Raw genomic sequence first — 144179 nt, forward strand, 5'->3', positions numbered from 1 at the left:
GAAGGAAACAATGGCTGTGAATGATACATTGGAACAGATGGATTTAACAAACATATTCAGAATATTCCATCTTAAAAGAGCAGCATACATATTCTTGTCAAGTGCACATGGAACATTCTCCAGAATAGACCACATATTAGGCCACAAAACAAGTCTCAACAAATTCAAAGAGATTGAAGTCATACCATGCATCATTTCTGACCACAACATTGTGAAATTAGAATTCATTCACAGGAAAAAATATGGAAAGACCACAAATACATGGAGGTTACATAACATGGTACTAAACAATGAATGGGTCAACCAAGAATTCAAAGAAGAAATAAAACACTACAAGGAGAGAAATGAAAATGAAACACAATGGTCCAAAATATTTGGGATGAAGCAAAACAATTCCTAAGAGGGAAGTTAGAAATACAGGTCTACCTCAAGAAACAAGAAAAACCTCAAACAAAGAACCTAACCTCACATCTAAAGGAGCTAGGTAAAGAAGAACAACAAAACCCCAAAACAGCAGAAGGAAAGAAATATTAAAAGATTATAGCAGAAATTAGAAAACAAAAATGCATACACACAAAAAGAACCTAAATAGGGGTTCACAAATGGCTCAGTTAGTTAAGTATCCAATTCTTGATTTCAGTTTGGATCTTGATCTCGGAATTCATGAGTTCAGGACCCATATCAAGTCTCTGCTGCCAGTGAGGGGCCTACTTGGGATTCTCTCTCCCTCTCTCTGCCCCTGTCTCTCAAAATAAACTTGGGGTGTCTCTCTCTCAAACTTTAAAAAAATAATTAAATTTTTAAATAAACAGATAGATGAAAGGAAGCTAAATAAACAATAGAACAGATCAATGAATCCAGGAGCTAGTTCTCTGAAACAATCAACAAAATTGATAAATTTGTAGCTAGACACATCAAACAAACAAACAAAAAACTCAAAGAGAGGACTCAAATAAACAATATCTCAAATGAAAGACAAGTAACAACCAACACTGCATAAAAAACAAACAACTGTAAGAGAATATTATGAAAAATTATATGCCAACAAATTGGACAACCTAGAAGAAATGGATAAATTCCTAGAAACAGATAACTACCAAAACTGAAGTAGGAAGAAATGGAATATTTTAAGCCAATTACCAGCAATGAAATTGAATCAATAATCTAAAACTCCCACAAATAAAATCCAGGACCAGATGGCTTCACAGATGAATTGTACTAAACATCTAAATAAGGGTAAATACCCATTCCTCTCAAAGTATTCCAAAAAATGGGGGAAGGAAAAGTTCAAAATTCATTCTATGAGGCCAGCATTACCCTGATATCCTAATCAGATAAAGATACCACAAAAAAACAAGAATAACAGACCAATATCTCTGATGAAGAGAGATGTGAAAATCCTCAACAAAATACTAGGAAACTGAATCCAACAATATATTTTATTTTATTTTATTTTATTTTATTATTTTTTAAATTTACTTATTTAAATTCAAGTTAGGTAACATATACTGTAGTATTGATTTCAGGAGTAAAAAACAAGTTCATCACTTAACATATAACACCCATTGCTCATTCTGAAAAATGTCCTCCTTAATGCCCATCACCCATTTAGTCCATTCCTCAAAACCACCTTCCCTCCAGCAAGCCTCAATTTGTTCTCTGTATTTGTCTCTTATGGTTTGCTTCCCTCACTGGTTTTAATCTTATTTTTCATTCTCTTCCCCTATGTTCATCTGTTGTGTCTGAAAATCCACATGAGTGAAATCATATGATATTTGTCTTTCTCTGACTGACTTATTTTGCTTAGCATAATACATTCTGGTTCCATGCACATTGTTATAAATGGCAAGATTTCATTCTTTTTGATCGCTGAGTAATATTGCATTGTATATCTTTACCACATCTTTATCCATTTATCAGTCAGTGTACATTTGGGCTCTTTCCATAACTTTGGCTGTTGTCAGTAGTGCTGCTATAAACATTGGGGCGCATGTGCCCCTTCGAATCAGCATTTTGTATCCTGTGGATAAATACCTAGGAGTGCGATTCCTGGGTCATAGGGTAGTTCTATTTTTAATTTTTTGAAGAACCTCCATTCTGTTCTCCAGAATGCTGCACCAGTTTGCATTCCCACCAACGGTGCAAAAGGGTTTCCCTTTCTCTGCATCCTCACCAACCGCTGTTGTTTCCTGAGTTATTAATTTTAACCATTCTGACGGGTGTGAGGTGGTATCCCCTTTTGATTTTGATTTGTTATTTCCCTGATAATAAGTGATATTGAGTGTCACTTCATGTCTGTTAGCCATCTGGATGTCTTCTTTGGAAAAGTGTTTGGTCATTTTTCTGCCCATTTCTTCACTGGATTATTTGTTTATTGGGTGTTAAGTTTGATAAGTTCTTTATAGATTTTGGATACTAACCTTTTATCCAATATGTCATTTGCAAGTATCTTCTCCCATTCCATCAGTTGCCTTTTAGTTTTTCTGATTATTTGCTTTGCTTTGCAGAAATTATCTTGATGAGGTCCCAGTAGTTCATTTTTGCTTTTCATTCCCTTGCCTCCAGAGACATATCTAGTAAGAAGGTGCTGCAGCTGAGCTCAAGAGGTTACTGCCTGTTTTCTCCTTTAGGATTTTGATGGTTTCCTGTCTTACATTTAGGTCTTTCATCCATTTTGAGTTTATTTTTGTTTGTGGTGTAAGAAAGTGATTCAAGTTCATTCTTCTGCATGTCACGGTCCAGTTTTCCCAGCACCATTTGCTGAAGAGACTGTCTTTATTCCATTGGATATTCTTTCCTGCTTTGTCAAAGATTAGTTGCCCATACGTTTGTGGGTCCATTTCTGGGTTATCTATTCTAGTCCATCGATCCATATGTCTGTTTTTATGCTAATACCATACTGTCTTGATGATTACAGCTTTGTAATACAGCTTGAAATCCAGATGCATTCAACTTTGTCTTTTTTTTAACATTACTTTGACTATTTGTGGTCTTTTCTGGTTCCATACAAATTTTAGGATTGCTTGTTCTAGCTCTGTGAAGAATGCTGGTATTATTTTGATATGGGTTACATCAAATATGTACATTGCTTTGAGTAGTATAGACATTTTAACAATATTTGTTCTTCCAGTCCATGGACATGGAATGTTCTTTTATTGCTTTGTGTCTTCTTCAATTTCTTTTATAAGTTTTCTATAGTTTTCAGCATACAGATCTTTTACCTCTTTGGTTAGGTTTATGCCTAGTTATCTTATGGTTTTTGGTGCAGTTATAAATGGGATCGATTCCTTGATTTCTCTTTCTGCTGCTTCAGTATTGGTACAAAGAAATGCAACTGATTTCTGTACATTGATTTTATATCCTAAGACTTTGCTGAATTCATGTGTTATCTCTTGCAGTTTTTTGAGGGAGTTTTTTGGCTTTTCCTTGTGGAGTATCATGTCATCTGTGAAGAATGAAAGTTAGTCTTCTTCTTTGCCAATTTATATGCCTTTTATTTCTTTTGGTTGTCTGATTACTGAGACTAGGAGTTCCAAAACTATGTTAAACAATAGTGGTGAGACTGGAAATCCCTGACATATTCCTGATCTCAAGGGGAAGGCTCTTAGTTTTTCCCCATTGAGTATGTGATTTGCTGTGAGTCTTTTGTATATGGCCTTTATGATGTTGAGGTATGTTCCTTCTATCCAGACTTTCTTGAGAGTTTTTATCAAAAAAGAATGCTGTATTTTGTCAGATGCTTTTTCTGCATCTATTGAGAGGATTGTGTGGTTCTTATCCTTTATTTTATTAATGTGGTGTATCACATTGATTGATTTGTGAATATTGAACCAGCCTTGCAGCCAAGGAATAAATTCCACTTGATAATAGTGAATAATTATTTCAATGCACTGTTGAATTCAATTTAATAGTACCTTGTTGAGTATTTTTGTTTCCAGTTTCATCAGGAATATTGACCTGTAATTTTCCTTTTTAGTGGGGTCTCTGGTTTTGGAATCAATGTAATGCTGTCCTCATAGAATGAGTTTGGAAGCTTTTCTTCTATTTATATTTTTTGGAACAATTTGAGAAGTATAGGTATTAACTCTTCTTTAAATATCTGATAGAATTCCCCTGGGAAGCCATTTGGCTCAGGACCCTTTTGTTTGTTGGGACATTTTTGATTATTGATTCAATTTCTTTGCTGGTTATGGGTCTGTTCTAATTTTCTATTTCTTCCTGTTTCAATTTTGGTAGTTTTTGTGTTTCTAGGAATTTTTCCATTTTCTTCCATATTGCCCAGTTTTTGGCATTTAAGTTTTCATTGTATTATTCTCTTATAATTGTTTGTATTTCTGTGGTGTTGGTTGTGATCTCTTTTTGCTTGTGATTTTATCTATTTGGGTCCACTCTCTTTTCTTTTTCCTAAGTCTGGCTAGGAGTTTATTTGTTAATTTTTTCGAAGAACCAGCTCTTAGTTTCATTGATCTAGTGTACTTGTTTTTTGTTTCTTTGTTTCTATATCATTTTTTTTTTCTGCTCTAGTCATTATTTCCCTTCCTCTGCTGACTTTAGGCTTTATTTGATGTTCCTTTTCTAATTCCTTTAGGTGTAAGGTTAGCTTGTGTATTTGCTTTCTTGCTTCTTGAGATCGGCCTGGATTGATAGGTGCTGGCCTGTGCTGGTCCAGAGGAGAGCCTGGCTGCAGTGGTGTAGAGTCTGTCCTGCCCCAGTAAATAGGCAGTTGCCAGGCAGGGAGGGGAAGGGTTTGGTTTAAGCAGGTCCTGCCTCCATGGGGTCCACTGTGCTGCCTCTGAAGTCCCACTGTGTTCGTGATGGGGGGAATATGGCACCACCCAAGTCTCTGGTCCCCAGACCCAGGTCTCACACCCCTCTCTGTTCAGACAGACATCACAGAATAGCAAAGGTGGTCAGCTCGCCTTGCGCCACAACTATCCTGCATTTTTCTTTTGCTGTGCAGCTGTGATTCTAAACTCAAAGTCTTAAAGGACCTGGCACCACGTGAACCCACCCACCTCCTCCAGAATACAGCCTCTCCATGCTGTGTCTGATGTCCTTTGTCCCTTAAAAACCGGTGCCCCACGCCCGCCTGGTGCACAGACTCTATGGTGTAGCACTGCTAAAAGCAGCAAAGATTATATTCCGTCTGGGTGCACCTCTGTTCCCTGCTGATGAGAGGCCTTGGCTATGCCTGCAGGGACTTTTGTCCAAAGCACTCCAGGAAGGGCAATGTTCTCTCCCTGTGTGTCCTGGAGATCCCTACACCAAGGTATTCGTTCAAGGGACGCTCCTTCCTCCCCAGGAGCATACACCAGGGGTCTGCTCCGGAAAAGCCGCACACTTCCAAAACCTCTGAGTTTGAGTTCCAAATGTTGTTTGCAAAAAACACCTGTGACGCTTAGCACTTCTTGCTCCTCAGTCTGTGGTCCAGAGGTTGTCCTCTTGTGCAAACTCGATGCAACACTCTCTTAACCCATCTCTCTTTCTCTCCCTTTTGTCCCTCCGTGGAAAGGGTCCCCTCCCCTCCACAGCACTGTTGTTTTTCTCTCCCCCAATTCATTTCCATGCAATTCGCACCTGCCACACCATCTCCCTCCAATAGTAGAGATCTTTCTGACACTTTGCAGATCGATTTCCTGGGTAGTCCAGGTGATATGACCTTAATAATGCTGTGTTTGAGGGACAAGGAAAGCCCAGGGGGGCCCTACTTCTCCTCTATCTTAACTCTGCCTTCCAACAATATATTTTTAAAAAATCATTCACCATGATAACATTGGATTTATTCCCAGGATGTAACAGTGGTTCAGTATTCACCAATCAATCAATATGATACATCACATCAATAAGAGAAAGGACAAAAACCATATGATCAATTCAATAGATACAGAAAAAGCATTTGACAAGTACAATATCCATTCATGATAAAAAAGAAACCTCAACAAAGTAGGTTTAGAGGGAAAATCCTCAGAATAATAAAGGCCTTATATGAGGAACCCACAGTGTACATCATACTCAAGTGGGAAAAACTGAAAGCCTTTCCCCTAAGGTCAGGAATAAGTCAGCATGTCACTGCCACCAATTTTATTCAACATAGTACTATAAGTCCTAGCCACAGAAATTAGACAACAAACAGAAATAAAAGACATACAAATCAGTAAGGAAACAGTAAAACTTTCTCTATTTACAGATGGCATGATACTATACACAGAAAATTCTAAAGACTCCAGCAAAAAACTACTAGAACTGAAAAATGAATTCATTAAAGTCTCAGAACACAGAAATCAGTGTAAAGAAATCTGTCGTGTTTCTATACACTAATAATGAAGCAGCAAAAAGAAAACAGTCTCATTTACAGTTGCCCCCAAAATAAGAAGACACCTAGTAATAAACTTAACCAAAGAGGTGAAAGATCTGTAGCATGAGAACTGTAAAACTTTGTTGCAAGAAATTGAAGGGGACACAAAAAAAATGGAAAGACATTCCATGTTCCTGGATTGCAAAAACAAATTTTGTTAAAATGTCTATACTACCCAAAGCGATCTACAGATTTAATACAATCCCTATCAAAATAACAATAGTGTTCCTTCACAGAACTAGAAAATAATAATCCAAAAATTTGTATGGGACCACAAAATAACCCAGATAGCCAAGGCAATCTTTAAAAAGGAAAACAAAACTGGAAGCATCAAAATTCTAGACTTCAAGTTATATTACAAAGCTGTAGTAATCAAAACAGTATAATACTGGTACAAAAATAGACCAATGGATCAACGGAACAGAATAGAACACTCAGAAATAAACCCACAATTATATGTCATATTAATCTTTGATTAAGAGGACAAAAATGTGCAATGGGAAAAACAGTCTCTTTAACAAATGGTGTTCAAAAATTTGGACAGCCACAGGTAAAAGAATGAAATTGGGACATTTTCTTAACCACACACACAGATAAACTCAAGATGTATTAAAGACCTAAATGTGAGACCTGAAACCATAAAAATCCTAGAAAAGATAGAAGAGAGCATAGGCACTAATTTCTCTGACATTGACCAAAGCAGTATCTTTCTAGTTATGTCTCCTGAGGCAGCATAAACAAAAGCAAAAATAAACTATTGGGACTACATCAAAATAAAAAGCTTCTACACAATGAAATAAACAACCACTAAAACATAAGATGAACTGTGGAATGGGAGAAGATATTTATAAGTGACATATCCAATAGAGGGTTAGTATCTAAAATATATAAAGAACTTATGCAACTCAACACCCAAAAACAAATAATCCAATTTGAAAATGGCCAAAGGACATCCAGATGACCAATAGACACATGACTAGATCCTCAACATCACTCATTTTCAGGGGAATGCAAATCAAAACTACAGTGAGATACCACCTCACACCTGTCTGAATGGCTAAAATCAACAACACAAGAAATATCATCAGCTCTTGGTGAGGATATGGAGAAAGGGGAACCCTCTTGCACTGTTAGTGGGAATGCAAACTAGTGTGGCCACTCTGGAAAATAGGATGGAGTTTTCTCAAAAAGTTAAAAATAGAAATACCCTATGATCCAGTTAATTGCACTCCTGGGTATTTACCATAAAATTACAAAAACACTAATTCAAAGGGATGTATGCACCCCTATGTTTATAGCAGTATTATTTACAATAGCCAAATTTTGGAAGCTGCCCAAGTGTCTATCAACAAATGAATGGATAAAGATGTGGTTTATTTATAAAATGAAATATTAGTCACCCATAAAAAATATTGAAATCTTGGCATTTGCAACATGGTTAGAGCTAGAGATTATAATGCTTAGTGAAATAAGTCAGTCAGAGAGGGACAAATACCATATGATTTCAGTCATATGTGGAATTTAAGAAACAAAACAAACAAAGGGAAAAAAGAGAGAGAAAGATAAACCAAGAAACAAATTATTAACTCTAGAGAACAAACTGGTGGTTACCAGAGGGGAGGTGGTGGGGGATAGTTGAAATAGGTGATGGGGATTAAGGAGTGCACTTGTTGTGATGAGTACAAGGTGTTGTATGGAATTGTTGAATCACTGTATTGCACACCTGAAACAAATATAACATTGTATGTTAAGTATACTGGAATTAAAATTTAAAAAGTAAATAAAAGAAATACACTAATGAATGTAAGTTTATGATTGTGTTAAATACTAAGAAGGACAGGGACCTGGTGCTATTACAGTGTATCATAAAGAAATTGACTGAGTAAGAGTGAATCCACTTAGATTTGTTTTTCTACCTTCCCTGGATGGGAGGCTTGACTGTCTAGATAGCAGACTGCTTACTGAGCTATTATTTAACAGAATTTTAGCCTTCAGTAGACTTTTTTTCTTACCAATTAAAAACAGAAAATACGTAATATTACCACCATACCCTGTACTTCCAACATGGACATGGTGCCTGCAGCTAAGGTATAGATTTTGCCAGCCTGACATGAAGAGTTCTGTAAGCAGTGATTATAAGGGTAGAGGAGAAAGTGAGTGTGTTCTGTTTGCATTTAATCTTTGGACAAAATATGCTACTTAAGTGCTATGCCCCAAATTCACAAATGATGAAACTTAAGGTTACAAAGTGTAGTAATTTTTCCAAGTCAAATTAGTTATTGTGTGTTAGGGTTACTGTCTTAATCCATTTTCACTCCAAAACCCATGTTATTACCATTATAGTGTATGCCTTGGCCTCAAGGAACAGGTTAAGGCTGACAGCAACAGAAAGGATGTTAGGGTATGAAGAGAGCTTTTCCAGTATGTATGTTATCTTCAGAAATATCTCTAGTGACTCAATCAATGGCTAGTAGGGTGTAGCAACTCAATAGCTATTTGTTGGGTAAATGAATAAAAGAATGGACAATATAAGCAGAATCATGAAGTTGAAAATGAAAAAAAATGAATTTAGAAGTGTGCTTTCATTTGATAAAAATAATTCAAGAATATTAAACATCATTTGCTGACCAATTACTCAAAATTAATTGCTACATTAAACATGGTTTTGTGAGTGAGTGCATTTTGGATAAACTAGAACACAGAAATATATTTCAGTGTATCTATGAGTTCAATACCTATCCTTGAAATTCATCAACCCAAGGCCATTTTCTCTATGAAGCCTTCACCCACATTATGACAAATGAGCTAATAATTGTCAGTTGTTTTTATTTAAAATACAGTCTTTCAAACTTTTTATTTCAGGGAAAATTAGTTTCATGTGAATTATTTAAATTGATAGGTAGAATAGAATGACTAGAAAATTGAGCTCATGAAAGTAAATATGACCAGCTGCAGTCAAGAGGGCAGCAGTATGTTCAATATGAAATGTTTTTAACTTTCACAATGTAAAGAGATAGTATATGGGATTATATAGAGCAAATAATTTCTATATTACTCTTCAGTAAAGAGTTCAATATTTTGATATAAATTTTCTACACGTGTATTTATTAAGGGGTAAGTAAAAATGATAGTAGTTGAAAAATGATAGTTTATTTATTCCATATACAGTAGTCAGGGGAAAACAGCCCAGGCTGCTGGGCCATCTCTGCATCACGAGGGTGTTTGGAGACCCAGGTTTCTCCCATTTTATAGCCCCACCATCCACTGCAGGTTTGTCCTCTACATGGAAGGGATTAGTTATGCTTGTATTAGTTTCCTGTTGCTGCTGTACAAATTACCACAAACATAGTGACTTAAAACAAAGATGTGCATCCTTTTTTTTTTTTTTTTTTTTTATTTTTTTTTATTTTTTTTTTTAATTTTTTTTTTTTCAACGTTTATTTATTTTTGGGACAGAGAGAGAGACAGAGCATGAACGGGGGAGGGGCAGAGAGAGAGGGAGACACAGAATGGGAAACAGGCTCCAGGCTCTGAGCCATCAGCCCAGAGCCTGACGCGGGGCTCGAACTCACGGACCGCGAGATCGTGACCTGGCTGAAGTCGGACGCTTAACCGATTGCGCCACCCAGGCGCCCCTGCATCCTTTTTAAATGAAAAGAAATAAAGATATAACATCTTTATATCAGGCATGCCAAATGCTAATTTGTACTTAACCAGTTTCTTTTCAACACAGACCTTTTAAATTATATTAACTTTCTGCATCCTTAGTGATCCCTTTCCCTAACAGTGTTTGAAAATCCACATGCAGAATATAAGGAGACAGAAATATCCATTTTTTAAATTTTATTGAACAGACTTACAAGCTTGTCAATTAAACCACAATTCCCTTGTCAGCCTTTGACCTTGACATTTGCAGCTCTTGACCTTGTGATGAAGAATAATATGTAGAATGCTATTGAAGAGTAATGTCCTTTTGCACATAAGAGAAGCATGGGCAATTAGTAAACAGAGCACATTTCAGAGCCATGTTTGAGTCTTCAGATGCTTCAATTAATAAATTTATAAATCATCTTTCCAAGACAAAGTCAAATAATTTCTTACTGATATATAGTTATTTTAAAGGCAACTAATGGGAGGCAACTAATGTGTAAACAAAGAATGTCTTTCTGACATGTAAATGTAGTAAAAGTCAAAATGATCATTGTTCATGGTGGCATGTGTGGCATTCTGTGACAGGAAAGATTCTCCTTTGTTTCCTTACATCCTTCCCAGGATGTGGAATGATCTTGCCCCCCATCCTCCACCACCACCACCACCACCACCACCACCACCACCACCACCACCACACACACACACACACACACACACACACACACACACACACACATCCAGAAATAATCTAAGATAGAAATAAGGAAGAGAGTCTTTGGTAATGCAGAAAAGGAACACACTGTCCTGGCTCTCATATCTTTGAATTTTAATTTCAAGTCAACATGCTCTGATTGTGTACTGTGGTGGAATTATCTATTTGGCAAACAGATAATTTGTGTTACAAGTTTTAGGTACCCAGAGCATTACAAAGGTTGAAATGAACTCTAGCCATCTTTACTTCAGTGATACTAACTTGTAAAATATTCTCAAGGTAAAAATATTTATGGGTGTTAGGGGCCCCTGGGTGGCTCAGTTGGTTGAGCGTCTGACTCTTGATTTCAGCTCAGGTCATGATCCCAGGGTCATGGGATTGAGGCCCCTGTTGGTCTCCACACTGAGTGTGGAACCTGCTTGAGATTCTCTCTTCTTTCTCCTCTGCCCCTCCCCTGCTGGGGATTGATGAGTGCACTTGCTGTGATGAGCACGGGATGATGCATGGAAGTGCTGAATCACAATGTTGTACACTTGAAACTAATATAACACTGTACATTAACTAACTGGAATTTAAATAAAAACTTTTTACAATATTCAAATAGATCTCTTCTTGTGGTTTCCCACCACCATAACTATCTTCTTAGCTAATATTTGTACAGGACTTAATGTTTTGCAATATGGCTTTATATAAATTATCACAATAGACGTTCTCTGCAAAATGGCAACACATGTAGGCCAGATGCTAATGCTTCCCTGTTGTAATATAATTGTAATATTACAAATGAGTGGCCTCTGTTGACATGATGGTGTGATTCTGTGTCATTGAGCAGATAAATGATGACGAGCAGTTTTACGCAGGTTTTCTGATTTTTAATAGCATGCATCCTTTCATTGTCTAAAATACTCCATAGGTAGAAATCAGAAAGCCTCATGAGTTACATAAATGACAGAAGTATATTAGGAAGATTAATTTTTTAATTCAAAAAGTGACTTTGAAAAGCATTGGGTCACTGGTTAGTGCTATTAAAAGAAATCCACTTGAAAGAGGCAGTGACAAATGCAATTTTCAGTTTGTGTATCATTTGATAAAAGGACAATTTTAAGAGATAAATCATTTTATCTGTTCAAATGCATGTGCAAGTCCTACAGGTTGAAGACAAAGAGGAAAAAGAAAATAATTATAGCAGTTATTGCAAAATATTTGGTAAAGTGTTTTGATTACATTTCTAAAATTGTTATTCCCCGAACATCCTCTGTTCTTATAGTTTTAGGATAAATATGCATATGACGTGTATCCACTGGAAGATGTTCTAGGAGTACATACCTCATTTTCCCAACTTTGGGTCAGAAATCAGTTTATAAACGAGGAAACTGATTTGTATAGTCCCCAGTCACCAGTGCAGGTCTGTGGCTTATAGACAAGGGCTCATCCAGCTATTCCAAGAAGCTCCCTTCAGTTTTCTTGACTCACGACTGTCTTTCACTCCTGGGCGTATCTTCTCCTTATTCATTATGTACTGCGCTCTAACAGGAGTCATACAGCTACTTCACAGCTGTCCTCATATGGACCCCTCTCTGCTCATGTTCTCACGGCAGTTTGGGAAGATAAAATATGAAAAATCTGGATCTGACTCTCACAATTCTCCTTGAGTAGACAGTGATGGTCCTCTCCGCCTGCCGGCAAGTGCAGGTCTGGCCACAGGACTTGCCTGTATTGGCCAGTGGGTAAGGCAGCAGCCTTTCGAAAAGGCAACACAGGACACATGAAGATAGACTTGAAAGATGTTTCACTAGAGTTTCAATTCAAGATGAATGGTTTGGATGTCTTTAGAAAGCTTAGGGTTAAGGGGAGAGTCTGTGCTTTCTAACATTGGAAATAAGTGCTTGGGTTGATTTTGTGATACTGTTTATGCTATTTCTTACACATAGCATATATTGTCAATCGTAATATTGTTGACGATTTATGATATTATCAGGAGGGAACTAAACACAATAACACACAGAATTCCACTTGGAAATGTGTAGCTATTCTAAAATATTTGCTTTTGGCTCTTAGAAGTTTTTCTTTCTCTTGAGATCATTCTTACTGGCAGAACTCAGCCTTCCTAGCCTTATTATTTTTCTTTCTAGTACAATTTTTATGTAGGGTAGCTAGGGTAATTTTTTTCTTCTAAAAACCTAAATTATAGAGATTTTGGAACTTTACTTCTACTTGGGAGGGATTTATTAAAGAATTACAGGGGCGCCTGGGTGGCGCAGTCGATTAAGCGTCCGACTTCAGCCAGGTCATGATCTCGCGGTCCGTGAGTTCGAGCCCCGCGTCAGGCTCTGGGCTGATGGCTAGGAGCCTGGAGCCTGTTTCCGATTCTGTGTCTCCCTCTCTCTCTGCCCCTCCCCCGTTCATGCTCTGTCTCTCTCTGTCCCAAAAATAAATAAAAAACGTTGAAAAAAAAATTTAAAAAAAAAAGAATTACAGATTTTTCACTTCAAGAACATTTTAGTACCGTATACTACCACCCAATATAAATAATACTCATCATAGGTAAGTGGCACAATTAAGGAATTTTTCTACTTTTTATTCCATAAGCTATTACAAGAATATAAATTCATTGCAAAACCCAGAAAAAAGTATCTATCGATTGATCGATCAATAGATGATACAGATATAGATATAGATATAGATATAGATATAGATATAAAGATAATTTATGTAATATCAAAAGAAACGAATAAAAAACATCATTTTAAATTACTTCCTAATGTATTTTTATATTTGACATGTTCATCCATAGTCCCCATCAAGAATCTGTCATGATAAGTAAATCCTTTTTAGAGGGCAGACTATACAGTCTTCGTTACGGGAGAGGGAGTCATCCCCAATTCTCTCTCAATTCTGTCCTGTTCAAGTGGGACCAGACAGCACAGACAGAAACATAAAGGAAATACTCTTCCTTCCCAAAGCTAGAAGCTTGAACCAGAATGTATCTCTAAGTGTGTAGATCTAATCCTAAAATCGTCCTCTCTTTCTGTGTCAGCTATAGTGTGTTTATTGTCACCGTTGCAGAAATTATCTTCTTTCTCTCTTCTCAACTGCTCTCACGTTCTTCTTAAGGCAATTCTCCCATGCTTTCTCAGACCACTCAGTGTTGGACAGTAGACACAATTATAAACATAAAACCAGTAGTTTGAATTTATTCACATTTGATTGGTGTTTGCAAACATGGTTTATGTTGTAACATCAGTAGAAGAAATATCTGGGGTGCTTAATAGAAAGGAAGGTTTCCAGACCTACTAAATAAACTTCTAGTATTGAGAACATGGGAATCTACATCTTGAGTGTATGCTTCATGTAACCCAAATACACATAAAGTTCAAGAAGCTGTTTAGAAGCCTATAGAACATGAAAGGAAAGGAGAAAATCTGTTTAATATTTCATGCTATGTCATGTACATAATTAATCTTATATCATTGTGGGTTCTCAGCCATTGTTATGCCTTTAATACATTCCAAAAGGATGTCCTTGGACGTTGAAATTAATCCAAGGCCAATTCATTTCAACTCTGTTGCTTAGATTTGTGGATGTCCTTTCTTAGGATTATTTCAACAAATTAAATATAATAATATCAGGAAGGACTTTTGAGATTTTAATTATACCCCATGTGTATCAGTGATCTTTGTAAAAACATATACCTGGAAGATGCTTAAAAAATGTTGATTATGAACAAATATATTTAAAAAAAAAAACTTCAGGAGCGCCTGGGTGGCTCAGTAGGTTAAATGTCCGACTTCAGCTCAGGTCATGATCACAGGGTTTGTGAGTTCGAGCCCCACATCGGGCTCTGTGCTGACAGCTCAGAGCCTGAAGCCTGCTTCAGATTCTGTGTCTCCTTCTCTCTCTGCCCCTCCCCAGCTTGTGCTCTGTCTCTCTCTGTTTCTCAAAAATAAATAAATGTAAAAAATTTTTTTTAGAAAAACTTCCAACTCACTCTGTTTTTCTGACAATAAGTAATTAAAGTGTTATCTTTCCTCTTTTTATTAGAAAACAACTTTGGAAGTTTTGCTAATTAAACTTCTTCTTAAATTTGTCAAGAATATTAAAGACATAGGTCAAATGTATGGCAGCTATAATTACCATGCCTGCACTTACCCTTGCAGAGTTTTTTCTTTGTTCACAAACAGACCACAATTACTCTTGTCGATGTCAAATATATTACTCTCTGAGACACACTGAGATTTGCCCCTGGACCAAGTTATCTTTTTAGTTCTAACTCAAGATCCTGAAATAGGATGTTCTCTGACTCAATCCAAACAATATGTCTCCAAAGTTTACCCATGTATCTAACCTGATCTTATCTAGTTGGAATGTTACACTGAACCAGACTGAGCAAGGTCAAGACTGCAGGTGATTATTCTAAGTTACCAAGCATGAGAATGGAGATCAAATTTTGAACTAGCCCAAATTATAGTACTGCAAGTTAACACAGGTGTCAATGACCAAACAATTCCAAACTTTGGACAGTACAAACCAGCTGCTTTGGAAATGAATTGCTAGATAAAGCCTAATTAATCATTTCTCAGCCTATATAACTATGATCTGCATGTAGATAAAGTGATGATTATGAATGTATGTGGTTGAAAACATATCTGTCAACTATTCAGTGGGATGAAGAAGACCATACTAAGCTTTTCCCTTAGAATTCCTGATTTTAGCTTTATCTAAATCATTATCTCCATATTTTTTAAATAACAACCAGAAATAAGACTATTATGGGTCTTTTTATCCTAAATTGTATAAAGGAACAAAAAAGAACATTTTTTTGTTTAAGGAATGCAATTGTATATAGCAATGTTGAACAGCAAAGCAGCTCTATGAATTCTCTGTTTACATGTCTCAAGCTGGTTATTTTTCCTCACCTCCCTTGTGGAACTCCCCCAATGAGATAGGAAGATGAAGGAACAGAGGATAGACAGGGCTCATTTGTAATATGTGTGTTTTCCGTGTTATTCGAAATGTAAATTCACCTATTTTTAAGCTAAATCTTTGACATTGTTATTTTTCTTGTTGTATGCCTCATTCATAGTACTGCAGAACACAGGGGAAAATCCTGAAAAGTTAGTATTTTGGTTAATTTGGAGATAACAGGTTTGTTTTATTGTGTTATAAAAACACAATATGCTCTGGTTTCATTTATTGATATTTTAATGTAGCAGCTCAAAAGCCAGTTTAAAACCTCCAGGTATTCCTGAATACAGGTCTGGTAGGACTGGGTTTAGAATGGGCTAGAAAGTCTGGTAATGAATTCAACCATCCAGGAAAACAGAGAAACCATTGTTGCAGTCCTATTAAAACATCCCTGGGAATATTTAGATACCTTCTCTTTTTAAAAGTTTTTATTTAAATTCCAGTTAGTTGACATACAGTGTAATATTAGTTCCATGTGTACAATATAATGACTCAACACCTCCGTACATCACCTGGTGCTCATCACAAGTGCCCACCTTCATCCCCAACACCTGTTCCCCCAAGCCCCCCACCTCCCCTCTGGTGACCATCAGTGTGTTCTCTGTAGTTAAGAGTCTGATTCTTGGTTTGCCTCTTCCCCTCTCTTTTACCCTTACACTCATTTGTTTTGTTTCTTAAATTCCACATCCTTCTGATAACAATTTTCAAAACATTGAGTATAGGGTAGCAGTTTCTAATACATTTTCTTTCTGACCATCAATGTGGAAATGCTGAGTCGCTTGTTTAATTGTGTTAGCTAAGTGTGACCTAGTTTTGGCCCCTTTTTAAATGTTAGGACATTATAATGCTCGATATAAAAAAAATTTTACACCATAATAGGATATTTGTATAATGTAATATTTCCTATGTAATAAAGTAAATACAATAAAGTAACTAAGTCAACTTAGCATTTACATTCTAAAATTTTTCTCTCAAAAATACAACCAGAATTCTGAATTTTTTATTTGTCTTTAATGTACAACTTGATACTATAAAACTAAGGAAGTTTAATGACTGTAGGTAGAATGTCTATGTAGATACATCAAATAATACTTTGCTCTAACAACATAACAAACTGATTTTCTCTTTTTAATTTTAATCCCAAATTCTGCCATGGAAATCTCCATTAATTGGGCAGAAAGAGTTCAGTTTGAAAAGAAGAAAGTCATTTGGAATTTGTGAAGTTTGTTATGGCAAATGTCCAGGATAATGTAATTAGGAGTCAGCTAGCTACAGCATTCCCTCTTTGCGATTTCATAGTTCACCAGCAAATAATTAATTTTTATTTTCAATAGGATTTTTTATTGTAATTTTTTCCACATCTCAATTTTTTTAATATGAAATTTATTGTCAAATTGGTTTCTGTACAACACCCAGTGCTCATCCCAACAGGTGCCCTCCTCAATGCCCATCACCCACCCTCCCCGCCCTCCCACCACCCATCAACCCTTAGTTTATTCTCAGTTTTTAATCTTGACATGAGAAAAGAAAATCCAGCTTTCATCTTGGATCAGCCTACACTCTGACCTTGCTCTCCTTAGTAACATAAAATTGTTCACTAATATATGTTAGAGGGACTGTAAGTAGTGCTTCATTCTGTGTAAAATGTAAAATTAACCTAACTTCTCTGATGACAAACAACAGCCAAAAACTTACTACTGTTAAAAAAGAAGGTCCAACACATAATACAGGTTGCCTCTGTTTCTCACATAAACAGCATGCATAGGTACTAGCTATGTTAAAATAAAATGTGTCAACATTTAAATCTATATGCAGCACTGTCTTGATATGAAATTAGTAAGCATTTACTACAAATTAAATACACTTCACTGAAGGTTAGTCTCAATCTGATTTATTTATTAATTTTATGCTGCACCTGCTGTTTCCAGACATTTTATTGTATTTTCATTTTTATAAATATTATGTTTATATATTTTTGTTTGTGAAGAGAACATTACTCTACATGAACAACAATAGCACATAGAATTACTTTTTGTAATGCTTTGCAATTTAGCCATTAGAAAAATTAACTCCTATAATTCTACCAAATTTATGAAATATGATATTTCATTCATATATATTTAATTTTATTAAAACAAGCATTATTTTAGAAATTTCAATAAAATATAGACATGACATGTTTTCTGATCTCAAGAATAGATGAGCAAGGCAACAGACATACAAGCAATTTATTATCATGTAGTATATTAGATGTCAGAAAAGGGACCCACCTTCGAAGGGAAGGATCTGTTGAGGATATCACTGCAGAGGATAGTGAAGAAAGAAGACAAATTTTCTGATGGAAGAAGGATAAAGGATGGTAGAAAGAGGGAGGTATGCATTATGAAGAGATGAAACAATGTTGCACAAATAATAAACATATAACCTATATGGTCTATGCTGGTTAGCCTCTTATTAGGTGCTGACTACATTACCCCACATCTCTGTTTACACTCAAACAGAGGCAGGAACATCACAGGTGGCATAGAAAACTTTAAATGTTTTTTAGTGAAGGCAAGAGTAAGGCTTAATCATTCTAATTATCATTGCCCCTCATTTTCTATATACACCTAATTCAAGTGTCAACGAGCAGATACATTGTTAACCGAGCATATGAAAAGACTTGACTTATGTATATAGTTGCATACATAAATTTATGACATACACAGTTATGTATTCATTATGCATACAGATTCATTATAAATATATTAACTTCATATAGTGTATATGCAATTATAATATTCACTTCCTGGCTTCATTTTATTTTTTTTTTTAATTTTTTTTTTCAACGTTTATTTATTTTTGGGACAGAGAGAGACAGAGCATGAACGGGGGAGGGGCAGAGAGAGAGGGAGACACAGAATCGGAAACAGGCTCCAGGCTCTGAGCCATCAGCCCAGAGCCCGACGCGGGGCTCGAACTCCCGGACCGCGAGATCGTGACCTGGCTGAAGTCGGACGCCCAACCGACTGCGCCACCCAGGCGCCCCAACTGGCTTCATTTTAAAAAGGATTTAAGGAAAGGGGGACAAGGAATAGGAAAATCAGATGAAGCCAGTGATTGAATGAAAAAAATCACATGAAACTAGAATTAAATTTAACACACAGGCCCACATCACAAAGCCATTATAACTTACTAATGTGAGTTTCTTTTGAATTCTGCATTTCCCAGCAAGGAAATAGGAAAACATGCTTAACTCTGGGATCCACGGTGTCCATCAAATAAAAGTTGTTGCTCAGGAGAAGCAAAGCTACTCCTCTTACTACTATCTAAAAGAATCATCCGTCCTGCGTCCTGTAGGGTACCGTGTAATGTGGTGAACAGTCTGTCCTGTACAATGCTGTGTATTGGAGGTAATGCCTACCACAGACACATAAGTCAGAGCTGAAGGTTGTCTGCCCACCACCCTTCCATACATGCCTTGATTCATAGGACAAAGATGGTTCCTTAAAGCTGAACCGACACATCGGCTAAATAATATTTTCTTTTTTTTAATTTTTTTAACGTTTATTTATTTTTGAGACAGAGAGAAACAGAGCCTGAACGGGGGAGGGTCAGAGAGAGAGGGAGACACAGAATCCGAAGCAGGCTCCAGGCTCTGAGTTGTCAGCACAGAGCCCGACGCGGGGCTCGAACTCACGGACCGCGAGATCGTGACCTGAGCCGAAGTCGGACGCTTAACCGACTGAGCCACCCAGGCGCCCCAAATATTCTCTGAGCACATAGTTATCATGGCATGGCATGAGGCAAGGGTAGATTTAAAACTGTCTACAGAGAAATTGGGAGTGCTCCCATAATAGATAATCCTTCCAGTGTTCCCTGACCTAAACTTGTTAAGTAGTACAGAGTTTGAAGTCAGAGTCTGGATCAAATAGTTGGGATTATTACCTATTTCAGTTTTCCAAGTAAGTGTAGGACCATGTATTTTAAAAATTTCCTAAACTGGAGGTGGATTTGACATTTTCTTGTGAAAATAAGGGAATTTTCCAGAAGAGATGTCTTAAAAAGACATTGAAAAGAAAGTAGTTTGAACTAGGAATGCTGATCCCTACACAAAGCCTACTATCCATCCATATATTTTAGCCATTGTTTGTTCTGTGAGAGACAGACTCCATAATGGCCTCCGGTGTTTCCCACCTCCTGGTATTTATGCCTTTGTGTAATCCCCTGCCATCGACTGTGACTTGTTTCAAAGGGTAGAATGTAGCAGAAGTGATGGAAGTGTCACTTCCATATTGGAACGCATAACACTGTCATTTTCATCTTGCCAACAGAATTTCTCCCTTGCTGTCTTTGAAAAGCAAGTTGCCATGTTGGGGAAGTCAAGCTGGGAAGGGACTGAGGGCAAACTCCAGCCGATAGCCAGCTCGGAACATAGCCTTCAGTCTAACACCACTACAATAACTTAACTCTGCCCAAACCATGTGATCTTGGAAGCAAACCTTTACATAGTCTAGACTTGACATGTGCTGATGCCTTGAAAGAAGTTTTGTAGAAACTCAGGTACCCTGAGCCTGCCTTCCTGACACTATCAGTTATCTTTACTGTTTAAATTAATTTATTTGTCACATAGGTGTTTTGTCCCTATTTACTCCTCCTTTTGTGTATGGTGTCTTCTAGTCCTTGTTAGTAATTTGTTGTATTTTGTTTTTGATGAATAGATGTTTTTATTATATTCAGATCTGCCAAATTTATATTAAGGTTGCCTTAAATCTATAGTTTAATTTGGGGAGAGCTGACATTCTCAAAATACTGAGTCTTCCAATCTATAAAGATGGTATTTTTCAATATATATTTTTAACCATCTTCTATTATATTCAGTGTACAGGTCTGGCACATGTTTTATTATATTATTCACAAGTATTTTATGATACTGTATACAGTATCAACATTAAATGAAATTTTCTATGTGATGAAGTAATGAGCTGACTTTTATAGGTACACTTTATATGAAGTGACTTTAGTAAAGAACTGAAGTCCACACTTTTCTTATATATTCTTAGTTTTTACCTAATGCCCCTTTTCTGTCCCAGGATTCTATCCAAGATCCTGCACTGCATTTAGTCATCAGGCCCATTGGGCTCTTGGCTGTGATAGTTTCTCAGACTTCCCTTGTTTTGGATATGTTGATAATTTTGAGGAATATTAGCCGTGTATTTTATAGAATGTACCTCAGTTGGGATTTGTCTGATGATTTCCTCACTAAACTGAGGCTGTGGGTTTTGAGGAGGAAGACGCCAGAGGGCAAGTACCATTTCCATCACGTCATGTCAAGGGTGCATGCTACCAACATGACTAAGCACCCTTGATGTCGACTCAGGTCGTGCTTGGCAGGTTTTTCAACTGGGAAGTTGTTTCTTTTTGTTCCCCATTTCCATTTTGTACTCTTGGAAGAAAGTCACTGTATTCAGCCCAGAATAGAGAGTGGTTCTTCATTTACTCAGGAGGCAGTAGCTACATATATTTTTGATTCTTCTACATGGGAAAATTGGCTATTTCCTCCCATTTATTCATTGATTCAGTCATTTGTTTATATGACTATATAATCCTGGATATGTAGTTTATGCTTTGAGCTATAATCTAATATAATAACCTAATATAATCTAATATTACATATTTTCTCTCTCCTTCTCTCTGCCCCTCCTCTGTGTGCTCTCTCTCTTTCTTTCTCTCACTCTCCCTTTCTCTCTCAAAATAAATAAATAAACATTAAAAAACAAAAACAAAAACCACCAGCTCCAGTTTGCCAATATGTTTTTGTACTTTTACATAAGAATTTAGTTTGTGGCTTTTTTTTCTTTAAATATCCTGGTTAGGCTTTGTTTTCTAGGTCATGCTGGATCCATAAAGTGAAGTGTTTCTTCATTTTCTATTCTTTATGATGATTATTATTTAAAATGTTTTATTTAATTTTGAGAGGGAGGGAGCATGAGCAGGGGAGAGACATGGGGAGAGGGGACAGAGGATCTGAACAGGCTGTGCACTGACAGCAGGGAGCCTCTACTGGGCTTGAACTCACAAACCTTGAGGTCGACCTGACCTGAGCTGAAGGCAGACGCTCAACTGCCTGAGCCGCCCAAGTGCCCCATCTTCTGTTTCTATTCTTGAGTAAAAGGTCCAAGTTATTACGTTCTTATTTCTGCTCCTTTGAAATAAATTTCTTTTTGTTTAGCTTCTCTTATTTTTATTTGGCTTTTCACTAGAACAAGGAGGATTGTAAGATTCTATTAAGTATTTCTGGAGACGAGCAAAACATCTCTAAGTTCCTCAAGTGTGTGAACAGTACAGAACCACGTAAACCCAAATGAAAAAGAAAAAAACTATTCCTCTAAGAAAGCTTTTCCTTCTGGTTATTTTTGTCCCATAATCTCTTATTATTCCTGGAAGTATGAACCAAATTGCATTTGGATCATAGTCTAGACTTGATCTATTAAAGCCTGGGCCCTTGTATTCAGTAACTCTTTGCAGTTCCTGCAGACACGTTAGTGTTTATTCTCATTAACACATATTTGTAGTCCAAAATACCTGTAATGGTTGGAAGAGAGATTTTGCAGAACATATGCCATATTTTTTTCTTTCTATTTACTGGAGGAAATATACGTAGTGTTACATCATGGTATTTTTAACTTTCACTATTTTCTGAAATAGCTAAAGATGTTAGTAGCACATTGTTATAGTTTGACTCATAACACATTTGAGTGACAACATCTTGAGGGCATCAAAGTAAGCCTGAGGAGCACAGAGGTAATCTTTCTATCTAGCTTATAATGAATTTTCTCAAAATTGTAACAAGTCATTTCAGAACCTCTTAAAGTTAGAATGTAAAAGATAAATCGTGCAAGAAAATTATTAGAGCAGGAAATTCATAGAAGAGAAATAAATATGATTAATAAGGTAATAATAATCTCTTCAGCTTCAGTGCTGATCAGGAAAACATAATTCCAAAGAGCATGGGAAAAGAAAATAAAAGTATTTTTCCAATCCTACTATCAGATTAAAGTAGAGTATTGATGATACTAAGTATTAGGGAAAGGATGAGGTGAAAATACTTTTTAGCAGCAGGGCTGGGTTGCACGTGAAATTGTCCTTTTGGAGGAAATTCTTGTAATAATCATCAAAATGTGAAATGTGCAATCCTTTGAATCTATTGGTAATAGAATTTAACTTCAAATAAAGTCCTCAGAACAATGTTTAAGCAAATTAAGATTTAGTTTTCTCTGGTAAGAGGTCGCGAGGTCATTTGTGTTGATATGTGCAAACCATGATTTCACCAGGGACCTCGCTTCCATTCCATCTTCTGTCCCAGCCGTTGTGGGCAGATCAGACCCACCGCTACCCCTGCTTTTGCTGGTAGGGTGCTTGACTTGAACTCACACCCTACAGTCTCCTCTGCGTCTGCATATACTGGTTGGAATGTCGCTGCAGGGTTGTGACTGAGAGGGTGGGACATGTTTTTAAAAAAGAAAAGGTTGAGTTACTATTATGACTACTGAAGAGCTAGCTAAAAGTCTCTGCTGTGCTTTTCACTAGCAATTTGTCGTTATGAAACCATCTGGGGTAGACACAGGATGCCTCCTGAGTTCTGCCTGCCCAGATGCCTCCTGGAGGAAAGACCCGCTGAACCTCTGGGGAGCATCCAGGGATCAGCTCTGGACCCGCTTGGGCAGTGACTGGGTGAATGGGTCATATGAGCCTGTGCATCTCCCTGGGGGCAGGGCACACCCTGTGACTCCTGCATTTCTTTCATGTTGGCTTACTCCTAAGATCACGCTGAAAACATTGCAAAGGATACAGTGTTCATAGGGGCAGCCCCTTCTGGCATCCACTAAGGTACAGTGAGCTCCTGACACCTGCCTGTCACAGGGCTCCATTTCAGCTGCAGTGCCAGAAACAACAACACCGGCACACAGGGTTCTGTCACAAAGAATGAGACAGAGAATATTTCTTTCCTTTTTCCCTTTGTCAAGTATAAACAATGTAAAGATGAATGAAGTGAGTGACATTTATCCACTTTTGGTCGAGAAGAAATATTGCCTACCTGAGAAGAGGCATTTTGATATCATAATAAAATACATAAATGTGCAAAATCAATTGGAAAGTCTAAGTATAGAAACTGATATTAGAAAAATAAAGCTTAACATTCCCATTTGATAATGCTTTAATATTAAAATTTATCACTTAAAACCTTTTTATCTTAATTGAGGTAAAATGAAAAAAAATACCTACATATAAATCTTCAATAAACATGTCCCCTCAAAAAATGATAATATGTAAGTAAACTGTTTTTTATTACTTTCCTATTTATGTTATCAACTTTAGCAGAAAACTCATATCTCATAAAAATAAAACAATTGCATTCTGCATTTCAAAATGCAAGAAAATTCATTCTAAGAAATGGTATTTTCTGGTTAACTGAGGATTGGAAAGGATGCTAACTGCTACTAAGACACACACACACACACACACACACACACACACACACACACGCCTGGCTAGTGTTCAGTGGCCTAAACAGTCATGTACGTTGAAAAACAGAAATGAGTCCGGTGGTAGAACTGCATCTATGAACAAATAGAAATAAGTACAAGGAGGAAGGGGTTTTGTGTTATATAGTAAGTATCCACCACGAAAGATAAACTGGACTCCCAAATGGACATTGGAACCAATGCAATATTCAGGAAGTTGTTATTTTACTAAATAGGCTTCTTATTTCTCAAATTTCATCTTAAAAAACTCTGTCCTAATATAAAAATACAGCACTACAGAAATAGCAGAATGAGTGCATGTGCCAATAGATCCAATGCACCGACACTAGGGATGATCGAAGAAAACATGAGAGAGACTGTTTTGCCACACCTGAGTAGTGACTTGAAGACACAAAATTGTGAGAAATTGCTGAGAGCTTATAAGGAGGTAGGAGCACATTAAAACACAAAGCACCAGACTGAGGCACACCTGTCCTTGGACATTCATCTTGGTTTCCCATTTTTCATCAATAACTTACAATGACTGTTATTTCATCCTTTCTAATTGGACTTGTAGGGGAAGAAAAATAGTTTTCCTTCTTTCCTTCCAGGTTTTGGGCTGTGACCCCCCCTGTAATAATAGATTAACAGGAGAAAAACAAACAGAATTGTAATCACATATATACCTCCTGTATATAGAGAAGATGCCCAGGAAGACAGTAACTTCTCAAAACGGCCCAAGCTGCCCCCTTAAATACCACCTCAGCTAACTACAAAAGAAAGATGTGCATATGGGAGAGAGGGAGGCCTGTTACCAGGAAAAGCACAGTAACAAGTAAAAAGAGAATTACTGTTAAACAGAGTAAAGGTGGTGCCTGGTTCCTCCTCCATTGATAAGAGTTTCTAAAGATTCAGTCATCCTCCCCTTCCTGGTACAGAGAGAGAGAGAGAGAGAGAGAGAGAGAGAGAGACTTACACATGGAGATTTCCCCAATAGAGACACCCCTGGGAGATATTGTGGGTTCAGTTCTAGACCACCAACCTAAAACAAATATTGCAATAATGTGATTCAAATGAATTTTTAGTTTCCCAGTGCATAAAATGCTATGCATATGCTATACTATATTATATGTTCAATAGCATTATGTATTTAAAAAAAAAAAACTAGTACCTGAAGTTAAAAATACTTTATTGCTAAAAAGTGCTAACCAAGGGAAACAAACCATAAAAGGCTCTTAAGATAGAGAACAAACTGAGGGTTGATGGAGGGAAGCAGGTGGGGGATGAGCTAGATGGGTGATAGGCATTAAGGAGGGCACTTGTTGGGATGGGTACTTGGTATTGTATGTGAGTGATGAATCACTGGATTCTACTCCTGAAATCATTATCACGCTATGTGTTAACTAACTTGGATTTAAATAAAAATTTGAAAAAAATGAAATAAATATTTAAGTCGTTAAGACTCTAAAAAATAAACATAAAGTAAAAATGCTAACCATCATGTGATCTTTCAATGACTTGTAATCTTTCTGCTGATGGAGGGTCCTCCCTCGATGTTGGCGCTGCTGACAGTCAGGGTGGTGGGCGCTGAAGGCTGGGGTGGGGTGGCAAGTTCTTAGACAACAGTGAAGTTGGCAGCACCCATTGACTCTTCTTTCATGAACGATTTCTCTGTAGCGGGTGATGGTTTGATAGCATCCAACCCTCAGTAGAACTTCTTTCGGAACTGGAGTCTGTCCTCTCCAACCTGCCACTGCTTTCTCAACTGAGTTCATGTGATGTTCTGTGTTGTCATCTCAACAGTCTTCACAGCATCTTCACCGGAAGTAGAAACCACTCCTTTGCTCATCTGTAGGAAGCAATTTGTCTGTTCAAGTTCAAGTTTTATCATGAGATGCAGATGTTCAGTCCCACCTTCAGCCTCCACTTCTGAGTCCAGTTCTCTTGCTGTTTCCCCACATCTGCAGTGACTTCTTCCCCTGAGGTCTTGGGACCCTCACAGTCCTCCATGAGGGTTGGAATCAACTTCCTCCAAACCCCTGTTGATGTTGATGTTTTGGCCTCTTGCCATGAATCACAAATGTTCTTACTGACATCTGAAATCTTGAGTCCTTTCCAGAAGGTTTTCAATTTTCTTTACCTAGATCCTAGATCACCATAGCAAATGTAATAATAATTAAAAAGTTTGAAATTTTGCAAAAATTGCCAAATGGGATACAGAGACACAATGAGCAAATGCTGTTGGAAACATGGTGCCAATAGACTTGCTGACTGGGCTTGCCCATCCTTCAATCTGTAAAAAGCTCAGTATCTACAAAGTGCAATAAAGCAAAACACAATGAAATGAGGTATGCTTGTAAATGTAAATCGCTCTTACAAAAGGGTAACTTCTACTTGGTTTCCAAAGCTTCTGCTATGTCTGCTATTTCTTAAAAATAGTCAGGCAAAAGTAATTCTTATGCCAAAGAGAAGTATTTTCAGGCGGCAAATTCTGTTCCCCTTCAGCCTTCACTCTACCCTTAATATTAATGAAAACTAATTTATACTTAAATGTTAATTCCAGTTCTAAACTGACATGTGTACATCTACCATTTTCACATTGCTGCTTCTTTTAATATAGCTGGAACATTTTGATAACTAGGATTTATTTTAGCAAAATTAATAAGTATTAAAATAAGCATATGGAAATTTACTGTTAATGGTTTTCACTTTATTAAGATTTTCTTCTCATTTGTGATTTTAAATATCTTTCAGATTACATGACCACTTCTTCAAACATTATATTGACAATGAATACATACCTTGGTATGAAATTAGTTCTATGTTTAATTAGGGATGCTCAGTACAGGGAGTACATTCCAGATCCAAAATGTATGGCATAAAACTTATAAATTCAGAAGATATAATATAATCACAGACCACTATAAATATAAAATTTTATACCCGATAAGAGATATTATGAATAAGAAATATTAAATGATGGAATGGGGTTTGGCTAAAGCATCTGCCCTGTTTATATCAGGCATATGATATAGAAATTAAAATTCATCAGGGAATGTAGATATATTTGAATTTCTGTAATTCCATCTAGTTTTCATAACAGTGACTAAGATGCAAATATACTTTACTATTGCACAACTTTACATCAAAGCCTGGAAAGAATTCTACTTTACCACGGAACTAAATTGGCATTTCAGTCTTTCTTCTATGTGACCCATCTGATTCATTTCTTGTTCCTCTTCTTTACTGTGCCACATAGAAATATGCTTAAAAATATGTCTCATCTCTGACTTACATAGTAAATGTTTATTCATGTGTAACTGTATTAATTGTTTATAACATTGGTGGTATATCACATCAAAATGTAAATATCAAAATACAAAATTATCATGCCAATGCAAATTAAACAAAAGTAAACCAAAAGCATATGTATGAACACTCAGCTCATGTAAGGTATTGTATGACTTAATGTTGCCCTTAAGAACCTTGCTAATAAGAAGAACTTTCACTATTCCAGAGTCAGTTCTGGAATATATATATATATATATATATATATATATATATATATATATATGTCATTTGTCCTACTTTCTTTTAGAAAACATGTCACTGAATTAACATCTTAAATGGCAAAATGTCTAGATAGCAAATGTGTTTGTCTTGTTTTGGGGAGTTGGGTAGAGGTGGGTTCACTGGTTGGGAAATTTCACAGTTGAAATCAGTCTGTGAGGTATTTGAAAAATAATGGCCATTTGGAGGTTAAGTGCAGAAACTGACATAAAAGACTAGTTTTTCAAACCATCAAGTCCATTTTCATGTCTGTTCTACCTAACTTTTCTTTCTCAGTTTACCAAACTATTCAACCCAGAAGAAACTTGTATAGAACTTACACATTTTCCTTATGTGTTTCTATTTGTGATTAATAAAAAGAAATATCAAAACAAAGAATTTAGATGAATGCAAGACAAATTTATTTTCAGATCCATTAATTTTTCAAGGATAGATTTTTTTTCCTGTCATTCATTGGCACCTTTCGATTTCTATTGAAAGAGACACAATTAAAATTACATTAGCGATGCCCAGGAACAGTTAGGACTGTATTGTGTTGTTTTATTTTCCGGGTACATAATGGCCAGGGTTACCCTGTGCAGCATAGTTATTATTCTTCACAAAATAACATCTGAAACATTCATACTTATAAAGTTCACTATTTTCTATACTGTTCATTCTCCAAAATGATCCTAATTGAATAGGAAAAAAAAAAAGATAAAAATATATCCAATTCTACCCCCAGCTTGTTGCAGTGCTAAGTCTAATCATGTCTGTTTACTCATAGTTTTGCATGGATTTCATAGTCATGGAGACTTGATGTGGAGTCCCATCTTGGCCACTGAGCTGAGATTTGGGCAAATCATGCAATCCCTTTACACTTTGGCTTTTGTATACGTAATATGTTATAAGAAACTGATCTCAGAAGAGGAAACTTATGCAAAATATTTAAGTGTCATGTGTAGTAACTTCTCAACAAAAATAAGCATAATTATTCTCTTCTCTGAAGGAGAATTCATTTCTAAATATTTTAATTGACATCTACAATGTGAGAACATATTTTGGAGGCAAATACTACTTTTTGTTACCATCACAGCTCATTTGCCTAAGATACACAGAATTTGCAAAGAATATATTGTCACGTGGACCAAACTCTGTTTCCTGTTCTGCCTCTGGACTAGTAGCTCATCCCCATCAGGCCTGGGAGACCCTCCTCCATCCACAGCTGGAGGAAAGCCCTCCCCCTGCTCTGAAGCCCACAGGTGGAGGGCCTAAAAGAGCCACCACTCATGGCTCCCAGGATGTCAGGGAAGTGGTTCTAATGGGTTGTTTATCAACAGGAAAAGTCATCACAGAAGGAAAACCCCAGGGAAATAATGAAAATGTGAGAACATGAGGTGGATTTTAAAATGTGGGCTCCAAAAATTCATGGGTTTAAGTGGAAGTTTTTCCCCCCAAATACCTGTGTATTCTGTGGAAGGTTTTTGAGGCCTGTGTGTAGTTTTTCATCTACAAAATGGGGATGGTAATAGTTATCATATTAGGTTGTTGTGAATATTAAATAAGAAAACAGACTCTTAAGGAACTAACTGAATCACTTAACCTATTGTAAAGTGAGTATGTAGCTATTGAAGAAAGAGGAAACTTGTATTCACTGAGGGGGGAAAATGGAAAGAAATAAAATAAAGCAGGCAAAATGTTGAAAATTGAGCGTGTAAAATATTAGCACTAGAAAAATAGCAACTATTGGTGAGGATAGGGAGAATTCGAGCCTTCACACATCACTGATGAGAACAGATGCAGCCACTTTGGAAAATAATGTGTCAGTTTCTCAGTGTGTTAAATATGGAGACACTATATGGCCCAGCACTTTCACGACCATGTATATATACCCAAGACGATTAAAAACGTGTTCACACACGAACGTGAACATAAGTGTTCATGGTGACATTATTCATAACGCCAGCAGCTGATGGATGGACAAATACAACATGGCCTGTGGTTGTACAGATAATGGAGTGTCACTCAGCCATAATAGGGATGGAAGTCCCGACATGAGTGACACCGTGAGTGAACCGTGAAAATGTGATGCCAAGTGAAAGAAGCCAGATTCAAGGCCTGTATGATTCCATTTATATGAAATGTCCAGAATAGGCAAATCCAGAGAGACAGAAAACAAATTAGTGTCTGCCAAGGGCTTGGGGAGGAAATTGCCTTTGGGAGATTCGGGGGATGAAATGTTTTTGGAATTAGGTAGTGGTTGTGTTCACACAACTTTGTCAATGTAATAAAAACCACTGACTTGTAAACTTTAAAAGGATGGATTTTATGGTATGTGAATTATATCTCAGTAAAACAACTGATACTAGGAAAATTAAGGCAGAAAAAAACCCAACATGGCAAAGAAATAGTGAATTCTGTGCAGAGAAAATATGTAGATTCCAAAATAAACTGTTAAATTTCTTTATACACAGAACTATGATTAAAATGTGATTTTCCCCCCTTGAGATCACTAAGTCAGCTGAGTAGCAAACTATGCTTAACTAACCAGAATAAGCATGAAAGAATCAAAGTAAAGTAAATAAAATAAAAACAAAGGAATGGAGCATAATTAATACATTGAAAATACACTTGTTACATACTTAATCTGTGGCTGCTACAATTTTTTATGTAAACACCACTTTTCATACAAAAATTAACTTGCCATAAATACAATGCACTTAAATTTGAAAATACAAATTTATGTTTCAATTCCAAAAACCTATCCTTACGAGGTACTTTAAAAAATACAAAGAGTAATACAAATAGTAACAGTTACCTTCTTTTAAAAAAATGTTTATTTACTTATTTTGAGAGAGAGAGGAAGAGGGAGAGAGAAGGTGAATGGGAGAGGGGCAGAAAGAGAGACAGAGAGAATCCCAAGCAGACTCTGTACTGTTCGTACAGAGCCCGACATGTGGCTTGAACTCATGAATCATGAGATCATGAGCTGAGCCGAAATCAAGACTAGGACACTTACCTGACTGAGCCCCCGATGCCCAACTAATAGTTACCTTGTAATTATACATGTTTAAGAGTTCTTCATTCTCGCTGAAGAAATTAACCTGGCTCCAGTGGTGAGCACTGTGATCCGAATTTCCCAGTTTCTCATACAGCACCTTCCAGGTTTCCCTTCTTCCCTCAAATGTCAGAAATCCTCTGAGTCTGCTTCTATGGCCTGTTTTGTCCTGTGTCTCTCCTCAGTCTTCTGCCTGGACTTGTAAACATCACCACGATAACCCATGAGAAAGTTGCATAAAACCCTGGTATTTCAACCTGAATACAACCATAATTTGTGAAGTAACAGAACCCTGTAATTTAAAAGAGGATGGCTGGGTCATAGGGTAGTTCTATTTTTAATTTTTTGAGGAACAGAAGACTAGGGGTGGAGGGAAAGGGGAAAAAAGGGTTACAGAAAGGGAAGGAGGCAAACCATAGGAGACTCTTAAATACTGAGAACAAACTGAAGGTTGAAGGGGGTTGGGGGGAGAGGGGAAAGTGGGTGATGGGCATTGAGGAGGGCAACTGTTGGGATGAGCACTGGATGTCGTTTGGAAACCAATTTGACCGTAAATTATATTATTAAATACATACATACATACATACATGCATACATACATACATACATATATACATAAAAAGAGGATGGCAAGAACATCTAGAAAAACAACATAAAGAGAGTTAATAATGCATGAGGATACAGGAGCTAAAGGTTCACTCACCTGCTTGGCACGTTAGCTCTCACACACACTGAATGCATTTCTTTTCTGTAGTGACCTGAACATCATAACCACTTACAACACTTGGTGTGAAATTTGCTAACTTCACTCTCTTAGGTATTACCCCGTGGGGACTGATATTACCCTGGGAAACTCCAGATCAGAGCAGTGACCAAAACTTTTCTAATCACCTAGACATTTGCACTGATTGGTCAGTGCGGATCCACCACTAGCTGAGATTTGGCCTTACTTAACTGAAAACACCAACTTGCTAGGTTACCTTACAAGTTTCTAATTATGGAATAATATGCAAAATGAAGAAAGAATAGGCTTATATGGGTGCTTGTATGGTGTGTGTGTGTGTGTGTGTGTGTGTGTGTGTGTGTGTGTGTGTGATGTTGGAAACAGTATTTTCTAGTACTCATCTTCACTGATTTCTGAATCTTTTATGCAAATAGCAGTCTTACTCCATGAGCTTCGATGTATCAAGTGGCTTTGATAACAGAGTCAAAGAAACATAGGCTGGACTTCAATGAAAGGGAAACCAGCCCATCTTCTCTGGCTAGCTTGGTGATAACTGGATTTAATTACAATAAATAAATATACTGAAAATAAATTTAGAGTTCATTTAAAATTAAGTGTTGGGATTATCCTGCCATAGCAAATGAGCAAAATTTTTCCTTCTGAAATTAGTATTTAAAGAGGATCCAGCAAGTGTTAGGGACATGCTGAAAATGTTAAACGTCAGGGTTCTAGGAAACTCTTCTGAAGAGAATAAATTTATGGAGCTTGACACCAGAAAAGAATTGTGCAGGCATGTGTAATTCCATACTCAGTTTCACAGCATTTATACTGTGTATTTTTGAGAGTAATTTTCTCTCTTGCAGTTATTCTTTCAAACACAGGCACAAGATACCTGTGTAGACTGTGAAATCAATCATCATTGGTTTTCTTCAATGTGGATAATAACCTTTATTAGTCTATCCCTTACTTGCATATTTAATTTATTTCATACATCTACACATTAAGAATGATCTTGTCCTCTCCCATGTCTACCTACAGTCTTGAGAACAACTGATCTATCTTGTGATTTGATGTGACTAAAACGGATTCCAATGACAATGGAATATTAGGTTCATACTCTCCATAGCAACTCCAGGAACATGGACTAGCACGAAATAATGGTAATGAGACCATGAAAAAACCCACTCACTTGGATATTCAGACATCATAATACCTTTTACATGACTTAGTTTCAATATACCCCATGTCTATGAATTCTGTTATTTCATATGCTGATCAGTATGAAGTACAAACCATAATGCTGAACTATAAATATCATTGCTCATTCTTTTTTAAGTTTTATGAGTCTTAATATTAATATTGATATAGATAGTTGACCAAATATCTTACATAATTAATCTTTTCTACCAGCCTTTTCGGCTGCATTGGATAAAAGAGAACTGTTTCGGAGCAGACAGAATTTTTCTCTTCTTAGGGGAGGGAATACATATCAAGGACATTCAATACTAAAATATTAAAGATATTAGATATCATTCTAAGAGGACAATGTTTCAAAAAGATAATGGTTCCAAAATTCTCTGAAGCCATGAATAGAAAATAATTATTTGAAGCACTGGTAACTGACTTCCCCCAAAAATGTCCACAGCTAAGATCAGATCTGAGATTCTAATAGGCTACAAATGACTGAAAGTTTTAATATTAGTTTATTCTGCGTAGGGCAGAGAGGTGTTTCTAAAGGACCTTCCAGGAGTTATTCATAAAGATTTTAAGTAAGTGTGCCCTGGAGAGCCCCTCTCATCCAACCTCCTCTCTCCTTTGCTCTTACACTTATTGTCATGACGTTATTGTTCAGCCACGATCGTAATTCACAGTAATGAGCAATCTCCCAATCCATTAGCCTCACTTTTGTTCTCTGTGTCTTTCTTAGACTAGATCTCTCAGTCCACTGCTTAGACAGCATCAACTCCCCAACCTTTGTGGCCCTCTGCCTTTTTTGTGTTTGCATCTCATCCTTCTGGCCAGTGCTCCTCACTGGTTCCTGGGGGTGAGGTTTGCTTCTCCTCACCCAGCAGTCTAACAGAGGCACGTTCAGAGTTCAGTCAACTTAGAATCTTTCCTCCAAAACCCACTGTTCGTGGGTTTATACTATATCTACATCTGTCTTCATACTTGGATATTCGTATTTATTTGGAAAATTTTCAAACTGAGCCAAACACTATAAAAATAATACAATGTTGCCCATATATTTTTATCAAGGCTTATTAATTGCTGATATATCACTACTCCTCTCTGCACATGCCTACCTTCCTATGTGTGTATTTGCTGAAAAAATTAGTTAGTTGAAGACATCCTAACATTTATCCCAACTACATCTACAGATAACTAAAAATAAGAGTATTATCCGACATAACTAAATAATTTTGTACTCAATCAAAATTTATATTTGGGGAATAAAAATTAAAGGCTATTATGTAAAAGCACAATTATCATATGTTATAAAGAAAAAGAAGTCACCAAACAAACGAATGAAAATTCCTTCCCCTGCCATCGGCATGCTCCTGTACTGCACTGAGTCCGTTACTTATGATGGGATTTTAGATGAATATATTTTTCTTACGTTATTTTTATTATAAATAGCTAGCTCTCTACCCATTTTTGGTTATGTTAATTAAATGTTATTCTGTCTAGAATTGTGATACCCAGGGCACCTAGGTGGCTCCATCGGTTAAGTGTCTGACTTTGGCTCAGGCCATGATCTTGTGGTACATGAGTTCGAGCCCTGCATCAGGCTCTGTGCTGACAGCTCAGAGCTTGGAGCCTGCTTCACATTCTATGTCTCCTTCTCTCTGCACCTTTCCCTGCTCATACTCTGTGTGTGTGTCTCTCTCTCTTAAAAATAAACATTACAGAATTAAAGAAAAAAAAAAGAATTGTGAGACCCAATGGAGTTGACTCCTTTCAATGTTCATTACCTTATTCTTCAGTTGTTTACTTTGTTCAAAGATTATTATTCCCTTGGCATTAAATGCCCACTGAATTGCACACTCTAAGAGCGGGGGTTTTGTCTATTCTGTGAGTCCTAGCTCATAGAACCATACCACTGCATAAGAGTTGCTCAATGAATGTTTGCTGAGTTAGTGAATAAAATGTAAGCACTTATTCTCTTGTGCCCTTGGAGAATTCCTGCCTCAGTATTCCTGTTCAGTATTCTATGTGTAAGCCTCCACTGAATTTTGCCCGGAGTTGGTCAGGTTCTCCTTTGTTCAACCTCTGTTTCTATTGGATCCATGTTTTTGATCAATGTTACTAAATGTTGCCAGTTTAAGTGTTGAGAATTTAAGGACCTGACAGTGAAAATGGTTACCTAAAGTAAGCCTCTGAGATGGGCTAAGTAGAAGTCAAAATTGAAATTTCACAAGAGATGACATTTTAGTAAAAATGCATGCATTCTGGTAGCTTTGCACATTAAATATTTTAGAAAACAACACATATCCCAACTTAATAAAAAAATTAAAAATAGAATAAACAACTTCAAGCAGTTTTATAAGAGAGTCCACCTTATTGAGTTTTGTGTCCGATCAGATCCTGGTGCTGGATGTGCACAGGGTGGGGATGATGCTGGTGAAGTGAGGAGGAGCAGGAGCCCGACAGAACCCACAGCCTGCACCCGAGCCCGCGTCCTGCGCTGGGACCCACGAGGGCCAGTTCGATCCTCAGACTAGGTCTCTGCCACCTCTGGTTCTGGAATTGGGTGTAATCTGCAGGAACTGCATCTTTCATTCAAGTGCTAAATGCCCACGCACGCCTGCGCACATGCACATACACACACACCTGCTTACACACACCCACACCCTGCACACATGTACACACATGCACACATACCTACACACACACACCCTCCACACATATGTACACGCACCACACACATGCACATCTGCACACACCTGCTTGCACACACCCCCCACCCTGCACACATGCACACCCACACATACCTACACACACACACACACACACCCTCCACACATATGCACACACCTGCTTGCACACATCCATACAACCCTACACACATACCACACACATGCACTTACATGCCCTGCACACACATGCACACATACCCCACACATGTGCACACACATCTGCATGCACACACCACACACACCTGCTCATACACATCACACACATGTCCTGCCCACACATGCTCAAACACATCCACACATATGCACACACCCACACATACACATCCCCACACCCCCACCTACACACACACACACATACACACACACAGACACACACACACACACTCCTGACCCAGGAGTCAGAGAAGCTGAAGGAAGAACTGAGAGAAGTGTAATGGTCATGGGCTCAGCCCCCAACTCAAGACACTCTACGGACCCAGCAAATGAGTGATATCTGTGGGCTACAAAATAATTGCTGCTTCACCCCGCCTCCAGAATCCCTTAAGAATCTCCTGTGGCCCCCCCTTGGCCCGCCTTACCCTGCCTTACCCAAAATTGTACAGGAAATGGATTTCAGGAAATACAGATCATATCATCCAAGTTGACACATTGAAGCCACCACAGTAAATAAAGACCAGAAAATGTATGTGGAGTCAACAGATGGAAATAATTGCTTAATCTAGAACATAAAAGGATGACAGAAATAGGCAGTTCAGAGTAAAATGAGGAACAGGATACCTGCATATTGTCAAAAGAGCTCCAGAAGGTACTTTTCAGGTACAGGAAGGAGCACGGTGCCTCCACAGTGAGAAATCTGGTAGAAATACCCTCAGTGATCAAAGTTAGTACTACCAAAACCCGGAAACCCTGACATTATATGTTTCTTAATAACGATGCTTGAGAAAGATGCCACTGTGGTGTCCCTGCCAAAATGTGTACTCGACTTTCATCACAAAGAAACAGCCAGGGATCCAAAGTCAACAACCTTTTGCAAAAGACCTGGCCCACACCCTTCAATGTTTCAGGGTCGCTATAGACTAGACTGTGGGACTGCTTCCTAGTAGAGGGTGTGTGAGAGGCGTGACAAACACATGCTCCCGCTGAGCCACCCAGCGTGTCTCCTAGAGCAGGAAAAGGACATCAGTGAGACAGCTGGGATTTGGGTAACTCGCTATGGCTGTGTATATTTTGTTTTAAGGAAATACAAAGAAAGATAGGAAGTAATACATTTATCTCCCAGGTAAAGCAGCATCATGCCTGCAATTATTTCTCAAAGGTTTCAGAAAAAATTGTGTATGTTCATATGTGTGTGGGTAGATTACTACAGATGCAGATGTAGCCTTTGATATAAATAAGGATTTAGATAAATACATATTTTAGAAACAGAAAGCAAATATTAAATAATAAAATATTAACATTGGGGAATATGGACAAAAAGTAAATGAAACTTCTTTATATTTTTGCATCATTTTTGTAAATTTGAAATTAATTTCAAATTTGAAAATCAAAAGCTAAATAGTTAAACATATGACCAAAAAAAAAAAAAAAGGAGAAATGTTCCTAATCTGTTTCTCTGAAAAGCATTCCTAACAGATGGAAAGTAACTTCATATTGGCTATGAATATGCAGACACATTTTCAAATGTATAGGAGAAATTAGGAGAATTTAAGCAAATTTAAAGCATTTCTCTTTGTACTTAAGATGATTATACAACTTTCCCTTGAGTTATTCAAATATTTTTTAAGTTTTATTTATTTAAGTAACCTCTACAACCCATTTGGGGCTTGAACTCATGACCCTGAGGTCAAGATTCACATGCTCCTCCAACTGAGCCAGCCAGCTTCCTCAAGATATTCAAATACTTATCATAGGTCCTTGAATTGTACAGATTATTGCAGTAATATCTAACATGGCAGAACACAAGATAAAGTGAGGGTTGTCTAATTTGGATTCCTCTGCTGCTCAGTAGAAAGACCAAACTATTATGTTGGGCTTCAGTTCAACACACATTTACTGAGCACAGGCTAATTGTAATCAATAGAACAAGGGTCTAAATGCAGGTAAAGTGGTGGATGTACATACAAAAGGTTAATGCATGGTCCTAAAGGAAACTTGAATTATAAAAGAGTTTGGATCAAAATATTCTTCATTAAACATGTGTGTAAATCAAACCTGTGATATGAGCAGACAACTAGTATTTGTGTATTTCCTTCTCACTTTGCCAATCCCTGACACAAAAAGCAAGATTTGGAAGTTCCCCAGGAGAACATTCGATAACAATGAGGGCCTCATGTCCAGATTTGTGATCCAGATTTGAAACATCAACAAAATGTTGATAAGTCTTGAGATTTAGAAAAAAAGTGAGAGGAGTGCCTGGGTGGCTCAGTCAGTTAAGCGTCCTACTTCAGCTCAGGTCATGATCTCACGGTTTGTAGGTTCCAGCCCCGCATCGGACTGTGTGCTGACAGCTCGGAGTCTGGTGCCTGCTTCTGATTCTGCGTCTCCCTCTTTCTCTGCCCCTCCCATGCTCACGCTGTCTCTCTTTGTCTCTCAAAAATAAATAAATGTAAAAAAATTTTTTTTAAAAGTGAGAGTAGGGGCGCCTGGGTGGCGCAGTCGGTTAAGCGTCCGACTTCAGCCAGGTCACGATCTCGCGGTCCGTGAGTTCGAGCCCCGCGTCGGGCTCTGGGCTGATGGCTCAGAGCCTGGAGCCTGTTTCCGACTCTGTGTCTCCCTCTCTCTCTGCCCCTCCCCCGTTCATGCTCTGTCTCTCTCTGTCCCAAAAAAAAATAAAATAAACATTGAAAAAAAAAATTAAAAAAAAAAATAAAAGTGAGAGTAACAGTAGCTAGGATTGATTTTAGGGAAATTTATGTTTGGAGGAGGAAGAAGTGAGGTGAGAGTTACAGAATCCAGGCAGAACACGGATGACTGCCTCCCCCTTATTTGAAACCTATCAATATTCATCTTCCAAATATTAACATAAGGTTCTGTCATAGCTTCATTTTCCACCTAGAGTTATTCTTTTATGCCTTTTCTGGATTTGCTTCTATTCTTTTTATATTAAAATTGCTTGTGTGGCCATCTCTTCACTAGACTCTAAACACCATAAGTGTGGAAATAATATCATCCCATTTTATGTATCCAGAACCTTGAAAATTGTTCATGTTCCAATAATATTTGCTCAACAAAAAAATAAGGTCAGATACATAAAATAGTATAAACTATTAGAGCTCAAAATTTAAAACTCAAAAGGCCACTGAATTGAGCAAGAAAGCATAGAGTTTCGGGTTTCAGTAGGAAAATATCTTGGAGACCAGGTGGGAGGTTTAATAAACAAAGGTGATGGAACTGGGACCCCAACCAAGATCTGGGTGGTGGAAAAGAAGAGTCAGGGAGCAGCTGGAAAAGGTGGCAGAGAGCATGAAGAAGAGGGCTTACCCACAGCAGCAAAATTCTCCAGATGTCCAAGGAGGTGTGGCTCAAGCCATAGTCGAGAGATCTGGCTTTAGAGGAGGAGGGACACAAATGTTTCTCCTCAGACAGAAAAGCTCAGTTGTGAATATGAGGATGATGATAAACAAAAGCAATAGTAACATTTCTAGTGTTTTTAGATACCTTCTTATGTGTCCGGACATGGTACTAAATGGACGTAAATATTCCAAGCACACGATGCAGCAGATAACAGGATCCACTCCTTGTGGAGAGGAAATAAGGCTTGGGGATTTTGTGTAACCTGCCCAAAGTCGCACAGGCAGATGGTGGGAGAACCTAGGTGGCCCCAGCCCCCAGGTTTCACGTTGGCTGTGTGTCCAGCAGCGTGATGAGGACTGGAGGTGTGGGCTCCTGCACTGCCCATTGTGTTTGCAGAGGAAGTCTTGGGACCATGCTTCCCAGAATCCTCTGCCAGACACTCTTTGGGTTTAGATTCTCCCCGTGGGGGTTCCTTGCATGAGATGGGGATGTCTGGAGAAAAAGCCATGTTCCTGCTGCCACAGCAAAGCATGCACACAGGTGGGAGCAGAGGTGCACTTGGAGTTTCTCTGCAAGCTGTTCACAGCCCCAGACGTTAGTGGTGACTTGGTCTAATTGGGAAGGCTGCCGGCGACAAATCTAAGGGCTGGAGGTAACCTTCCCTGGCCTTTCTCCTTCAGGTTTCTGACGATTTGTTAGTAGCTATTTCCTTGTCTTCCATCCTCGGCTCCTGGAATTTCTAAGAATTTGTGTTTTCCTGTCCAAACACTGGTACTGACACTATATAACCAATGACATCCATCGACCTCAGAAGCCTACATGTCACATTTGGCCTAACCAAATACACTGTTACTCAGAGAATTCCTACTCCCAGGATCAACCTTGTACCCAAGAGGTAATGGTAACTACATAATGACATCTTTATAGGCTAGTAGGAATTAGCTCATGTTATTCTTTTTTAAAAATTTCTTTTTAACATTTGTTTTTGAGAGAGGGACAGAGAGAGAGAGCATGAGCGGTGGTAGGGGGGGAGCAGAGAGAGGTAGACACAGAATCTGAAGCAGGCTCCAGGCTCTGAGCTGTCAGCACAGAGCCCAGCGTGGGGCTCGAACCCACGAACAGTGAGATCATGACCTGAGCTGAAGTCAGAGGCTTAACCGACTGAGCCAGCCAGGCGTCCCTCATGTTATTCTTACAGTAGGTACAGAGTCAGGTAGCTAGAATATTCCACTATTATCTATTTTGCCAAGTAGCCATTTTACTGTTGTCTATGCAACTACATTTGTTTAAAATGATAAAGGAGATTATAGTGATGTGTATGTTCATTTTTCAAGCAGAATGTAGTCTTAAATTTAATGATGAAGTTTAAATGTAATGCCTGCAAAGTTCTTTGAATGATCTCACTTTTATTTATTTATTTATTTATTTTAGCGTGAATGTGTACATGAAACAGTTAATTTTTTGATGGGGAAATGCTAACACATCTAAGAGATTATTTTCAAAGCTACGTATTCAAGCTTGGGGGCCTTTTTATGATCTTTATTCTGCACATGACTTAGTAAAGCTTTAAGAATTAAATTCCCTTAGGTGTCTTAATGGTTAGGGACCAATTTATCTGACAACTGGGTCATACAGTGGCAATGTGGGCAGGCTGGATCTCAGCACACATCTTAGGGGGTGGAGCGTCAATAAACTCGGGGTGTGTGTTGCAAACTGGAACAGTTTAACAGAACATTTAATGATTATTTGGTTGAGAATCTCTGTAAAGGGAACGAGAAATTGACACACCAAGACTGCAGTGTTCTTTCTTGTAAACATCCAAATGAAAGAATTAAGGGTTCATCTGCTTTTTACGCCCACCATTTCACCATTTGAGGTTTTGTGCACTTTTACAGTGACTGACTCCAGTTCAGAAAACATGCACTTTTTAAAGTACATTTATTTATCAGAAAAAGGAGAATGTAACATATCAAATATAAATGTTATAGATAAGATGATTAATATATCAGCTGGAAAAACAGACCACAGATGTGTAAAGTGAGGCATTATATACCAGTCAGAAGTATATATTGCTTAGACAGTCCCAGAAAGACAAATACTATGATCTATGATCCCCCTTATGAGAACGATGGTTGCCAGAGGCTGGGGGAGATGGGGAGCGGCTAGTCAGTGTGTGCAGAACTGAAGTTACACAAGACAAGTAAGTTCTAGAGAGCGAGGGTCCAGCATTGTGTCTGCAGCTGGCAATGCTGTATCGTACACTTGAAAATCTGTTAAGACAGTAGATCTCATGTTAAGTGTTCCTTCCACACCGAAATAAACACATATTTTTATTTATTTTTAATTTTTGTGTCTATTTATATTTGCTAGGAGGAGAGAGAGTGCATGAGCCATAGAAGGGGAGAGAGAGAGAGAGAGAGAGAGATGGAGACAGAATCTGAAGCAGGCTCCAGGCTCTGAGCTGTTAGCACCGAGCCCAATATGAGGCTTGCACCCACGAACCATGAGATCATGACGTGAGCCGAAGTCAGACACTTAACTGACTGAGCCACATAGGTGCCCCAACATATATTTTTAAATATCTATATATTTGCTAATATAATTAGTTATTTTTCCCCCAGAAATATTAAAACTATACTTTCAATTGAGTTTAATGTTCAAAGAAAAACTTGGAGTTTCTGAATCAAATATGTGACTTATACCATTGATTTCCAATCATTTTTAGAGCAACAAGACATTCTAAAAATCTAAATCAAAAGTATTCATTTAAAGTAATGTTTACTCTAATTTTGAATTATTTACTATTTAGATGAGCTTTAGGAGACTAAAGAGATAAATGTACTGAACAGATTCTGCTTAAAGTAGCTTCATCTGTGGTGGTTATTGTCTTTTTAATCACAAGACTCAGAGTTAAATATTAAATGAAGGTTGCCAAGAATATTTTCTTAATGATTAGAAAGCAGGTTTTTTATTCAATGTGAAAAACAAATGGGATTCTCTTAAGGAAAAATCTTCAGCACCAATAACCAAGTGGTTGGAGCCCATAACCTCTGTATTTGAGGAGATGGACAGATATATTCAGATGAATGGAGCCTCCTTCCAAGGGTGAGTCCGAGAGCACCTGTGACAAGGGCTTGAAGGCCTTACTGCTCATGGTCAATCCCACTCTGTTGAAGTGCACAACCCTCTTGTCCACAGGAGTACCTGCCTTGTGGCTCTAAACCAGGACATATCCTCTACTAGACATGTCGGCTGGCCCTTTAGGACCAGGAACAGGCCCATCCTCGGACACTGGCTCATCTCTTTTGGTATGGGGAGGAAAAAAATCAGACTGGCACATTTTTGATTGATCATAGAGGATCCTACATCTTTTAGTGTGAGGGACAGAGTAGGTCCTCACGAACCATGTAGTTCCAAAGAGTTGGTTTTCACTTCTTACCTGTTAACATCTTCAGGCTCAGTTCTCTTAACATGGACCTTGGGTTGACAGTGTGCATGTTCTCTCCAGACAAAGCTCCCTTTTCAGCATGAGCACATGCATTCTCCCTGTGCATGTCCCAACACCTCCGACCGTCTCATGGACTCACCGTGTGTGCATCCCAATACAACTGATGATCTCATGGACTCTCTGTGCATGCTTCCAGATGCCTGTGACCATCTAAGCTCCACCTCCATCCTGAATTTGTTTGCTGCCATCAGTTACTGTGAAAGAGCATTGAGCTTTCACTAATGATGTTCAATACATCTCTCTACTTTTGACTGAAATGTATATACATTTCAAACTTGCAATTAATTGTTCTTAAATTAGTTTCATATAGGACACTTTTCTCTTTGGAAAGTTGACAAAACTCTTTACAAATTTTGTAATACTTTCATAGCTTTCTGTTTTTTAAGCACATATACATTTTTCTCTTTTTCCAGTGGATTTTAACATTGTTTTGTCTTTCCAAGTCCTTTTATGGGATCTTTAAGCCCCCAAGCTTCATTAAAGTATGTGTTTTTTTTAATCCTAGTTCCTTTTATTTGTTTATTTTTGCTTTCATAGTTTATTCACAACCTAGCACTCAATAACTTTACTTCTTTTGAGATCATTGCAAAGTTATCTTCAATCTGTTGTCAACTGGTATCTCCCACATTGTGTCTAGAAGTTCCCTAGCTGAAGGAATGAATTCACTGAGCCATATCCTAATGGCCAATTGCAGAGAACAGTGCTGCCAACTTTCCAGGATTGCATAACTAGCCTGAGTTCTTTAGCTTTGGCTACCAGTTTTTGCTGTTTTTGTTTTTGTTTTCGTTCTTTTTAATTCCCTCACCAACAGCCACCTCTAGGACCTTTATGTTTCTGCAAACATTCTCCTATGTTCTTCCAGATTCCCCTGATATCTGATCCCAAACCAATGCTATGCTTAGGTACCAAGTTATTTTTCAGTGAGCAGTGGTTATTTAACCATCCAGCCCAAAACTTAGTGGTTTAAAAAGTAAGAATCACCTATTATTGTTCATGACTTTTATAGGTGAGAAATTAGGAAAGAGCTCAGATGGATAGTTCTGGTTCCAGGTCTTTTGTGTGGGTACGGTCACATGTGGCTGGATAGGAAACAGTTGAGGCTGGAGTAGATACTACCAGACATGTCTCTCTTTTCATGTAAACCCAAGGCGCTTTCATATGGTCTCTCCACATTCACTGATGTGGGCTTCTTCATGGCATGGCAGCCTCAGGGATGTTGTACTTTTCACTTGGTACTGGCTTCTCTCATGGCCAGTGTTCTAAGGGAATCAAGCAGTAGCTGTATAATAGCTTTGAGGTCACATAGCATCCTTTGCCCCAGACTTTCTTGGCTGTGGTCGCCACAAAGCCTACCCATGGTTAGGGGACATACTCTCGATACTCTACAAGAGGAATATCAAAGTCTCATTGCAAGAAAAATGTAGGATGTGTTTTTGGAAACATTTTTGGAAAATTCATTCTGCTGAAGGGCTTTAGCCAAAGTGTAGGAACAGTCTTATGTAATATACTCTTAAAATTATACACTATTGAGGGGCACCTGGGTGGCTCAGTCGGTTAAGTGTCTGACTTCAGCTCAGGTCACGATCTCGCAGTCCGTAAGTTCGAGCCCCGTGTCGGGCTCTGGGCTGATGGCTCAGAGCCTGGAGCCTGCTTCCAATTCTGTGTCTCCCTCTCTCTCTGTCTCTCCCCTGTTCATGCTCTGTCTCTCTCTCTGTCTCAAAAATAAATAAACGTTAAAAAAATTTAAAAAATATTATACACTATTGAGTAGCTGTCACTAAGTTTTCATATCAACATTGATCAAAAGTTAAGCTGTTCTAAAATGAGCAAGTGTTATGGACTGAATTGTGCCCCCTGAAATTCATATGTTGATGCCCTAATACTCGATGTGACTATATTTGGAGATAGGGCCTTTAGGAGGTAATTAATGTTGAATGAGGTCATGGAGTGGGGGCTGATACAATAGGACTGGTGTCCTTGTAAGCGGAAGAAAATATACAAAATCTCTCCCTCCCTCTTTCTCTCCCTCTCTCTCTCTCTCTCTTCCTCCCTCTGCCCCCATCCCTACATCTCTCCCTCTCCTTCCTTCCCTCTCTCCCTGTCTTTTTCTTTTTCTTCTTCTTCCTGTGCGTGGGTGTGTGCGTGCGCACACACGCGCAGAGAAAAGGCCATGTGAGCACATGGCGAGGAGACAGCCATCTGCAAGCCGGGAAAAGAGGCTTCGCCAAAACCAAACATGTGGGCACTCTGATCTTGGACTTCCAGCCTGCAGAACTTGAGAAAATAACTTTCTGTTTAATCCAGTCTGCGCTATCTTATTCTGGCAGCCCAAGCTGACTAATACCGTAAACTAAGTACATAATTGTTCTTTAGTTTAAAAAATGGAAAGCACATTCTTTAATGTCACTCTCTTAGAGCTCACAATTCTAATTCACCAAATAAAGCTCTTCAAAGTCCTGCAATGAAGAGATCTGTTCGGGTACATTTAATCTCACTTAATCCAGTGACTCTGAAACTCATCTGCACACCAAGTAGCCCCTTTCTTTCCTTATGGAATAATAGAGTTTTCTGGGATATGGCATTTTAAGAAAAGTTGCAGATGGTTCATTTGCACTAGATCTTCTACTTAAAGAAAGCATGTGATCTATTCCTGAAATATGACTTTCTTAGTTATTTGGGTGAGTCTGCTGTGGTAGGTTAATTAATACTAACTTAGACTATTTAGCTGTAACCTAGGACTTGTACACATATGCAGAAATTGAGTTGAAGTAATGGATGGGTAAAGTATTCACATACGCTTTTAATCTTTCTTCCAAAGGCATGTATGAAATGCCCACTATAAGCTCCACAGTCTGCTAAATATGAACTTAATGAAGAGATGAAGAGCCTGAAGGACTGTGTGGCTGGAAAAGGAAGAAAGCTTTGTAAAAACCAAACAAGACAAAATAAAAACGTTAAGAGCTATACAGGGCCGTGCGTTTGGCACTGATAACAATAATAATTAGAGAAGGCATTTATTAGAAATGCACTGTCTCCCGAGTACAGTGTTAAGGACTGCAACATATAATATGTATTTCAAAGTCAGAACAGATAACCATGTGTTATAATTGCTGCTATAAACCCTCTTGCTTCTACAAAGAAGCTCAAGTTCAAAGAAGTCAAGCAATTTGCCTGATAAGTGAAATACTTCTGATAACAAGTACAGTGAGGTTGCGGGAGGATTCTTTGATTTTATTTTATATATATGAGGAGGTTTGTGCAGAAAGGACAATGCAGAATAAGGCCTTCCTCAGGGAGGAAGAAGCGGGAACAGGACCGTGAAGCACGTGATTTGGTGTCACTCCATGGTTCCTGCTGGGTAGAGACGGGTCTGGATCAGTGTTCTCAAGACTGTTCGATCCAGCTGCAACAAAAGAAAAAACAAGCACTAAAAAGCCTCTTTTCTGTGAAGAAAACATCACAGCTAGTTGTTCTCTAGAGGGGTTGTCTAGCCCTGTAGAAGATATTTTCAAGGTATTTTCAGTTATTTCAAAGATTGTGGGATCTACAGGCATTTACTGTCTAGGGACTGGAGATATAGACCGCTGGCAACGTGCACGACAGCCCCACACCAAGTTCATCGTCCCGAGTTCAGGGGACATTGCGAACGTTCCCAGGAGACATTGCAAAATTCCCCAGGTACTCGTTTAGAGGAAGGACTTGTTCAAAATTATCTAAAGCTAACTCTGTTATATACATACACGAAAGGTTTTCCCCCCCTCAGGTTTACTACATATTAAGTTTTTTTCAAAAGCTTCAGTGTAGGGGCGCCTGGGTGGCCCAGTTGGTTAAGCGGCCGACTTTGGCTCAGGTCGTGATCTCACAGCTTCTGAGTCTGAGCCCTGCGTCGGGCTCTGTGCTGGCTGCTCAGAGCCTGGAGCCTCTTCAGATTCTGTGTCTTTCTCTCTCTCTCTGCCCCTCCCCCGCTCACACTTTGTCTCTCTCTGTCTCTCAAAAATAAACAAAAAAAAATTTTTTAAGCTTCAGTGTAAATCAATAGAGATTTTGCTTTAATTTGCTGTGAATCATGGTCAGAGACATTCCAAATTTAGAAAATCTGCATATTTTGTTTGGTCCCCAATACAAGGCAACAAACTTGTGTACATCTGCAGTTGCACTCTTATACCTGGTATGATGCCATGTATAGGGATAAACATCTGATTACTTGATTATGGCTTCTACATTTCTATTTATAAACGGGAAAATTAAATACATATTATTTTATTATCAGTTAATCTTACTTATTTTAGACTGAGTTTTGGACATTGTAGCTAACTTTAAAAATATGAATATAGATGGTTTCACTCTTCTTAATTTCAATTTAAGGTAATAAAGGGGGAGTCGTATGCCTATATGTGCATATAGAGAGAAGCAGCATTCGATGTGACCGAATGCAGAACCACAGATAATATCTTACAATAGATTACGTATGGAGGACAGGATTTATCAATTCTTCCTTTCTCTGTAGGATTGCTGTGTTCTTATTTTAGAATTCTCATCTTTGCCCACTTTCTTTCACTTATAGGAACCATGTTATAATTCTAGCCATTAAATTGTAAACGAGAATTGCTAAGATTTCTCAAAAAGCTTTTTGACAAGAGATGGTCTCTGTTCCTCTGCTGATTTTCTCTTTGCACGGTTGTACTTTACCATCTTTCCGCTTGGAACTCAAACGTGGTACCTAGAGATGTAGCAGAAATATGACAAGTAGGACAATAGTAATGGAGCAAAGTGTGTGACAGCGAGCATAATCCCAGTTAAGTCATCTGTTGGAAACTTGGCGCTTCTAACTAACTGTGCTTAAAAGGCTAACTAGGACAAAGTAAATATAACAGAATGACAGAAATTAAACTAACCATGTTACAGTGTAGAGCAGACTGGACCTGTCTACATTCTTTACAAACTGTTTCAGAAATTAAGGAGAACTTAATCATAAAACAAAGTTCTTAATGAAGCACTTAGAATCATACTTTCATCTATCACTTCCAGGGAGGTTGATGTGTACGAACAATAGGTCTGGGAAATGCTTTTTTGTTAGCTGAGCATCGAAGAAAGAAAAATAAAAACGCTTCCAAAATGTTTATTAGCTAATCTTTTTAGTGAAATCATCACCAAATATGTAAATTAATTAAAATGCCTAAAACATTAGTAGAAAACACTAATAAATAATAAAACCAAGAAATATCTCAAACAGCTATTTCTTGGGTATAAATCACTCCATCACATCTGGAGAAAATGACAATGCATGCCATCTGTCACTATGCCTCCCCATGAATAATATCAGCCCTCTCATAATAAATTTGCTCGTACAATTTCAGATATTGTCCATTGCCTACCTTCCAACAACAGTGAGTGTTCCTGAGTCTACTCACTCATTCTTAGGAAAATCGCTGGCAGAGTTTTGAACTCTGTTTCAAGTAGATGTCATTCGCTTTGGGTAAATCAGTTGGTATCTCATTGCCTTTCTTTATCTTGGCTTCTCAAATTAGCGTTTACATACTTATAAGGATGTGATATAATGCAGTGTGGTATTAAGCCATAGGAGACTCAAATGCTTTTTAATTGCATATAAAGAATGAATTATTATAAACAAAAGGACAGAAAAGACTCTATGAATTTATGCATTAAAATTCCAAAATAAGGCAACCAATAGATTGTTAAGGAAGTTTTACATCCTGATCTCTGATTAATTAATGGGAAAAGGGACATTATTTCTTATTCACAGCCTTACTATTAATATTAATACATATTAATTTATTAACACAATTTATGATTTCTGTCTTTAACTTACCTTCTTATTTGGGAATACCAAAAGGTAATTTTAAATACTTGTCAAGATATTTATTTGCCATTTTCAATTACTTCTTGAGTTACTTAACACGTTTTCAGAGCAGAGAGCTCTGCAAAGTACTTCACTTTTAGGTACGTTTCCTCTCAGTTGAAAGTGCCTTTAATACCTCTGTCCCTGTGCTTCTGTGCCCAAATGTTACCTTTTGTTACCAGGGACAATGGAAAGAGTCCATGCTAGACATGTCAGTTCACCTGTATTTACCTGGGCAGCGAAGGAGCGATCTCTTTGTCCTCCAGCTACAGAACATAGATGAACAGGAAGAGCTGGGAGGTGGGAGAACATCCCCAGAGCACTGACTCCAAGTGTCCCAGAGCAGCTCACAGGCTGCCATCTGAACCAGTCACCTGACACTGGACAGATGAGTGCCCAAAGCTGCCGTATAGGAAGCTGCCTACTGGATGTACGACTGTGTTCTCAGCACTTGTGCACTTCCTTGGGATCTGTACATCTTCATCAGAAATCCTAAACCTGAGAATAAATTAAAATAGTAGCTTTGATTTTACTCTAATATTCAGTAATTTTGATCATATCTAAAATCCAGATTTTATTCTAATATCCAGTATCCCCACCAAATAAATAATATCAAATAGATTGTAATTGGAGGGTCTATATTGTTAACCTGCTATTCCTAGTGTTTGGCAAGTAACAAGTACTTAATAAATCCTTGTTAATAATGATCAGATGTATATATTTATTTAAATAATAACTGTTGGTGTCATAGGTACATGTGAACTATGTCAAAAATTTCCTTGCTTATTTATGAGACCCAAATGGTAAAAAATAATTATCTAGGGAACAAACTGTTGATTAAGGGAGGCAATCAGTCATACCTCCCCAGAGGAATGTCCCTTTCAGTAGTTGATTCATCTTTTGGTTTGTTTTGTTTTAATTCTATTCATTATTTAGGTTATGAAGTGAGCCATCAAACTGAGAAAGCCATTGGACAAGATAGGCCTAAACAACCTGACTTTAGTCACTTATAAATCACACTTAGTGTTTTCTGTCTACTTTTATTTCTGGTTTCCTGCTGAGCATGTAAAGAATCGAGATGACAATCCAGTGAGATTACATAACACGGATGAGGCCAAAGATGCATAGTTCAGGGTTATCGTTCAGAGGACATGTAAGGCCCTAAAGTTCCAAAACCTAATTTCTTTTTTCTTAATGCTTATTTATTTTTGAAAGAGAGAGAGGGAGAGAGAGACGTGGGAACATGGGAGGGTTGGAGAGAGAGAGACACAGAATTCCAAACAGGATCTACCCTGTCAGTGCAAAGCACGACACGGGGCTCATACACATGAACCATGAGATCATGATCTGAGCTGAAGTCGGATGCTTAACCAACTGAGCCATCCAGGTGCCCCTCTAAAACCTAATTTTAAGTTGTAAAACGAAGAGAAAAACAGCAAATCATAAATCTGGCCTCTGTCTCTCTCTAGAACAGGAGGAACTGTACCAAATGAATCTGTTTGAGCTATAAAATTGAGACCATAAACTCACATAATCAAGGGTGACTTTAGTTCCCTTCAAGAAAAAAATTTATGTGGGTACTTTTCTAATAATTTAAAATATTTTTAAACATTTTATTTATTTAAAAATTTTATATGTTTTAAGTATATTTTAAGTATCTTAAAATATATTAAATTTGCCTTAGAAATAGAGCTGATTGATTCTATAAACTACCATCCATAGTCAAAGATTTCCAATTATCTCATTAATATCCTTTATAGCATTTTCCCCCTAGACATGCACTATGTGTAGTTGTCTCAATACTTTTCATTTTTCTTTTTTAAACTTGTCTAATTCCTCAGCCCGTTTGTCTTTCAGGACATCGATATTTTTGAAGAATCCAAGTCAGCTTTTCTGTAGAATTCCCCTCAGATTTTGTTTTCTGAAGTTTCCTCATGATCAAATTCTGGTTATGCACTTTTTTCCTTACTGTTACGTAAGTCACATCATGTCCTTTCCATCAGATAACATGGGAAGCACTGTTGTCAGTTAAATCAAATTCTGTTGATGTTGGAGATGTTCACTTGATTTTGCCCATTCTGCAAGTCATATAAATTGAACCACTCAGTATATATCTTTTGTGCTTGGATTCTTTCACTCAGCATATGTTTATTAGATATATTTACATTGTTTTATGTGCCAAATAGTTTGTTCTTTTTATAGATTAGTAATTACCCTGTACATCAATGTCAGTAATTTTTTTTCTATAAAAAGCCATGTAGTAACTCTCTCGTGTTTTGCTGGCCACACACTGCTCTCTATCACATATTCATCTTTCTAGTTTTTTTATAACTCTTAAAAATATAAAGGCAATTTGTGGGAGTTAAGCCATTTAAGCACAAGCCTTGGGCCAGGTTGTTCCATTGGCTGTAATTTGCCAACCCTTACTCTGAATGAATTTATGACAACATAGTTGGTCATTCACTTTCGGATGGATGTTTTCATTATTTCACATTTTGAGCTATTATGAAAAAAATTACCAGGGACATTTCTGTAGATTTCTTTCTACGGAGATGACTTCTTATTGTGGTGAAATATGCGTAGCATAAAATTTACCATCCTAACCATTTTCATGATTTTAATTCAGTAGCATCAAGCCCATTCACAAAGTTGTGTAACCACCACCACTATCCATTTCCAGAACTTGTTCCTCACACCAAACAGAAACTCTGTACTCACCAAACAATATGTCCCCATTCCTCTCTCTATGGATGCTTTTATTTGTCTTGTACAAACACCCAGGTGTAGAATTACCTGGGCAGTAGGGCGTATGTGTTTAATTTTATAAGAAATTGGTAAAGACAGCTCTGGAATCCCAGCCCATTCCTACCACAGTCCCCCAGTCACCTGCCTCCTCTTTCCTTGTAACATGACAGAAGCCACTGTGTCCTTTGCCGAGGGCGCCTGGTGGGTGCAGTGTCTGAGGCCATCTCAGAGACCACGGTAGCACCCATCGAGCAGGTCAAGCTCTGTTGCAGGTGCAGGGTGCCAGCAAGCACATCACCGCAGACAGCGATGCAAAGGTATTACAGATTGTGAAGTTCGTACCCCCACAGAGCAGGAGGTCCTGTCCTCCTGGAGTGGTCACCCAGCCGATGTCATGAGATACTTCCCCACCCAGGCTCTCAACTTCACCTTCAAAGATAAACACAAGCAGGTCTTCCCAGGTGGTGTGGGCGAGAGAACCCAGTTTGGTGCTGCTTTGCAGGCAATCTGGCATCAGGCAGTGCTGCTGGGTATCCTCTGGAAAATTTAGGGTTCACATATCCATAAGCTTCATGGCAGAACTAAAGTTCTGTTAAGCCTTCCATCAGGGCAGTGGGATTTAGAAAATTGAGCTTTCCAATAAACTCTGCATAAAATTAACTCCCAGTCAAAATGAGGGCCTTGATAAAGGTACACTAATTTTTTTTCTCTACTGACATTTTATATTTGATGTAGATGATACATGTATAGCTGGATCTCTATTCCATTAGACTCTCTGGTAGAAGACATTTATTTTGATGGTCATGCTTCCTCATCTGATCCAATTGCCTTTGCCCAGATTCTTTCTTGACATCCACCTTCAATAGCAAGTCCTGTCTCCAAAATCACCTCAACACACTTTTGCAGCCCTGGCTAATCATCTCCATATTCATACTCTTGGGAAATGTAATATCAATAACAGATGTCTCAAATTAATGATAGAGAAAGATTAGAGAAAATTGACTGTTTATTAGCTTTCCAGATTTATTTGGGGATTTCCTCTTTCACTGTTGCAGATGATTTGTCCTTAAGCCTCCCACCTGTGAAATAATAAGAAATGTGTACTGTCTTGTCTCCTTGTTCCTAACACAGAACTCACTCTTACTGATAGAAATGGTAGGAGAGGGGCACGTGGGTGGCTCAGTTGGTTAAGCATCCAACTTCGGCTCAGGTCATGATCTCGCGGTTTGTGACTTTGAGCCCTGCGTTGGGCTCTGTGATGACAGCTCAGAGGCTGGAGCCTGCTTGGATTCTGTGTCTCCTCTCTCTCTGTACCTCCTACACTCATGCTCTGTCTCTCTCTGTCTCAATAATAAATAAACATTAAATTTTTTTTTAAAAAAATAAGGGGTAGGAGAGTCTCTCGTTCTAACATAAGTCATCAGTTCCTCATGCAGAGGTCTTAAAAATCTTGTAACTTCCTAAGCTATAAGAGCACTAGTATATTTTGTTCTAATATTTGGTCCTTGACCCTTGTTCCTGACACAAAGGTCTTAAATCTCTTGGAATTTTCTAGGGGATAGGAATGTGGTTGTTTGTTTGTTTGTTTGTTTGTTTTAATGAAGTAACTCATGATGGGCTCCTGGATGGGTCTGGTCATTCATGGCTAGAAGCTTAGGATTTTCAGCCCCACTTCCTGTTGTCCAGAGAGGGGAGAGGGGCTGGAAATGGAGGTAACTATTGATCATGCCTTTGTGATCAAACTTCCATAAAAGCCCCACACATACAGGATTTGGAGAGCTTCTAGGCTGATAAAGATGCCCACGCACTGGGAGGATGGTGTACCCAACTCCATGGGGACAGAATCTCCTGTCCTCTGAGCCCTTCCAGGCCTTGCCCTATGTTATCTCTTCATCTAGCTATTCATCTGTGCCCTGTATCATAAATTTTCCAATATAATAAATTGGAAAATGTAAATAAGAGTTTTCTTGAGCTCTGTTAGCTATTCTCACAAATAATTGAATCCAGTGGAGGAGTCATAAGAATGTTTAATTTGTAGCCAAGTTGGACAGAAGTTGTAAGTAACCTGGGGACTCACTACTTGGGACTGGCATCTGAAGCCCATGGGATTGAGCCCTTAACCTGTGGGGCCTGGATTAACTCCAGTCAGTGTTATAAATGTGTTAAATTGAAGGATACCCACTGGTGTTGCAGAATTGCTTGGTGTCGGAAAACAAAGAAATGAAAACAGACCAGGTTTCAGGGGTGCCTGGGTGGCTCAGTTGGTGAGCACCTAGTCTTGGTTTCAGCACTGGTCATGATCTTGCAGTTTATTAAGCCCCTTGTTAGGCTCTGTGTTTATCATGAGGACCCTGCTTGGAATTCTCTCTCTCCCTCTCTCTTGGCCCCTCCCCCCCCACTGACTCACACACTCTCTCATTAAAGAAAAAAAAAACAATACTTGGTTTCAGAAGCATTGAGTGTGGTAATAGTGTGAGGTGTGAGGCTAAAGGAGAAACACAGGGGAAGTGAGTTTTTCCTACACACCACCTTTCAGTTAATGACTAATCAACTTTATGGCAAGGGTCAACTTTACTATTGTTAGTGTTTGTTTTGTTACTAACAGCTCTTGTGTATTCTGCTCTTTTCTTTCATCTACTGAGTCATAATAATCACTAGATGCAAATCAGGTCATCACTTATTAGTGTCTCTGCAAAATGGCTGGAAGTGTCCCAATGTCTGTTAGGGTCCTAACATCACAAAGTGTGCATATACATGTTTAGTGGCTTTTTAATATATTTATTGATCAACCCGTAAATGGCTTAGCCAGGAGGCTGACCAGGTCTCCTGTGCCTACCTCTTTCCTATCATGTCCTTTATACATGCTTTCTTAAGGACTGGTACACATGTTTCTGTATTTCTTAAAGTCTCTCAGATTTCTTGTGTTGTTTGAAAATATGTCAATAATTATTTCTTTTATAAATAATTATTATCGATAAATGCTAAAGTCCATTTGCTGTAGTTAGAAAATTTAAAGTGAAACTATTTTATATCTCAGTTCACTTTTGTTATATTGCTTTTATCCATATGAAATGACCAATCAATCATACATTGCACCTTCCAATTTCAGTTTCTAGAAAATACTTCACTAATTTAAACGTTTTCAACCATAAGCAGAATATAATATTACACTGTCTTTCTCAATTTACGTGGAAAATAATATTCAAACTCTTCATTGTTTTATTAGTCTATTATATGATAGAGACAATCCTGCAAGCAAAAAATAATGTAGAGGCGGCAACTTTTTAAATTTCTTTTTTTTTCAACGTTTATTTATTTTTGGGACAGAGAGAGACAGAGCATGAACAGGGGAGGGGCAGAGAGAGAGGGAGACACAGAATCGGAAACAGGCTCCAGGCTCCGAGCCATCAGCCCAGAGCCCGACGCGGGGCTCGAACTCACAGACCGCGAGATCGTGACCTGGCTGAAGTCGGACGTTTAACCGACTGCGCCACCCAGGCGCCCCCGAGGTGGCAACTTTTAACTCTGGAGGCATTTATCAAGTCACTGTGGCAAGTGCCTTCTGCATATAAATTATAGTCATTGTCAAGTGCATTCAGATAATGTGAGCAAAACATAATGCAGTTAAAGTAAACCTCTTTCCAGCAATCAGACTCTTTCTTGAAGTGTCTATTCTTCTGCTCTTGGTTATTCAGAGGCTGCACTTAGACCCTAGGGTTGCTCTTGGCCCCTTGCTCAGTGTGGCAGATTGCTGCGTCAAGACCAGCAGGAGAACTTCTCCAATCTCTTCAAGAAGGGTCCAGCATCCTCCAAGGGGTCACCACATCAAATCAAACCACCCAAGATAATCATGCTTTCATTTAAAGTCAGCTATTTGAGGAGTGCCTGGGTGGCTCAATCGGTTAAGCGTCTCTTGATTTCAGCTCAGGGCATGACCTCACATTGCTGAGTTTGAGCCCCACATTGGGCTGTATGCTGATAGTGCAAAGTCAGCTGTGGATTCTCTCTCTCCCTCACTGTCTGCCTCTCCCCTGCATGTGCTTTCTCGTGTTCTCTCTCTCTTTCTCTCCCTAAAAGTAAATAAACTTAAAAAATTTTTAAGTCAACTAATTTGAGATTTTAATTATGCCTGCACACCCTTTCAGCTTTGTTGTATGATGTGTGAAACCTAACCATTGGAGTGAGTTCTGCCCACACCTTGGGGCCAGGAATCTTGAAAGCCATCTCAGAATTCTGCTTACCAGTGATGCCGAGTCCTAGCATTCGATCCATCTAGAAAATCTAACTTTTCATTGTTTTAGAGACTAAAGAGTCTTATTAAAGCTGACAGAGTCAAGATCATCTAAATATATACATCAATTTTGTTCTTTTTAAAAGAAAATGCTGGAAATATCCTATGAGGTCCCTATTAGAAATCTCTTGTTCTGAAGCAATCCAGAACATCAAGAAGCAATGCTAAAGTTCCAATTTACAAAAGCTACAGTTTCTAAGCTGTATTTTCTATTACATTTTCCTTGTGATTTATTTTAACTATAGTTTACCTCATGAGTCAGATCTGTATTCTGCCATTTTAGTTTTTAGATATAAAAGTATTTAGATGAAAATTTGCACTTAATTTTAAATAATGACCAGTCTTAAGCCAATTAACTGCCTGCAAAAGAAAATCTAGGTTAGTTCCTATACTTCAGACAATAAATATGTTATTAAATAAAGCAAAAATGGATTAAATATATAATCATACCCTAATAAATTTTTACTGATATTTAATGAGAACATGGCACAGCAGAAATGCATCCAGTTACGTTAAGTGAAAACAAAAATAAAATATTATTGAAAGTGTTGTCTAGGGGCGCCTGGGTGGCGCAGTCGGTTAAGCATTGGACTACAGCCAGGTCACGATCTCGCGGTCCGTGAGTTCGAGCCCCGCGTCAGGCTCTGGGCTGATGGCTCGGAGCCTGGAGCCTGTTTCCGATTCTGTGTCTCCTTCTCTCTCTGCCTCTCCCCCGTTCATGCTCTGTCTCTCTCTGTCCCAAAAATAAATAAAAACGTTGAAAAAAAAATTTTTTTTTAAAAAGAAAGTGTTGTCTAAAATGATTTTAATGCTATTTTAGTTATTTGTTATAATTATTAAAAGTCCATTATGAACCAGGAAACACTGAAGTTTGACATTTCATCATGGACAAGGGAAAGTACAGTTTTAGGATATATTGTAGTGTGTATAGTCTAGAGATAGGAAGAGGAAATATAAGATCAAAGTAATTAATGTGTGGAAAGTCTGCCTTAATTATCATGATGAACTAACTTTCCCCTGGATTTACTAGGTAATCATTCCGTTCTCAATTAATTCTTCATATAAGAATGAAATGCAATGTTATTTCTTTATTCTAGAATGCTTTCATTACAAGATTTAAAACCATGTGTCTCATGGTTTGAAAACCATTTTTTCATTCCATAGTATTGGAACGTAAAGAAAATGTCTGTCAAAATTTTAATCTGTATCAAGGTGCCTGGTGCCTCAGTCAGCTGAGCGTCCAACTCTTGATTTCCTCTCAGGTCATGATCTCACAGTTTGTGAGATCAAGCCCCATGTCAAGCTTTGGGCTGACATGTGGAACCTGCTTGCGATTCTCTCTCTCTGCCCCTCCTCTGCACGTGCATGTGCACATACACTCTCTCTTTCTCTGTATATAAATAAATAAATAATCTGTATTATTAATAATACTTCACTTAATTACTGATTCTCACTATTATTTGAGGTTTTCATCTTAATTCCCTAAACCTTTGTGGAGCGCTAACTACGTCTGGTGCAAAAGAGACAAAGCAATAAATGTATGGTCCTCATGTGTGTCTAGTCCTAAACCTGTCTAACATGTTGCTAAAGCAGAACAGCTTCATGGTTACATGGTAGTCACGTCCCTCCTCGTGCTCCTTGAAGAAAGGTACCCATGGGCTGGTAAACCACAGGCACTCCTGTGCCAGTCTTTTTACCTTGAGCACAAAGTTCTCAATAATTAAATAAACACCATTAATGGGACTTAAACTCTGAAAATTGCAATCCTGAGATTTGATCACACACCAAAAAAGGCCAATTGTGTTGACTGATAAATCGGTTTTTAGAAGGAGAAGGATTTGTAAAGCTAAGCCTTGCCAGCTTTATAGACTGTATGGCATAGAGTTTAATGTCGACTTTATTTTTAAAAATTTTTTTTTTAGTGTTTATTTTTGAGAGAGAGAGAGAGGCAGACTGCAGGCAGAGGGAGGGGCCGAGGGTGGGAGACACAGAACCAGAAGCAGGCTCCAGGCTCTGAGTTGTCAGCACAGAGCCCGACACGGGGCTAGAACCCATAAACCGTGAGATCATGACCTGAGCTGAAGTCGGTCACTTAACCGACTGAGCCACCCCGGTGCCCCTTGCCGACTGTATTTTTTAATAATTTTAAGTTTCCATTACAGAAGCCAGTTTTAGACTAACAAAAGAATAGTAGTGCTATATCCTTAAAAATTAGGAAGATTTTAGACCGATAAATGAGACTCTAGTTTAATACAGTTTTTTTAAAAATCTTATTCTGTCATATATTTCATGCAACAGTAGATGATATCTGCCAAAAGTTTGGTCTTAAGGTTTTGTTTCACTAAGTGAAAATAACTTACATTGTAGAGAAAACTTCATGTTTTATATTAGAGAAAGTTTGTGTGACTATACAGTGCAAAGAAGTGACTTGAGGAAAACCTCAAACACTTGATTTTATTATAAAACCTACTATCCATTGTGGCTTGTCCATGTGGCCAGTATACAATCCTTCAAAGTGTGATTTTAATTCATTCTTTGAGCAGATGTGAGAATCTGTATGCTGTGTGTCACCATAATTGGCACATTAGCTGCATTTCAGTGAACATGTGCGTTTAGATACAGGGCCTTTTGAACATCTGTCTTGACAACCTTAGTATAAAGGAATCTAGCTGGGAATTTCAAAGTCTTGTTCTTGTCAACAGAACACTGATGGTATGTCATTGCCAAGCACGTCTTCCCAGACGTGAGCTGCTATATGTTTCTAAGGAGGTGTCGATGCAGTTGGGACGGACAGGCAAAGCAGGAGACAGTTTCCAACCCCCTAATTTAGTGCACAAGCACTTTCCCTCCCTCCCGTAAGATCCTGTGCCGTAGGGTGAGCTCAGGGCTGCTGCTTCTGTGAGTGCCTGAGCTGAACACAAAGACTCAGTCAGGAGCCCGAGAAGGAAGATGCACAGGAGCCAGTATCTCAATATTGTGAAATACAACTAAATAGGCTTATTCTAGTCCCGAGAATTGTTAATCACATTTTCCAAATACTCTAATATGTTGGCCTTCTCTGAGGAGTACCCTCTTCAGAACACAATGCCATTGCATATTTTCATATAAAAGATTGTGGATTTGGGACAGTCTGAGCAGAAATGAGATCAGATGAACACTGTCCCTCCACTTAGTCTTCTAAGAATATTTCAAAAGTAGAGGACTTTCGAGTTCACCTAATGACCTGATGGTGACTTCTAGGTAGAGATCTCTCTTTGCGGTACTAAAGTGTTATCACTCTGGGTATGTTCATGCAGGAAGTTTAATTCAGTTGACAATACTTACACCAACAGGTCCATCCAGGCTGTGAGAACTAACTACCACCCACCCTCTCCACGCAGCCCCACCAGGCATGGGGCCCAATTTTCCTTTGTGATACTCACTTGACAATATCTCGAAACATTTTCCACTGTAGATTTTAAGGCGTAATTCTTTACAATAAAATGTCCCAATAGATTTTATAAACTCAGAGAACACCATGTGGGTAAGACTAGGAGCATGTTTATCTCAATTCCTGGAGAGACTGCTCTGTAAGGAACACAAATTTGCCATAAGCTTGGTACCGATTATATACTTTATAATGAGAGCAAGTTTTGTAATGAAAAGAAATGGGAAGAAAAAAGATTACAGATGTGTTAATAAACGAAGCTGAGCCAGCAACATATGTAATTACTCTGCTGCTTAGTTAAATAGAGTCTTTTATTAGCATACACACCTCTGCTTACAGGACTTACTCCTCCCTAAGTCACTCACTTCCTAATAGGGTTCTGACTGTAGTTCACCTCTTTGGGGGCTCTCTGTCCAGGGTTGGCCTTAGTGTGTTCAAGTTGATACCTCCTGTAGTAATTATGACACAATATTGCAGGGTGAATGAGATTGTATGATGAAATGTCCAAACAGACTTTGTAGCTGTGCGTTTCACTTTGCAAGAGAGGGAATTTAAAACCATTCCTTTCAAAATATTCGAAATCCCTAAATTCTAAGTCATACTGGCCTAAAGTTGTAGTATTTTAAGAAAGCAAAGAACGATGTCAATGTCCTTGTCAAAACTAGAGGAGTATCATTCACACATGCTCGTCCTCCAGAATAGTGCAATCAGGGAATTTTACTCAAAGCTCTTTGAACTATACTTTATCCTGGAAACTTTTTCTTTTTTAAGCAGATTATTTTTATTTATTTTGGTTTTATTTAAAGAGGTTATTTTCTCCAAACATATCCTATAACGGGTCTATCCATTCTTGTTCAGAAATAAGCTAATGTTCAACTAAGTATGTCAAAAATAATAAAGGTATCAATAATAATAGATAGTAGGGAGAGAACTCTTACTACATGCCAGATGCTATAATATTGTGTATATTTAGCTTTGATATGATTGTGCTGCGTGTGTGCTTCATCTGTCAACATAATCCAAATTATTTTAACTTTCCACATAAGAGTCAAAATATTTCATCCACTCTTGGCCAATTAAAGCCAGCTCACACAACAGTGCTGTTGACAAATTTAGTCCACTTACACATTTTAAAAGAATGTTTAATATTTTAATATAGTAAAAAATAAGAAAACCAAAATGGTCATTCCAACATTTCATAATCCTGAAGTTATCATCATTAATAAGTTTTTGTAAGTGTGCAATTCTGTTGTTACAAAAAGATATATGTATACGAATATTAATTATTTTATTAATGTTCATACCTCTTCTCACGTGGCACAGCGAGATCTGGGTCACCCAACTGATGACTGCACAGTACAGCATCATCATCAGCACCATCACTCGTTTAAACCGCTCCCCATCGGTGGGCATTTCAGGTGTCGTCTATATTTGACTTAAAAAAAATGCAGTGACCTTACTGAGTGTGTTTGTGGTGGAGAGATGGTGTCTGTCTTTTAGTCCAAGAGAACTTTCGTTAGCGTGTCTGTAGAGTTACTCATGCTAGTGAGTTTAGAGGGTCAAAGAGAACATGCATTCTAGATTTCAAGGCTACTTCATTGTAAACTCCAAACAGAGTCAGTGTGCCTTCCCAACAGCAGCATAAAGTGGCTGTTTTCTCAGGTTGTCACCAGTATTAGGCATTCTCTTACATTTTAGAATTATTGCTTGGTTCAAAAATGGCACCCCATTTTCCTTTGACTTAAACCAGAATTTTCCTGATACTTTTTATAGTATCTTAATTGGTTACTTTTAAATGTTTGTCATTCATATTTTTCTGATATCAGCATTTAATAACCTCAGCAAAGGCATTGTATTAGCCATGCTAGAAATTAAATTCATTTAATTCCCAAAATCCATCTAAAAGGTGAGTACCGTTCATATTCCTATTTTATAGACAAAGCACTTAGGACAGAGAGGTTGTGGGGCCTACTACAGCTCATCCAGCAAGTCACTGCTCAAGTCAGGACACAAAATTAGGAAGCCTGGTCCCAAGACCATGCTTTTAACCTCTACACTGTGATTACCCTGCAGAAGGCAAGGATGACTCCAAATGCGTATTGACTTTCCACTAAATGACCATAAGATTGACTCTGAGGATTGTCATTAAATCTCATTTTCTTTCTAAATAAAATTGTACATAAAAACATGCAGCGATGATCAAATACATATATATTTTTGATTGTTTAGAATAAAAAGATTGATAAGATAAAATCAGACACATGTTAAGAACTTTCATAAATGCAGTAGGTGCTATGATAAATATATGCTAATGGAACACAGAGGAGCGTCATTAATTCAGCTCTGAAGTTCACAGGAAACCTCCTGGAAGAGCTATACCAGTGGCCTTTAATGAAACCACGAAGTAAAAACACTGAAGGGAATGGGCATGGGAGGTCATGGTGTGGGTGGCATGGGCACAGTTTGGTACAAATAAAGAACCCACTTCAAGATGAGAAATAAGGAGAGCTGAACCATGATAAACCGGGAGTTAGGGCATGGATCCTACAGCAGAGACATTACTGCCCACCGATATCCACGGGCTTCTCCACACACCACCGTCTCTCCAGGCCCATGTGTGGCACCCATCTTTCTCTTTGATGCTGGAGCCACATGCTCATATAAACAAACTCTTAACCATTGTCCATTTTGTCGCCACATCCTCTTCTCCAAGTTCAAGGATGTTCCCTCATTGGGTCCCTTTTGTTTGTGGTAAAAACACTTAACATGAGATACACCCTCTTAACAAATTTTAAATGCACAATACGGTATTGCTGAGTCTAGGCATATGTTGTCTAGCTGATCTCTGCACCATATTCATCTGGCATAACTGAAACGTTTTACCCACTGAACAGCAGTTCTCTGTTCCCCCTTCCTCCCAGCCCATGGCAGCCTTCTATTTTCTGCCTAGACAGTTATATGCATAAGGAATATATGGTATATAAGTACAGTGGAATATTATCCAGCTTTAGAAAAGAAGAAAATTCTGCAATTTGCAGCAACTTGGATGAACCTGGAGGACGTTATGCTGAGTGAAATGAGCCAGTCACAAATGATGCGTGATTCCACTTATATGGGCCCTAAAATAGTCAAACTTGTGGAATATTTCTATAACTTACTCAAGTTCATAAAGCTAGTGATTGGCAAAGGTACAATTCAAACACAGATCTATGATTCCAGATCCCAAGCATTAATCAGATGAGCCTTATGTTTTTGATAAAATTAGCCTCTCTAGTAACAAAGCACTGAAATGACATTTATGAGACACTCCTAACCTGGGCTATACTTGATCTGAAAGTCAGTTTTGGAGGGAAGGAAATTATGCCTACCTAGTTAGGTAAGCTCATGAAATTCAGTACCTTTTATCTTGAGTGCCAATTTGCTCTAAGAATGTGTTCGTGATGATAGGACCTCTCCTCCTGCTGAGCAGTGCGTTCTGAGTGACCAATTTATTTCCCTGGTCATTATTAACCTGGGCAGCCTGGATCTGCAGGTACCTCTGAAGGATACACTTGTCACAATTGTGAGCCACCATCTTACAGGAGCATAGATTGGGGGAAAATGGATTGTTTCACTAAACCTCTAGTAAATTATTTTTGGAACATACAATAATATTATTTTAGGTTGTAAATCATAATACCATAAAATCTGACAAAGTGCGTTTAAATACTATAATATATATAGTTTTGGTAGCTACAGAAACATGTGTCTTTAACCCTACCAAGGGCAGAACGAGTTGTCAAATAGCCCCTGAATATAGCATCCACTGGCATGTATGCATATGACTTATAAGATCATTAGGCAATTTTATGAATCTTATATGAAATTGTTCATTCTTTGTAAATCATTCATTTGATTATTTTTTCCATTTGTTTCCTTAAATATTTATTGGAGATATTTCATAGCAGTTTTGTGAAATTTTAAAAAAGTAATAAGGTAATAAGGAAAAATGAGTGAGAATAATTGATCATCAAATTTTCAATTCCAAATAACACTGTTTCCAAAAAGAGACGCTTATAGCAGGAGCATTGTGAGCAGACAGCACACTCCACTGAGAGTCAAGAGTCTTGAATATCATTCTCAACCCTAGTGGTAATTATCTTTCTAATACTGGACAATTAATGACCATTGTGTATTCCAACTCCTCAGTTTTACAATGAATGCAGAAGACAAACTTACTGACTCTTATAGAGTAAGACCAATCATTATCTTATTTTTTCTGATATTATTGATGACTACAGATTTCATGAGATTTTCCACTTAGGTGTCCCTATATGGGTAGATCCTGTACTTACACTCAATGCAGATCTTATACTGCATCCTGATTATTTATTTCCTCATCTGTATACTTCACTAGAAGCTACAAAAGATATGTCCTATTGAGTAGTTTATTGCTATAGTTTACTGCCTAATGAAATAACAAATTTGTCTTTCATATCATGCCACAGTAATTTAATACAATTTTGATCAGCAAATACGGGACACAAGTTTCAGTTACAAAGTCATTTGTTGCTCTTGTCTTTGTCTTAAAATTGAGCTTCCAGACACCACTTCTAAGTAATGGTGATGACTGGTCCAGACACGTAGCCACCAATGATTTATAAGGTTGCCTCTAACCATAGTCCATCATCTCTTTTCAGCCTCCATTTATTCACCAGATACCAAAACAATTTCCTCAAAACAAGTATCCAATGAATTAAGAAAAAAAAGAAAGTTTTTTTTTTCTCATGTGCTAGCTTTAAATGCTGTGCTTCACATCAAGAAGAGCTTATCTAAAAGTTTGCATCCAGAGTCACATGGAGATGATGAAACAAATGGAAATCTCACACCTCTCAAAGCTGAGGGTCCCCATGACAGCCGAGGGTTCCTGTCTGCCAACACAACAAACTTTGTGGCTTAGACCAGCACAGATGTGTTATCTTACAGTTCTGGAGGTGGGAAGTCAGAAATAAGTCTCACTGGTCAGCACTGCTGTGTTCCTTTTTGGAAACTCTAGTCTTGCCCTTCCGGTGTCTGGTCTACCCCCAATTCTAGGCTTGCAGTTCCCTTCCATCCTCAGAGCCAGCAGTCACCAGTTGAATCTTTCTCTCTTAACATCCCTCTGACGGAGACTAACCCCTCTTTCCACATTGAAAGTCCCTGTGACTACATTGTCCACACCTAGATAATCCAAGATAATTTCCCTCTTTTAAGGTCAGACAATTAGCAACCTATATCCCACCTGCCATCAGAAATTCTCCTTACCATGCGACAAACATATATATATATATATACACATTCTGAGGATTGAGCCCTGGACATCTTTTGGAAGCCATTATTCTGCCTACCAAAGTCACAAACCACAAGTTATTATGGATATTCAGTCATTAGAAGAACTATTTTCTGGAATGCCATTTTTTAATGAGCGAACCAGGATGACTAGTTCATTTAGTCAGTGAAGCTTTTAGAAGGGTGTTCAGATTAGAATCATGTTGGTGACTGACTGATACCACCAGCTCCTTATAGATTACAAATGTTGAGGACCTGGATGCTCTGAGAGGGATTAGCCCAAACATGGGAAGTTAGCTGAACTGGAGAAAACAGAAATGGGAGGTTTTAAAACTCAAGAATGTTTCATAACTACATTTATCATAAAAAACACCTCTTATATATAGTAGAAATACATGTCACAAAGTTTAAATGGCTAATTTACTCATGAGAAAAGGCATTAAAATCTATATTCTGTTCTTATACATCAAAAGGAGAAAATATTTTAAAAACAGGAAAACGTAGCACAAATAAAAGCCAAAATACACATCAAAATGGTATTTCAAAATACTACATTAAAAAATATATGTTTTTGAGATGTTCATGAAAAATGATGGTGATAACCAGGTGTTTTTCCCCTCTGGGAGCACATATTAAACCTAAGCTAGAGGTATTATGAGTGAAGCAGGAGAAATCCCAACGTATGAATGGGTGGTGTTTATTCTAGAATTCATACTACTGATGCTGTTCATCACACACTTAAAAATGTCCTCCTGTATGAGAGCAGATGTATGTGATACAAGTCTCTCTCCTAGATAATATATTGCTGAAGCTTCCATGTGTAGAAATTAAGCTGACTGGCATTTTGGCTGGTGCTGACATTACAGAAAAAGTGGTAGAATTCAGACCAGCATCTGTATAACCACTAACTAGCCTGGTCCTTCAGTAGTCAAATGAAATTACTGAATTTTTCACCAATGAGATCTCAAAGGTTCTTTGGAGATATGTAATCCAGTGGTGCAAGATTCCATCATTGGAATCCCTATAACACTTTATACTTAAGAAATTAACATTCTTTTATTACCCCATTTGGAGTTGAGAAAATCAAATGCCAGAAAGATGAAGACAAAGTTACACAGACAGAGGCAGAACCCAGGAATCATTCACAGCTGACTTGGTACAGAATTTGTATTTCTTGATGTGAACTGGACCAGTAATGTAGACACTATTCCAATAATGAGACCAAAGGAGGTCCAGGCAATCGAAAGCCAGTAAAGGCTCTAGGCAAGTTCATAGTTATATTTCCCTTTGATCTACATTTATCTAATTCAAATGAACCAGCAGATGCAAACAAGCCAAGCAAACAGACTAATAAAAACCATCAAGCTAACAAAACTATAATGTCACATCCAGTAGAATACACTGTTTAGTGCTTCATCTAGGATTTCTGCCATGAGAGAAAATTATCTAAATTCTATAAGAACAAATTCTGTTTCTACAATATGTGTGTTTTATTTGGTTTGAGTACCCTTGTGAGCTGAGCCAATATTCAGAAGACCAGGGACACATTGTTAATGGATAAATTGTTTCTGACTATAGTAGGACATCCTGTAGAGAAGTGTTTATGTCTTTGCCACAGAAAGTTCTGGCATTTAGCTGCACAGAATACTATATTGTTAAAGAATGTCTGATGCTGGAATAATATTCAATTGAAATAATAGCAACACTTTAGATGAGTCCACGCTGTAAAAGTAATTTCTTCTGCCTAATTACTTCTCTACAACTACAAGGTATTTACACATTCTCGCTCTGAATATTATAGTTGTGTGCATTTATTTGCAGCATTTCTGCCAAGGCTTATTCAAATGTCTTTCCCCACTATCTTTAAGTGGTACAAGCAATGACATCATTTTATTGCCCATTTCAATAAGTTTTGTATAAGCTCTAAAACACGCAAAAGTACGGACAGATTCTTTTCTTGGTTTTTTAATCTAATACTTTATTTTTTCACTTAAGTTTATTCGTGTTGATTTTTAATATTTGAAGAAATAAGTAGCATTTGAAAACCACTATTCCTAATGGATCTTTCCTTTTTCTAATATTTGTTTTCTTAATTATGCTCACTTTCTCTAAACAATACATCTTCCTCATTTTCTTTTTGTTTATATGATTTCAGATTTACATAAAACATCAATAATTCCCTTACAGTCTTCACCCAGTCTCACTACTGTTAGGTATTTTTCTGTTTGCTTCATTACACATATTATTTTATTAACATTAGAATGACACTTACAAGCATCATAATCCTTTACCTATAAATAACTCAGTGTATATTTGTAAGAAAAATACTTTTCCATAAGAAATCACAGTAAAATTATAAAAATGAAAAATATATTAACATGACTGTTCTCTAATTCATAGTTTATATTCAAATTCTGCAATATACTCAATAATGTTTTTCATTTTTATTTTTTTTTTAATCCAGGATCCAAGTCAGTATCACACATTGCATTTACTTGTTCCTTTAATCTCCTTAATCTAGATCAAATCCTTAGCCTTCCATTGTCTTTCAAAGTTACTCCATAGAATGGTCTCAGTGTGGGTTTGTCTGATAACTCCTCCTGGTGAGACTTAGTCAATGTTTTTTTTTTGTTTGTTTGTTTTTTTAACAAAAACACTACAGAAATAGTGCCATGCCATTCCCAGGGCATCATATCAAGAGGCACAAGGGATGGGTTTCATTACTGATGATGTGCACTTTGACCAGCTGGTTGAGACGGTGACCTCCAGGTTTCTCTATTGTGTAGTTACCACTTTGCCCTTTGTGATTAATAAGTAACTTTTGAGGAGATACTATGTATTTATCCAGGTGTGTTTTATTCATCAAACTAATCTTCTAGTTTTGGCTCTATTGATGATTCTTGCTTGACCCAATTCTTAATATGATGTCAAAATAGTATTTTCTAAGTCTATTATTTTTTTCTACGTTTATTAGTTGGCACTCTACTATAAGTAAGATCATTCTGTTCTTTCTTAATTATTTATTTTAATTAATTAAGTACTTATATCAATATGGACCCATGATTATAATTTTATTCAATGGATTATAATACGTTAATATTATTAAGGATTCTGATGCTCAGTTTATCTCAGACTTACATGGTGAGATGTCTTCCAGCTTTCTCCTGTTCTTCACTCATGCCCCCATAATTTCTTGATCTCTTCTTAAATTTATGGTGCGATAAAATGTTTTTGAATAGGGAATGGTATTAGGAACCAAGATCTGAGAGAAGTCTTAACATTGTTAAAGTGTCCATACTACCCAAAACCACCTATAAGTTCAATGCAATCCTTATGAAAATTCCAATGGTATTTGGAAATAGGAAAAAAAATAGAAATAGAAAAAAATCCTAAAATTTATACATGCCCATGAAATACTGCAAATAGTTATAGCAATCTTAGTGAAAAAACAAAGCTGAAAGCACCAGACTTCCTGATTGCATGCCATATTACAAAGCTGTCATAATCATGGCTGTACAGTACTTACATAGAAACACAAACAGATCAGTGGAACACAATGGAGATCCCAGGAATAAACCACATGTATATAGTCATCTAGTATTTGACAGGGAAGCCAAGAATAGTCAATGGGGAAAAGATAGTGTCTTCAAAAATGGTGTTGGTAAAACTGGATTACCACGTGCAAAAAAAAAAAAAAAAAAATGACATTGAACCCCTCTCTTATGCCAACAAACAAAAATTAACATGAGATTAGTTAAAGACTTATACATAAGACCTAAACCATAAAGCTCCTTGACATTGGTCTTGGCATTGGTCTTTTGGTTATGACACCAAAAGCACTAGCAATAAAACAAAAACACACACAGGGGACTACAGACTAAGGAGTTTCTACACTGCAAAAGATACCATCAAAAAATGAAAAGGCAACCTACAGAGTGAGAAGGAATATTTGCAAACCATCTATCAGATAAGGGGTTAATATTGCAAACTATAAAAAGAACTCATATAACTCAACAGCAAAAGCAAAATAATAATCAAGTTGGAAAATGGGCAAAGGATCAGAATAGATATTTTTCCAAAGTGATATAGAAATGGCCACAAGATTCATGAAAAGGTGCTTAGTATCACTAATCATCAGGGAAATGCAAACCAAAATCACAATGAAATACCACTTTATATGTGTCAAAAAGACAAGAGATTACAAGTACTGGCAGGAATGTGAATAAAGGGAACCCTCGTGCTCTATCAGTGGGAATGTAGGTTGGTACAACCACAGAACAGAGGTTTCTCAAGAAATTAAATTGAGAAATACAAATGGTCCTATAATCTACTTCTAAATATATATCTGAAGGGAATGAAATCACCATCATAGATTAAGAGCTATGTGCACCACCATGTTCATTACAGCATTATTTACAACAACCTAAATGCCCATCAAAGAATGAATGCATCAAGAAGATGTGATATATATATAAATGGAATATTATTCAACCAGGAAAAGAGAGGAAATCCTGCCATTTGCAAATGACATCAACATGTTGGTGAAACTTGATGCCATATGCTTAGGGAAATAAGTCTGGAAGAGAAAGACAAATACTGTATGATTGACCTAATTTATATGTGGAATCTAAAAAAATGTCCTCAGAAACATAGTAGACTGGTGGTTGCCAGGGGTGAGGGTGGAGGTGGTGGAGGAAATGAGTAAATGTGGTCAAAAGGCACAAACTTACAATTATAAGATCAATCTGTTCAGGGATCCTATGTACAGTGTGGTGAGTATGGTTAATACTGTATTGTGTACTTAAAAGTTGTTTAGAGAGTAAACCTTAGTGTTCTTAGCACACCCACAAAACAGTAAGTATGTGAAGTTAGTGAATCAACCTAAATATGGTGATCATGTATAATATATGGGATTATATATATCTGACAAATATATGAAAGTGATCAAATTATTAAGTTGTACAGTTTAAACTTACGCAGTGTTGGGACACCTGTGTGGCTCAGTCAGTTAAGCTTCAACTGTTGATCTTGGCTCAGGTCATGATCACATGGCTCACATCGGGCTTTGTGCTGACAGCACAGAGCCTGCTTGGGATTCTCTGTCTCCCTCTTTCACTGCCCTTTCCCTGCTCACTCTCTCTCTCTCACTCTCTCAAAAATAAAGAAACTTAAAAAAAATAAATAAATAAACGTACACAGTTTTACACATCAACTATATTTCATTAAAGCTGGGAAATAAAGAGAAAACCTGGCTCAAATTTTTCACATAATAATGACTCACTTGCTAATGTTTGAAATATATGATACTTTTCGATTTTGTAACCAATGCCAATTAAAATAACTAGACTTCCATAATTGTGAGTGTTCTTTCTGTATTTAAATTGATACTACATGTATATTATTATACTCAAGATCAAGTTATTTTTTAATAAAATTTAAAACCACTAGTCACATTAGGCATCCCTTGGCTAATTAAAGGTGAAACCAGAAAGAGATTAGAAAGTAATTAAAAGGCTTTTTAAGAAAGAAGAATCTTTCATCCTCATGGCAGCTAAGAGAGGCAAGCCACACCACAACATTTGTTTTATTGGTGATTAACCTGTCCATTCGAAGTTTAATGATTCCAGGGAACTGTGTTTGCACAGAAATTAAAGTATCTGTCCACATGGTCCGTTGTCCTCGTATCTAATTATAGAGTAAACGAAAATTTGGGGGATTATGAGATCCCACATCAGTGGAAGCCAGCTGGAAAAATCTTTTTCCTCACTTTATAACCGGGCCATGGCAGCTACAGCAGAGAGCTCCGTGGGGCCACGTTTTGGACCTTCTGATGTACTTTATTGACGACTTGCTGTCTTCACGAGAATTCTTATTTTCGTATTCCTAATAGCAAGTGTTAAGATCTAGAGGATGTTCTTAGAGGCCCCATCAGTTACTCTGGGCTTGACAATCTTGAGACAGAAATTCCCAAATAGAAAGCAGGTATCTGTCAGGCAGTATTTCAGCCTACACCTTCATGGCTGGTTATATAAGTGGCATGCTGAGCCTAAGCTAATGTGTTTTCCATCCCAAGTGGCACAGCTGTTTTTTTCTCCTACATTAAGCACTGAGCAGGTGGTGTTTTCTAATCATTTATGTTCATTCCATCTGCCTTCACGAGCAAGAGAGATCATAGATGTGCATCCTGTCTCTTGTAGTCAGATGATGATGAATAGAACAGTGAGAATCTGCTTTGACCATAGACGCATCTCTTTTGAAAACCATGGCAACAGCAGTGTGGAGGTGGGGCTGGACCCTGCCCTCTGTCATCCAGAAATAACTCAACATCACCCAGCGGCCATTTGTCCTAACTCCGGTTATTGTTGAGAAATGATGTGTTGGAACATAGAATCAGTAGTAAAAGTGGCACAGTATTTTCTTTGGTAAAAGAACAAAGCTTGTCAATGATAATTTACAAATACTTATTTTTTTTTACATTCATTAGAACAGTAAGGAAGTTACAAATAATGCACTTTCTAGGCTCAGAGTTCAAAAAGTGTCTCTACTGGTGGTCAGAGCTCTATGCATAAACAAAGTTATTGGCTTTCTCATCCAGTCATATCAGCTAAAAGTGTCTTTTTCTTATTCCCTTATTTCTAATTCGAGGACAAATTAAAAAACAAATAGACATCACACTTAATGAAAGGGTATGGACTATACCAGATATTGTGTGACTTTTAAAAATGTAGTATGGAGAAGATAAGTTCACATTAGTTTGATTTTTGACTACTAATCAGGGGCTGATGTCTGTGTGAAAGACAGATGTGAATGGAAGTCACTCAGAAGGAACTCAAGCTTGGGAAATAAGTTAATAAAAATGAAAAAAGATTGGGGCGCCTGGGTGGCTCAGTCGGTTGAGCGTCCGGCTTCGGCTCAGGTCATGATCTCGCGGTCCGTGAGTTTGAGCCCCGCATCAGGCTCTGTGCTGACAGCTCAGAGCCCGGAGCCTGTTTCAGATTCTGTGTCTCCCTCTCTCTCTGACCCTTCCCCGTTCATGCTCTGTCTCTCTCTGTCTCAAAAATAAATAAACGTTAAAAAAATTTTTTTTTTAAAAATGAGAAAAGATTATCACCTTTGTGATTTCTTTATTTTCTGCTTATTATTCTTTGCCATACTAAATATTCATTTTGAATTTGTCTTACTTCTATTGAAGGGAAGCAAATATACCACCCCAAAATATGCCTTTTTGGCATAAGGATTATTTTGAACTGTTTATTTTTTTTAAAAGCAGAAGTAGGTATAACTGCACAAACTGAGTAGAAGCCACCCTTTGTTTAGAGACATTTGCATTTATAAGGGAAGCCTCCATTTGTAAAGGGATCTCCCTCCCTCTACCTGTAAGAGAAGGACACCTCACTCTATAGAAACTCATCAATGGGGAAACCAAAGACTTAAATCTACACAACAACCTTACCCTTGTTTACTGTGCTTTTCCTGGTCACCTCCCCAAACTGACTTCCCTCCCCATCAGAATCTTTTGTCCCTATTTAAGGGGGTGGCTGGGGCTATTTAGGGAGTCACTCCATTTTTCTGGGTACCTCCCCTGTATACAGGAGGTATACATGCTATGAAACCTGTTTTTCTCCTCTTGATCTGCCTTTATCACTTTTACTGGGAAGTCTCAGCCAAGCACCTAGAAAGGTAACTGAAAATTATCTTTCCTCCCCTATGCTCTCAAGAAAGTCTTTGCAGAAGGTGTGCTAGTTAAGACTGTCTAGGAGACTATCTGGTCTAGGGAGGCTGGAGACAAGGTAATCAGAATGAGAGCTTAATTACAGGTCAGGGAAGAGACAAGGATACAACTAAGAAGGTGAGTGTGGAAATGTGTAGGCACATTGTGCAAGAGGGGCTAGTGAAGGGCTCCAGGGAGCCTGATGTCTGTGACTCTGTCTGGGAATTTTCCTAGAACGAAAAGGGAGTCAAAGGGTGTGTACTAATCAAGTGTCATTTATTTATTCTTTCATTGTCATTTCATTCTGCAAATGGATATGTCTTCTGATGCTTCTGACATCAGCAGGCAGGGACAGAGGACTCAGAGGTTATCCCATAGGACCAGTTAAGAGATCCTTTGTGTCATGCAGGATAGAAATCAAATATGAGCCGGGAGGAAGTGAGCAGACTTTATTGACTGGTGTAGATGGAGTGTTGCAGATGGAGTGTCTGGGAGCCTCAGAAAGGAAGGGAGAGCAAGTCTCTCCTTTGCTCGAAGTTTGGGGTTTGTATTGAGGACTGTGGTCTGGAGTACATGTCCTCTCAGGCATCTGGGAACTGGTCAGAACAAGGACAAGTGTCCAGGTGTCCTCATAAGTCACTTATTTCCTGGAACCAGGGTGTGTTGGAGTCAAGATGTGTAGAGCTGGTGGTCTGGAAACATACATGACGACTTCCCCCAGTCACTTCTTAGCAGTTATCTGTTGTACTGGAAGACTCCAGAGAAGTCATTAGCTCCTTGTCCCTTACAAAGAGCATATACATTATTGTACTATAAGCCACGTGTAAGGTCCTAGCAAGGATAGAAGCAGGAAAAGGAGCAAAAAGCAGTTCTTTGTGGGGTCCCTTCGGTTTTCCCATCTCACTGCCAAGTCTTAAATTTATGTGTGCTATTTTAACTCTGTTTATGACTTGTGTTAAAATAAAATTGGGGGGCATCTGGGTGGCTCAGTCGGTTAAGCATCTGACTTCAGCTCAGGTCATGATCTCACGGTCTGTGGGTTCAAGCCTCACATCGGGCTGTGTGCTGACAGCTCAGAGCCTGGAGTCTGCTTCAGATTCTGTATCTCCCTCTCTCTCTGCCCCTCCCCGCCTCATGTTCTGTCTCTCTCTGTCTCTGAAAAATGAATAAACCTTAAAAAAAATTATAAATAAAATTGGATTGGATTCTGCTGAAGAGAGAAGGCTTTTAAGTTTATATCTTTCTCTTTTCCATACTTACCAGGAATCCACACAGTTACATTTTCCTGAAGGCTATGGAGTCAGTCTTATCTAATAATCATACATTTTAATTTTCCTATTTAAATGCCTTTTATTGGTAAAACACCTTAATCTTACAGCCACAGGACAAAAGGGAACAGGTTAAGAGTGAATATATTTCACATCTCTTATACAAATCATGAGCAGTTTAAGATTTTCAATGAAAGTCCAGGCTGCAAAGCCTGATTTTGAAGAGGTTGATCACAAAACTGAGCCACATACTAGCTGGTTAACCTTACACAAGTGAGGGCTCAAATTTTTCAACTCTAAAAATGGTCTAATAATGCCACATGCTTCACAGTAGAGCTTATCATGTGGTGCATGGGCCATAGCACTTTTCAAAAACAAATTATGTATTAGCATTACATTATTAATAATAAAGACATTTAGGAAATTAACATATTATTAACAAAGGAAATCTGAAGTGATTTGAGAAGTAACAATTTTTTATATTATAAACTACTATAATCTCACTTTTTTTGAGTTAAAAAAATAAAATGAGTACAGACCAATCTGTATAATCTATTTTTTTGTAAATTATACACTAATACCATTATACTCATATGCTTTTGCATATTGGTAAAATAATAATTTAAAAGGATGAGATACAAATAATCATCAGCCAGGACTTATGAATGAAACCATTATGGAAGCTTTCCTCTGGAAGGCAGATTTTTACCCAGGATGTTTTACTCCAGGCAGTATTAGATTAGTCCTCTTGGTCCCCTAAAACCTACCGTGGTTAATGGAGAGTGCTGACAGCATGCATGCTGGGTGCATATTTTTTTGACACAAGCTCATGACATCTTTGACTTAGGGAATGTAGACACCAGTGTGGGGCACAGAAAGATGCTTATACGTGTAGCTCAAGGAATTTTTCTGTAATCCCAGCCACGTGCGAGCCACCTTCCTGCCCAGACTGCTTTCCCCACTGCCACTCACCCACCTCCTTCGAAACTAGAAATTTCTTGAAAGGTAAACCATTTCCTTTTGTTTCCTCTCGGCACCACGGATCACATTTGGCAGAGTAGGTAGTCAAAAAACCCGTGCCGTTGAATATAATATATATGAACCCAAAGACACAGCCACTATACTGTCATGATTTGCTAAGACCTGTCAAACCTCCCCAAACCTTTGAATGTGATATGCCCAATCATTTCAATTATTTTCAATGTCTACCTTTATTGGAAAAGGTGAGTAAATAAAACTCTCTAACACAACTATAATTTCTTATTCATTAAATCAACAAGGCAAAACTAATGACCTTATCTCAGAACATATTTTATGAGTTACAGTTAACTTTTTTTTCTAGAGCTGAACCTATAGACGAAATAGAGACAATTTTCTATTCGGGTGTTCAGGCACCTTCCCCTCCAGTCAGTCGCTCATAAACACTTCTGATGCAACACTGACCGTGTCAGGGATGAATCTGTGTATAGGCACACAGCTGTGTTAACAATGAGGACAGGATTTTAGGAGAATTAGGTATCAACTGGAAAGCCATTTGGGGTTCACCAAAGGGACAGTTTATATCAGAGACGCTTCCTGAAATGCAGATGCTGTTTTCTAGCAGCCTGAAGGATATGCGAGAATCAGTATAAGCAGTAAAGTTAGCCATGTTAACTTTATCTTAATTTCTGACAGGATATGCATGTTTGTAGAGTATAAATTGATGGGAGATAGAGAAAATAGTGTCACAGGACTTTTTTTACCACTGTACCCGGGATTCGCTGTGTCACAGCATCGAAGAATGACGAGATGGACACAAAATGAGCAGCAGGCAGAAATGTATTGGAATATAAATTTAGAAAGGAAGAATAGTAGGAAGGCTGTCTTCTACAGAGAGGGGACATTGCAAAGTGAATGCCCGAGGGCTACAGGCAAGGGTCCTTGTTTTATAAGGTTCTTGTCAGCACCCCCCCTCCCGTCCCCCTTGTTCCTTCTCAGGTTCCACCCTTAGTGGCTGGATGGTCTAGGCGCTGGGTTGTCCATTCCCCCATTGTCTCCTTTCCATTGTATGAGGGGTGGTCTATGGCCATATTTTGTCAAATTCCTGAGGGGAACCTGACAGGGAGGAGGTGGGGTCTGTTACATTCTTAAGAGGAACCTTATGCCTGAGGGGACTTCCTGTGGTCAGACACTTTCAGCAGGGTTCCAAAATAGGTGTTTTTGCCCACCCAGGGACCTCAGGCCCTAATCTTTCCCTCTCTGCCTACGGAATCCTATCTTCTCCTATCATGATAGCATCAGATTGTTAGGATGAATGGCCTCTTTGTGTTTTTTAATCTGAACTATAAACAGAATTTGCCAGCTTGAAATTTACCTCTTTGGCATAAGGATTATTTTAGGCTGATGATTTTAAAAAATTGCAGGCAGGGGCGCCTGGGTGGCGCAGTCGGTTAAGCGTCCGACTTCAGCCAGGTCACGATCTCGCGGTCCGTGAGTTCGAGCCCCGCGTCGGGCTCTGGGCTGATGGCTCAGAGCCTGGAGCCTGTTTCCGATTCTTTGTCTCCCTCTCTCTCTGCCCCTCGCCCGTTCATGCTCTGTCTCTCTCTGTCCCAAAAATAAATAAACGTTGAAAAAAAAAATTTTTTTTTTAAAAAATTGCAGGCATTGGAGAAGTTCTTTGAAAAGAGTATAAATTAACTCTTTGAAAAGAGTATAAATGTGAGCAGGAAGCTTCCTGCTTACATTTATAAGGGAAATCTCCACTTGTAAGGGGTCCCTCCCTATACCAGCAGGAGGAGGATGACCAAATCTTCAGAAACTCTTATGAATGGAGAAGAAGGAGCAAATCTGCATAAGGACCATAGCTTTGTTTACTGTGCTTTGCCCATAAACCGCAGCTTTTGTTGTTGGTTGGAGATGGTGTTTAAGGTGGTGGCTGAGGAAGTCACTCAGCTTTCCTGGGTTTCTCCCACTTTTATAGGACAAATCCCTGTTATAAAACTTCTCTTTGTTTTTCTCCTGTAAATGTGTCTTGTATTACAGGGGATCTCAGCCAAGGAGCCGGAAAGATAAAGGGAAAATCATTTCTCCCCTACACTATAAAATCAAATATGTAAACTTTTGTGTGCTTTTCAAAGTTTGATGATTTACCTGCACTATTATTAGAGGAAAGCAATTAGAAACTTTAATGAAAAAGACAGCATTTTCAAAAGGCAAGTGTCATATCAGTAAAGAAAATCTAAGCACTGTGGATAGCATTTTCATACATGTAATGCTGTCACCAGCCTAACCCCAAGATGAGACCTTTACTGACCACCTGCATTTACTCACTGAACTTTGCCCCACATTTTCTTTAAGTTCCTCTTTCCAGCTCATCTCTTAACTCAGGCAAAGTTACATAAGGAAACCTGCCTATAGGTACATTGTATGTTGCGTCATGAGGCTTGTGACCCTCCTTGGGTGGATATTTTAGTGTTATAATGAGGTAGAGGTAACTGTGGGTCACTCTGTGGTCCATCTATGCAGGCGTGGATCAGGGTTGAGCTGAAACTGGTCTGGGTGGTCTGGGGGCCAGAGCTATTGCCTGAGGGGGAGTTGCCATTCCCATCACATTATGCTGTGCCTGTGGGATCTGTTGCCTGAGTTAAGAGATGAGCTGGAGGGGCGCCTGGGTGGCGCAGTCAGTTAAGCGTCCGACTTCAACCAGGTCACGATCTCACGGTCCGTGAGTTCGAGCCCCGCATCGGGCTCTGGGCTGATGGCTCAGAGCCTGGAGCCTGTTTCCGATTCTGTGTCTCCCTCTCTCTCTGCCCCTCGCCCGTTCATGCTCTGTCTCTCTCTGTCCCAAAAATAAATAAACGTTGAAAAAAAAAAAAAAAAAAAGAGATGAGCTGGAAAGAGGAAAATAAGGAAAAATGTGGGACGGAGGTTGGTAGATACAAGCAGGGGAGCAATCAAGTTCAGGTCTCAGGATCAGGCCAGTGACAATATCCTAATAAAATAACATCGACTGAAACAAAGCATTTTCAGTGGAAAATCACTTGGGCAGGAAGAAATGCTATCTTTTTCACCCCTACTGTTCTACTGTTCCCAAATCACCACTACTAAACTGCTGTGCCTCCTGGCTTGATGATAGAATATCCATTCATATTCACAGCTAATAAATTGAAAATAAGCCTTGATTTAGTTCAAATAAGCAAGTCGAGTGTATGTGTCACCTGGAAATTTTCCTCTCAGTAGGATGCATTGTCTCCCAACATTCAGACGCATATAACAAACCCAGAGAATGTCTAGGGGGAAGACTGCGTGTGCAAAAGAATGAGAGTAAGAGGTGCAGAGAGGAAAGGCGTTCAGGAAGGGAGACCTTTGGTTTTCCAAAGCATAAAATATTTTTATATTCTAAAAGTAATTGTTAAATAACTCAGAGCCACCTGACATCTACATATTAAGACATACAATAAGAAGGAAAATTATTTCTGCGCTAAATTATTTCTCTAACTTGGCTGGACCCAGTGGGGCTATCAGCCTTCTTGTTCTTTATACAAGTAACAGTTCTAGTCATTTCCAGATTGGAATTAGGTTAGAGCCAAACTCTAGCTAATTAATTCAGTCAGAAGATTGGCTCCCCAAATCTCAGGTCTTTCTAAATAAGTTAACAGTTAATCTTTATTTCAGAGTAAATTTCTCCATCCTCATTTGATGAGATAGTGCTAAATAAATCAGATTCTAAATCAAATGTGTGAGAAGAGAAGAGTGTCCTGTCTGCTATGCAGTGCATTTGATCAATCATGTAGGTAACGATTGGTAGCAAAATGATTAAGTAGTGCTGAACAAGGTAAATGAGTTTTAACTTCTTGCTATAATTTCTCTAAAATCTCTGTTCTATCCTGAAAAAGGCAATATGTAGGAAAGTGATGAGGATATCAGGTGCTTGTTCTTCTTCCCACTTTGATTTATTTTTTTCATGTTTATTTCTTTATTTTGAGAGAGAGAGAGAGAGAGAGAATCCCAAGTGGGCTCTGTGCAGTCAGCACAGAGCCTGACCTGGGGCCCAAACACCCAAAATGTGAGGTCATGACCTGAGCCGAAACCTGTGTCTCCCAACCTGTGTCTCCCCCCTCTGCCCCTCCCCCGTTTGCTCGCGCGCTCTCTGTCTCTCTCTCTCTGTCAAAAATAAACAACTTGGAGTCTGGGGCAAAAAGCACACAGAAATGTAGCCAACAAGCAGGGAAAAGCACGTGGATAGAAAGGGACCAGGTCCTTATGGCACTGGGCAGCCAGGCACAAACCCAAGGCCCACAGGTGCACATTGGCACAGTGCCCAGCCTTATAGGGGAGTGTTAGGTCCCTTGAACAGGGAAGGGGCACCTACTGCGTTGCATGCAACCTGTTAGTGTTAGCAGATCTCTCTCTCCTTGCACAGAAAATTACCACAGAATGCCGGGCTGGAGGCAGGAGACGCCAGTGCAGTCTGGCATTTTCCCAGGGCCGCTACTGGCTTCCCATCTGCAAGGAGTCTGACCCCGACTGCCCGTTCACACTAGGGAAGCTTTCTCCCTTTGCCGACTGCTATTTTCCCAAACTGGTTTACACAGGATATGTCGGTATATGTTTGCACTGTTAGAATAGAGCAAATTCCTTCCTTTGAACTGGGGGTCTCAGATGAACCATGGATGTGATTATACACCTATTGATTTTCCCATGATTTATGATAATGAGGCTATTTTCTGGTTAGAGTACAAGAATTTTTTCTGGCAATATCACCTAATGACAAATGTCAAATTTTCAAAGTTATTGCCTCACAAAAATAAGCATTCTTAAATTATGATTAATATTTTCCAAGGCTGGCATTTAATTGACAAAGAAAATACAAATCATGCCTGCATTTACAGGTAGGTTTTTTTTTCTATAATGAGTATTCACATTGCCAAAGACTTTAATGGAATGACAGCAGGGCAGTATAATCCAAATATCTAAAATATAAATAATACTTACAAACTTTGTAATTATTTGTATCAATGAGTATTTTGAACATTATCCCATTAAGACAGGAAGAAACTAGTCCAAATTACTAAGAAAAAAATGAGAGAATGGCCCACTGATTTTATTTTATTATTTTTAATTGTTTTTTTAAATGTTTGTTTATTTTTGAGAGAGAGAGAGAGAGAGAGAGAGAGAGAGAGAGGGGGAGGGGCAGAAAGAGAGGGAGACACAGTATCCAAGTCAGGCTCCAGGCTCTGAGCTGTCAGCACAGAGCCTGATGCAGGGCTCAAACTCATGAAGTGTGAGATCACGACCTGAGCTGAAGTCAGACACTCAACCGACTGAGCCACCCAGGTGCCCCTTATTTTATTTTATTTTTTTTAATTTTATTTCTTTATTTTGAAAGAGAGAGCATATTTCTCTATTTTGAGAGAATAGGGAAGGGGTAGAGACAGCAAGAGAGAGAAACCGAAGTAGGATCTGGGCTGTCAGCACAGAGCCCGACGAGGGGCTCACTCTCATGAACCGTGAGCTCATGACCTGAGCTGAAGTCAGATGTTTAGCTGACTGAGCCACCCAGGGACCCTGCCTAGTGATTTTAAAGAGAGAAGATTGATCCATTAGGTTGTCAGGAACTTTGCAATCCCAATGATAGAAAAGTCGAATGGAGAAATGGCATAGTGTGTTTTAATTACAAGGAAAGCAGCATATATAATCACCATACAGTAATTTGAAAACCTGCACTTACAAATTATCTCCTTCAAAAATTTTTATCCAAATATTTTAGACATCCTCGTTGGAAGCATTTGCAAAAAGACTAGCCTTGAAGCACCATCTTTTGAAGTATTTTGGCTTATTCTAATAATGCATAAAGCTGTCTTTGATACTGAAGAAAGCTATGGTTAAAATTCTTCGGAGACTGCTGCATACACAACTGAGGTTGAACTTAGCATTTCCTCAGCATAAAATGGAACAGTCCTGGAACACTTACTGTTTGAACAATGACCTTAAAGTTATCAGCAGCTTCTAAAATATATGAGCAAAGCCCTGCCTCCTGCATATGCAAACAGCAAAACATTTTTTAGAAATTAATTTAAAAAATAATTAAAAGAATGTGCATGGGTCTTATATTTACTTCTCTTAAATGAAAAACTATTGAGCAAGTTCACCGAATGCTAAATATTAGGCAGTTTTGTTTGAGATGGACTTATAAGGTAGGGGGATAGGAAGAATATTCACAGTGCACTTGGTCCATAGCCCGGATATGTGGTTAGTTCTGTGGGCTCCAGAGAAAGGGCAGCTGACAATTCCTAGCTGCTCAGCCATGGACAATTCCGAGGAATTTTATCTGAGACACGTAAGGATGATGATAATCTCTGTTTCATAACGCCCATTACAATGATTAAGTGAGCCTTTCTTAAATGATTAGCACAGCCCCTGGGAAGTGCATATGGTTACAACTGACAGCCCTACCTTATACCTGCATGTTGAGTCTCCTCTAAATGTACCTTCCTGTATGAAGTTGTATCAGGTGGGCCCATCATCCATCTAATCTAACCTACAACAATAAATGTGTATTTCGTGTTCAGGCTCTTCTGGGGCCTCGATTCCACATGTCCATCATCTTCTGGGACCCTCAGGCCCCCCTGAATGTGGAATCCCTCTGGGAAAGGCAAAGTATGAGAGAGAAAGACAATGGCCTATGGCTTTTGGAAGCTTATGAACACATCAGGCCTGTTAACAGTGCATTGGCTTAAGCACATTTCACGGCCAAGCCCAGGGTCAAGGGGCAAAGACAAATGCTCATGGGGGGAGGGGATATATCTAAACAATAATGCGATTGACACAGTTGTACTGAGAATTTACACCAACGTATCCAAGGGAGTGGCCCTCCTGAGTGTTACGGTGGATGTCTGAGGGATTTAAGCGCTGTGTTAATGCCCTTGTGACAATACTTCTTGTCCCCATGTCATGAGAGAAGCTACTGAATCGTCTCCACAGTAGCTCTTTAGGATGCACATGACCACTGGGGATGTCGGGAAGTGTTAAGCTCCATCACTGAAAGCACTGTGCCAGCAAGATCAGAGTGTTCGAATCTAGCCAGCATGTGCTGGACACCTGCTGAATGAGTCTTCACAGACTTCATCTCACGGAACATCATAACCACGTGGTGATCCTAATTCCCACTGCACGGATGAAGAAGGCAAGACTTGTTCACGTTCTCACTGCCGGCAGGTGGAATGGTCAGAGCTGAGACCCAGGAACTTGTGTTCTGTGTCTCAGGTCCTGTCCCCACACCGTTCCCCTGCTCCATGAAGACCAGCTTACCTGGCTTTTATCTGCTTTATATGTCCCCAGATTTCAGTCTTCATAACTGTTTCAGCTTTACTTATTTGTTGTGGACAGGGATATGGGCAGGTTTACAATATATCCACTCACTGGACAAATATTTGTTGTACATCTGTATGTGACAGGTGTTCAACTCGCTGAGGATGTGACAGCAAACAGACAGACAAACAAAAATCCTCTGTACGAGGACATTACATTCCAGTGAGGAAGGCACACTATATGCAAATAAATAAACAAAAATAGTTTTATATTTATTGATAAAGTATACTATACATTATTTAGTATGCAAACACATACGTTTTTGTTTTGTTTTGTTTTTTTAATTTTTTTTTTCAACGTTTATTTATTTTTGGGACAGAGAGAGACAGAGCATGAATAGGCGAGGGGCAGAGAGAGAGGGAGACACAGAATCGGAAACAGGCTCCAGGCTCCGAGCCATCAGCCCAGAGCCTGACGCGGGGCTTGAACTCACGGACCGCGAGATCGTGACCTGGCTGAAGTCGGACGCTTAACCGACTGCGCCACCCAGGCGCCCCGCAAACACATACGTTTTAATAATGTGTGTATATGAATGTGTGCTCAAAAGGGGAGAGACACGCCCAGAGAGAGAGAGAGAAAAGATCTATAGAAGAAAGTAAATCAGGACATTCGTTGGGGAGTTACTTAGGCCATTCATCAGGAAATCACTCATGGGGGATGTGACAACGGAGTGCAGACGTGAGTGGTACTGAAGGTACGTCCCTGGGGAAGGCCTTTCCAGGTGGAGGAGAGAAGAGAGAGAGGCCTCTGCTGGGACGCAGCCCCCTGCATTTGAGTGGGTGTTCTCAAAGTGGGGTCCCTGAACCAGTAGGGTCACCATTATCGGGGAACCCATCAGACAGGAAAACTGGGAGCCTCTGCTTCAAACCTACTAAATCAGAGACTCTGGCATTGGGGCTCAAAAATCTGTGGCCCAGGTGATCCCAATGGTTCCTAACAACCGAGGAGTGCTGGGTTTGAAGAACAGCAGTAAAATCAGTGGGCTGAGGCGGGAAATGAGGCCGGGGTACAGAATGGGGGGGGGGGGGGGCGTTGCAAGCTCTTGGAAGGACTGAGCTCCAGGGGTCAGTGTATTTTCCCATCAGACCACATAGTCCATCCATGTAAACATGGCATACGCATAGTCATAATGGCTGCACAGTCTCTGTGTGGATAGTTGGTGTATAAAGTGAAACACATTCACAATGACTCTGCATAAGTTGCAAGTAAGTTAAGCCTGCTGAACTTATGGTAAATGCGGATGATAAAAATTCAGTATAAAGGGGTGACTTGTAAGGAAAATATTGACTCCGTTCCCTGATTGTAGCGTTAAAAAAAGTCAACATTCAATATACAAACTTATGTTACGGAAACAAACTGAGCGTGGATAAATATTTGTGTAAGTGTTCAACCTAAAAAGTAAATCACATTCTTAGACCTGGCAAGGGATTTGTGTAGTTTAATAAGCACATTAAACAAATTTAATGAGCACATGAGCCCTGGGGACCTTAGCTTACAACCAACAATTTTAATTGGAACTTAAATAAATTATCCACTGCCATGACAACCACTTGCCTTATATGGTCACAGTGGCTGGCTGCCTTCCGAAGGAGCTATGTTCTCCTTACTTTCAAAGCCAGAGACAGTACCCTATAATTTTATAATGCCAGCTTATTTCCTAAAGGATGCCACCAGTAACAGTCTCCAGGGAAAGAGAGTAAAAGGACACAGAAGCCACCTGGATAGTGTTAGTGAGAAACAACTCATCCAAGGTCTGTGACAATGGAAATGATTTTGGGTTTTATTAGTTCTGAACAAAGTGCCAGAGATTACCAGAAAGGTAACATAAATAGCTCTTCACATAGTGTCTCAAGTTCCAGACTCTTCTCTTACATTCTTGCAAGAATATACACGTTCCACTCTGCCAAGAGAAGTTATGTCCGTGAACAACCTGGTTATGATACTAAACTGCTTCTTTCCAAATGGCTCCCCTTGAAAAGCCTCAGTCATCTTTTCTACCCTTAGTTGATGTGCATTTACATAATCCATACCTACGCTGGCTTGATCCAAATTTATTTTGTAAAATAAATCTATTATGGTTATATTTACAAGGAAATCTGTTTAATGTAAATAATCAGTGTTTTGGAATAGGCATGACCTCATCTCTGTAGTAACAAGGTAACACTAATTTAACTGCTATAGCAGGACTGAGTAATTCTCTTTCAATAATGACCAAAAAAGAAAACAAAAACACCTCTTCCAATTAATGGAATAGAAACCAGTTTTCCTCCATAGACTGGTACTATATATTATTTTAAAAATTTATACCGAAAGACATTACATTCTGTATCATTTTTGTTTTAAACTTGTTCCTTAAGCAGTGGTTGCTCTACATTTTAATTTTCCCGTTAACCTGACTGAAATGAACCAAAGACTTTAATGGCCACCACCAAAGAAGACATACTGATGGCAAATAAACATATGAAAACATGCTCCACATCATATGTCATCAGGGAAATGCAAGTTAAAACAACAATGAGATTCCACTACATACCTGATACAATGGGCAAAATCTGGGACACTAACAACAAATGTGCCATGGGGGTTGCAAAAGAGGACAGTCACTCCTGAAGACTGTTTCTTATGAAACTAAACATGCTTTAACCGTACAAAACAACAATCACACTCCTTGCCCTATACTCAGAGGAGCTAAAAACTTGTGTCCACACAAAAACCTGCTCACAAATGTTTATGGAATCTTTATTCATAATTGCTAAAACTTGTGACAACCAACATGTCCTTCAGTAGGTGAATGGATATAAACTGTAATCCACCCAGACAATGGAATATTATTCAGTGCTAAAAGGAAACAACCATAAAGCCACAAAAAGACATGGAGAAATGCATATTACTAAGTGAAAGAAGTCAGTCTGACAAGGCTGTGTACTGTGTGATTCCAACCATATGACATTCCGGAACAGGCAAAACTGTAGAGACGGTAAAAATATCTGTGGTTGCTAGGAGTGGAGAGTAGGGTACGCATGAGTAGGCAGAACACAGAGGATTTTAGGACATTTTAAAAACTCTGTAATATTATAATGATGGTTATATCTCATTGTACATTTGTCCTCAACCATAGAATGTGCTACATCAAGAAACCTAAGTTAACTATGGACTTTGGGTGATTATGATGAATTCATGATGTAGGTTCATCCTTGATAATTAATGTACCATCTGGTAAGTGATGTTGATAATGGGGACAGCTATGCATGTTTGGGGAGGTCCATATGGAAAATCTCTGTAATTCCCTTTCAACTTTGTTGTAAACCTAAAACTACTCTAAAATAATTCTTTTAAGGGGCATCTGGGTGGCTCAGTCGGTTAAGCATCCAACTTTGGCTCAGATCATGATCTTGCATTCCGTGAATTTGAACCCCATGTCAGGCTCTGTGCTAATAGCTCAGAGCCTAGAGCCTGCTTCGGATTCTGTGTCTCCCTCTCTCTTTGCCCCTCCCCCACTCACACTCTGTCAATCTCTCTCTCTCTCTCTTAAAAAGAAATAAACATTAAAACAAGTTTTTTAAAATTATTTTTAAAAAAGCCAAAAATAAATCTTTGTACTTTGTTTTCAGAAAGAAAGCAATTGAAATTTTTTAAAAAAGCAATATCATGTATAATAATATCAAAAATATTAAATACAGGATCACCGAGGTTGCTCAAGTCAATTAAGTGTCTGACTCTTGATTTCAGTTCAGATCATGATCTCATGGTTCATATGATTGAGCCTTGCATCGGGCTCTGCCCTGACAGTGTAGAGTCTGCTTGGGATTCTCTCTCTCCCTCTCTCTCTCTGTCCCCTTCTCTCTCTCAAAAATAGATAAATATCTTTTTAAAAGAAAATGTCAGGAAATAGAACCATGCACTGGAGAAGTCAAGATTGTGAAGGCATCAGGTCTTTCCAAATTCATGTATAAATTCAATGCAATACCAAACAAAATTCCAACATGCATATTTGTAGAATTTGATGTGATTTTAAAATTTATATAGAAATGCAAGGACATAGAACAATCAAAGCAACAGATAATAAGAAAACTGTTGGGAACTCACAGTACCTGATTTCCAGACTTGCTATAAAGCTAAAGTAATCAAGACAATGTGATGGTGGCATAAATATGGGCAAATAGATTAATGGAACAGAAATAGATGCATGTATGGCCAACTCAATTTCAACAAAGTGAAAAGGCAATTCAGTGAAGAAGGGATAACCTTTTCAGCAAAGGGTGCTGAACAATTGTATGTCACTATGTAAAAAAAAAAAAAAAAAAGCTTCAAGCCATATTTCACACTATGTACAGAAACTAACTAAAAAGTGGTACATGGAGCCCAATATGAAGCTTAAAACTATGCATTTTCTAAAAGGATAAAAAGTCTTAGTGACCTTGGGTTGAACAAAGATGTTTTTAGAAATGGTATCAGAGCATCATCCATAAAAAAAAATTGATAAATTGTACTTTCTTCAGAGAATGAGAAGACCATCCACAGTCTGGGGAAATATTTTTTCAAATCATATGTCTGCTAGAAATCACATACCCAGAACATATGAAGAATACTTCAAACTCAAAAACAAGAAAACAAACAACTAAAAAAATGGAAAAAGATTTTGAACAGATACGTAACCACAGAAGATCTAAGGATGACATACAAGAACAGGTTCAGCATTGTTAGTTACCAGAGAAATGCAGATTAAATCCTTGCCATATTCCTGTCCACACTTATTAAAAGGTGACAGTAAAGGAAAAAGAAAAGGAAAGGAAAGCAGCAAAACACACCGTCTGTACTGCGGGCAGAGGACTGTCCTTCACCCCTGCTGGGGGATAACCTGTCAGAGCTGCTTTGGAGAACAGATTGGCAGTTACTTCACAAAGCAAACATGCTTGTGACGTAGGATGCAGCCCTAAATACTTGCCCCAGAGAAGTGAGGGCTCTTGTTCACACATAGGCTTGTCTGTCCGTGGCAGTTTTATGTGTAACAGCCGAACTGTGGACAACCCCAATGCTCATTGACAGTGGGCGGATGAACGTCCAGGAGAGTAACACTCACCAGTTCTAAGGAACAAACCATTGATAGTGGCAACAATGTACATTAATCTAAAAATAATTATGCTAAGTGAAAGAAGCCAGAAAAAAAACATACTGTATGATTTTATTTACATCAAAATATAGAAAGTGCATATTAACCTGCAGTGACAGAAAGCAGGTCAGTGGCCACCTGAGAATGAGGACAAGGGGTGGGATCACAGGAACAGAACTTTAGGACCAAGACTATGAGCATGTTCCTCATGGTGACTGTGGTTATGATTCTACAAGTGTATGCTTAAGGCCAAAAAAGTCAAATTGGACATTTAAATAGTGCAGTTTATTGAATATCAAGTATACCTGAATGAAGTTGTTAAAATTGTATAGTAAAGAAAATAAGTCAGAGGAATGAAGCCTCTTTTACAAAGTTATCCTAAGATTTGCCCTTCAATTATTGTACTTAAGCAAGAATATAACAAAATATAAACCCTTACTCTCTTTACTTATTTACAGAGGCTTTCCCTGGCATGGTTTGTACAAACCCTGCTCACTTGAGCTGATGTTTTAAAATTTAACATATTAATTTGCCTACATTATATAGTTTTAACTCAATGCTTTCTCCTAATAAATTAATCATTACATTTCCTTTTTAGTTATTTTTTCATGGATAAAATTGAATACCTTCATATCATATTTGAGGGTAATCTTTCCCTAGTGAGCATCAAATCTAATTATTTGTTATTTGCATTTAAAATAATTATTTTAATATGTGCTCTTGCCTAAGCACTTTGAAAATTACTCCTCTAAACACTTCTGTTTTATGTAAGTTTCTCTCCTGTGTGTTGAATATATATTATTACATAGTATTATGAGTTAAAAGGGGAATATGCAATTAACCCATACGCCTCCCATGAAACCCAGGCACCATGAAGTAGTTCCACTCCAGGGCCCATTGGATGTGGGATGGAGACTTGCAGGGAACGCTGTCAGGTTCCGTGTTTCCCGGCAGTAGCAGGGATGTTCAGGTTGGCCCGACCATGGAGTTACTGTGCCTTGATGGCATAAATGCTGCTCCGCGCTCCTTCCTGGTCTGTGCTGTTCATCACACTGTCTTCTGGCTTCCGTCATCCGGAAGGACCTGCAGTGGGGTGACCTTCTTTCTCTCCCCTCCGCCTACCCTGCAGGGGGGTCAGGTTAGCTTCTACTGCAAGTTCTCCTCTAATTCAAGGTGGAATGTAAAAAGTCCCACTCTGGTTTCACATCGTACCCGTGTCCTCCAAACAAGTGTTTACTGGGAAAAAAAATAATTTAAATTTATTAGGTGTTTTTCAGTACTTTATAAACTGGACATTTATATTCCCGTTTAACTTCAGGTCTTTGTATTCATACTTTTATTTGTAGCCATCTCAAAGGGGTAGGGGAAGGTCCTAGATCTGTAATAAGTGGTGATAAATCAAGTATAGTCATTATTATGGACAAATGGTGACCTAGCTGAATTAAAGACAACAAAGTGTTTTCTTTCTGTGCCTTCCACTGTGCTGTGTGTCATACGTATTCTAGACTTTATCAACTATACTGTGCTTAGAAATATGGGCTTTAGGATCCCCTCCCAGTGCTGTTCCAGATAAGAACCGGCCAAAGCAGGGACTTGTGCAGAGTTTTAGAGGAAATTGAGCAGCAATTATTATTCCGTGAAGACCTTCATGGTCAGGCTTGGGGTGGGGGGATGCGGTTGGTACAAATGTGCCCGGGCAGGTTCTGGCTCGCTCCAGCTTGCTTCTGTCCACATCCACTCCTTTTGTCCCGGTGGCCTGCCCCGCCAGGCTGGCCCCCTGACTGTGGGCCCCCGGAGAGGCCAGAAGCCTCTCTGCCCATGGGCAACAACCTTCCACAAACCCTCCAACCTCTGCTCAGGATCCCACCTGTGCAGCTACCAGTGCATGGCAGACTTCCCTGCAAACATGAGCTGTCTGTCCAAACCGGCAGGTTAATGCGGTGGGCTCTCCCCTGATGCTCTAACTCCCCCTTCTAGACCTTTACTTGACCAGCTTCTTCCACAGCCTTTTAAAGTCTAAGCCTTACAAAAACTCTCTCATATTCCAGGCATCAGTTACTACAGGCAGATACAGATACTGTTTTGAAACAGCAACAATTATCTCTTTGTTTATAGATTTGAGATTTGGGACAGATTTCACTGGGACAGCTCACCTCTGCTCCACAAAAATATCTGGGCCCTCAATCAGAATAGCTCAAACATCTAGGTGCCAGGAATAGTTTGGGCTCAGTTAGGCACCCGTTTCTCTCATGTAACCTCCGACCCCCCCAGGTGGTACCTCTCACTGCTCTTTGGGTCTCCAAGAATGATTGTTTCAAGTAAGAGGAATGGAAGTCACCAATCTCTAAGGCCTGGACCCCGAAACTAGAATATGTCACCCTTGCCCTGTTCTAGTGGTCAAAACAGTCAGAGAAGATCTAAATTCAGGAGGAAACACATACATCCAAACTCCAGGAAAGCAGTGTCTAAGAATTTGTGGCCAGATTTAATCTGCCACGGGTCATACTATGGTCCTGCGCCAGGAGAGTTTACAAAGAGTTCGTAAGAGAGCCAAGAATCAGTGTCCCGCAGGGTGGGGAGCCCGCCTTGGGAAGCTTGTGAAGTGAGTGCCCGGCAACATGCACCCAAGTTTATGTATGTTCTCATTTCATGAAAATCGTTGAAACTGACACATCAAGATTTGTTAGAGGTGAAAATATTATGGCTCAAACATTAACTTGTTGGCAGCCACACAGGTAATCAGCGAAGGAAGACGAGCTCCAGCCGGGGCTCCTCAGGGCAGGAACCTCTTGTGATCAGTCCTTCTGCATCGACTTTCCATCCACAGGGTCTGCTGTAGCGGAATAACCAGCAAGATGCCTCCTCCAGAGAGCAGGAGGAGATTCCAGACCCACATCATGTCCTCTGAAAATAAATGTTTGACATTCTCTCCCCTTGCAGAAGATTAGTGTGAGGTCATTTCCTTTCTGCCTCAGAGAGGTTTCCCTTCCTCTGGGAAATGTAGGTGACTCCAAGCCTTGTGGTCCCCTGCCTCCCCACCCCCATTCCAGTCACAGGACAGAAATGACTTCCCACCCGAGGAAAGTGAAGGTCTGCGAAAGAGGTCCCACGGAAAGTCACTCAAATGTGAAGTTCAAGGATTTGATACCTGCCTGTACCAACTGGTAGTAAAAACTATACTAACCTTCTCAGCTTCCCTCAGTTTTAAAAATTTAATTTAACTTTTTTAATTTACATCCAAGTTAGCATATAGTGCAACAATGATTTCAGGGGTAGATTCCTTAATGCTCCTTACCCATTTAGCCCATCCCCCCTCCCAAAACTCCTCCAGTAACCCCCTGTTCTCCATATATAAGGCTCTCTTATGTTTTGTCCCCCTCCATGTTTTTATATGATTTTTGCTACCCTTCCCTTATGTTCATCTATTTTGTGTCTTAAAGTCCTCATATGAGTGAAGTCATATGATATTTGTCTTTCTCTGACTAATTTCACTTAGCATAATACCCTCCAGCTCCATCCACATGGTTGCAAATGGCAAGATTTCATTCTTTTTGATTGCTGAGTAATACTCCATTTTATATATAAACCACATCTTCTTTATCCATTCATCCATTGATGGACATTGGGCTCTTTCCATACTTTGGCTGTTGTTGACAGTGCTGCTATAAACATGGGGGTGCATGTGCCCCTTTGAAACAGCACACCTGTACTTCTTGGATAAATACATAGTAATGCAGTTCCTGAGTCATAGGATAGTTCTATTTTTAATTTTTTGAGGAATCTCCACACTATTTTCCAGAATGTCTGCATCAGTTTGCATTCCCACCAGCAGTGCAAAAGTGATCCTCTTTCTCCGCATCCTCGCCAACATCTGTTGTTGCCTGAGTTGTTAATGTTAGCCATTCTGACAGGTGTGAGGTGGTATCTCATTGTGGTTTTGACTAGTATTTCCCTGATGATGAGTGATTTTGAGCATTTTTTCATGTGTCGGTTGGCCATCTGGTTGTCTTCTTTGGAGAAGTGTCTATTCATGTGTTTTGCCCTTGCTTCACTGAATTATTGGTTTTTTGGATGTTGAGTTTGATAATTTCTTTATAGATTTTGGATACTAACCCTTTCTCTGATGTGTCATTTGCAAATATCTTCTCCCATTCTGTCAGTTGCCTTTTAGTTTTGCTGATTGTTTCCTATGCTGTACAGAAGCTTTTTATTTTGATGAGGTCCCAATTGTTCATTTTTGCTTTTGTTTCCCTTGCCTCTGGAGAAGTGTTGAGTAAGAAATTGCTGTGGCCAAAGTCAAAGAGGTTCTTGCCTGCTTTCTTCTCAAGGGTTTTGATGGCTTCCTGTCTTATGTTGATGTCTTTCATCCATTATGAGTTTATTTTTGTGTATGGTGTAAGTAAGTGGTCGAGGTTCATTCTTCTGCATGTCGCTGTCCAGTTTTCCCAGCACCACTTGCTAAAGCACCACTTTATTCCATTGGATATTCTTTCCTGCTTTGTCAAAGATTAGTTGTCCATACATTTATGGATCCATTTCTGGGTTTTCTATTCTGTTCCATGATGTCTGTTTTTGTGCCAGTACCATACTGTCTTGATGATTACAGCTTTGTAATACAGCTTGAAGTCCGGGATTGTGATGCCTCCTGCTTTGGTTTTCTTTTTCAAGATTGCTTTGGCTATTTAGAGTGTTACTTGTTCCATACAAATTTTAATGTTATTTGTTCTAGCCCTGTGAAGATTGCTGGTGTTATTTTGATAGGGATTGCATTGAATATGTAGATTGCTTTGGATAGTATTGACATTTTAACAATATTTGTTCTTCCTATCCAGGAGCATGGAATATTTTTCCATTTTTTTATGTGTCTTTTTCAGTTTCTTTCATAGCTTTCAATAGTTTTCTGTGTATGGATTTTTCTCTTCTTTGGTTAAATATATTCCTAGATATTTTATGGTTTTGGTACAATTGTAAGTGGGATAGATTCCCTGACTTCTCTTTCTGTTTCTTCATTATTGGTGTATAAGAATGCAACCAATTTCTGTGCATTGATTTTATATCCTGCAAGTTTGTTGAATTCGTGTATCAGTTCTAGCAGATTTTTGGTCGAATCTTTTGGTTTTCCATATAGAGTATCATGTAATCTGCAAAGAGTGAAAGTTTGACCTCCTCCTGGCCAATTTGGATGCCTTTTATTTCTTTATGTTGTATAATTGCTAAGGCTAAGACTTCCAATACTATGTTGAATATCAGTGGTGAGAGTGTACACCTCTGTCTTGTTCCTGACCTTAGGGGAAAAGCTCTCAGTTTTTCCCCATTGAGGATGATATTAGCGGTGGGTCTTTGATATATGGCTTTAATGATCTCGAAGTATGATTCTTCTATCCCTACCTTCTTGAGTGCTTTTATCAAGAAAGGATGTTGTATTTTGTCAAATGCTTTCTCTGCATCTATTGAGAGGATCATGTGGTTTTTGTCTTTCTTTAAATGATGTGATGAATCACATTGATTGTTTTGAGGATATTGAACCAGCCCTGCATCCCAGGTATAAATCCCACTTGGTCGTGGTGAATAATTTTTTTAATGTATTGTTGGATCCGGTTTGCGAATGTCTCGTTGAGGATATTTGCATCCATGTTCATCAGGGAAATTGGTCTATTTTACTCCTTTTTAGTGGGGTCTTTGCCTGGTTTTGAAATCAAGGTAATGGTGGCTTCATAGAATGAGTTTGGAAGCTTTCCTTCCATTTCTAATTTTTGAAACAGCTTCAAGAGAATAGGTGTTAACTCTTTCTTAAATGTTTGGTAGAATTCCCCTGGAAAGCCATCTGGCCCTGGACTCTTGTTTCTTGGGAGATTTTTGATTACTAATTTGATTTCTTTACTGGTTTCTGGGTCTGTTCAAATTTTCTATTTCTTCCTGTTTCAGTTTTGGTAGTGTATGTTTCTAGGAATTTGTCCATTTCTTCGAGATTGCGCATTTTATTGGCATATAATTGATCATAATATTCTCTTATTGTTGTTTGTATTTCTGCTGTATTGGTTGTGATCTCTTGTCTTTCATTCTTGATTTTATTTATTTGGGTCCTTTCCTTTTTCTTTTGATCCAACTGGCTAGTGTTTTATCAATTGTGTGAATTCTTTCAAAGAACCAGCTTCTGGTTTCATTGATCTGTTCTACTGTTTTTTGTTTGTTTGTTTGTTTGTTTGTTTGTTTTGATTTTGGCTTCGATAGCATTGATTTCTGTTCTACTCTTTATTATTTCCTGTTTTCTGCTGGTTTGGGGCTTTATTTGCTTTTCTTTTTCCAGTTCTTTAAGGTGTAAGTTTAGGTTGTGTACCTGAGATCTTTCTTCCTTCTTTAGGAAGGCCTAGATTCCTATATATTTCCCTCTTATGACAGCCTTTGCTGTATCCCAGAGGTTTTGGACTGTGGTGTTATCATTTTTAATTGGCTTCTATGTAGTTTTTAATTTCCTCTTTAACTTCTTCATTAGCTCATTCATTCTTTAGCAACATGTTCTTTAGTCTCCAATATTTGTTATCTTTCCAAATTTTTTCTTGTGGTTGATTTCGAGTTTCATAGTGTTCTGGTCTGAAAATATGCATGGTATGATCTCGATCTTTTTGTATTTGTTGAGGGCTGATTTGTGTCCCAGTATGTGATCTATTCTAGAGAACATTCCATGGGCACTGGAGAAGAATGTGTATTCTGATGCTTTAGGATGAAATGTTCTGAATATATCTGTTAAGCCCAGCTGGTCCAGTGTGTCATTCAAATTGTTGCTTGTTGATTTTCTGTTTAGATGATCTGTCCATTGCTGTAAATGGGGTGTTGAAGTCCTCTATTATTATGGTATTATTATCAATGAGTTTATTTATGTTTGTGATTAATTGATTTATATACTTGGGTTCCTCCACATTTGGAGCAGGAATGTTTACAATTGTTAGGTCTTCTTGGAGAATACACCCCTTGGTTATGATATAATGCACTTCTGCATGTTTTGATACAGTATTTTAAAGTCTAGATTGTCTGATATAAGTATGGCTACTCCGGCTTTCTTTCGTTGACCATTAGCATGATAGATGGTTCTCCATCCCCTTATTTTCAATCTGCAGGTGTCTTTAGGTCTAAAGTGGATCTCTTATAAACAGCATATAGATGGATCTTGTTTTCTTATCCGTTCTGTTGCCCTATGTCTTTTGATTGGAGCATTGAGTCCATTGACATTTAGAGTGAGTACTGAAAGATATGAATTTATTGCCATTATGTTGCTTGTAGAGTTGGAGTTTCTGGTGGTGTTCTCTGGTCTTTTGTAATCTTTGTTGCTTTTGATATTTATTTATTTCTATATCTATATCTATAGATATTCTTATTTTCTCCCCTCAGAGAGTCCCCCTTAAAATTTCTTGCAGGACTGGTTTAGTGGTCACAAACTCCTTTAATTTTTTTTGTCTGGGAAACTTTTTATCTCTCCTTCTATTTTGAATTACAGCCTTGCTGGATAAAGAATTCTTGGCTGCATATTTTTCTGATTCAGCACATTGAATATATTCTGCCACTCCTTTCTGGCCTGCCAAGTTTCTGTGGATAGGTCTGCTGCAAACATGATCTGTCTTCCCTTTGTAGGTTAGGAACTTTTTTTTCCCTTGTCGCTTTCATGATTCTCTCCTTGCCTGACTATTTTGTGAATTTGACTATGATATGCCTTGTTGATGGTCGGTTTTTGTTGGATCTAATGGGGGTCCTCTGTGTTTCCTGGATTTTGATGTCTGTGTCTTTCCCCAGGTTAAGAAAGTTTTCCGCTATGATTTGCTCACATAACCCTTCTACCCCTATTTCTCTCTCTTCCTCTTCTGGGACCCCTATGATTCTGATATTGTTCCTTTTTAATGAGTCACTGATTTCTCTAATTCTTAAATCATGCGTTTTTGCCTTAAACTCCCTCTTTTTTTCTGCTTCATTATTCTCCATGAGTTTATCCTCAAATCGCTGATTCTCTGTTCTGTCTCATCCATCCTTGCCATTGTGGCATCCATTTGAGATTGCAGCTCAGTTATAGCATTTTTTTTTATTTATTTATTTTTTCAACGTTTATTTATTTTTGGGACAGAGAGAGACAGAGCATGAACAGGCGAGGGGCAGAGAGAGAGGGAGACACAGAATCGGAAACAGGCTCCAGGCTCTGAGCCATCAGCCCAGAGCCCGACGCGGGGCTCGAACTCACGGACCGTGAGATCGTGACCTGGCTGAAGTCGGACGCTTAACCGACTGCGCCACCCAGGCGCCCCAAGCATTTTTTACTTCATCCTGACTAGCTTTTACTTTTATGTCTCCATTAACGATTCTAATCTATTTTCAACACCAGCTAGTATTCTTATTGTTGTGATTCTAAATTCTGGTTCAGACATCTTGCTTGTATCTGTGTTGGTTTAATCCCTGGCTGTCGTTTCTTCCTGCTTTTTCTTTAGGGGTCAATTCCTTTGTTTCATCCTTTTTGAAGGAAAAGTAATTGATAAGGGAAACAAATTAAAATTAAAATTAAAAAATTTAAAACAACACACAAAAATCAAGTAAATGATGCTAGATCCTAGGTGTGTTTTGGTCTGGCTATTGAAAGGAGCTTTATAGATTAGATTAAAAAGGGAAAGGTAAGAAAAGAATAAAAAAGGTAAAATGTTTGAAAATTTGAAAAAATGAATACAATGAAATAGGATAAAGTGAAGTGATGGAAGTAAATTAGAATTTATAAAATTTACAAAAAAGTAAAAAATAAAGTAGAAAAAATTAAAGCAAAATATTTTAATAAAAATTAAAAATAAAAATAATTTTTTTATCTTCTGTATTCAAGAAAAAGAAAAGAAACAAAAAAGAGATAAAAAAAATTTAATAGATGGGCCAGCGAACAAACTGAAATACAATTGAAATTACATCATTTTCCCATGGAAGTCAAACTATGAAGCCCTTTATAGTCCATGAACTAAGCAGGCAGAGAGACTTGTGGTGTTCATAAAAAGTGAGGTTGGCCCAGGCTCCGTTCTCCACTAGAAGGTGCTTCTTAGCTTACTGGGGTGGATTGTTGTGGTGCTTGTAGGTGCCTGCGCGCATGCGCGGGAGGATTAAAAATGATGTCACCCAGCTACCCAGTCTCTAGTATCGGAACTCTGTTCTCCCCCACCAGCAATCATGTACCCATCCTTTGTCTCTGGCTTCCACCCACTCCCACTTTTACACTGTCCATGACCAAGCCCAGGCAGCACCTCCCTCCTTTTATCTCAGATGTGACTGTGTTTCCTGACCCCTCACTTCTGAGGGACCGCTTTCCCTCAGAGGTTCTCACCGAGCAAAGGCCGGGTGCCAACCACACCCAAGAACGTTTACAGGACTGTGCTGCTGCTGATGCCCGGGGACTGTAGCTGGGTACCAGCCCACCCCAGAAACTGTTTGTGTGATCGTGTAGCAGCAGCATTTCAGGGATTATGGAAAATCACAACACACATCTGGCACATCACACCCTTAGTGACCTTGTTCCAGCAATGGCAAATGTGGCTGTTCTCCGGGGTCTGCTGATACCTTTGCCTGTTGGGTGGCTGCACACCCTCTACCAGATGTCCTTCCAGCAGCGGAACTGCTTCTCCCCACATGGCCTGAGGACCTCCCAGCTCTCACTCTGCTCCTGGGAATTCACCCTTCCCACCAGAGCACTGCCAGGTATTGAGCTGTGGAGTTTCAGACTCTGCGCTTCCCCTGCTTATAGAGTCTTAATGGAATTTAAACCCTCTCCTTTCTCCTTTCTCCTTTCTCCTTTCTCCTTTTTTTCTTCAGACTCTGTGGCTGTTTCCACTTTTGCACTTTCTCTCCAGCTGCTTTTGGGGTGAGGTGCTTTTCACATACTCTCCCCCCATCTCTGTCCTTTCTCCACAAGCAAACACAGCTCCCTGCCCTCTGTGGCTTCTCTCTCCCCCAGTTCACCCCTCTGCACCATGTTCTGTGGTTCAGGTTGTACACATTGTTGTGTTAATCCTCACATCAGTTTTCTAGGTGTGCAGGATGGTTTAGTGTTGATCTGGCTGTATTTCATGGACATGAGATGCAAAAAAACCCTCCGTGCTGTTCTGCTATCTTGACCCCCCCTCCCATAATTATTAAATTATTAAAATAATAACAATAATTCTCTTTGATATGTTGCATTATCCTCTTATCTGAAGATTTTCGGGACAGCTACCGCTGCATATGTTTTAGGACCACATGCAGAAATTTTTCTCAGGACATTTGCCTAACTACCAGAAATCTTAAAGCCAGGTTGATATCCCAACCCATAACCCTCAAACATATTTGTACAAATCAAGACAGGCTAGATTATTCCACAGTAGGAAAGACATCAACATTTCAGGAGTTTAACGAGACAATAGCTCATCCCTTGCTCCCACGAAGGACTCTATAGACTCTACAAAAGCTATAAGCCATACGCTGTGATCCAACATTTCAAGCTGCACTGATGTTATGTTCTCTTTCTGGAGCTAATTCGCACTGTATCTCCAACCAATTATTACCATCTCCTCCCAATGTAAAGTTCAGGGGCATAATGTTGCTAGCTTGAAATCAAGAGTCATTTACACCTCAGAAATCAGCAAATGCTAATAAAATTTTGTTTTCTTGTTTCAGAAAGCTGGTTGCTGAACATTTTTACCAGCACACTACATTAATGAACACTTTCATGAGCTTCCTTGCAAAGTAAGAACATGGAAATTTACACACTGGATTTTAAATGCTTCCAGGTAGAATTTAAATGATTCAAAGTAGATAAAGTTATAGAGGTACTATTTTAGATGGGGTGTGTAGGGAAGGCCTGTCTACAAGAGGCATAATTTAAAGAAGGAGGAGATCCACATGGCCAAGGGGGAAACGACAAATGCACAGTCTCTGAAGTATGTCTGAGAGATAGCAGGGATGCAGCATGGCCAGAGAATTATTTGAAGAGTGGTCAGAGATGAGGTATAAGAAGTGGCCAAAAGTGGGTTCACATAGGGCTTCATACATTTAAGTAAAAAATCTGGACCTCATTATGAGTGAAATTCACTTGACAGTGCTGAGGGGGAATGACATTATGTGACTTCAGATCTTAACTGTTGTTTATAAGTGGCCTTTTAGAGAATGGCATCTCTGTTTCTGGATTAAGCAGTGGCAAGATGGCAAGCATAATTTCGTGGGCAGCAAACCCTGGAGAAAGAGCTGGGTTTGGAGGGCACAAGCACAGGAAATTCACAAGCTCAGTTCTCTGTAACTGTCAGACCAGCATCTGAGTGTTGTGCAGAAATAGGAAACCAGATATGTTGATATATTTTATTCATATATGTTGGCCTACTTTAGTTTGAGCAATACACTGTGATGAGAATAGAAACCAGAAAGATGCTGAACATTTGTGCAAGTGGCAAGATTTGTATGCAGCGTATTTAAGACAATTTCCTACACTGACCTTCACAGAAAGGGAAAAAGATTGAATCCAATAAGCTTGGAAACTCAGTGGCTCTGAGGCCATTCAATCAGGATAATAGACTATTTCAGGTATGTCCTTGAATAAGTACACAGAATGAGTCACCCTATTAAGGAATGCATACACCCCTGGAGTCCAGTTTGGGCTCTGACTGGCATGCTTCTCAGATCCTCCTCAAAGAATATTTTCTCTCATTTAAATTTTTTTCCTCCAGGTGCCATCACCTATTTATTCCATTTATGTGGATTTTACTTATGAAAATCTTTTAAAGCTTTGTGTAGGGACCATTTTTTTTTAACTCAGTGTATTAATGGGCAAAATATGTGCAAATCCTGTTTACCCCAAAACAACCTTCTATTAGTGCTTTCTCTTCCAGCAAATCATGAGGTATTTGTGGTGCTTTGGTAACAATACAACTTACTTGACTGTTATAAATTGCTGTTTTCCCAGAGACTTCTGAGGATATTCTCAAGGTTTGTTTTTATTTGTGATATTTTCATGTGATGGACAGATCCACGAGTATTATCTGTAGTTATCCACTTTAATTGAATACAATCCTGAAGGATAATTTTGGTTTTCAGACTTTTCAAACACTGAAGGCATAATTCTCTTTGTGGTGAGGGAGGTAACAGAGTCCTTCCTTCACTTGCATCTGTCTGTGCAGATGGAGCTGGGAATACATCCGTCTTCCTGAAGAGCCACAGCCCTCACCGGCACTTTCTATGGTATGGAAGCTCATGCATGTGAGAATCAACTGGATCTTGTTGGAGGCTTACGCTCATTTTCCTATTTGGCCCCTCATTCTTGCTTTTTAATCCAAACACTGTCTTTTCCCTCTGTAAGTCTTTGTTTTTAAGTGTAAATTAATAAGAATAATGGAGATTGGAGTTGTTTTTTATGAGTAAATGTCAACATAATTGAAGAAACGATAAGCTGACATTAATTCATTAATTCTAAGTGCCTTTAATGCTATTTTATTTCTGAAATCAACCCTATGGAGTGATTAGTATTAACATTATATTATAAATACTATAATGCAGGCATACGATTAAATTGGTTATAGTTCACACAGGTAGTGTATTGAAGAGTCCTAATGGGAACCCAGGAAATTGACACTAAAACATTTCTTAGCCATTAGCGTTTACTGCTTTACTTCATACTTTGCTGGGATGAACATCAGACATAGGCAGAAAATCAACTAACTCTCATATATCGTGAAGAAATCTGGCAACATATAGATGCTAATAAATCATGTTTTCCCAAGCTTCTTACTCTGTCAAGTGCCATACCAATGCTTTGGCAAAATAGTTTATTTCCTGACTTCAAAATCAGTACAATAGCTGATTCTTCCATTAAAGTAACTCTTCCTGGCTTTCAGTAACCCTAGACATTCCTACACGTTTGTCCATGGTGGGCTTCACTCTCTCTCTAAAATTCATGTTGTCCTTTCACACTCTTGCTGTCTTGCTTTAGTTCGGTAAAAAGAACAGCAGCCCCAATGGACTGAAAAGCCCCAGCACCTATTAGTCTCACCCTGCCATTGCCTGAGCGGCCACACAGCTGGACCCTGGTGTTGTGTTGAACATAGACAAATCCACAGAGCAGCAGCTCAGACAGAACCACTCCATCACTGTGATGCATCGAGAAAAAAAAGAGAGTGCTCTCTAATCATATAAATAAGAACATGCCTGATATCTTGGCTGTGGCCCCCATCACCCATCACATGGGTAGCCTAGCGTCACCCCACCAAGCATTTAGAGAAGATTTATTCCAGAACCAGTCATGGGCTTATCCCCATATCCAGAACATCCTATCCAAGTCCAAGACTTACTTCCTTGAGCTTATTTGGACGAGATGCCTTGGAGTCCAAGAGCAAGAGACACAGTTGGAAATGAGAACTGAGGGTGTGCTGAGGAAAGCTCCATCTCATACACATCTGTGCTTCTAATGGCCCCATAATGTTACCAGCCCTAAAGCTAAATGATTTTTATGTATGTAGCTTATTATCTGACTCCTTTTGAGTCAGATATCCATACTGGTCCAGTCAGCTGTGGCCAAGAGGTGTTAAGTCACATAGTCCGGATGTGCTTAAGAGAAGATACTCGTGAGTGAGCTCCCTGCCTGCCAAAGTATGCTGTACAAAAGGGGTGCCTTCCACAGAGGACTGGGGTGCTGTGGAGACTCCTCTAGGACCCAGTGGGAATATCAGGGAGTGTGAAGCACTCGGCTTGACTCAAATTTACTTCAGTCAAAGACATCTACCCTTTTATTTACTTTGTAAGACATCCTCATAATATTTTATTTGAACAATGGGTTTTGGCACACGCAAAAAATAAATCACTACTCTAAGAAAAATTGATGTTTCTGTCCACTATTCTTGATTCCATCTCATAAATGTATAAACCATGATAGTAGATTAAGGTTCATTTGAAAATGATATATTAATAGAAGTCTTAACTTCAGAGTTATAAAATGAAGTCTTAATAACTCAAGAATACAAAAGTCAATATACTCGCCACTGCATTTTGCTTAGAGAGACACATACATTTCCCATTACAGATGGTCAACACAGTGCAGCCATATTTCATTTCCAGTATTATAGAATCTCATGTTAAATTTAGTAGAATACAGAAGTGTATATACTCAACTGTATGAGTACAGGAAATTAAGTATATACATATATGATTTATTAACACATGGCTATATTCTTTTATATCACTATAGCTATGTATCCATATATTGCCAAAGTCAAATAAGATTGATTGTGAAACTACCAAGCCCCATGATATTTCAGTGTAAAACAACCTGATTCAGATATATAATCAGGAGAAATAAATTCAAAAAAGTGAGAAAAGCAGATGAAAATATAACCATGAGAATGATTTCACTGCTGTATTCTCTTCATTACCTGGGGAGTTGTTGGGATGTAAGACAACTATGCAGGACCAGCTATTCAGACACACAGACATATTACATGTGTGTATTAAATACATATACATTATATATTATACATATTATATGTATGTATTTATGTATTATATGTATATAAAGGACACATACATATTTTCCTAATAGCATTATTCATAACAGTCCCAAGTTGGAAACAGACCTAAAGTTTGCAATAGTGATATATTCAGACAATGCATCACTCACAAACCAGGCAACATTGCCTAATGGTGGTAGAGGTCAGCTTCACTCCCAGGAGGGCAGTCACAAAGGGGGCCAGAGGGCAAATTCTTGGGTGCTAGTGATTTTCTATTTCTTGATTTTTGTTGTAGTCCCCTGGCTATGTTCACCTTGTGAAATTGATTTGTATACTTTTCTACACATGTGTTATGTTTCAAAACAATTATTCAAGTGGTACAAATTTGTATTTTTCTAACTGCTGACGATGCCAGATATCTTTTTTGTGCTCATATGGCATCCATAAGTCTCCATTAGTGAAGTGTGTCTTCATTTCTTTTTCCCATGTTTAATTAGGATTGTTTACTTCTAGGTCATTTAGTTTTGAGAGTGCTTTATATATGCTATATCCTAAATCTTTACCAGATATGTGGTTAAAATACTTTATTTTGTACTCAACAGCCTGTCTCTTTATAATTTTAATGTTGTCTTTCACAGAGGAAAAAAAATAATTTTTATAGTCCAAGTTTCATTTTTTTCCTTTATGATTGTGCATTTTTTGTCAAGTCTAAAGATTTTCTCCTATGCTCTTATTTCCTAAAAGTTTTTATAGCTTTTATACTTTACATTTAAGTCTGTGATCCATTTTATACAAATTGTGGTACTTTTTGCCAATGGACACCCATCCATCTATGATGGAACCATCATAATTTGTTGAAAAGACTATCTTTCTTCCATTAAGGTACTTTTGCACATTTGTCAAATATCAGTTGGGCATATTTATATGGGTCTATTTCTAGGTTCTGGGTTCCACTGATTTTTGGGTTTCTTCCATGTCAAACCACATAGTATAGTATAGTATTATAGTAAGTCATGAAATTTGATAGACTAATTTTCCCTCTTTAGTCTTCTTTTTCAACTGCCATGCAACGTACTGATTATATTCCTGGGAATTTATCCCCAGAAAGTAAAGATTTATGTTCACACAAAAACCTTAACATGAATGTTTAGAACAGTTTGACTTTTAATAGTCAAAATGTGGAATCGGCTCTGATGTCCTTTAACATTAAACAAACTGCAGCAGACGACATCTCAACAATTAAACATAAACAAACAAAATGAACTGCTGATGCACCCAAAACACTAGATGAATTTTCTGAGAATATACTGAATGAAAAAGCCAATCATTAAGGGTCATTTAGTGCATTAGTCCCTTTATATAACATTATTAAAATTACCAAAGTATACAAGTGAAGAAGAGGTTGTCACGGTTTAAGGAGGGTTGAGGGTGGCTGAGAAGTAGGTGTGGCTATAAAAGCACAACATGAGGGTCCCTTGTAACGAGGAAAATATTCTTCATCTTGACTGTCTCCGTATTGATATGTTGCTTGTGCTACTGTATGGCAATAATGCAAGGTGTTACTACTCTGGGAGAAACTGGGTAGAGGGTACATGAGATGTTTCTTTTCTTTTTCTTAAAATAGCAGGTGAATCTATAATTGCCCTGAAATTAAAAGTTTAACTAAACAAAATGTGCCAGTGCAACCTAAAAAGGGAAGGAGAGAGACACCAGAATATAGAATGTGAATAGAGAATGAATATTATAAGATATATGATATAAAAGTAAAAGAGTTTCTAGTGAGGAATGACCAGTAGTGCCCGACTGCAAAATCAGTGACCACAGGGACCGTTTCCATAGATTTGCTATTACATTACCAGCTGTAGCCTAATGATCAACAGCAAGGGCCCACTGTGGAAATATTACTTTAAAATACTGAATAAATGGGGGCGCCCGGGTAGCTCAGTCAGTTGAGCGTCTGACTTCAGCCCAGGTCATGATATCACAGTTTGTGAGTTTGAGCCCCGCGTCGGGCTCTGTGCTGACAGCTCGGAGCCTGCAGCCTGCTTCGGATTCTGTGTCTCCCTCTCTCTCTGCCCCTCCCCAGCTCATGCTTGCACTCTGTCTCTGTCAAAAATAAATAAACTTAAAAAAAATAAATAACATACTGAATAAATGGAAGAATGACAAATGCCTCAGTGAGGCAATTTGTATTTGGACTAAGGAGTGAGAGAGTTTGCAAATATCATTTTAACAGAACTGGGAAGGATGTTAGCGCTGTCAATGCATTTAAAAAGGAACAATAAGGGGCGCCTGGGTGGTGCAGTCGGTTAAGCGTCCGACTTCAGCCAGGTCACGATCTCGCGGTCCGTGAGTTCGAGCCCCGCGTCGGGCTCTGGGCTGATGGCTCAGAGCCTGGAGCCTGTTTCCGATTCTGTGTCTCCCTCTCTCTCTGCCCCTCCCCCGTTCATGCTCTGTCTCTCTCTGTCCCAAAAATAAATAAAAACGTTGAAAAAAAAATTAAAAAAAAAAAAAAAAAAGGAACAATAAGTGAGGAAGAAGAAATTGAGAATCAAACCAAACTCAAAACAGCTTGGCTATGAAGAATGGAAAGGAAATCAATTTGCTAAAATAAAACACAGTGTAGAAAGTATTTTTGATAAAAACATTTTATATTATTTATCTATATTAAGGCATGATTTTTATCTGGTGTTAATATTGGAAATTAAATAATTATGGTATTTTAAGGTTGAAATTATAAAGATAAAATAGTATCACCTGGTTACCCTGTTATGTTGACTTGGGATCCATCACCTCGCTGTGGGGGACACTTACATGATATCGTCACAACCACTCACTGTGTGTGGCAGTGCTGATGCCTTGTGTAAGACCCACCACACATAGCAGCTCAATAAACATCTGTGAAAATAAAGATAGAAAGAACGAAAGGCAGAGAAAGAAAAAAGACAAGAGATACTAATAAACAGATCTTTCCTACCATAAAGCCCATGTCTTTCTCGTATGCCATATTTTGTATTCTGATTAGGTCTTCTTGTAAGGGAAATAACATTCTTCCCCCAAGTACTCAATAACTTGGTTTAAAGTAAATGGAAAAAAAAAAGTGAAAACCAACACCTTTTTCTAAGCCATGTTGGTACGCAAGATGTGTTAATTTGAGGAATAGACATCCTGATATCCATTTTCCTTATAGTTCCTCAGTTAATCTGCAGGTTACATTTTATACCATAAGCATCAACCTGTGTCCACACCATAGCTGATCACCCGGAGTCTAGATATAGAATAGGATTAACAATTCTGTGAAAAACGGGAGCACTTGGATTACAACAGTTCATCATGACTCATTAAATGTTATAAATGAACACAGACACCAGTCTGTGATGATTAAAGAGAGCGAGATAAGTGATAATCAGGTTTATGGTCCTATGTATTATTTTACTCTTTTTCAACGTATATAATTCATAGTTATAGCAGCTTGTAGCTTATCATTTTAACGTTATAACTACTGCATAATAATTAAAACAACTAGGTCATCTCATTCAACCATCATTACTTTGACATTTTCTAAACTCACAGTCCTTTGGAATTATCTTAATTTTGCAGGTCATTAGATATGGGTCCATTTCAGATGTTTTAAAAATCATTACTTGTAGATTCTCTCTTTAATAGCATCTCTAAAGTTCAAACCTTTGGCTTTCAAATACTTTCTTTCTTTAAGATATTCTGACATAGATCTATTAAGTTTAGGACTAAGGAATATTTATTTCTCTGAACCCTGAGTTAAATAAATCCAATAAGAAAAAAGAGTCTCATTATATTTCCACATCAAAATAAATGGTTAAAAATGCACTTTACAGCAAGGCTCCCCGGTTGATAATATCTGCCCTTCCAAGCCACAACAGTGCTAACTCCCTCCTGATTTTATTATTTGTACCTAAAACTCAATAAACAAAATCTTCAGAAAATACTAATTCCATGATGTGAGCCAGGGAAGGAGAGCAGATCTCATTAAAAGCAATAACCTTAGCATAGTTGAGATTCCCTTTCTTCAAATCCAGCCCTGAGACTTTCCTTTAGTAACAGGGTGTTTTGATTTTAGCAGATAAACGCTCCAGCTGTCCTTTCTCTGATGCAGAGCGATGGAGTCCTGGCATGTTTCTTCCAGTTAAGTCTCTATGTCCCTACCAGCAGCTAATGGGAAGACTGTACTGCAGAACCAGATGTGCATACTTGCAATTTTTATACACGAAGCTGAGCCATATAAAATATTGGAAGATGGTAAAATCTCTGCCTAGAGCTGAGCACACTTAGTGCATTTCATATGAAAACAAGTTAGAGTTCACCCGTGTCTACCATGTTACAAAGCGATTTGTCGTTCAGCCTGTTGGCTTCAAACAGGTTACCACACGGGACATAGACCCAGTGGACCTGGAGGTACTCAAGGCTGGGTTTCATGTCTCCTCAGTTCTGTTAGTCTTGACTCAATCTCACACAGTTTACAATGTCCCAGAATTACTTCTTCCTGAAATATTTGTAGAGCCACTCATGTTTTCATCTTCATTTTTAATTCTTAGCATCACTTATGCCGGTCAACGTCCCCACACGGCCACATCTGTTATGCCCAAATACCCCCTCATGTGCTCCCCGCCCTCACGGCTGAATGTGGTTCCAAACAAGCAAACCAAAAGAAAACAAGCAAGACCCCACAACATCACACTGACTTGTTTCACTGTAAATTTGTGACTGTATGAGCAGTTTTAATTATGTCCAGAAGTGACACTGTGTTTATCTGTTGATTCTCCCCTTTCCCAGATGCCTATCTTAACTTTAGTCCTTATACCATTTCAACCACATTTTCCCTAATCATCATGTTAACTGATATTCTTGCTTTCTAATTATTGAGAAAATGATAGCAACAAACAGAGAACTTTTACAGCTATTCCTCACTGCGTCCACCCACCTAATAGCATCTGTACACACAACTTCTGCCTCCCTAATTTTTGCCATAAATTGTGTGTGTGTGTGTGTGTGTGTGTGTGTGTGTGTGTGTGTGCGCAACTTTAACTTTTCTCGCCTCTGATACTTTCTCTTCTCTTCTCTCCTTTGATACTTCTCTCCTCTCTCCATTATACCCCTTAGTTACTTTCTTCTTTCCTGTATTATTACCAATGGTACATAAGAATACTCTTATCTCTTCCATTGGAAAAAGGATACTTGAAAGTATGATCATAAAATGACTTTCAAACCAGGGACGCCTGGGTGGGTCAGTCAGCTAAGCACCTGACTTTGGTTCAGGTCATGATGTCTCAGTTTGTGAGTTCAAGCCCTACATCAGGCTCTGGGCTGACAGCTCAGAGCCTGGAGCCTGCTTCAGATCCTGTGTCTCCTTCTCTTTCTGCCCCTTCCCCACTCACAGTCTGTCTCTCAAAAATAAATAAATGTTTTAAAAAAATTTTTTTAAAGAAAATGACTTTCAAATCAAACAGCTATGAACACAAATCCTAGCACGGGCACTTACTAGTAGAAGACCTCAGGCAGATTATCTAAGTTTTCCAAGACTCAGTCTTTTCAGTTCTAAGAGACAGATGATAATTCTTGTCTTACAAGGCTGTTGTGAAGTTGTAATTGGATCCTATAAAAAGTGCATTTTTAATAGCATTAGGCACTAAGAATATGTTTCCTAGATGATAGATGTTGTTCTTGAAAAAAAAAAAGAAAAGAAAGAAAACAAGGCACCCCTTCTTAAATACCACTTTCCCACTAGCTATCAAACTTTCCCTACCCTCCCTGCCAGCAAATTTTCCATGTCATGAGTATCTTCGCTGTTTACAGATTTTCTCTTATCTTTCTCTTAAACTTGAAGCAATTATGTTTTCTATTCCCTTCAAAACGTGTGATAACTGCTTTTTCAAAGTCCCAACATCCTTATGGCCCAAAACATAAGGTCACCTTTGCCAAAGTCACCAGTGTCTCATTTTCCTCAATCCATCGATCAGTTCTCAATCCTCCAGTGACTTGAGCTGGCACTGTCGGTGTTCTCCCTCATTTTGATGGACTCCATTTCTGGCATTTGTGTGCTGGCGGCTGTGGGGGTTGTAGTGGGCATCAGTACAGGTAGTGGCTTCCTGACTCGCGTGCATTTATCTAGTTGTACAGTCACTTCCCAGCAGGTGCAGCAGGAACTGCATTAAGGAGTGGTTTTCTGACGCCTGTCCCACAGACCCCACTTCCCTCAGCTTTAGCCAGATGCCTCCCCTTCTTGATATTCCTCCTGCCTCTCAGACTCCTGCTTCTCATCTCCTCCAAGGTTCTTATCTATCCAGCCCACCATATCAGGTGATTCCACAGCATAGCCTCTTCTGTGCTTACATGATGGTTTATAAAACCATATGACAGACCTTCCCACCTTTATATCTCCAGCCCAGTCTTCTCTCTGACTGCCTGCTGCATTTCCTATTTCACATATTTCAAATACCCCAGGATATATCTCCAGCATTACACGCTTAATGGTAAAATCCTGTCATCTTTCCTTCATCCAACCCATAGGGAAATATCCAGGATACATCTAGCATCTACTGTTTTCCTGTCTCACTACCTGGCACAAGCCTCCATCACCCCTTTCTGGATGTACCATCTTCTAAGTGATCTTCTTGTTTCCCACCTTTGATTTCCATGGTTGGTTCTCAGCCCAGAAACCCAAGGGATGAAACTACATATGTGTCTTCTGCTCCAGACTCTCCCTGGCTTCCTATCTCCCTAAAGTAAGAAAAAAAAATCCTCATAACAGTCTCTACTAGGTCCTACATGAACCTGCACTCCATTTCCTCTCCACTATATGTCATATCTTCTCCCTTTTCACCGCAGTTCAGCTGGGGGCCAGCTTGCTGTCCACCGGGGATGTTCTGCCTCAGGGACGTTGTACGGGTAGTTCCCCCGAACAGCGACATTCTCTGCCCAAGTATCTGCACAGCTGAGTCCCTTTACAGGAGCCAGAGTGCTGAAAAAGCTAGAAAATTGCTTTCCAATTGCTTTCCTTTCTTATAAGAAAGAAAGGAACGTGTAAACTAAATGCAACTGGTCAGATGTATAAACAGAACTTTCCCTAGAGAACTAGCACAAAGAGAGTGGTTCTCTCATTCTCTGGCAGTTGCGATGTGTTCTTTAGGACATTTTTCCTCACTAAGCAGCCTTGATTGTAGTCCTCTAGCCCTTAGAACAAATTAACAAGCTATTCGATATTCCTGACTCCATTTTTATTTAGCTCAGTGTGGTATGTCATTTGCAAAGAAGGCCCCTGAGTTATTTCCCTCCCAGTACTCATCTCTGTGTCTAGTTTCTCTTGAATCTGGAGTATGACTGACGGAATGGGGTGGGGTTACACAGTGTGGCATCTAGGGTGAGGTTTTAAGAGGCTTGGGGCTCTGCCTATGTCTCTTGATGACGGAGAAAATGCTGGGGTTTGGAGCCAGTGGCCAAGAAGGAATTCTTGAGATGTCCTTAGTGCAAAAAAGGTGGTTTTTTTTGTTTTTTTTTTTAATTTTTTTTTTCAACGTTTATTTATTTTTGGGACAGAGAGAGACAGAGCATGAATGGGGGAGGGGCAGAGAGAGAGGGAGACACAGAATCGGAAACAGGCTCCAGGCTCTGAGCCATCAGCCCAGAGCCCGACGCGGGGCTCGAACTCACGGACCGCGAGATCGTGACCTGGCTGAAGTCGGACGCTTAACCGACTGCGCCACCCAGGCGCCCCAAAAGGTGGTTTTATTAAAGCACGGGGACAGGACCCGCAGACAGAGCTGCACTGGGGTGGTGAATAGTGGCTGATTATATATCTTCAAGGGGGGGGAGGGGTCAGGGAGAGCGTATATCTCTAAGGAATTTGGAAGCAAGGTTTCCAGGACCTTGAGGGGCTAGCTGCTGTTAGGAAAGGGTCATTTATTACTTTCTTTTAAAACCTTAGGCATGAGACCCTTCAGATGTATATCAGGGTTCATATGCTTGAAGGTTGATTGCCAACATATATTTGGGAGGTAGAGATAAAGGAAGATTCCAATGGAATTTTTTTAATGTTTATTTACTTATGGAAAGAGAGTATGAGCAGGATAGGAGCAGAAAAAGAGAGAGAGAATTCCAAGCAGACTCCGCATTGTCAGCACAGAGTCTGATGCAGGGCTTGAACTCATTAACTGTGACATAGTGACCTGAGCAGAAATTAAGACTGGGACACTTAACTGACTGAGCCACTCAGATGCCCCTACAAAGTAATTTTTATATGTTAAAGGAGACTTATGGGACCCTGGAGATCAGGCTAAGATTACCTTTTGCCCTTAGCAAAGTGAGCTCTTAGAGGAAGGTCACTCTGCCTGCCTCAAGCACTTGTCAATGGGCAACTTAAAAGTTGTAATGAAATTTCATTTTTTCTTTTGCCTTTTGTTTCCCACATCATTGAGTTACTGACTCTGGGGAAAGTCTGGTATCATGTAAAGAGCTTGTCTATTCTGGGACCATGAGGTTGTGAGGAAATCTATGCTAGTCATGGGGAGACTCTGTATGGAGAGAGAGAGAAAGAGATTGGGAGAGAGAGACAGACAGACAGAGATGGAAAGAGGAAGGAAGAGAGAGATGCCTGGTCATCCCCTGACCCCAGCTACCCCAGGGCCCAGATGTGAATAAAGAAACCACACAGGATGTTCAATTCAGTTGAGCTCTAATTGCATGAACCCCTCAAAAAAAAAAAAAAAAAAAACTTACCAGCATACCTTCATTAACCAAATAACCAGGAAGAATAAGACAGCTGTTGATTGTGTCACTAAGTTTTGGGGTTTTTGGTTATAGAGCAACAGATAACTGGAACACTTAGTTACCTGTGGAAATAACCTTCATTGATAAAATATTCATAACACACAAAGAAGTCTTAAAAATTAGTAAGAAGAGACAAAAAGAAAAAGTGTCTTTAAATAGTTATTAAAAATTTAAATATACCTACCATTTGATTCAGAAGTTCCATTTCTGTGAACATTAGCTCTAGAACTACTAACTGTGGGTAGATAAGTGACAGGTAGGTAGGTAGAGACAGACACCTGCAGCTACACATAGATAAAGACCTATGAAGAGAGAGAACGTTGATTGCAACATCGTGGTGTTGGGGAATAAAAAACTGGATATGGCCCAATATGTAAAGTTTACAACTGAAAAAATACATATGCTAAACATATCACACTTAATTTGAGGGTTTCAGCAACTCTATTCTGCAGTGGAAAAAACACACTGAAGAGAAGTATTAATAGTTTAACAGCATTTTCTTAAATTGAGGCATAGTGTTCATTCAGTAAAATGTACAGATTTTAAGTGCAGACTTTGATGAGCTGGGCAAACACGTACTACTGTGTAATTGAGGTCAATGAGGATATGGTATAATTGTAGTCAAAGTAGAAATTTCTGCTATGCACCTGTTCTGACCATTCCCCACCCTAGAGTCACTGCTCTATGGATTTCCATCATCACAGATTACCTTTGTCTGTTTTTGCATATATGTAAGTGCCATTTAAGTAGGAACTCTTTTTGTCTTGGCTTCTTTTTCCTCACTTATGTCATTATTTTTGCACCAATAGTTTGTATCTTTACATTGCTGGACATTATTCCAGTCTATAGATATATAAACATTTGTTATTTTTTCTTTAAAAGGGCATTTAGGTTGTTTCCAGCTTTTGATTATGTATAACTGACTAGAACATTCTTATACAAAAGTCATTTTGGTGCCATATCTTCTACTCTTTGTAAATACCTCACTTCATTGAGTCCACACGTTTGTTTTTTAAGTGAACACCAACCCGTTTTCGGAAGTTGTGTCATTTTACTCTCCCTGTAGGAAGGACTGTTGGCCTTTTCCAAAGGCTTTGGAATCTTAGTTCATTGTCATGTTAATATTGCACAACCTGATGGTTAATTGTAAGCAGAAAGTTTGTTTGCCTCCTGTACTGCAGCACCCCTTCACACACTTCCCCCTTCCTTCTGGGATATGCAAGCCCTTCAATGTCATTTTGCAAATCCAACAGTGAAAAATGAATTGCAGTTTGAAAGGAAGTTGAAAAGGCTTTAGAAGTTTTCCTGGATTTTCAACCCTACTTTTAATCTTCAAAACACCTTAAATTTTCACAATAAAATGAAAGATTATTTTGTCTGCTTTTTAAAAAAAAATTTAATGTTTACTTATTTTTGAGAGACACACACACACACAGAGCATGAACCAGGGAAGGACAGAGAGAGAGAGGAAGACACACAATCAGATGCAGGCTCCAGGCTCTGAGCTATCAGCACAGAGCCCAAGGTAAGGCTCAAACTCACTAACTGCAAGATCATGACCTGAGCGAGAGTCAGACACCTAACTGACTGGGCCACCCAGGAACCCTGGTTATTTTGTCTTCTTTTAAAGATGAAGGGGAACAGAACAGGTCACACAAAATATGTGTCTTTGGTGTAAAGATGATCATGAGCTGAATACTTTTAAGAAATGGAGAATCTCTGAAAACTGAGTACAAGTTGCCCTTCTGAAAGAGATATTCACACTTAGAAGGGAAATCTCCACTTGTATTGGTCTCCTTTTCTTTACCAGGAAGGGGGATGATTGGATCTCTGTCAACGGAGAAAGCAACTTACTTACCTCTGCATAACAAACATACCCAAGTTGACAGAGCTTTGTCTGGTAACCTCCCAGAACTGGCTTCCCTTCCCCCCAATACCTTTTTTTGACTGTAGCTGGAGATGGTATTTAAGGTGGTAGCTTGGACCATTTGGGGGATGCCTCCATATGTACTGGAGGTATCCATGTTATTTTACTTCTGTTTGTTCATCTCCTGTTAATCTTTTATTATAAGGAAGTCTCAGCCAGGAACCTAGAACAGTAGAAGGAAGAATTATTTTTCCTCCCTACAAAGACTCACTCAGTGTAAGAACTGATGAGACAGATTGACAATTACAGGCAACCAATGCAAATAATTTCTTCTTACCTCACAGAACTTTGACCATTAACTGACTTCCACTTTAGGTATACCTAAAAGTGGAGACCACACATTGCAAATGTGTTAATGGTTTCATCTGAGCACGTTTTGGGAGTAACATTGGGTACCTTGTCACTATGATATCTCATATGACCTAGAGGTACTGGCACAGAGGAGCTACCATCTTTCCATAGAGAAGGTTATCCCCCTACACAGAGACGTACTTATTATTCCTGATGGACACATAGTTTACAAACGGGGAACAAACTGTCTTTTAATGTAGCTAAAACAGATGTGTAATAATGTCTGCTATAGCATAATGATTGTAGTTTTGAGCTGCCTTAATGGTTGTCTGATTACTTACTGAAATGTTCATAAGTGCTTTCTCGATTATTTGGTAAGGGAGATGCTCACGGACATCTTGACCACTGACCGTGACCCCTTGAAACTTTGCAGCCCACACTTTACATTTGTCAGCCATCATTTGCTACACAAACAAAAGATAGGGAATATAAGCACTGATCCTTTTAAGCTTTAGAAAACAAGCACTTACGTTATTCTCATTTTGCATCACTCAGTGTAACTCATATTTCTCAACTAAAAATTGTCAAAATACGGAGAGTATTCTGTCCTCAAGCTGTCTTTCTGTGTCATTAGTTGTTTCATTCTGGGAACGAAAATATAGTAGTTGAAAATGGTACAGAGAGAAGAAAAGAAAGGTAGAAGTTTGCAGCTTGATGAGTTGAACATGACTAACTTCTCTGACCCTATGAATTTGCTAATTACAGAGTTAAATAATTTTTACAATGAAATTTTAATAAAAAATAAACATTGTGAAAACAGAGTATTTATGTAAACTCTTCCTGAAGGCTGGTAGCATCCATGGGGAATGAGGAAGGACAGGGGTGTAGGAATCCCTGAGGGAGGAGGGGCGGGCCGTGGTGGAGGAGAAGGAGAGAAGGCAGTGACTCACACACTGTCTTCTCCTCCAGGCACTTAACCAAGGCCACATGCTGCTGGTCAAGTTTCAGTTTCGCCTCAGTATTGAGGTTTTCATCCCCTATGAAACTTTGATTCAGTTGACCTTTTGAGCTTTAACCCAACATTTATTTTTAACCTCCCTCTCACCTCTAAAACCTATCACCCTTTCTAGACTTTTTCTGTTCAAGCAAAAAATACTGAAGAATTGAGTTTTCGAGATAGTTTTTGGTGCTTGTGACTTTCTCTTCAGGTTCAAAAATTAGGCTCAGGACATTAATATTTTCCCAGATGGAGTAATTCATAGTAGAGTCCCCTCATGCTATGAGCAACTATACGGCTGGCACATATATATGACAAAAAACAAGATAAACATTTTTTACAGATATTGAAGAGTGGATGGCATGGCACTAGAATGCTTGAAAGATGGGAAGAGCCTAAGATAAACTGCACACACATTCTGACTGTCCCTCCCAATATCTTCCCAAAGCAGGTGTGGGGGACCAAGCAGGACAGGATGACCTCACTGGATGGGAAAACAGGGGTGTCAGGGTGGCTATGGTCCACAGTATTAGTGTGGGAGACATCACAAGGCAAGGCCCTCACATCCTGGTTTCCACTGGGATGTGGGGCAAAGTTTAAGCTGCCATACACAGAGGATGGATCTCAGGAAGCCGGGAACAAACCTCTGTGGGGAACAGACAGCCAAGTAGACTCCAAAGCAGGCACATCCCACTGTCCTGCTCGCTGACCACAATGTCATTCAGCTACAAACCAACAAGACAATACCTGGAAGATTTCTTAATACTTGGAAACCAAGCAATGTGATAAGCAATCAAAGGGTTGGTAGTAAACAAGCAAAACACACAGAGAGAGGGAGACAACCAACCATGAAAACAAAACACATAAATCCACGGACTGCAGGTGCCCCATGTGTGGAAGGAACAGGAACTGCAAGAGAAGAATAGTCATGAACAGACAAGCCGCAGCACCACCTCAACAGCTATAAAAAGAGAAAATTATTCCCCCCAAAAAAAGACCTGCAAAAGGAAAAATAAAGGAATGAATAGAAATCAATAGATAAAATGACAAAACAAACTAAAAGATTGAAAAGATTAATAAAATGATGAATTCCTGCTAGTCTGATCAAGAGGAAATACAAATCATCAATATCAAGAATGAGGACATGACTAAATCCTATAAAGATATGATATGGATTAAAATCATGAGTCATTATGAACCAGTACATTTGACAACGTAATGAAAATGGGTGAATTCTTTGAAATACACAGTTTTAATCAGATTGACATAAAACACAAGGAGATGTCTGGAGTGACCTCTATCTCTTAAAGAAATTGAATCTGTAATTACAAACTTTACACAAATTGAATGGCAGCTCCAGATGGTTTCATTTGTAAGCTCTACTAAACACTTAAAAAATGTAATAACAAAACTTACTCGAACTCTTTTAGAAAACAGAGAAAGAAGAAACATTTCATGAGGCCAACATGGCATTGACATCAAAACCTGCTACAATATTTCAAGGAAAGGAGATCATTTTTAGGCACTTAGTCACAGAACCCCTAAGTTCAGTATTAGAAAATCAAATCCAGAATAACATAAAATGGATAATTTTATATTTTCTCTCACTACTAGAACTGAATAGTGAATTTAGTACTGTTGCAGCATATATGAAAAATATACAAAAACAACTATATTTGACTGAATTACTTAAAACTCTATGCCCTTGATTTAATATTTCCTAAATCCCTAACACAGCTCCTTCCTACCTCTTCCGGTGCCCCCAGCACTTTGGATACAGCCTTCACTGTGTGAGCCCACTCTGTTGTATGGTGTCGCATCTGTCCATCATGAGGGGGAAAATCTGTATCATCATTTAAGGAGTCCTTGGTTTTCATTTATTTTGACAACCCAGAGATCTTCAGTAAGCTCTACGTGTCTGGTATTGTACTCAGCAACAGAAATAGAGTAATATATGTTCTTCCACCAGGGAAACTCTTAGGCTACAAGTCACAATCGTTGCCATTTCATCTTAGAAAATTTTGAAAAATATTTTCCCAGCATTCTTACTTCTTTACCAGGGTTCTTCACTCATTATTTACTTCTAGACTGTATATTATTCAACTATAATTTAAAAAAAAAGAAAAAAAAGAAAGAGAAAGGAAAAGAAAAGAAATGAAAAGATCTAAGAAGCACCTGTGACCTCTGTAGATAAATCCTTACTTTGAAAAATAATTCTACAAAACAATCTTGAAAAAGAAGTACAAAACTGGAGGTATAACAATCCCAGATTTCAAGTTATATTGCAAAGCAGTCGTAATTAAAACACTTTGGTGCTGGCTTAAAAATAGACATGTAGATCAATAGAATGGAACAGAGAACCTAGAAATAAAGTCACGATTATATGGTCAATTAATCTTCAACAGGGCAGGAAAGAGCATCCAATGGGAAAAAGACAGTCTCTTCCACAAACGGTGCTGGGAAAATTGGACAGCAATGTGCAAAAGAAGAAACTGGACCACTTTCTTACACCATACACAAAATCAATGCAAAATGAATTAAAGACCTAAATGTGGGACCTGAAACCATAAAAATCCTAGAAGAGAGCACAGGCACTAATCTCTCTGACATTGGCCATAGCAACATTTTTCTAGATGTATGTCTTGAGGCAACGGAAATAAAAACAAAACTAAACTATTAGGACTACATCAAAATAAAAAGTTTCTGCACAATAAAGGAAACAATCAGCAAAACTAAAACACAACCTACAGAATGGGAGAAGATATTTACAAGTAAAAAAGTTAGTATCCAAAATACATAAAGGACTTATATAACTTAACACCAAAAAATCAATAATCCAATAAAAATGGGCAGAAGACATGAATAAACATTTTTTTTCCAAAGAAGACATCCAGATGGCCAACAAACACATGAAAAGATGCTCAGTATCACTCATCATCAGGGAAATGCAAATCAAAACAACAATGAGATATCACCTCACACCTGTCAGAATAGCTAAAATGAACAACACAAGAAACAACAGATGTTGGTGAGGGTGTAGAGAAAAAGGAACCCTCATGCACTGCTGGTGGGAATGCAAACTGGTGCAGCCACAGTGGAAAACAATGTGGAGAGTCCTCTAAATGTTAAAAATAGAACTACTTTATGATCTAGCAATCACACTATTAGGTATTTATCCCCAAAATACAAAAAAAAATTAATTCAAATGGATACATGCACCCCATGTTTATAGTAACATTATTTACAACAAATGAATTATGGAAGCAGTCCAAGTGTCCATTGATAGAAGAACGAATAAAGAAGAAGTGGAATATACATACAATGGAATATTACTCAGGCATAAAAAAGAACAAACTATTTCCATTTGCAACTATATGGATGGAGCTAGAGAGTATAATGCTAAGTGACTTCCCTCATGTGTGGAATTTAAGAAACAAAACAAATGAGCAAAGGTAAAAGACCAGAGACAGAGATGGAGGCAGACCAAAAAATGGACTCTTAGCTGCGGAGAACAAACTGAGGGTTACTGCAGAGGAGATGGGTGTGGGGGGATGGAGGGAAACAGCTGCTGGGGATTAAAGAGTAGGCTTATAATAATGAAACAAAATAAAATGATTTAAAAAAGAAAAGTAATTCAATCCTTAGATTTTCATCACGTCACATCAAGCTTATTATAATTCTCCAGTCAGTGTTCCTGTTTAAAGTTCTTCCTCTTCCAAACAGCTTTCCATGATGCTTGTCAGATTAACATCAAGTTTTGGCTAAGGTCATTGCTATTTTTTTGCTGAAAAAAAAATTTCCAGGGGTGCTTGAGTGGCTCAGGCAGTCGAGCAACTAACTCTTGACTTCAGTTCAGATCATGATCCCAGGGTCATGGGATCAAGCCCCACATCAGACCCTGCCCTGAGTTTAGAGCCTGCTTGAGACTCTTTCCCCCTGCCCTTCTACCCTGCTCTCTCTCTCTCTCTCCAAAATTAAAAAGAAATCTCCAGTTGTTCCTCCTTTCTAGAATGCTATACATTTTGTTCCCACTTTCTAAAAATGTAGCTCTTTTCCCAACTCCTGTGGGCTCAATCCCTTACATGTGGCACCATGGAAACTCTCCCTCCTCTGAGATCCTGTGACATAAAGAATCCCTTAGGGCGACTGATTTGCACATTCCATATATTCTCACTCCTTTCTTTAATCCTGTCACAGCTTTTTAACCAGGTTAAGATCCATATTGTAATGGATTTTTTTGCAGTGTTAAGGGACCTTCTGAAAATAATGTGCTCAAAGGAAAAGTGAGTGCTATAATTGATAGTGATAGGAATAGCACAGAAAGTATTTAGCTTTTTTATTATATTAAAACACACAGTTTCTCAGTATATTTAATTTTATCTCATATATCTTTAAGTCTTATATATTTTTAAATTTTTTAAATTTAAATTCCAGTTAGTGAATTTACAGTGTATATTAGTTCCAAATGTACAATACAGTGACTCAATACTTCCCTACATCACCCGGTGCTCATCACAAGTGCCCTCCTTCACCCCCATGCCCTGTTTCCCCCATCCCCCCACCCACCTCCCCTCTGGTGACCATCAGTTTGTTTCCTATAATTAGTTTATACTTTTAGATGATAAAAAGATATATTTTAACTTTGTAAAACATAATCCTACACAAATGTAATCATTAGGATAAAGAAAATTTAAATTCTGAAACCATAGACTAATAACCTTTCAAACAATAAAAATATGAAATGTAACAAATTATACCATAGGTACTTCAAAATAGCATTAGTTTTTATTTTTATAGACAACTGAAATGAATGTTTCATATTAAAGCACAATAAAAGACTGCAGAGGACCATTATTCTTACTTTTACAATGTATCCAACTGGGCAAAATTCTCTAACTCATTAGAAAAAATAAATAGTAAATATTAAATTATTGCTCTTACTATGATCTCACAGTTCGTGAGTTCAAGCCCCACATCAGGCTCTGTGTAATGTGGAACCTGCTTAGGATTCTCTCTCTCCCTCTCTCTCTGGTGCTCGCATGCTTTCTCTCTCTCTCTCTCTCTCTCTCTCTCTCTCTCTCTCTCTCTGTCTCTCAAAATAAATAAACCTACAGAAAAGAGTTGTGGTAAATAGTATATAATAAAGTGCTTATCATGGTGCCTGATACATTTCAATAAGCTGGGAAATTGGAGCTATCAGTATTTTCAGAAACTTGCAGTCTGAACTCCACTCCCAGGAGCACCTGCCTCCGTCACATAGTCCAGCTCCATTATCGAATTTGTTTAACAATGTGCAAATTGGGGATACCATGTAAATTGATATTGAAAAAGGTAAATGCTGAGGGAGTTTCTGAAATTCAATAGCTGATTTGGTGATGAAAGCTATAATCTTAATCATCAAAAAAAAAAAAAAAAAGACTATTTATACACCCATTGGTGACGGAGTGTTGACTGGCAAGGAATATGAGTTTCTGGGGGCACTGATTTTAGTTTGTTTCTTGATCTGGGGCTATTACACGGGTTTGATCCATTTATGAAAATAAACTGAGTGGTACATATTGTTATGTCTACTCTTAACCATGTATATTTTACATATTAAAGTTAAAATCCCAGTCATTATATAATTAATTAATTAATATCATTCATTCAACAAATTAAGTATTTGGCAAATATTACCAAAGTTTTCAATTGATTATTGTGTTGTTGAGATGCACAGTGCCAATAAGAGTTCATTTTCAGATTTGAACAATCTTTTTTCAGAATATTATAATGTGTTGGTCATGTGTACATTAATTAAACTTGTAACAACTTACATTTAATAATAACGGCATGAATTTTTAAATCAGGGACTTAGGAACACTGTAGAACATTAAATTTCAATGAGTATACATAGTATTTGTTAGAGAGATATGGGAGTATAGTAAGTACAAAATCTAAAAGCGTTACAACAATCGCATTATGATAGCAAGTCCACAGAAGTGGGGTGGATGTGAGTTTGTAGACACAAATGGTGTGTGTGGAACGTTTAGCTAATTATATGAACAACAACAAAAAATAAAAAAGTTGTAATTTTGAGACTAGAACCTCATTTACCATAGTACATGGACTTAACTTTTCTTTAGACAGGTTAATCAAATATGAGTATTTCGTTTGTTTCCTTTGGTAGCCATGTACCCCTTTCCTTCATCGTAAACAAATAATTTATCTGAACTAATTCTACATTAAAGATTATAATTTAATTTGGAGATGATCATTATATTTCTATGACTCCTCTGCTTTGCTCTCTCCCAGAATTGGTCCCCATGAAGGTAGTCTAGAGTTTCCTGAAATGATAAAAGACCGAATCACACACAGTGAGCTGACCGGTCTTCTTCAACCACAAACACCTGGCATTATTTCTGTTCTGGCTCTCAGACATGCCATCTTGTGCGAGAACTCTGATGTTTTCTTTACTATTCCTTTAATGTGATAATACAAATTCCTAACATATTATCCCAACAAATTCCCAACAACATCAAAAACTGTGATTTGCCAGCCTCTGACTTACTATGTACCTCTTGTGAAAGTTCTCTTGACTGTGTATAGAATCATTTGCTCTGGAAAGCAAAGTTCCAGGTAGTGCTCATAAAAAAAATAAAATACCAACTAATATAGTTGGTCGTGAAATTTGAAACTGTCAAGTGTTTATACCTTTTAGAATAAATTCAATGAGATGACTTTGATGATGGTAATATGATTTAGGCATATTTATTCTTTTTTTAAGTTTTACTTAAATTCCTTTTAGTTGACACATAGTGTAAGACTAGTTTCAGGTGTACAATATAGTGATTCCACAATCTATACATTTCTCAGTGCTCATTATGATAGGCATACTCTTTTTAAAGTTTTAATCTAAATTCCAGTTAGCACACCGTGTTATATTAGTTTCAGGTGTATGATACAGTGACTCAACTCTTCCATACATGGACAGGTGCTCATCACAAGTGTACTCCTTCATCCCCATCACTTATTTCACTCATTCACCCCCCCACCCCCCTCTGGTGACCATCAGTTTGTTCTCTCTAGTTAAGAGTCTGTTTCTTGTTTGTGTCTCTATGTGTATTCCCTTTGCTCTTTGTTTCTTAAATTCCACATCTGACTGAAACCATATGGTATTTTTATTTCTCTGATTTATTTTGCTTAAGATTATATTCTCTAGCTCCATCCATGTCATCGCAAATAGCAAAATTTCACTCTTTTCTTATGACTAAGTAAATTCCATGATATGCATATAAACTGTATCTTCTTTATCCATTCATCTATTGATAGATATTTGGGCTGTTTTCATAATTTGGCTATTATAAATAATGCTGCTATAAACATAAGGGTGCATGTACCACTTTGAATTAGAGTTTTTGTATTTTGGGGTAAATACCCAGAAGTGCAATTGCTATATCATAGGGTAGTTCTGTTTTTAACTCTTTGAGTAATCTCCATCCTATTTTCCACAGTGACTGCACCAGTTGCATTCCCACCAATAGTGCACCAGGTTTCCATTTTCTCAACATCTTCATCAACACCTGTTGTTTCTTGTGTTGTTGAGTTTAGCCATTCTGACAGGTGTGCAGAGACATCTCATTGTAATTTTGATTTGTATTTCCCTGATGATAAGTGATGTTGAGCATCTTCTCATGTATCTGTTAGCCATCTGTATGTCTTCTTTGGAAAAATGTCTATTCATGTCTTCTGACCATTTTTGAATTGGATTATTTGTTTTTGGGGTGTTGAATTGTATAAGTTCTTTAAATATTTCAATTACTAACCCTTTACTGGGTATGTTTTGCAAGTATCTTCTCCCATTCTGTTTGTTTTGCTGATTGTTTCCTTTGCTGTGTGGAAGATTTTTATTTTGATGTTGTCCCAATAGTTTAGTTTTGCTTTTTTGTTTCCATTGCCTCAGGAGACATATCTAGTAAGAAGTTGCTACAGGTGTTGTCAAAGAAGTTACTGCCTGTGTTTTCTTCTAAGATTTTCATGGTTTCAGATCTCACATTTAGGTTTTTAATCCATTTTGAGTTTGTTTTTGTGTATGATGTGAGAAAATGGTCCAGTTTCTTCTTTTGCATGTTGCTGTCCAGTTTTCCAAACATGATTTGTTGAAGAGACAACTTTTTCCTATTGTATATTCTTTCCTGCTTTTTAATTGACCATACAATTTTGGGTTCATTTCTAGATTTTCTATTCTCTTCCATTGATCTATATATTTCTTTGTGCCAGTACCATACTGTCTTGATGATTACAGCTTTGTAATGTAACTTGAAGTCCCAAATTGTAATGCCTCCAGCTTTGCTTTTCCTTTTCAAGATTACTTTGGCTATTTGGGGTCTTTTGTGGTTCCATACAAATTTTAGGATTGTTTGTTCAAGCTGTGAAAAATGCTGGTGGTATTTTGATAGGGATTGTATTAAATATGTAGATTTCTTTGGGTAGTATAGCTATTTTAACAATATTTGTTCTTCCAATCCATGTGCGTGGAATGTCTTTTCATTTCTTTGTGTAATCTTCAATTTCCATTATATGTGTTTTATAGTTTTCAGCATACAGATCTTTTCTCTCTCTGGTTAGGTTTATTCCTAGATATCTCATTTTTTGTGGTACAGTTGTAAATGGGATGGATTCCTTGATTTCTCTTTCTCACTGGTTCATTATTGCAACAGACTTCTGTACATTGATTTTGTATCCTGTGACTTTACTGAATTCATTTATCAGCTTTAGCAGCTTTTTAACTGCCATTTGGGATAACTTTTATTTCTTTTTGTTGTCTTATTGCTGAGACTAGGACTTCCAGTACTATGTTGAATATCAGTGGTGAGAGTGGACATCCCTATCTTGTTCCTGATGGAGAAGAAAAGCTCTCAGTTTTTCCCCACTGAGGAAGATATTAGCTGTGGGTTTTTCATACATGGTCTTTATGATTTTGAGGTATGTTTCCCTAAACCTACTTTGTTGAAGCTTGTTATTGTGAATGGATTTTGTACTTTGTCAAATGCTTTTTCTGAGTGTTTTGAAATGATCATATGGTTTTTACCCTTTCTCTTATAGATATGATGTATCATGTTGATTGATTTGCAAATATTGAACCACTCTTACAACCCAGGAATAAATCCCACTTGATCATGGTGAATGATTTTTTTAATGTATTGTTGGATTCCGTTTGCTAGTATTTTCTTGAGGATTTTTGCATCTATGTTCACCAGAAATATTGGCCTGTAGTTCTCTTTTAGTGGAGTCTTTATCTGGTTTTGGTGTCAGGGTAATGCTGGCATCACAGAATTAATTTGGAAGTTTTTTCTTTTTCATTTTCTATTTTTCTTTTCTTTTTTTTTTTTTTTTTTGGAATAGTTTGAGAAAAATTGATAACTCTTTTTTAATTTCTTTTACGTTTATTAACTTTTGAGAGACAGAAAGAAAGAGAGCATGAGCAGGGAAGGGACAGAGAGAGAGAGAGGGAGACACAGAATCTGAAGCGGGCTCCAGGCTCTGAGCTGTCAGCCCAGAGTCCAACATAGGGCTCAAACTCATGAACTATGAGATCATGACCTGAGCCAAAGTCAGATGCTTAACCAACTGAGCCACTCAGGTGCCCCTAAATAACTCTTCTTTAAATGTTTGATAGAATTTAGATATGAAGCCATTTGGTTTTGGACTTCTGTTCCTTGGGAGGGTTTTGATTACTGTTATTATTTCAGTGATGGTTATCAATCTTTCAAGTTTTCTAGGAATTTATCCATTTCTTTCAGGTTATCCAATTCATTGGCATATAGTTTTTCATAATTTCTCATAATATCATTTTTCTGTAGTGTTGGTTGTTATTTCTCTTCTTATTTGTGATTTTATTTATTTGGGTCCTTTCTCTTTTCTTTTTGGCAAGTATGGCTAGTAATCAATTTTATTAATATTTTTAAGAACCAGCTCCCAGTTTCATTGATCTGTTCTATTGTGTTTTTTTTTTTTTAGTTTGTATATCATTTATGTGTGCTCTAATCTTATTATTTCCTTCATTCTGCTGGCTTTAGGCTTCATTTCTTTGTTCTTTTCCTAGCTCCTTTAGGTATAAGGTTAGGTTGTTTATTTGAGATTTTTCTTGCTTCTTGAGATAGGCCTGTATTTCTATATACTTCCCTTTGAGGACCACGTTTTCTGCATCCCAAAGATTTTGGACTGTTGTGTTTTCATTTTAATTTGTTTCCATTTTTTTTAACTACTTCTTTTGATATTCTGGTGGACTCATTCATTGATGTAGCATGTTGTTTAACCTCCATGTATTTGTGGTCTTTCCAGAATTTTTCTTGTGGTTGATTTCTAGTTTCATAGTGTTGTGGTCAGAAAAGCCGCATGGTATAACTGCAATCTTCTTGTATTTGTTAAGGGCTTTTTTACGGCCTAGTATGTGATATATTCCGGAGAATGTTTCATGAGGCATATTGTTTTTCTTAACATGATTTATAGTCTTTGCATGATTAGCTTATTTTACTGACTATGCAGCTACATTAGAATGTGTATAATTCATTCACTATAATTATTATAATTTAGCAAAAAGTTCTAAAATTAATAAAAATACAGGTTTATTTCTTTTTAAAAAAATATTTACTTTTGAGACAAACAGAGAGCAAGAGCAGGGTAGGGGCAGAGAGAGAGGGAGACATAGGATCTGAAGTGGGCTCTGTGCTGACAGCAGAGAGCCCAACATGGGGTTCTAACCCAGAACTGTGAGATCATGACCGGAGCCAAAGTCAGATGCCTAACTGACTTAGCCACCCAAGTGCCCCTGCAAGTTCATTTCTAAAACTAAAATGTATCAAGGTCACTATATGCTTAAGAAGTCGCTTCCTTATTTTCCCATATTCCTTTGCCTATTTACTTAAGAGGGTACATGATACATTATTGTGTGTGTGTGTGTGTGTGTGTGTGTGTGTGTGTGTGTGTGTTTAGGTTTCTATTTCTTCATTTATACTATGATCTATTTGAGAGAAAGTTCTACATTTTAATCTTCTTTGACTGTCCAGGTCTCCCTTAGTGTCTGAGGCTAAATTTGGTGCTCCATACACATGTGCTTAATGAATATGTGAATAAACGAATGAGTGGAGTATAAACTGAATCCTACCAAAGTCTTCCTTTCCTTTTCTTCACCTCATTCATTGCTGTGAATATCATGAAAGACACAATAGTCACCTTCTGTTAATCAATAATGTAATTTCATTTTTTAATAAGTAAGGAAATTCTGATATAGAAGTCAAAGCATCCTGGGACATACGTTGTTATCTCTAATTACTGATAAATTGTAAGATAATTTTAAGGAATTTGCCAATATGTAATCTTAGCCTTTGAAAAAACAGAAACAAATTTGTTTAACATGTATGTACAGACTTCAGTTTATAAGAAGATTTTAATTATGAATTTAATGCCATCATGAAATCTTGAAAGGCATTAACAACCCAGAATAATTCAGAACTTTTTAATTTTTGGTTGGAATGCAATTGGGACTACATTACACATTAATAAAATTGATTTGGTAATTGCTCAATCTACACTTGGTTTTGTAGTAAATAGTGTGTGCAGCAAGACTCAAAGGACCTTAGAGTTCATTTATTTCTAGATTTGGAAAGCAGGTCAAAAGAGGTAAAGGGGCTTTATGAAGATCAGGGTATTCTAAAAAAAAAGAGACTTTACAGGAGCCTGTTCTTATTTACTGTTTTCTTTCTACTACACTCTTCTTTACTACTTTACCATCATATTCCTCTAGCCTAAAGGTTATGGTCTTAAAAAGCATTTTTTTGATATATAGAATACATAATGTACATGAAATACATTAATGTTAAGTATACAACTCAAACGGCTCTTGTATATGTATACACCTGTTGTAACTACCTCTTATCAAGATACTGAATTATTCTACCTCTTACACTGCTTCAAACAAATACAATACAGTCTTGACATAGTCTAAGTGGAATCAAAATCCCAATGGTGGAACATAAGAGGTTGCATTGTTTTTGAAGTTGAAATGGTGGATAACCTGCATGTATAGCTAATTGGCCAGGAGTTTGGCAATGCAATTGCAGGGGCAAACTCTACCCTGGGACATATTGCAAATTGGCACCACCATTTGATGATCATCTACTCTCCCTTGAATAACCACGGGTACAATTCTGGGTGCCAGGACTGGTTGGGATTTTCAGTTGGTGCCCGCCAGACTATTCTACGGAGACTGGGCTAGAGGAACAGGGCGCGTGAAGACCAGTACTCAGTCTCTGTTTTCAGTGTTGGAGTTGCTTGACATTGCTCCCTATTTCCCTTCTCTTCCCCCCTCCCACACCCTCTGACCCCACCTCACAGAACAAGCTCCTTTTGAGAAAAGAAGGGCTGAACAGAGATTGAGTCTTCACTGCTAATAACATTATAACTTATTATGCATCAGAGAGGTAAAATTATTGCAAGGTTTATATCTTCTACCCTAGAAGGCTTGGAAAAGGGCATTGTTTCCTTTGTCACCAGTCATTTCTAAAGAGAGTATTTGCCTTTGCAATTTTCTTCTGAAAAAGAACTTTCAGGCTGTAGGATTATTCCAGTCTCCTATTGCACACTCCCACACCTCTCAATATATAAATCTACATTTTTATTTATATCTATCTACAGATCTCAATCGATACAAAGTATCATATCTATAATGCTAACCTCTGGAGTGACAAAGGGATTTAACTGCAACTGGTTGGAAACAGCAGAGACTAGAAATTAGTTAACTACTAATATTTTTGTCACTGCCACTGTTATTATTCTCTGTAATTTATAGCTATTGGTGACTAACAGTAATACAGATTGTCTTGTGATATAAGTCAATAGGTAAGCTTAATTTAGACTGTGTAAACTATCAATCCACAGTATAGGGTATGACCTTGATGTAGCTTTCTTTCGTGATTTGTTTGGCTTTAAAACCTTAGTTTTACCTTTACAATAAACACACATTTTCATAGGTTTGCAAATACAGTAAGTATGGTAACACAAGTGTTGACATACATCAAGTATTGATGGCTATCTACTTTTGCCCAAACCTCATACCTGCTCTAGACAGCAGGGAGGTAGGTAACAGGGACATTTAGCAAGTGACTGCCACCCGGAAACTTGTGAAACCCTGAAACCCTTCATTAATTACATGGTGAGTTGATTCTCTAGCTTCAATTTTGAGCTCTTTGGTGACAGAACGTACTGATAACAAATCCTTGGTTTTGTGAGGCTCCTGTTTTTGTGACCTGGAGGTGACTGGATTGTTTTTCAAAACCTACTTATTAAGGATGTGTTTTCCAAGTGGACAAAGACATCATGCAAAACTGATTTTACTTGACTGTAAGTCTCAAATCCAATCACCCACTGGAGGAGGAAAGGCTTAGAATCATCCAAACATGGGGCAGAATCTACCAATATCAGTTCCACGCTGCCAGGTGGCTGAGGGTGATACGCACACAGCAGGAAAACAGTAAAACCTGACACGGGGGCTGAGGATAGCTGGGAAACTGTAGCAAGTAAGGAGAGCAAGGCAGGACCTGAGGGAGAGAGGTCTTGCTACAAAGGGTGAATTTTCAGGAGTTTTAAAGAAGTTCAGATTTTAGGTGTCAATACGGTAGAGCTGTTTTTCTGTGCTAGCGTGCCTCACTGCAAATGCATCACAAATATATTCATATCTGCACATCTCTTTGACTTCAAGTTCTAAAAAGGGTTGTAACTTTGTGTAGCTCTTTAGGTATCCACTTAATTTGAACACGTATTTAAACAGCCCCTGGAATAATGAAAATATAAACAATCCTCTTCAGTCAAGCAGGGAGTTTTAGTGGCTGCATTTTTATTTTCTGTTTACTTCATTAGCATTCAAAATCATGCAAAAGAATGCAGAGAAACCAACAATATCCTCAGTTATTCTAAATGTCAATTGACCTCAGGTTTTGAAATCTGAAGCTGGTTTTGTATTGCCCTTCAAGTAATTTGTGATTTCCCTCAAGAAAGCACTCATGCATACTGTAGAGGCCACAAGCTAGTCTGTCCATTATCATCCACATCACTGCACAATAGAAGGAAACAGTGAAAAAAAAAAGTCTATTCACAGTGTAGACAAATGCCTCACAGAGAAAACGTCTGAAATATGGATAATCTTAAATTCAGTTATTATATTTTGTATAGAATTGATTGGTAGTTCTTGGCATCCTTTATGGCTCAGATAAGTTTTGTCAAAATTCCTGTACCCACTTCATTCCTGTGAAAAGATAGCTAAGAATATGCAATGTTTTAAACATTTAACATGACTGAAAAAGAGTCTGTAGTCCATTTGCTAATTAGCAGGAGAGTGTACTAAAGAATGAAATCTTGGACATTAACTCACCAGCATGTAAGCTTGCATTATAACAAAGTAAAGCCTCAGAATAAAACAGAATCATTAAATAGCAATACCTTATATTTAAGACTCTAAAATTGCATGCATGTGTTCTAACTATTTGAGCCCCCAAATTCTAAGGGATGGGATAGACTGGTTTATTATTGTTTTGTCAAAGCGATCTCAATTCTGCTCTCTCCAGGCAGAATAACAAGGTATATAACACAAGAGAGAAGAGTTCAGATATTTGCCATTCAGAGTCTTAATTTCGTCCTGATATCATTCAAATTACCAGGCTTTATAGTCTAGTTCCATACAGATCTAAATAAGGCTTGAGTATTCCAAGTTTAAAAAAAAAATGGAGTTTAAGTCCCTTATGTGAGGAAGAACTGGATGCAGGAGAAATAGCCTAGAGCAGTTCAGTGGTACCACAGATGAAAAGAAAATGCTTTTATGTAAGCACGGAGATATTTAGTTTTGAAACAGATCATTCAGTCTCAAGAAAATCGGAGAGGAAGAATTTTCAAAATCCTTTACCTTTCAGCTGCCCCTTCACTCTAGTTGTGATCGAGTGTCTTCTAGGAGTTTCCTTAAAATGTTACCTACTTCCTCAGTTCTTTGGTCCTATCATTGAACAAGTCATGTAAATGTATTTTTAGCAAACTCAGATCTAGATTTCTACAGCATTATTTCCACGGTGATCAACCATGGTCAGGGATTTGTCACGTCCCCCTTAGACATCTCTGGTGGTCCCAGAATTCATCTTCTTACTCTCATTTGCTCCTCATTGCAATTTATTCTGTTTCCACTGTCAGATTAATCTTCCTAATTCATGGCCCTCAGAGTACCACTGTTCTTTCCAAGAAATCACCTTGATTATTTAGAAGATGAAGGAAAAGATATTTGGTCTTAAAATCTTTGGCAATCTGATGGCAAATTAACTTTCCTCTTTTATTGCCAGATACTCCCAGAAACATCTTTTTATTTTGGCAGTTTGGTGCACAAGATGTCCCTGCAATGAATATAAGTTTTGTGCCTTCCTTCTTCTCTCATTCAGGTAAAGAAAACCATCTTCCAATGGACAACCCATTTCATAAAGTTCAGGTTACATCCTCCTCATTCACCACTAAGAGATGAGCTTATAGCCCAGACACATTATTCTAATATTCAGATCACAATAGTTGGTTCAGTGACAGATTACAGAATCAATCAAGTTTTCCAAATGTTATTATAGGAATTTTGTATGTATCCCTAAAGCTGCCTGTTTTCCTGACACTTGGACAGAGCCTCTCTGAAAATAAAGCCAATGAACGTGAGGAATTGAGTCCCAGAGGTGGAAAGAGAGAGGGGGTCTTGACCACACTATTGATGCCCCGGGATTCAGTAATGCCTTCTTTTGTAGTTGTGGGACCCAATAAAACTCTTCTTTGCTTAAGTTAAAGTTGGGTGTTGGTTATTTACAAAGAGTTTGGGATTAATATTTCTCCCAAACTAATTTTGAATATTCACACAGTGTTCTTTTATTCATACTCTTCCCCTTTGCTAGGAAATAGTCCTCCCTTTCCTCTGTCAAAACAAGCAAAAGTTTTCAGTGAAGACCCAGATATTTCCTTTGCATTGCATAGGTTTCCCTGATCATTCCCCAGCCAACAGAAACATCTGAATCTCTTGATCTACCAATTTAATTGATTTGCTCTTGAAATGACTTATGTGTTCAACAGATTTGTTTCACTATTTTTTAAGTTTATCTATTTACTTTGAGAGAGAGAGAGAGAGAGAGGCCGCTGAGGAGGAGCAGAGGATCTGAAATGGTCTCTGCACTGACAGCAGTGAGCCCACTGCAGGGCTAGAACTCAGGAACGGTGAGATCATGACTGGAGCCGAAGTCACATGCTTAACCAACTGAGCCACCCAGGCGCCCCTATTTTACTATTATATAACTTATATTCCCAACTATAGTTCAAGCTCTTTGATGGAACAAATAGTGCCATCACTATTTTTTCTAATTCAGTAGTGTCCAAAATAGTCCTTGAAATAATATCTATCATTGTTTAAGAGACTCATGTCTAACTACACACTAACTATGAAAGAAAGACAGCCTAACTTGATTTGTTATTTAGGAACATAATTATTTCTCTTTATTTAAATATGACCACTTATTTCTATAATCTTAGGCATTCATAGTTATTAAAGCCTAAAAGTTAGAGATAATGTGCTGGGCATTGGAAATGTGGAGCTTCCATACAATTATTGTATGTGGTATCTTCATGGTTATAAAGTTTTCTCTTCATTATTCATCTCTCTCAAGGACATTCAAATTAATAAGTAGGAATATTTGGTTTGATATGAGCACACTAAAAACAGAAGACAGGTTGTGATTACTGTATTCTAATCACATTGAAAAACAAAATCTTATCTTAGTGGTTGCCCTAATCCTTATACTCTCTGTTATAAACCCTAACCCATATTTCTTTTGATGCATGTATGTGATAAGTAAGGAAAAGCAACATCAACAAAATGTTACAGTTTATTTAATACTTAGTAGTGCGATTGCTAAACATCTATCACATTCAAAATGTAGTAGAAAATAATTAGGCCTAAAAATTCAAAAGAATAAACTGGATTGTCAAAACCATAGAGATTTAGGAAATTATTAGGGCCCCAGAAGGAACATGTGAGCATATGAACTGCAGCAGCCTGCTTTACTGGGGACCTGCATTCCGCAAGGGCAAAGACGTTTGTGGAGACTTTTTACCACTCCCTCCTCGGTCACCGTCCACCCCGAGCAGGGACCGAGAGGAGGGTTTCAGGAAAGTCCTGGCTTCTCTTTCAGGGGCCTGCTGGGTAGATGTCTGGGAGATCCCATGCGAAGGGGGTGAAGGGATGGAGAAAGGGAGGGTGGAAGGAAAAAGGAATATCGTCAAGAAAACACAAAATTCACCAAATCAATGTGAGAAAATACCTAATTGTTTTTAGACATTCATATCTCGTTCTGCAACAACACTTCTTCATCAGACCTGGTTTCCTCTTTCTCGGGGACTGTTGGAAGGCTGACTGCATTTCTCAGCATCTGTGGACGCCAGGTGCTACCATGTGACTGGTTTGCGGACAGGTCAAGGTGAGCAGAAGCGGCAAGTGCCCCCTCCAAGCAGAGCTCAGTAAACAACAGTAAGAGCGATAATCACTCCTCAAGACAACCCCTCACTTTTCCCTCATTTTATCGACATAATGCAGAAAAGTGTGGCTCGCACGGGAGCTATCTGGCAAAAGGGAATGAAAATAAAATAGTCTTCTTGATTCTATAACTGTTTTTCTATATACCTGGTCAATTTAAGTCTCTTGAGGTTAGTACAAAACCGATCAGGGAGTAGCTCCTGTCAGCATATTACAAGGGAAAATATGTCAGTTTCTCTGGAGACTGTGCCAACAAACTAGCCGTGAGTAATACTCATTACTCCTCCTACCTTCTTGCTTTCTTAAAGAGCTAGTCATCTAAAATGTTCATCCAAAACTCTAGGAACCGACTGAGTTGAACAGATGGAATCTTTCTCTGACATCTAAAACGGGCTGTATGCTTTCAAAACTAAAAAGTTAATGCTGTGAGAAACTGGGTAGTACATGGTTATTTATAGTAAGCTGTCCTCTTATTCATTATTTGTTTTGTGGATATGATTTCAGAGCTTCTGTTTTACCTAAGTAAGGTCTTGTAACAGAGCCCGTATATATAATGCAAGAAATCTGTATCTTATTTTGGAGTTTATATCTACTTTTATCACCAGAAAAATGCATGAGTTTGGCGAAGACTCTTCGGAATATGTATATTCACTTATTAACTCATTTAACAAATATTCATTGTGCACCTCCGATATGGAAGACCCCATTTGGAGCACTGCAGAGAAAATTGAGCTAAAATTAGACAAGAATCGTACTCCCATAGAATTTATATTCTGCTGTGAGATGTGGCTTTTGAAAATGGGCAAGGTGTAAATAAACAAGCATGCCTGAGAATCCCTGTGAGTTCTCAAGTATTGTGGCACCAGCTGTGGATATGCGCTAGTGAGTCTGAATCTGTGTGCCCTTGTTCATTTATCAAGGCATAGCGGCCCCAACTGATGACAAAAGCTGGGCCAGAAGTGGTTTGCTTAGGGAAGCAATCGGTGTGAGGATTCTAGAGACAGCTTTTAGTTGCACGTCTTCAGCTTAAGAGAATTTGTACATTTTCCACAAGGAATGGTGACTACTGAGCTATCACATGGGTCACTCAGGTGCAAATCATTTAAGAAAGCTTGTACTGAATGTACTGGATGTCTCTGCTCCAGGCCACACTTTGAGCTGTGATGAATACAAAATATAGTGCATCACACATCACATGCTGCTTGGGATCAGAAGATCTGTGTACCAAGGCTCACACGGGTACCAAACAAGAAACATCTGTGTAATCTTGAGACCTCTCTGGGTATCATTTCCCAAAGTTAAGTATCATTCTATTATTGCACAGGACATGCAGTTTGCAAATCATGCCAACATCCACATCCCTTCCTTGAAATGCAGGCGGGCCAGTGTGATTGCTGATTACACGACGTCTGGTGAGCTTCTGGCCTCCACCCCCTATCAGTTGAACCGTCCTAAACAAGTGACAATATTTCTAAGTGTCATTGTCCTCATCATAAAATGGAATATGATTCTGGTAATTTTTTTATTTGTATTTGCTTATTTATTTTAATTTCTTTTATGTTTATTTGGAGAGAGAGACAGAGAGACAGAGTGTGAGCAGGGGAAGGGCAGAGAAAGAGGGAGTCACAGAATCCAAAGCAGGATCCAGGATCTGAGCTGTCAGCATAGAGCCTCGATGCAGGACTCGAACTCACCAACAGTGAGATCATGACCTGAGCCGAAGTTGGACGTTTAAAGGACTGAGCCACCCTGGCACCCCTCTGGCAAATTTTTTTAAAGGTTTATAAGGATTAAATGGAATAAGCAGGAAAATAACACTCTTCAAGTGTTCAAAAACATATGCTACTATGATTATTCACCTTTTCGGGTTGTGAGCAGGGAATTAATGAAAAGGTATAGAAAATTGCATTAAAAACTGCAATTACTTTGGGGCGCTTAGATGGCTTAGTCGGTTAAGCGTCTGACTTCAGCTCCGGTCATGAACTCACAGTTAGTGTATTCGAGCCCCGCATCGGACTCTGTGCTGACAGCTCAGAGCCTGGAGCCTGCTTTGGAATGTGTCTCCCTCTCTCTCTGCCCTTCCCCTGCTCATGCTGTCTCTCTCTGTCTCTCAAAAATAAATAAATGTTAAAAAGTTTTTAAAGAAAAACTGCAACTACGTTATGAATGCCACATATTATTATATAATTTGGTTACAGAAAACCAAAGTGCAGAAGTATTAAGTCACATTTGCTTCTCTTAGGCACATCTACATTACTCAAAGTGATTCTAAATTAGTATTCCCTACAACCTAGGAATTGTTCTGTTCTCTAGTTTCTGGGTTCATAAGACCCCTTTTAATGATTTATTTGCTAATTTTAATCTAGCATTTTTCAAGTTATTTATTAGTTCTCTTTAGATTTGCAGGTAATATCAGAGTAGTTTGCTGATTGAGAAAGTAATGAGTTTCAGTTTGTGATAAATGAGGGGCGCCCGTTGGCTCAGTCAGTTAAGCGTATGACTTCGGCTAAGGTCATGATCTCACAGGCTCAGTCAGTTAAGCGTCTTACTTCGGCTCAGGTCATGATCTCACAGTTCGTGAGTTTGAGCCCCGCATCGGGCTCTGTGCTGACAGCTCAGAGCCTGGAGCCTGCTTCAGATTCTGTGTCTCCCTCTCTCTGCCCCATCCCCATTCATGCTCTGTCTCTCTCTGTCTTAAAAATAAATAAAACATTAAAAAAATTTTTTTAATGGGTCTTGAAAGGTTCAGTAACTACAAATGTCTGACTATAATTGCTTTTATTGCAGAGACTAAGGTAGAAGATGATTGAAGATTAAATTTGCTGAAAGCAAATTTGCAGTGGGCTGGGCGGTGATATTGCACAATTGTAGATGTTTGAAGTTCCAGGTTCTTGGAGCTGGAGACCTGTAGCTCAGGGGCTGGAAGGAGAAGGGGACAGCCTTCCAGGAGCTGTTTGGAAGCCTGTTCTTTAGCTTAGTGCCCAGAAATATGAGGCCAAGAGTTATTCTGGGCCACGGAAGGATTGTGGAAAAGGCGGAGATGAGAACAAGATAAGTCACCTTGTCACTGGCCCATGCAGAAGAAGCAAGTGCATGACAGACAGAGACCAACACACGGAGGCACTGACACAAACCAATTCCAACTTCAGGAAACGGAGGCTGTGAAGGAGCCGTGCAGGAAAGAAACCTTTGTGGAGAAGACAAATAATAGAAATTGAATTATTGATTATTATATAATTATTAATTAGAGGTACGATGCCAAATTTTACTGTGTACTTATTCTATAATTTGCTGTCGTTTCGCATGTCTTACAACTCACCTGGCAAAGTGGACTTCGGGAAAACCAAGCTGGAGACGGGGACATGACAGTCTTCACACCACAGGGAAAAGGGGATAACCAAGCTCATGTAGAAATGGGTAAAACTAAACACATGGGTCCAGAGCGGATGTCCCTCCCATGAAGTAGACGCACAAACTCGTTAAAGACAACTGCTCCCATCCTTATGACGTCAGACTGCTGAAGGACACAGGGACGAGCCACTTCCTGGCTCAGGTGGTTGCAAAGCTCACTCCGCCCCCAGGCCCTCCTCCAGCACCATCTTCCGTGTGCATGACCCGGCCCGCGAGGGCCTGGGAGAGGGCAGATCCCTACGATGAAGGAGTCTGGGTCCCCGAATGGCCAATGAGCGAAAAATACCCATCTGTCTTGTCAATCCACTTAGAATCAGAGGTCGCCTATTGAAAAATTACCAGGAATTTGACACCATTTTAAGTCCAATATCGCCTCATCTATCAGGTGTTAATTTTAGAGGCTGTTAGCCCCCAGTTAGCTGAGATGTCTTATTAAGCATTTGAGCAAGATCCTGCTTGATTCCTAGTGCACATTCACTTTGTTTGCCTTATTTATGATAGTTCAGAACATTTCTCCATCGTACAGTCACATTCTTGGGAATGCGGCTTCCACATACGCGTAGAAATTCACAGACACTAAGATGAAAATAGGTGTGAAGACTGTTGATTCACAACCCTTGCTCTGTTGGGGCCTGCACCCCTGTATTGGTTGGAGCCCATGCAAGTCTGTGAAGCCATGAGAGCCGGTCTCTGTCCAAGACTACCTGTGGAGAGCCCCAGGACCCGTCAAGGTCAGGGGTGAGGTCCTGGGCTGTAAACAAGGGGACCAAAGAGACACCCGTGCGGTGTGACACCCTCACCCTGTCTCCCCCAGGCTTTACCGGCCTGCTCTTACGTTGTCAGGATCTGGCCATGTACCTCAGCCCAGAGGAGAGAGTGCCTGTCTCTGAAGAGAGAGACTAGTTCCAGAGACAAGACCCCTGAATCCTGACCTGTTGGTGTCTGACGGAGAGGGTCCCATTACCTTCCAGTTCACTCTGCAAGCTTGGACTTCGTAAAATGATTTCAAATCAGCATTTAGTACCTCATTCTTAAAGATGACGAAGCGGGACACTATCCTGTAGGAATCCAGAAGGAACATTAACAAAGGGAAAAAGCATAAGTTCAAAATATACCTATTATTACAGCCCTCTTAGAGATAATAGGCAAAATTGCATTTTATCTGTGAGAAAATGACTCGATAGAAGAGGTAGAAAACAAAAAGAAGGTGGAAATTTACAAAGTACACCAGTTAAATGTACGATAATATAATAAAATAATAATAAAAGGTTGAGAAGATAAAATAGAAATCTTCCAAAAGGAGAAGAAAGGTAGAGATAAAAACAAGAGACGAGTAAGAATAGAGATATCCAAAGTCTGATGAACAAAAACTTCCAGAAGGGAAAAAAGGGTAAAATTTACAAGGATGTATCACAAGAAGACATCCCAGGACTAGGAGAGGAAGAGGGAGGTGAGGAGGGCACTCTGTGCCTCGCATGATTAACGAAACGCTACACTGAAGAACATAAATGAACAATATGAACATAATCTGAAGACTGATACATTCTGGGTGACTGACACTGGGAATTACACTTTTCAAAAGGAGAGATCTGATGGTTGCTCTCTCAGTAAAGTCATCAAAATCCGCCTCCTGAAGTGAGATGGCTTGATACAGAATGTTTTGTGATGAACGTCTTGCCTTCACATCAGCTATTGAATATTCCTGCCAAAAATATTTAACCTGAATGTAACCATAAGAAAGCATTCAGATAAATTCAAAATGTGGAACACTGTACCAAAAAAAGTAGAACTTTTCTATGAAAAGAAAAACAAAAATGAAGAGAACAGTATTGGATTTAAAAGAGAGGAAAAAAGAAATCAGAAAGGGCTGATGTCCTGATGCTGTGCCCTGTTTGACCAGGTGCTGGGATTAAAAGTGAACATAGCAACAGAAAAGAAAGAAATTATGGACACTTTAGGGATAATTTAGTAAAGCTGAAAATGGACTTGGTATTAGGTAATATCATGATACTTCTAACTGTATTACAAGTAGGCCTGAGGTCACAGAGGGACCAGGCCACGATCCTCAGGGGACACTGTAAAAATACTGGAGGAAAGTCCTGATGTCTGAAACTTACTTTCAAGTGGTTTAGAAGGAAAAAGTAAGAAAGAACTATATACAAAGAGGTCATATTTGCACAAAGTAAAATGGCCATGGGTTAGATACATGGAAACCAAGGTCATGTTGAAATGAATTATAATATGTGTTTAGATTTTTTTATAATATGTTTATAATATGTGTTTAGATTTTTCTGGTTAGGCACCAGTACTGGGAGATGAGTGTGAAAATCCTGATAAATCTCAGCCTCTACTATCCTCAAATATATTACCCTTCAAAAAAGAAAAAAGAAAACAAACAAAAAAAAACTTGTCAGATTCAGTCTATAGTTTACCTGTAATACCCTACGTGTTCCGAAATATTTCTCACATTTTGCTTTGTGTGGTTTTTGTTTTTGTTTTTGCTTTTGTTTTTTTACCTTAACAGAGGAAATTTTCTGAAGAAAGGCAACTCTTTAGATTAACAGGATTCAATTTTATGGCTATCATAACAAAGTATCACAAACTGGGTAGCTTATAACAACAAAAACGTACTCACAGTTGTCAGGCACCTGAAATACAGGTGTTGTGTGTGAGCTGAAGGTTCTGTCCCCAGCCTCTCTCATGGTTTCCAGACACCCTGCATGCACCCTAGTGCCCCTTGGCTTGTCAACATATCACCCCAGAAACACAGCACACCCCTTTTGCTAGGGGCAGAGCCCCAGACCCCAATGGACACCTGAAACCGTGGATGGTACCAAACCCCCACGTTTTGTCCTGTACGTACACACCTATGATAAAGTTTAGTTTATAAATCAGGCATAGAAAGAGATTAACAACAATAACCAGTAACAAAATAGAACAATTATTACTACACGCAGTAATGACAGGTATGTGCATGTGGTCTCTCTCTTCCTATGATGGTGTGAGGTGATGAGGTGCCCGCGTGGGGGATGGACAGAGGTGCCAGCAGCGGGTGGGGGATGGAGTGTGAGGCTACCGCTGACCCCACCGTCCGTCAGCAGGAGGACACCTGCTTCGGGACCAGGCCAGTACTGATACCCCAGGAAGCATGACCTAGAAAAGAGGGGACAGCTGTATTCCTGTCTTTCCCTAAATTGCTTACTATAACCAATTACCATGGTTAACCTTGACCAACAATGGCCCATCTGCTGGGTTGTCTGTAGCACTGTGACCCTTACCTCTCCCACCCCTGCACCAAGAACAAAACAACGTTGTACTGAAACCCACCGCCTGAGAATTTTTCAGCAACTTTAAATTTTAATGACTTAGAGCTTCAGTGGCTTATTATTGAATCTCATCATTTTGATCAAAACAAAATTTTCCAAGGTTTCAATAAGCTTAGAGGTAGTGTCAGCAAACAGTTGTTCCGGCTGAACCAAAGATTATTTCGTCTTGGTTTCCTACAGTTCCTGCAATGTGTGGCTGTTGTTTGCGTTGAATTTTTCAGGTCGTGCATGATGACTAAGGTGGTTCCCTCCGTCTAAAAACCTTCACTCCTTTGTTCTTCCTAATTTGGGAAAAGTGTTACCCTGTAATGACGATATGGGTGCTGCTGAGCCGGACTTACTGTGGCCCCGTGCTTGAGGCCGTGGGAAGAGGTCACGCAGCTAACAGTATTTATATTACTGTTCAGATGTCTACTCCACGGCCGGGGTGGGCAGCGTTTTCACAGGGAAGACATTTCACTTCTCGGATTAAGCCCGGTCCCTTCACAATGAATTGTAAAGACACTAAGCGACCTCAACCACGATCATTCAAATCTATGAAGAAATAACAGCCTCGAATATCAAAGTCACTTTTAACTTTTTTTTAAATAACTTTTCAACAGGACATCATTGATTTATTCTTAAAAGACAACAAACTTCCTATTTAATACGATTAACTTATCAATGTTTATGATCAACAAAATGCAAAATCGGGGCCTAAACACCGCCATTTGTCCTAATTTGTCTGGTGCGTCCCTTACAGGCTACAGACACGCAGTAACACGTCCAACATAGCTTCTAAGGGTTCTTAAGAGTCTTCATTCACATTTACACTTTCTAAACATAAAAAACCTGCAGATTCCAAAATGACTCTTACAGTTTTCATTCTCTTTAAACTAGTAAGCATGTCTTATCTTAGCAACCAAGAGCCTCTACGCTGTGAGCAGTGCTAATCTATTTCCCCGAAGATAACTTTGACAGTTCCTTCTAAAGCTCTCTCTTTGGTAAGACAGGCGGCTGTGGTACCAGTGTTTGTAGGCCTTGAGAAGACTGCCGTCAGAGGGCAGCGGGCAGGTTAAGTAGGGGAAGCTGAATCTGTAGGCGACAAGTGTAATTACCGTTATTCAAAAAATCGAAATCTTGTTTCTTTGAACTGCTCTCATAAAGGCTCACAAAGCCCTGGAGACTAGGTGTGTTGATATTAAGAGCTCCTCATGTAATTATAGCCGATACAACTCTACAAGAACCTTTCCTAGATCAGACCGGAAAGAAATTCTGGCCTAGCTTCTGTTTTCACTAAAGCTCAGGGCCAGGGATCCTGATCTGGTATTTCATAAACCCACAACCCATTGGTCAAAAATGTAAAATCGAGCTCACAATCCCATTGCAAGTTATTTTATAGATAATTCTGTGTCTCAGTTCACTCTGTTGGCAATCATTATTAGAGTTTCAGAGTTCACTACAAGTTCATGTTAGCAAGTTAATGTCATATAATACACGGTATGACATTTTCCCCAGGACCATATATTCTTGTGTCCCTAAACATCACACTTGAGAAAACCCTCAGGAAGATTTGAATATGAAAGATGCAAAATCATAAGGTCCTTCTGTGCATGAAATATCGCTTCCTTTTAGGTCCAGCAACACGGTATTAGTGCCTTTAAAAAAAACAAAAAAAAATTTTTTTAATCTTCTGGCGAATTAAGAATTTTGATTTTTCTGGGTTTTTTTTTTTTGTGGTACCTGCATGTTAAAAAGATTTTTAATTTTTTTCTTTGAACATAGTTGCACAAAGTTACATTAGTTTCAGGTGCAAAACATAATGATTGCACTTGTCTCCAAGTTGCACACTGCTCACTACACGTGTCACCACTGTCTGTCACCTTACAGCTCTAGTACATCATTAATTATATCCCTTATGTTGTGCCTTTCATCCCAGTGACTTACTCATTCTGTAACGGAAGCCTGTGCCTCCCTCTCCCCTTCACCCACTTTGCCCACCTTCTCTCCCCTCCCCTCTGGTGACCATCAGTTTGTTCTCCGTATTTATAATTTTATTCTGCTTTATGTGTTTGTTTATTCATTTGTGTTGTTTTTTAGATTCCACATATGAATGAAATCATGTATTTGTCTTTCTCGGTCTGATTCATTTCACTTAGCATAACACCCTCTAGATTCCTCCATGTAATTGCAAATGGCAGGATCTCATTGTTTTCATGGCTGAGTAACATGCCATTATATGTATACACCACATCTTTACCCATTCATCTATCGATGGACTCTTGGACTGCTTCTGTATCTTGGCTATTGTAATAATACTGTGATAAACATAGGAGTATATACATCTTTTTAAAATTAGTGTTTCCAGGGACACCTGGGTGGCTTGTTGGTTGGGCAGCCAACTCTTGGTTTTAACTCAGGTCATGATCTTGTGTTTCATGGGTCTGAGCTTCGCATCAGGCTCTGCACTTAGGGTTTGGATTCTCTCTCTCCCTCTCTTTGCCCCTCCCCCACTTGCTCTCTCTGTCTCTCTCAAAATGAATACATAAACTTAAAAAATTAAAAAAAATAAAATTAGTGTTTTCATTTCCTCTGGGTAAACATCCAGTAGTGGAATTACTGAATCATATGGTATTTTTTTAAGATTTTTAAAAAAATAATCTCTACACCCAACATGAAGCTCGAACATACAACCTCATGACCCAGAGTCCCATGCACCACCAACTGACCCAGCCAGGTGCCCTGAATAACAGTTGTATTTTTAAGTCTTAGAGGAGCCTCCATCCTGTTTGCCATGGGGCTGCACCAGTTTGCACTCCCACCAACAGTGCACGAGGGTTCCTGTTTCTCCACATCCTCGCCAACACCTATTACTTCTTGACTTTTTGATTCTATCATGTTAAGAATCACCTGCACCATCTATATGGGCTGTGAGGAAACTGTATAATACCAGGGATACATACGAGTTTTAAAGCTGTTAGTATAAAATAAGTGGCTGTTTTTAGATGTCTAAATCGCTATTTTCAGATGTTTAAATTTATTAAGAGTGGCTCTTAATAAATGTGTTACTTTGGGGCTAGCAGCAGTCAGGGTAGAGCTGAGTGTCCTCACGTCTCCTTGTGCTGCCTGCTCATAACCCGTTCCATCTGTCCTGTTCCTTGCATCTCAGATTGGTTACAGGGACAACTAAACGTTCTGGTTTTACCTTAGCATCAACTCAAAAGCAGGCTTTAGAAGCTGCATCCCCCTCCCCACCACCCCAGATGATTTCTTAAAATATTTTTCATCTAAAACTGTCCTCTCTCTTGAAGGATATCAGGCGTTATGAGAAAACAGGTGAACATTTCATTATTTATTATGATATAGTATGCGACATTAACATTTATAATTGTGTGGATTCTTTTATAATGGGGATGGTTTCTGTTTGATCCCTCATTCTTTAATTTGCTAATGTACACTGATTATTTTTACATACGTGACATAAATACACGTTTCTATAAATATTACATGTGATGAAAATGTTAAAACTTGATACGTTCTGTTTGCTTGACCTTCCTCACCATCTCTTCCCCTTCTTCAAGGGCAACCAAGTAAGTCAGTATTCACGCCTCAGGGTGGTTATTTATTCTTATAAACTGCTGTCTGCCTCTCTCTTATTGTTTACATTTCTGTGCCTCCGGGTAGGAATTTACAGTTTAAGCCCCCCAGTGCTTGTGCTTTGTGACCCAGCAAACTATTGCCGGGAGGGCACGCCAGCGTTTTACCACATGGTCCTTGTTGACCTTTCCCGGGCAAGCAGCCTCACCTCACTTCAAGGTGTATTTCAAAACACGTGGAATACACGTTGGTGGGAACATACTACGTTTGGTTTTGCGATGTGCAGGGCCAGGTGCGGCGGGGATGTGGGGAGGCATCCCAGACCTCCCACCCCACTCTCTCCAACTACACTGCCTGGTGGTCCTGGCAATCCTCCTATCCGGTCCTCCTGCCCGATCGGTTCATTACAGGAGGAGGCAAAGCCTGCTTAACTTGCCTACACACCCATGTTCTTTCTTCAGAATGGGGCTTCTAGTATGACTTCATGGAGCTTCTGTGGGAAGAATTAGCTAATGTCCATGATCGATCATCACACACGATCATCACACATCATACAAACTGTTAATGTTTCAGGTCAGGACTTATCACTTCTTATTTGTGATATTGATATCGGGCTTCTGCATCATCCTTCATTTTATCTTTCACACAGTTTCCAGTCTAATGTCAAGAACACAACTAGAAATTCCAGTTACCTCTTTTAATGTTTCAAATGACTTCCTTGTCAAATCCTGAGTTCAATACACATTCTTTTTTGTCATATAACTGAAAGACCTAATGTTATCTCCTTCTTCTCTCTCACATACAAAGTGCCCTTTCAAAAGTTTAAATAGTGGGGTATCTGGGTGGGTCAGTCAGTTCAGCATCCAACTCTGGATTTCAGCTCAGGTCATGATCTCATCGTTCATGAGATCGAGCCCCGCATTGGGCTCTGTGCTGATAGCTCGGAGCCTGCTTGGGATTCTCTCTCACCCTCTCTTTCTCAATAAATAAATAATTTTTTTTTTAAAGTTCAAACAGTCTGTTTAAATTTATACAGTCTTGGTGTGATTACTTCCAGTAGCAAGAGCTTTGTAAATCTCTGATGGTAGCATTCACACATTATCTTTAACTACCTATTTAGCAATCTTCCTTTCCAATTTATCTACCAAAGTACAAGCTCCCTAAAACTTTTAGACACTGAATTATTCTAAATTTATTTGGAATTATATTATAGTCATATGAGTTTTACTCTACTTTTTAAATTAATAATGTTGGAAGAATTTGAAATTTTCTTTTATAGTCGTGTAGCTAATGAATATATGGTATAGCAAGATTGTAATGCATAAAAACACACAAGAATAGGGGTGCCTGGGGGGCTCAGTCAGTTATGCATCCAACTTTGGCTCAGGTCATGATCTCGAGGTTCATGAGTTCAAGCCCTGCTTTGGGCTCTGTGCTGACAGCTCAGAGCCTGGAGCCTATTTGGATTCTGTGTCTCCCTCTCTCTCTGTCCCTCCCCCACTCATGCTCTGTCTCTCTCTCTCTCTTTTCAAAAATAAGTAAACATTAAAAAAAAATACTAAGTCTTCTGGAATTTAGGGCATACAGAAAACTAAAATACATGAAAAATACATTAATTAGATTTGGAAGAAGGGAGGCAGGAGGCCGCTGGTTTCCCGTCATTGGTGCTGGATCTGTGGATGTTTTCAGTTTGTGAAAAGCTATCATCCTTTTTATGTTTTTCCCACTTGCTTTCCTACTCCTGTCTTCCTCGCTGGGGCCCTGTCACTGGATGGGCAGTGGGGAGGCCAGCGCAGAAGGGTCTCTCTGGATACTTACTGTGTGGCCTCGCTGTGGCTCTGGGGTTCCTGCCTGGCCACCCAGAAGGTCCTCTGCACTGCTGGTGATTTGCCTCTCAGGTCTTCGTGAGCTGGTGCCCCTGGCTATCCTGTCACCTCTCAACCCCACCTTCTCGTGGATAAGTTTTTATTATTCTTTGATTTGTGTGATCAACCAAGCCTGGATTCCTTCCTTGGAGTCTCTGTCTTTTGAAATAGGCACCGGCCCCAGCAAACTCTGCAGGCAGGAGTCCTTCCAGTACAAACCGCCTCTTTGCTCTGCCTCTGGGAGCCCCCCTCCAGCCTCTAGGTGCACCTGCCAGGTTCATTAGGTGGCTCTGAAGTGCCTCTCACTTGCATTGGGATGGGGCAAGGAAACACCTGTGTTCCAGAGATAGCATATTAGTAATGTGTCCCTGGGGGAAAGGAGAGGCGTTCAGCATCAGCCACTTTTCACTGCATTTACAGACGGTGGGAAGCATGTGAGGGCTGAGATCTGCTGGTGTCACAGTCGGGTTTCAATTTCTCCCTCACCCCTCCACGCAGTCCTGCTCTTTGGGAACAAGGAACACGGCAGCCTGCGATGATTACACATCCCAGGGTGGTGCCGAGAGAGGGCAGAGGAGACACAAGTCATGGGCCCCCCCAATCCGCTGGCCCCATGTCCAACCCAGGCTGGCCCTGGATGTCGCCGCAGTAGATTTGCAGCTCACCATGTGTGGGGGCCCCTGCTTCTCCGCCCAGGTGGTGTTGAAGTCACAGGGGGAGAGCAGAGCCGGGAGAGGGCGCCCGGAAAGTTCTGTGGCTACTACGCTCTTCTTTTACAAGCCATTCACCTCCAGTACTAGACTCCAAACCACCCTCTGTTGCCTCTAGGTTTTCTCGCTTTTCCACATCTGTAACCCCTCAGGGTTGAATGAAGCTACTGCTCTTTTACCGTCTGGTCCTCGCAGTGAACTGATTTTGACCCAAGTAGTTCACTTAACACCTATATTTGCAAATAAAAGGGGAAAGATAATTTAAGTCAAACAAGTGTAGTCATTTCAGACTTTTCATGTTTTCTGTATGATTTTTTCAAGTTTCACATTAGGCAGCAAGTTCATTAAAGACTGTAAAGAAGAATGCTGGAAGGGTCATTGCAGACATTTCTGTGCATCACAAATGTTAGAAAAACCGACGTGAACAAAACTGTATCACAGGTGGGCTGTCAAAGGACGCTGCCTTGTGAGATTGCTCAAAAGGTAACAGGCAAATAGTTTTATAGACATTTATTCCTTTGACGGATTATAAAAGTACTGCCGGCCCACAGACCGATAAGTTTGTATATATTCACCAATTGTCACAGAGATGCCATTCACCGACACGACACCTCGCAGTATTTCCACATAGTCCTTGAGTTTGATGCTAAGGGTTCTGTGAAGCAGGTGAGATCAGTATTTTCACTCCCGTTTTTACTGCTGAGGGGACC

This window comes from Puma concolor, chromosome D2 (genome assembly GCF_028749965.1).
Source record: "Puma concolor isolate L17-30 chromosome D2, mPumCon1.1.hap2, whole genome shotgun sequence".
In the NCBI taxonomy this organism is placed as follows: domain Eukaryota; kingdom Metazoa; phylum Chordata; class Mammalia; order Carnivora; family Felidae; genus Puma; species Puma concolor.